The sequence below is a fragment of the Pipistrellus kuhlii genome, unplaced genomic scaffold (assembly GCF_014108245.1).
Source record: "Pipistrellus kuhlii isolate mPipKuh1 unplaced genomic scaffold, mPipKuh1.p scaffold_m20_p_21, whole genome shotgun sequence".
NCBI lineage: Eukaryota > Metazoa > Chordata > Mammalia > Chiroptera > Vespertilionidae > Pipistrellus > Pipistrellus kuhlii.
This window is the reverse complement of record NW_023425520.1, coordinates 12,219,043-12,360,700: the sequence shown is the minus strand read 5'-3', so window position 1 is coordinate 12,360,700 and position 141,658 is coordinate 12,219,043. Positions and strand designations below refer to the sequence as shown.

At 50.5% G+C, this 141,658-nt stretch overlaps 4 protein-coding genes and 1 non-coding gene across 14 annotated transcripts; 2 read left to right on the top strand and 3 right to left on the bottom strand.

Moving 5' to 3' along the window:
• Nucleotides 1–2,750: 2,750 nt before the first annotated feature.
• Nucleotides 2,751–3,419, top strand: NEUROG2 (neurogenin 2). Its single transcript, XM_036450600.1, has one exon. It carries the CDS (start codon nt 2,751–2,753, stop codon nt 3,417–3,419), a length of 669 nt encoding a protein of 222 aa, XP_036306493.1.
• A 21,765-nt stretch (nt 3,420–25,184) lies between these two features.
• ALPK1 (alpha kinase 1) lies at nt 25,185–87,825 on the bottom strand. Of its 3 annotated transcripts, XM_045586020.1 has the most exons (14): nt 87,703–87,825; nt 55,396–55,567; nt 52,381–52,535; nt 44,904–45,102; nt 40,192–40,251; nt 38,975–39,061; nt 37,796–37,872; nt 37,106–37,201; nt 35,613–35,717; nt 31,389–33,357; nt 28,971–29,124; nt 28,292–28,454; nt 27,599–27,785; nt 25,185–25,802 (listed from the first exon to the last, which is right to left on the bottom strand). In XM_045586020.1, the coding sequence occupies exons 2-14, from the start codon at nt 55,517–55,519 to the stop codon at nt 25,603–25,605; spliced, it is 3,576 nt and encodes a 1,191-aa protein (XP_045441976.1). In that variant the 5' UTR covers nt 55,520–55,567; nt 87,703–87,825; the 3' UTR covers nt 25,185–25,602. The 3 variants fall into 3 exon arrangements, with proteins under 3 accessions (XP_045441976.1, XP_045441977.1, XP_045441978.1); XM_045586021.1 differs by lacking the exon at nt 38,975–39,061; XM_045586022.1 differs by lacking the exons at nt 52,381–52,535; nt 87,703–87,825 and having other exon boundaries at nt 55,396–55,555.
• A 1,465-nt stretch (nt 87,826–89,290) lies between these two features.
• Nucleotides 89,291–106,819, top strand: TIFA (TRAF interacting protein with forkhead associated domain). Of its 3 annotated transcripts, none has more exons than XM_045586019.1 (2): nt 89,291–89,295; nt 105,640–106,819. In XM_045586019.1, exon 2 carries the CDS (start codon nt 105,655–105,657, stop codon nt 106,222–106,224), a length of 570 nt encoding a protein of 189 aa, XP_045441975.1. In that variant the 5' UTR covers nt 89,291–89,295; nt 105,640–105,654; the 3' UTR covers nt 106,225–106,819. The 3 variants fall into 3 exon arrangements, with proteins under 3 accessions (XP_045441975.1, XP_045441974.1, XP_036306464.1); XM_045586018.1 differs by lacking the exon at nt 89,291–89,295 and adding an exon at nt 99,633–99,764; XM_036450571.2 differs by lacking the exon at nt 89,291–89,295 and adding an exon at nt 101,210–101,350 and having other exon boundaries at nt 105,636–106,819.
• A 2,746-nt stretch (nt 106,820–109,565) lies between these two features.
• On the bottom strand, nt 109,566–140,663 carry AP1AR (adaptor related protein complex 1 associated regulatory protein). 6 transcript variants are annotated; one of them, XM_036450567.2, is made up of 10 exons: nt 140,409–140,660; nt 131,087–131,135; nt 129,602–129,628; nt 125,972–125,997; nt 123,720–123,816; nt 122,378–122,476; nt 120,493–120,551; nt 119,825–119,898; nt 118,451–118,579; nt 109,566–110,452 (listed from the first exon to the last, which is right to left on the bottom strand). In XM_036450567.2, exons 1-10 carry the CDS (start codon nt 140,531–140,533, stop codon nt 110,175–110,177), a joined length of 963 nt encoding a protein of 320 aa, XP_036306460.1. In that variant the 5' UTR covers nt 140,534–140,660; the 3' UTR covers nt 109,566–110,174. The 6 variants fall into 6 exon arrangements, with proteins under 6 accessions (XP_036306460.1, XP_036306461.1, XP_045441972.1 ...); XM_036450568.2 differs by having other exon boundaries at nt 120,493–120,548; nt 140,409–140,659; XM_045586016.1 differs by lacking the exon at nt 129,602–129,628 and having other exon boundaries at nt 140,409–140,662.
• On the bottom strand, nt 137,552–137,683 carry LOC118726210. Its single transcript, XR_004990239.1, has one exon. It is a non-coding gene; the product is annotated as a small nucleolar RNA SNORA11 (small nucleolar RNA).
• Nucleotides 140,664–141,658: the final 995 nt, after the last annotated feature.

The following is a 141,658-nucleotide window of genomic DNA, read 5'->3' as shown; positions in this document are numbered from 1 at the left end:
AGAGGATGGGGTAACCAGCTGTGAGAGGATGGGGTAACCAGCTGTGAGAGGATGGGGGTAACCAGCTGTGAAGGGTGGGGGGTAACCAGCTGTGAAGGGTGGGGGTAACCAGCTGTGAAGGGTGGGGGGTAACCAGCTGTGAGAGGATGGGGGTAACTAGCTGTGAGAGTATGGGGGGAACCAGCTGTGAGAGGATGGGGGTAACCAGCTGTGAGAGGATGGGGGTAACCAGCTGTGAGAGGATGGGGTAACCAGCTGTGAGAGGATGGGGGTAACCAGCTGTGAGGGGATGGGGTAACCAGCTGTGAGAGGATGGGGGTAACCAGCTGTGAGAGGATGGGGTAACCAGCTGTGAGAGGATGGGGGTAACCAGCTGTGAGAGGATGGGGTAACCAGCTGTGAGAGGATGGGGTAACCAGCTGTGAGAGGATGGGGTAACCAGCTGTGAGAGGATGGGGGTAACCAGCTGTGAGAGGATGGGGGTAACCAGCTGTGAGAGGATGGGGGTAACCAGCTGAGAGGATGGGGGTAACCAGCTGTGAGAGGATGGGGGTAACCGGCTGTGAGAGGATGGGGGTAACCAGCTGTGAGAGGATGGGGGTAACCAGCTGTGAGAGGATGGGGTAACCAGCTGTGAAGGGTGGGGGTAACCAGTTGTGACCAGCTGTGAGAGGATGGGGGTAACCAGCTGTGAGAGGATGGGGGTAACCAGCTGTGAGAGGATGGGGGTAACCAGCTGTGAGAGGATGGGGTAACCAGCTGAGAGGCTGGGGTAACCAGCTGTGAGAGGATGGGGGTAACCAGCTGTGAGAGGATGGGGGTAACCAGCTGTGAGAGGATGGGGTAACCAGCTGAGAGGCTGGGGTAACCAGCTGTGAGAGGATGGGGTAACCAGCTGTGAGAGGATGGGGGTAACCAGCTGTGAGAGGATGGGGGTAACCAGCTGTGAGAGGATGGGGGTAACCAGCTGTGAAGGGTCGGGGGTAACCAGCTGTGAAGAGTGGGGGTAACCAGCTGAGAGGGATGGGGTGGGTTTGTTTTAATGTTGGAGGAGCGAGTGGAGGTCCTGGCAGTTCTCACAGAGTTTTGAGACCCAGGGGCCGGGTCGGGCCGGCGGGGCTCAGTGGTTGAGCGGCGACCTATGACCCAGGAGGTCAGGGTTCAATGCCGGTGGGGCCCAGGTGCGGGCGCAGGAGGCTGCTCTCCCACCTGGATGTCTCCTCTCGCCTTCCTCTCTGAGGCCAGTAAGACAGTTTGGAAAAGAGCGGGAAGGAGGCGGCTGCAGAACTGCTTCCAGTGGGTCTCACCTTCACCTCGTCCTCCGCTCCCTCCATCCCGCCGCCCCCCTCTCCCCGGAGCTCGGTCCGAAGGGACTGAGCCGCCACGCCCCCTCCCCGCACTCCGCCCGCCCCGGGTGGGCGTGAGCGCGGGCGGCGAGGAGCGGGCTAGCGATGGGGACCGGTTCCCGGGACCGCGCCCTTGGGCCCCCTCCCCCCGCCCCCGCCGCCCCCTTCCCCTGGCCCCCCAGCCCACCCAGGGCCCCAGAGCCCCCCCCCCCTGCCCCCCGCCCGCGCCTCCCGGAACCGGGTGATGCTTAAAACAGACCCAGAGGCTCTGCCCACGCCCCACCCTCCCCTGGTGGCGGCGGCCCTGGCACGCTCCGAAGGCGCGAGCGCCAATCAGGGCGCAGGGCTGCGCCCCGGGTCTCCGCTCGGCCAGGCGCAGCCAGAGCTCGGAGCCATTTATGCAGATTAGACGGGGCGCGGGGAGGGGATGGGGGAGATGGGAGGAGGATGGGGGCGCGGGGAGGGGATGGGGGAGGATGGGGGGGAGGATGGGGGCGCGGGGAGGGGATGGGGGAGATGGGGGGAGGATGGGGGCGCGGGGAGGGGATGGGGGAGATGGAGGAAGGATGGAGGCGCGAGGAGGGGATGGGAGCGCGGGGTGGGGAGGATGGGGGCGCGGGGAGGGGATGGGGGAGATGGGAGGATGGGGGCCCGGGGAGGGGATGGGGGAGATGGAGGAAGGATGGAGGCGCGGGGAGGGGGCGGGAGCGCGGGGTGGGGAGGATGGGGTCGCGGGGAGGGGATGGGGGAGATGGGGGGAGGATGGAGGCGCGGGGTGGGGAGAAGGAGGGAGGATGGGGCGCGCGGAGACAGGGCTGAAGCGGCTGAAGCAGTGAAAGGAGAAGGGGGGTACGATTGTCCCGGGTACATAAGGGCTTTAAGGGGAGGCGTGTGCCAGACACGCAGCCACTGAGCCCCGGGCCGCTCCGCATTCACCGGGGCGCCCGGGGTCGCGTGCCGGCGGGGCGAGTGGCAGACGGACAGGCAGAGCCACACGGCCTCCTCCGCACCGCACGCCGCGGCCAGCGAGTGAGTGCGGAGAGCGGTCCGGCAGCACACGCCCTGGCCCGCCGAGCTCTGGGCCGGGCTGCCTCTCCCCGGGCGGACCGGCCTCTCCCCGGGCGGACCGGCCTCTCCCCGGGCGGACCGGCCTCTCCCCGCGCGGCCCGGCCTCTCCCCGCGCGGCCCGGCCTCTCCCCGCGCGGACCGGCCTCTCCCCGGACGGACCGGCCTCTCCCCGCGCGGCCCGGCCTCTCCCCTGGCGGCCCGGCCTCTCCCCGGGCGGACCCGGGTGCTCCGAGGGCGCTGGGTCCTCTCCGCGGAGCTACTCTCGGGCGCGCGTCCCCGGGACCCCACGCAGGTGCCCAGGCGTCTGCGTGACCGGCCGTCCGGCCCTCCGGCAGGATGTTCGCCCTGTCCGAGGCTGCGGAGGCGCAGGAGGCGGCGGGCGCGCTGGCGCTGCCCCGCGTGGCGTCCCCGGCGGCGGCGCGGACCCCGCCTCGGGCCGGCGCGGACCAGGACCGCGGGGAGCCGGGCGCGCCGGGGGCCGCACCGGGGCCGCGGCCGCCGGGCCTGGGGCACGAGCGCCGGCGGCGCCCCTCCCGGGCGCGGGCCGCTCCCCGCGGCGCTCGGGCCACGGAGACGGCGCAGCGCCTGCGGAGGACGCGGCGGCTGAAGGCCAACGGCCGCGAGCGCCGCCGCATGCACCGCCTGAACGCGGCGCTGGACGCGCTGCGCGCGGCGCTGCCCACGCTCCCCGAGGACGCGCGGCTCACCAAGATCCAGACGCTGCGCTTCGCGCACAACTACATCTGGGCGCTCGCCGCCGCGCTGCGCCTGCCCGGCCCGCCGCGTCCCCCGCCCGCGCCGCCCGGCCCGGCCGGCGCCCCCGGCAGCGCGGGGCACAGCCCGTCGCCCGCGTCCACCGGGAGCGGCACCGACAGCCCCGCGCCGCCCTCCGCGCCGCCCGCGGCCGCCTCCCCGGCCCGCTGCGCCCGCTCCCCCGCCAGCCCTGCCGGCGCGGCCCCGGATGGCTGGCCGCCTCGCCGCCCCGCGGTCGGGGGGTGCGCCTAGGCCGCGCGTCAGCCTCGCTCCCGGCGCAGCCCCGGCGCGCAGGCCCCCTCCGCCCCGCTCGGCCCGAACCCCCTGCACGCCCGCCCGGCTGGTCGCGGTCTGCGGGTCCCGCAGCGAGGCCTTCCTACATCCAGACGGAGCGGAGACGGAGCCCGCGTCCGGAGGGTGGTGGGCGCAGGGAAGCGACGGCTGGGCGGCTGCTCCCCTCCGCCCCGGGCGCGGGGCTGCGCCGGGATGGCACCTGCGCCCCCCGGGCTGCGGGAGCTGCGCTGTCAGACCCACCGGCCCTGACGTGCACTTTGTTCCGCGGCAGATCGTCACAGCGCCATTGTCTCCCCTTCTCCTTGGCTTCCCGCATCGCCATCTGCCCCTGATGGTTTGCTGGAAAGGCGGCGTGGCGCCGGGGGCCAGGTTAGAAGTCACTGTTTAATTTGTAGGCTTTGTGCCCACTGAATGCGAGCGTGGAAATCTGGGTGAACTCGCACCGAGAGGAAAGGACGCGGAGCAAGGGGAAGGGGCCTCGCTCGGTGCATTGTTCGTCGGCCTTTGAGGCGAGAGGGAGCTCCTGCTCTGTGAAGAGATTAAACGTAAACCACAGGCTGAGGCCTGGGCCGCACCTCCTCCGATGGATTGCCACACACGCATTCCCTTCTATTTATTATAAAGAAACTGTTCATGGAAAACTGTATTTTTTGTATATTCTACAGAGTTTATTCTAGTATGTATTTGCCTCTTGGGGGGGGGACAATATTATTCTTGCGATTAAACGATAAATAAAATATCTAATTTTCATAATCTTTGTCTATAGAGTGGTAGCTTTTTCTTGGTTGTGTGGTTTTAAGCAGAGTACGTCACAGTTTCCTGGAACATTTTCTATTCAGAGTGAGTCCCTGTGTTCCCACCACGTCTGTGTGCGGTGACACTGACAGCGGCCGCAAAGCCTGGGCTCCCTCTGAAACACTGAAGGGTGGCTCTCTCAGCACAAACACAACGGGGTTTTAAGAGAGCAATTTCTGGGTACACAAGACGAGTGAAAAGGGGGCAGTTTAAATAATGAAGTCACAATAAGCTCCCGAGTTCACAACCCCGGACTTTAAAACCCTGCGGAAGTGAGGCTTCTTGGTGGAGTGCGAGGACATGTGGCTCTTCCCTCACTCTTTGGGCTTCCCCCTTCGTCCCTGAGCAGAGGGACTCGGCTCTCCCAGGGCTCTCGGCACCTGATGCCTGACCGCTTACGAGTTCTTATTGGAAGCGGTGGCAGTGTCCGCTGCCTTCACACACCTGCTGGCTGGGAAGGCGAACTCCCAGAGCAGGGCTGCCAGGACGCTCGGCCTCTGCTTTGCTGGGAGAACTTTGGAGTGGGAATGTCTCCAAAGGCAGATGTGGCTTCCCGGACTCCTGGCCACAGAGCTCTAAGCCTGCACCTCAGTCCCCAAGCAGGAACACATGACCTTTGACTGGCCTTGGGTCAGAGATGGCCAGTGAAAGGAGGCTGGCCACATTGGAGGTCCGAGCCCTCTGAGGGAGGCTGTCCATGGCAACACAGCTCCCATAAATCACATCTGCAAAGAAGAGTGGCCTGCTAAGCCTCCTGCTTCTGGTCTGGGCTCACCTCCCTCTGCACAGAGGCCCTGCTCTTCCCGGGCGTCTGCAGACCTCTCTCCACTCGCGGAGACCGTCTGATGCCGGTGTGCCAGCAACTCCCTTTTTATCCAAGAAGAACCACCCATGGTTTGCATGGCTGGACCTAAGGGACCTGTTGGACAATCCCTTCTAATTTATTTTTTAATGTATGTCTGTCTGTTGGTTTCAGAGAGGAAGCAGAGGGAGAGAAGCATCGGTGATGAGAGAGGTGTGGACAAGCTGCCTCCTGCGCGCCCCTCCCTGGGGATGTGCCCGCAACCCGGGTGCCCTGACTGGGGGGAGGGAGCGGCGGCGAACCGAACCGTGGCCTCTGGATCACTGTGCAGTGTCTGTGGGCTTTCTGTGCAGTGTCTGTGGCTCCCTGTGCAGTGTCTGTGGCTCCCTGTGCAGTGTCTGCGGCTCCCTGTGCAGTGTCTGTGGCTCCCTGTGCAGTGCCTGTGGCTCCCTGTGCAGTGTCTGTGGGCTTTCTGTGCAGTGTCTGTGGCTCCCTGTGCAGTGTCTGTGGGCTCCCTGTGCGGTGTCTGTGGCTCCCTGTGCAGTGTCTGTACCTTCCTGTACAGTGTCTGTGGGCTTTCTGTGCAGTGTCTGTACCTTCCTGTGCAGTGTCTGTGGCTCCCTGTGCAGTGTCTGTGGCTCCCTGTGCAGTGTCTGTGGGCTTTCTGTGCAGTGTCTATACCTTCCTGTGCAGTGTCTGTACCTTCCTGTACAGTGTCTGTAGCTCCCTGTGCAGTGTCTGTGGGGGAGACCTGGATGCCATCACTGCTTTCTTCCAACTGGACATGGATCTGGCTATGCATGGAAATAAAGAATGAGGGCTCCTGAGATAACTTTCATTTGACTTTATATTTTTTCAACCTTTGCTTCTAAAAAAACCCCCAAAAAACATCTTTATTGATTTCGGAGAGTAAGGGAGAGGCAGAAAGAGAAAGGAACATCATTGATGAGAGGGAATCATGGATTAACTGTCTCCTGCACACCCTCCACTGGGGATAGTGCCTGCGATCTGGGCATGTGCCCTGACGAGGAATTGAATTATGACCTCCTGGTTCATAGGTCAATGCTTAACCACTGAGCAACTCCTGCCGGAAGCCAATTCCAATATGTCAGCAGGCTGAATCATCTGGAAACGGCTGAGAGCACTTCCCCAAACCTGAAAAGAATGTATAAATGATTGCTTGCTGCCAGACAACTCAGGGCATTTCAATCTAAATGTTATTGCCTCCTTCTGACCAAACACATGAACAGCCAAAGGCGGTTTTTCTCCAATCTGACAATGCTGTATACTAAACCCTGGCCTGAAGATAATTTGTGTCAATAAAAAGCAAGGGGTCCAGAGAGAAATGAGAACTTAGTTTCTTTAGCCAAGCTTCTCTGGCCCCCCAAATGCCTTCCAGAATTATGTTTCATCTCTGGACTCTTGATTTATTTACACACAGCACTTCTCCAGATTCCTGAACTCTTCTATGATAGATGCTGTATTAAGACCCCCAGCATTAAACTCCAGCCTGGCATAACCGTTTACTTCAACTGAAGCCCCTGCAAGCCAACCCTCTATCCCTGAGCCAAGCCGGCCAGAGCTGTTACAGTATCTCAGACGCGGGGCCATCCATCGGCTTCGCAACGCTTCTGTGTTGATGGCCCTTTGGGGATTTTAGAAATATGTCAGCACGTTGGAAGGTTTGGGAGTCTCTGAGCAAGAAATACTCGGGTCTGGTCCCACCCAGGGACCCTCACTGTGTACCTCTGAATCTGTATCATTGGTGGCTGTTGGAGCTGTCCGTCAGCTATGTGTCCCTGTGGGAGTGGAACATGCCTTGTCCTGACAGTGCCCCCCACACAAGTCAACATGCGTGTGTGTTCCGGAAGACATGCTTCATCATTCCCATCTGCACCTTTTCCGCGGCTCCTCACAGCCTCCCTGCCGGAGGCTCTCACCCCTGGGCATGCCCAGCCCTCAGTCAGAGCATCGAAGCAGCGTGGGCTCTGAGTGACCCTGCGAGAAGCAGTGGCCCGGGGGACCCCGCTTCCCAGGGTGCTGCCCCAGGGGGACAAACGTGTGAGTTAGCCACCCAGATCCCCATTGGCGGGCCTCAGTGGCTGAGCGTCGACATAGGAACCACAAGGTCTCCAGTTAGATTCTCAGTCAGGGAACATGCTCAGGTTGTGGGCTCCATCCCAGTGCAGGAGGCAGCCGATCGATGATACTCTCATCAGTGTTTCTATCTCTCTCCTTCTCTCTTCCTCTCTCTCTCAAAACTGAAAAATCAATTAAAAAAAATAAAAGCCACTAAGATTTGATGACTGTCAGTGCATAAGGTCACACTCAAATTAATATGGATGCGTACTTATCTGAGATTATACAATGTATTTGTAGCAGAAAAAGTCTTAGAACTGACTAAGGGCTTCACCTCTGAACAGCGTGAAGACTCAGTCACACTTGCCATTCTATGTTCTGGCCACACAGCCAAGCTTCGTGTTCCAAAGCTATCGCCACCCTAAGGTGGTTGGTAAGAAGCCATCATTCGTTATTGTGAAATTTTCGGTCCAGGCGTATGAAGTACAGTCGCACTCTCTGGAGCTTTTCATCTCACAAGCGGACACTCTGCCCATAGAACAAGCCCTGGCCCTCCTCCGCCGTGGCAGCCGCGGTGCTTCCGTGCCTCCGAGCCTGACCGTCTTTGTACCTCTTACACTAACGGGTGGGCTTTTGTTTTGTTTTGTTTTTAAAAAATATTTTACTGATTTCAGAGAGGAAGGAGAGAGACAGAGAGAGAGAGAAACATCAATGATGAGAGTGTATCATAGATATGCTGCCTCCTGCACTGGGGATTGAGCCTGCAACCCAGGCATGTGCCCTGACCAGGAATCAAACCAGGGATCTTTCAGTCTATCCATTCAAGCAAACCTGCCAGGGCCAGTGTTTTTATTCTGAAAACAGCCATGTCCCTGTCCCCTTTTCTCTGTGTCAACAAGACATGGCAGAGCCACATTGTCAGGTGCCTTCACGACCGAGTCTCCAGCCCGGGAAGCTGGCGGCCTGAGAAAGCGGAGCTGTCGGTGCCCCACGGACATGGGCATCAGAGCCCATGCGCTGGAACTCACCGCTGTGCGCTGGGTGCTGTGCGCTGGGTGCTGTGCGCTGGAACTCACTGCTGTGCGCTGGAACTCACCGCTGTGCGCTGGGTGCTGTGCGCTGGGTGCTGTGCGCTGGGTGCTGTGCGCTGGAACTCACCGCTGTGCGCTGGGTGCTGTGCGCTGGAACTCACCGCTGTGTGCTGGGTGCTGTGCGCTGGAACTCACTGCTGTGCGCTGGAACTCACCGCTGTGCGCTGGGTGCTGTGCGCTGGGTGCTGTGCGCTGGGTGCTGTGCGCTGGAACTCACTGCTGTGCGCTGGAACTCACCGCTGTGCGCTGGGTGCTGTGTGCTGTGCCTTGTGTGCTGTGTGTTCAGTGCTGTGCGCTGGAACTCACCGCTGTGCGCTGGGTGCTGTGCGCTGGGTGCTGGGTGCTGTGCGCTGGGTGCTGTGCGCTGGGTGCTGTGCGCTGGGTGCTGGGTGCTGGGTGCTGTGCCTTGGGTGCTGTGCGCTGGGTGCTGTGTGCTGTGCCTTGAGTGCTGTGTGTTCAGTGCTGTGTGCTGGGTGCTGTGTGCTGTGCCTTGTGTGCTGTGTGTTCAGTGCTGTGTGCTGGGTGCTGTGTGCTGTGCCTTGGGTGCTGTGTGCTGGGTGCTGTGTGCTGTGCGCTGGGTGCTGTGTGCTGGGTGCTGTGTGCTGTGTGCTATTTCTGTGTGCTAGGTGCTGTGTGCTGGGTGCTGTGTGCTGTGTGCTAGGTGCTGTGCGCTGGGTGCTGTGTGCTGTGCCTTGTGTGCTGTGTGCTGGGTGCTGTGTGCTGGGTGCTGTGTGCTGTGTGCTGTGTGCTGTGCTCTGGGTGCTGTGTGTTGGGTACTGTGCGCTGGGTGCTGTGTGCTGTGCCTTGTGTGCTGTGTGCTGGGTGCTGTGTGCTGTGTGCTGGGTGCTGGGTGCTGTGTGCTGCGTGCTGTGTGTTGGGTTTGGAAGAGCAAACTTTAAAAAACATTTAAAAACCCTTAAAAGGATAGAGAAACCAAGATGGCGCCATAGGGTAGACACCCGAATGCAGCCTACCACAACAAATTTGAATTTAGAACTGGAAAACAGGGGAAACATCGCCCTGAAGCTCTGGAAGGCTGGCTGAGAGGAGGCTCTGCCCTACGAAAAGGAGAGAGAAGGCACGCTGAGCCTCAGGAACTGTGAAGGTATGGAGAACTGTGAGCGCAAAAAGGCGGCTCCAGCGTTCGCTGCTGGCTTACTCCTGGTGCACAGAGAGGGCAGACAGCTAATGTGTGGCTGGCTTCCTTGTTTGGGAGGAAAACAGAATCACCCTATTGCTCTGATAGACGGCCCTCGTCAAGGAGAGGCCGGACTGTCAGGCAGCGGGCAGAGATCTCTCTGAGGTGTGTGAAGCCAGAGGCCATTACTGCGGGACTTGGGGAGGGGCCGAAGGGAAAACAAAGTTTGTCTGCACCAACCCAAGACTCTGCCCCATTCAAGCTGAGCACAGAAGCTCTCCCAGGCTGGCTTTCTCTGGCTGGAATCCAAAGTTTGTCTGCGCCTTTACCAAAGAGGTGCGCATGCCTACAACCAATCTTCCAAAACTCACCGCGAACAGGACTTTTCTAAGGCGAGACTGACAGGGAACCAAAACTTGTCTGCGTCACCCCAGACTCTGCCCCATCCAAGCGGAATACAGAAGCCCTCCTAGCTGAGACACTGCTGATCCTCACAGCCAATTGGCTTGGAGATCAACGCTTCCCAGTGATAACAACAATTAGCAAGGCTTAACAACAAGACTGCACACACAGCCCACAAAGGGCTACACCAAGACTGTCCACATCAGGTAACTGGAAAAGCTGTGTTACTGGGCTCTACCAGAACACCTAGCACACAAAGCTATTCTATCAAATCAGGGAAACAGCTAAAATGCAGACAAGAGGTAGGACACAAAGGAAGAAGATGGAGGAAAAGAAAAGAATGGACATTGACTTCTAAACTACAGTTATAAGGTTTTTCAAGAATTTCCTAAAAAAGGCCGATAAAATAAATCAGACCTAAGAGGATATGAAAAGGGATCAACTAGAAATAAAAGGGATCAACTAGAAATAAAGAATACATTCTGAAATAAAAAAAATATTACATAGAGTCCTAAAAACAGACTGGAAGATCGCAAGAATCAAGACAAAAATTTAGAACACAAAGAACAAGAGGACACTCCTCCACAGAAGCAAGAAGATAAGAGAATCCAGAAAGTTGAAGATAGTGTAAGGAACCTCTGGGACAATTTCAAGAGAACCAACATCAGAATTATGGGGGTCCAGAAGAAGAGAGATAGCAAGATACCAAAAGCATATTTGAAGAAATAATGACAGAAAGCTTCCCCTATCTGGTGAAAGAAATAAACTTACAAGTCCAGGAAGCGCACAGAACCCCAAACAAAAGGAATCAAAAAAGGACCACACCAAGACACATCACAATTAAAATTCCAAGAGCAAAAGACAAAGAGAGAATATTAAAAGCAGCAAGAGAAAAGCAGATAGTTACCTACAAAGAAGCACCCATATGATTGTCAGCTGATTTCTCAACAGAAACCATGCAAGCCAGACGGGAATGGCAAGAAATATTCAAGGTGAGGAATAGCAAGAACCTACAGCCAAAAATACTCTAGCCAGCAAAGCTATCACTCAGAATCAGAGGCCAGATAAAGAGCTTCACAAATAAAATAAAAAAAGCTAAAGGAGTTCATCACTGCCAAACCAGAATTATATGAATTGCTGAAGGGGGTTCTTTAGGAAGAGGAAGAAGATAAAGATAAAAATTATGAACAACAAATACGTAACTATCAACAAGTGAAACTAAAAGCCAAGGGAATTAAAAAACCTGATGAACAATATTAACTGGTGAATATAATAGAATCAGAGGTATGAGAACTGACAATTCTCAGGGAAAGGGGGATTGGGGGAATGTGGGAAGAGACTGAACAAAAACTGTGCACTATGGATGAGGACAATGGGGGTTGGGGAAAGGGCAGAGGGTGGGATGGGAACCTGGTGGAGGGGAGCAATTGAGGGGGGGAAGAGGGACACATTTGTAATAATCTGAACAATAAAGATTTATTTTAAAAAATAAAATAAAAACCCTTAAAAGATCCTGTAAGCTCCTTTCAGGCCGAGGAGGACTGTTGCTGTTGGTCGGAGACGTCCCTCTCTGCCCCTCCCCCTCCCCTGCGCTGAGGAGTCTGATGGGCATCTCCAGTCTGCCCACACATCACACGAGGAATTTAAAATTGCTCCTCTTGGGGGAAAACAGATTAAGCCTCAGCTCCCCGTGAACCCCTCTGCTGGCTCCTTTTTAATAAAGAAGAGCTAGACTGGGCCAGTGCCGCGGGCATGTTTATCTGAGCTAAAAAAGAAAGAAATAAAAGTTAATTACTGCTGGAGTGAGTGAGCCAGGCCGTCCCAAGCCCTTTTATTCCTCGCCCTTCATTAATTCCCTCCTTGGGCTGGCTGCTCACCCGCCTGGCCTGGCCAGTCAGCTCAAAGCCGCATCTGTGCACTGAGCAGAGTGGGGGAGGGGTTGGTGGGGGGGTGGGTGCTGTTTACAAATCAACTCCATTAACGTGAGGGCTGCTGTGCTGGGAGCAGCGGGCACCAGCGTGGGGGTGTGGAGTGTTATTCTCTTCTGGGAACCAGGTGCTCCCAGCATGGCATTGGTCTGAGCGATGCCTTTTCCCCAAGGCTGGCCAACCAGCAGTCCTGTCACCGGCCTCCGCCAGCCAGAGCAGAGCCACTGGCATGTCACCGAGGAGCTGTGGCTGTCCCAGAAGGCAGGGACTTTAGAGGGCAGAGTGACAAAACGACCTTTTCCCTTTATACGCTGTGACTTGTGTGTGGTTTTTGGTTTGTTTTTAAAAAAAATTTCTCTTTTTTAAATGTTGTTATTGATTTTTAGAGAGAGGGAAGGATGGGAGAGAGAGATAGAAATATCAGTGATGAGAATCATTGATCAGCTGCTACCTGAACACCCTTTATTGGGAACAGGCTCCAAAACCTGAGCATGTGCCCTGACCAGGAATCGAACTGTGACCTCCCGGTTCACAGGTCGATGCTCAGCCTCTGAACCACATCGGGTGGGCTGGCTTGCTTTTTAATTATTAATTTAGTTACAGCCCCAAACTTATGGGACACAGCAAAAGCTGTCCCAAGAGGAAAGTTCATAGCACTACAGGCCTACTTCAACAAGCAAGAACAATTGCTAATAAACTAACCCTATAACTTAAAGAACCTGTGTGCTGGGTGCTGAAAGAGAGCAACAAGAACCCAGTGTGAATAGAAGGGAGGATGTAATAAGGATCAGAGCAGAAATAAATAACATAGAGACTTAAAAAGCAATACAAAGACCAATGAAACTAAGACAAGATTGATGAACCATTAGCCAGACTCATCAAGAAACAGAGAGAGGACCCAAATAAGTAAAATCTGAAGCAAAGGCGATGAAGTAACCGCTGACACCACAGAAATAAAGGACTGAGGCAAACACTATGCACAGCTGTGTGCCAACCCGCTGGACAGTGTGCATGAAACGGACAAATGCCTAGAAAAATGCAGCCTCCCAAAACGGAACCAGGAAGAATCAGAAACCCTGAACAGGCAATGACAACTGAGGAAATAGAATCAGGAATTAAAAAAAACTCCCCCCAACAAAAGCCCTGGGCCAGCGCTTCACAGGGGAGTTTTACCAAACATTCAAATAAGAACAACACCTACACTCCTCAAACTAGTCCAAAGCATCGAAAGGAAGGAAGACTCCCAAGCTTTATTCCTGAGCCCAACATTATCCTAATCCCAAAGAAAGAACTACAGGCCAATATCCCTGATGAATCCTTCACAATATATCAAATCAGATCAAGCAATATATTAAAAAGACTAGAGGCCCCGTGCACGAACTTTGTGCATGGGAGGTGGTGTCCCTCAGCCAAGCCTGCACCTTCTCCAATCTGGAACCCCTTGAGGGATGTCCGACCGCCCATTTAGGTCCATGGGATCCAGCCTAAATGAGCAGTTGGACATGCCCCTCACAATCCAGGACTGCTGGCTCCCAACTAGTTGCCTGCCTCTACCTGATTGCCCCTAAGCGCTTCTGCCTGCCAGCCTGATCATTCCCTACCCACTCCCCTGCCAGCCTGATGGAGGCCTAAGGGCTCCACAGCTGACCCGATTGCCCCTAACTGCCATCACCTGCTGGCCTGGTCACCTTTAACTGCCCTCCTCTGCAGGCCTGGTTGCCCCTAATTGCCCTCCACTGCTGGCCTGGATTCCAGCAACTGCTCTCCACTGATGGCCCGGTCTCCCCAATTGCCCTCCTCTGCTGGCCCAGTCACCCCTAACTGCCCTCCCCTGCAGGCCTGGGTCCCCCACACTGTCTTCCCCTACAGGTTTGGTCCCCCCAACTGCCCTCCCCTGCAGGCATGGTCTCCCCCAGCTGCCCTCCCCTGCATGCCTGGGTCCCCCCCCACCACCACCACCAAACTGTCCTCCCCTGTAGGCCTGGTCTTCCCAATTGCTCTTCTCTGCTGGCCCAGTCACCCCTAACTGCCCTCTCTGCTGGCCTGATAGCCCACAACTGCTCTCCCCTGCAGACCTGGTCTCTCCCAACTGCCCTTCCCTGCTGGCCTGGTCCCCCACAACTGCCCTCCTCTGCTGGTTTGGACTGCCCAAACTATACTCCCCTATAGGCCATCTTTTTTTTTTTTTTTTTTTTTTTTTAATAAACCTTTATTGTTCATATTATTACAAAAGTTTCCCATTTTTTCCCCCTCCAAGTTCCTACCCCACCTTCTGCCCTTTCCCCACTCCCTCTTGTCCTCATCCATAGGTGCACAGTTTATGTTCATTCTCTTCCGGCACCCCTCACTCCTCTTTTCCCTGAGAATCATCAGTCCACTCCCCTTCCATACCTCTGATTCTATTATATTCAACAGATAATATTGTTCATCAGGTTTTTTAATTCCCTTGGTTTTTGTTTTTTTGTTTTTGTTTTTGTTTATTGGCTTCCAAAGGGGAGTTTAAGGTCAAAAGGAGCTTCCGGTGTGCCCAGATCCTATTCATCAAAATCTGGGTAAGCTTCTTATTTTTTGGTACAAGATTTAGCATATCCAGACCTGAGTGAGTCCAGGTCCTATTTGTTCCTCATTCCAAGCACATGGATTAAGAAATCAGTACTGATTAGAGGATTCTTCCAGTGGCCTCATCTCAGCAGATAAGAATTAAAAGAATGTCCATGTGCCTTCTCAGGCAGCTCTCTACACCCTTTTTTACTAATTAAAATAAAATTTAAACATCAATAATAGGGCTCTAAAATTAAAAACAATTGCAAACAATGCCAATGCAAAAACTAAACCACATACATGTTATTTTCAAAACTTGAATGTCAAGAGCAAATCTCTGGCTATTAAATAATAACAACAATGCCAATGCAAAACAAGAAAATGAGAAATCAGAATTATGGACATATTATTATTTTTAGCTACTAAATGAGTCTCTTTTGTTGCTGGTGTAGATTTACTCAGAGTCCTTGGACTTGCTGCACAAGACTTTGCAGAAGACTGGAAACTAACAGATGCTAGCATGAGCAGGAACATGATTAAAGAAGTAGCTTCCACTTCAGTCTTTAATTTCTTCAGATGACTCCATGTTGGCACCTCAGTCCCTTGAGTAGCCTTCAGTTTTCTTCTCCCACTTTGCTGTCGTCTGGGCAACTCTCAGTCCTTTTGGGTGAAGGGACACAGGAGCTTCTCTGAATCCATTGTGATGACGGACCTAAGACTCTGGTACCTGAATTGGCTACATTGCTCCTTCTTTCCTTTCATTTTGAACCCAGAGTTCGACCCCACAACACTCCAGGCCTGGCTGCTCTGGGCCTGGCTGCTGCTGGCCTGGCTGCTGCTTCGGGCCTGGCTGCTCTGGACCTGGCTGCTGCTCCGGGCCTGGCTGCTGTTGCTCTGGGCCTGGCAGCTCTGGGCCTGGATGCTCCAGGCCTGGCTGCTGCTGCTCCAGCCTGGCCTATATGCCATCTTTGACCACATGTTGGTGGCCACCTTTGTCTTGGAGTGATGGTCAATTTACATATTACTCTTTCATTAGATAGGATAATACACCATGACCAGGTGTATTACACAGTTGCAAGGCTAGTATAATATCCACAAATCAATAAATGTGATACATGATATGAACAAATCAAAAGACAAAGAAAATCACGTGATCATATCAATAGATACAGAAAAAGCATTTGACAAAACCCAGCTCCATTTTTAAAAATATATATTTTATTGATTTGTTTACAGAGAGGAAGAGAGGGATAGAGAGCCAGAAACATCGATGAAAGAGAAACGTGGATCAGCTGCCTCCTGCACAGTCCCTACTGGGGATGTGCCTGCAACCAAGGTACATGCCTTTGACCAGAATCAAACCTGGGACCCTTGAGTCCACAGGCCGACACGCTAGCCCCTGAGCCAAACGATTAGGGCCCAGCTCCATTTTTGATAAAAGCTCTCAGTAAAGAGGGAATAGAGGGAGCATATTTCAACATGATAAAGGCCGTTTATGGCAAACCTACAGCCAACCTCATACTCACTGGGCAAAAACTAAAACCTTTTCCCCGAAGAACAGGAACAGGATAGAGTTGCCCTGTTCAACATAGTCCTGGAAGTCCTAGCCACAGTGATCAGTCAAGAAGAAGAAATAAAAGGCATCCAAATGGGAAAGGAGGAAGTAAAACTGTTATTATTCACAGGTGACATGATATTGTACCTAGAAAACCCTAAAGACTCCACCAAAAAACTACTGGATTTGATAAGTGATTTAAAATATATATATTTTATTGATTTTTTACAGAGAAGAAGGGAAAGGGACAGAGGGATAGAAACATCAATGAGAGAGAAACATTGACCAGCTACCTCCTGCACACCCCCTACTGGGGATGTGCCCGCAACCAATGTACATGCCCTTGATCAGAATCTAACTGGGACCCTTCAGTCCACAGACCGAAGCTCTATCCACTGAGCCAAACAGGTTTTGGCTGATAAGTGATTTTGATAATGTGTAGGATACACAAGCAACACCCAGAAGTCATTGGCATTTTATACACTAATAATGAATTCTCAGAAAGATAAATAAAAAATAATTCCATTTAAAATTGCATCCTCGCCAGTTTTCTCAGTGGTTAAAACATTGGGCTGCAGACTAATGATTCTGGTCAAAGGCACATGCCTTGCTTGCAGGCTTGGTCCCGGGCCAGGTCAGGGGACATGCAGGAGGCAACCAATCAATGTATCTCTCTCACATAGATGTTTCTCTCTCTGTGTCTCTCCCTCTGCCTTCCATTCTCTCTAAAAAATCAATGGAAATGGGGAGGGGGGAGGGAAGGAGACATATGTAATATTATATGTAATATTTGTGAGGTCTGGAAGGTTTGCTACTGCTGCTTTAAACAATAAAGAATAAAAAAACCCATTTTGATTCAAAATAATTAAAAAAATAAAGTCACTACCGATACTGTGTTAAAAAAATCAGTGGAAAAATATTGAGGATTAACATGGTGAGGATTAACAACAATAGCAAAAGCCTGACCAATGTGGCTCAGTGTTTGAGCTTTGACCTATGAATCAGGGAGTCATGGTTCAATTCCCAGTCAGGGCATATGCTTGCGTTTTGGGTTCAATCCCAGGTGGGCAGTGTGCAGGAGGCTCACCGTCACTAATCATCAGAGAGATGTAAATTATAATTCTCTTTTATCATTGATGTTTCTATTTCTCTCCCTCTTCTTTGCTCTCTGACATCAATAAAAATATTTTTTAAAATTGCAACAAGAAAATTAAGATACTTAGGAATAAACTTAACGAAGGAGGTAAAAGACCTGTACTCAGAAAAATATAGAATGTTGAAAAAACAGATAGAGGAAGACATAAACAAGTTAAGAATATACCATATTCATGGGTTGATAGAATCAACATCATCAAAATATCTATACTACCAAAGCAGTCTATAGATTCAGTGCACTCCCTACTAAAATACCAATAGCATCTTTTACAGATCCAGAACAAACTCTCTAACATTTTATATGGAGCCCCCAAAAGACCTCACATAGTTACAACAATCTTGAGAAATAAGAAGAAAGTTGGAGGGATCACAAAGCCAGATATCACAAAGCCATTGTTAAACAAATAAGCCTGGTACTGGCACAGTAATAGACATATAGATTTATGGAAGGAACAGAGAATCCAGAAATAGATCCAAGGCATTATGCTCAATTAATATTTAACAAAAGAGATACGAGTATACAATGGAGTCAAGACAGCCTCTTCAGTAAATGGTGTTAGAAACATTGGACAGATACATGTAAATAAATGAAACTAGACCACCAACTTACATGATACACAATAATAAACCCAAAATGGATAAAATATTTAAATGTAAGTCACAAAACCATAAAAATCCTTGAAGAAAGCATAGGCAGCAACATCTCTCGTAGTAACACATTTATGGATATATCTCCCAGGGAAAGAGAAACAAAGGGAGAAAATAAACAAATGAGATGACATTAAAGTAAAAAGCTTCTGCTCAGCAAACAAGACCAGCATCAAAATGAAAAGGGAGCTCACTGTGCGGGAGAACATAATTGCCAATGACACATCTGACAAGGGGTTAATTTCCAAAGCATATAAAGTACTCATGCAGCTCAGCAAAAGGAAGATAAACAATCCAATGAAAACATGGGCAGGGGACCTGAGTAGACACTTCTCCAAAGCGGTCATACAGGAGCCAAGAGACACATGAAACATGCCCAAAGTCACTGGTCATCCGAGATGCACGTTAAATGACAACGCGCCCCCCTCACACCTGCCGGAACAGCTGCCACCACCCAATCAGCAAATGACAAGTGCTGGCGAGGATGCAGAGAAAGGGAGCCTCGTGCACTGCTGGTGGGAGTGCAGACTGGGGCAGCCGCTGTGGAGAACAGTATGGATTTCCTCAAAAAGTTAAAAATGGAACTGCCATTCGACCTAGTGATCCCATTTCTAGGAATATGTCCCAAGAAACCAGAAACACCAACCAGAAAGAATGTATGCACCCGTGTGTCCATAGCAGCACAAGTTACAATAGCTGAGATCTGGAAACAGCCCATGGCCCACCAGCAGACGAGTGGATAAGAAGCTGTGGTACATCTACACCATGGAGTACTATGCAGCTGTAAAAAGAAGGATCTCTTACCTTTTGGGACAGCAGGGAGGGGCCTGGAGAGCACTGTGCTGAGTGAAATAAGCCAGTCGAAGAAAGACAAGTATCACATGACCTCACTCATATGTGGAATCTAAGTAACAAAATAAACTGATGGACGGAGTGGACTCAGAGACATCGAGGCAGGGAACAGAGTGCGGGATCTCAGAGGGAAGGCCGGGAGGGAGATTAACCAAAGAGCTTGTGTGCATCTGTGCATCACCCATGGACAACAGTGGGAGCAATGGAAGTGGGGAGGAGGGCGGTCAATGGTGGAAAAAAGGGGACATTTGTAATACTTCCAACAATAAAGGTAAATTTTAAAACGGGCATGTTTTCTTTTCTTTTTTTAAAAAATATATATTTTATTGATTTTTTACAGAGAGAAAGGGAGAGGAATAGAGAGCTAGAAACATCAATGAGAGAGAAACATCGGTCAGCTGCCTCCTGCACACCCCAATGGGGATGTGCCCACAACCAAGATACATGCCCATGACCGGAATCGAACCTGGAACCCTTCAGTCCGCAGGCCCACGCTCTATCCACTGAGCCAAACTGGTTTCGGCGAGCATGTTTTCTTTTTTTTAAAAAATGTCTCTGGTTCATGAAACTTGCAAAACACCCCTTATTTATTGCTCTTAAAAGCACCTGTTTTCCCAGCCAAGACCTGTATGAGGCCTCCTTTAGCTCTTATCTTTACAGCGGTTGGTGCTTTAGGTGGAGCATGTGCTGAAACGATGCAGACGATGTAGGGTAGAAAAGGAGGCACTGACACATTTGGCCCACGCAGGAGCGGGTGCTCCTGGGATAGCGATGCTGCCCGCCGAGGCCACGGCAGATGGCAGGCACTTTCGCCAGTCATCGAGCTGCAGATGCATGAAATGATAATAAAACTTGACATCAGTACGGAACTGGGAACAATTGTGTGTGTGTGTGTGTGTGTGTGTGTGTGTGTGTGTGTTTACCAATTTTAATCTGGGTACCCCAAATTGTTTAATTGTCTTATTAAATAAGCACTAAAATAAAAATCACAGAAATCAAGAGAGGACTGGATGTCCCTAAGCAATGAAGCCCAGACATTTTTACTTCTTTCTCTAGACAAAAAACCCAAAACAAATAACAAACAAACAAAAAACCTGTCCAGCCAGGAGCTAATCCGTTTTCCACACTCATTATCATTCAGATGAGCCTTTTGAGAAACAAAGACGTGGGCCCAGCTCTTTCCAGGGCCTGAGCCCCTTTCTTGTTTGACTCTCCAAATGCAGAGGGCCCTCTGGATCTAATTAAGAGGCTCTCACCTGCCGCCGCCTCTCATTCAGGCCTCCACATCCACGGACGCGTGCGCTGAGCCACTCATAAAACCCACTCTTAATTAATCTTGTGGTTTTTAATGATTTAATTCTTTCATTCGATCAGGCCTTATTAACAAGCAGGGGCCGGGCTGCCTCGGGGGTGACGCACTGCGCTCCTGCTCACAGTCGAGTGGGGAGAGGCATAAACAAGTGATTGCTGTGCAACGGAGTTCCACCACCAAGGTGTGTGCCTGAGCATGTGTGTGCCTGCCTGCGTGCGTGTGCGCGCACCATGGTGCATGAGCACACGTATGTATGTACGTGCGTGCCTGTGTGCGCCTGTGTATGCACGAGTGTGTATGTGCGCGCATGTGTGTATGACCATCCACATGGATGGGCATGAGTGTGTACGTGTGAGCATGTGAGTTCTCTGTATGAGCACACATGGGCAGGTATCTGCGTGCACTTGTGTGAGCACATCTGCATGCATGACCATGTGTGCATACAAGTATATACATGTGTGAGAGCATGTGCATGCATGACCATGTGTGCATACAAGTATATACATGTGTGAGAGCATGTGCGTGTGAGCAAGTATATGCATGCATGTGAGTGTGTGTGTGTGTATGTTACTAGAGTAAAATAGGAGCAGAGGGTCCAAGGGGTGGGACTCGGCTGAGTCTTGAAGGGCCAGTGGAGCTCCAGGAGAGGGGCGGACACTCCAGGCCCAGGAAGCCGCCGTGGCAAACATGTTTCCTCGGGGAGTGCACTTGGGAGAGGCTGCGAGGGTGGGGGCCCCTGGAGGTGAGGCTGGAGCGAGGAGCCATGTTGGGTGCTACATAGGCCAAACCGTATGAACTTGCCAATATTAGGCTGGTTTGACTTAGAATAGTGAATCGCTAGGGTTTCAATAACACTTCAAGGTGACATGACCACGAGGCGCCCTGAGGACACTGCGTTGTCGGTATTGTTTTGACCATTCGCGCCCCCACTCCGCAGCTGCTCAGAAATCACTTCCTGGGGACACTCCGAGGACACAGGCAGGGCCGCAGTCTCTCGGGGGGAGCGGGCTCGTGCTGGGCTCCTGGGGGACGCGGTTGGGTGGCAATGAAGAAAGAGCCTGTCCTTCCCTGAACCCACCCGCCGGCTATCCCACTGCCACCTGCGGGCGCAGGGAGGGGCCGGAGAGGAGCGGTGGGGCCAGAAGCTGGGGTGGCCCCAGGAGCCACTTCCGTGCCAGACTCTTCGCCTTGTTTTCATTTTCAGCCTGTAATGGAGGTTGTATGTAAGATTACTTTATTCCTGAACCTTCTCAACTGTCTTCCTCGTGTTCCCTTTTCCTTTCCACTCGGCGAGGTTTGGCTCTGCGTCCAGGATCTCTCTCTAGTCTTTGTCCCGCTTTAGTCTGTGGCCACCGCCGTGCTGGGGCGGGTGCCGTATGGGCGTGGCAGCGCCAGCTTTCCGGTGGCACGTGTTCGGTGTACCTGTAACCGGGGCTACTTTGCCCATTTGCTGCCCTTTGTAATGCCCTCGGACACCCTGAGCTTCGTCATCCTTTCGGAGGGCAGGGACCGAACATTGTGCTTCTGTCTCGGCTCTTTGGAAGGAGGAGACGACATAATCTTCCTGCGACTGTGGGAAGGGGCTTTGAAATGCCTTCGTCGGTTCTTGCTCGGGACAGAAGTCACAAAGGGATTGAACTTTGTTTTGGCCGCTGGCGCGCCTGCCATGGCCCGAGAGGGGAGAGCCACACGCTGTTTCAGTTCTGTAAGCTCACCAGCAGTCCTTGCTTTTCACTGTCCATGGTTTTGGCCTTAGCGAGGTGGGGAGGGAGGATAGTCAAGGAGCAGGTTGGGGCGATCTCTCTCCGCCTCCCGGCAGACCCCACCAGCTCCGCAGTGCACGCTGGGCCCCCCGCAGGCACTTGGAAACTGCTTCCCGCCAATGGCCTCATAGAGCTGTGTTACTCACATGAAGAAGACCTTCTCTTTGTTCCCTGACACGTGCACAGGAAGGAATGTGTAATCAGGAAATACGACATCACTGGGCCGGCGTGGCTCAGTGGTTGAGGGTCGACCTAGGAACCAGGAGGTCACGATTTGATTCCCGGTTGCGGGCTCCGAGGCAGCCGATCCATAATTCTCTCTCATCGTGGATGTTTCTCTCTCCCTCTCTCTCTCTTCTTCTCTGAAACCAATAAAAACATATTTTAAAAAAGAAACAATTTTGTTGAAAGAGAAAACAACTTGAGTTATTTCATTAGGGACGAAGGGAACTCCTCTCCAACAGGGTGGAACGCAATTAATTACACCCATAGCCGTGGAGACCCAGCGACCTCTTCCTGCAGTGGGACCGGACTGTGGAACGCTTCCCGAAAACAATACTTCCTTGAAAGCTGGATTGAGTTTTAGAATTTATAAAACACTAATTTTCCTCAAGGGTCTTTTCAGTTCATCTTTTAAAATATATATACCGCCGAGACCGGTTTGGCTCAATGGACAGAGCGTCGGCTTGGGGACTGAAGAGTCCCAGGTTCAATTCCGGTCAAGGGCATGTATCTTGGTTGCAGGCATATCCCCAGTAGGAGGTATGCAAGAGGCAGCTGATCGATGACTCTCTCTCATCGATGTTTCTAACTCTCTATCTCTCTCCCTTCCTCTCTGTACAAAATCAATAAAATATATTAAAAATAATAATAAAATATATATACTTTTGCCGAAATCGGTTTGGCTCAATGGACAGAGCGTTGGCTTGCATACTGAAGGGTCCCAGGTTCGATTCCGGTCAAGGGCACGTACCTTGGTTGCGGGCATATGCCCAGTAGGGGGTGTGCAAGAGGCAGCTGATCGATGATTCTCTCTCATTGATGTTTCTAACTCTCTCTCTCTTCCTCTCTGTAAAAAATCAATAAAATATATTAAAATATATATATATATAATACTTTTACTGATTTCAGAGAGGAAGGGAGATGGAGAGAGAATCATTAATGATGAGAGAGCATCCTGGATCAGCTGCCTCCTGCACGCCCCACCCTGGGGGTCGAGCCCAAAACCCGGGCCTGTGCCCTGACCTCCTGGTTCATAGGTGGATGCTCAACCACGGAGCCAAGCCAGATGGGCGGACTGTGATATCTTAAAAGTCCTTTGTCAGAGTAATTTATGGCTTTGAGTCTTTGAACAGGGTTCCTGGCCTCCACTACGCCCGCTGAGCCTCCGTACCACTGAAGAGCAAGCGTTCTGGGAGGGGCCTATGACTGCCTGGCCCATCAGCTCTGGCGTGCGCTTGCGCGAGCGCGAACACACACACACACACACACACACGCCCACTCTCTCACACACACACACACACACACGCCCACTCTCTCACACACACACACACACTCATGCACACGCACACACACTTGCACACACATGCACACACACTCATGCACACGCGCACACACTTGCACACACATGCACACGCACACACACATGCATGCACACACACACACATGCGCACACACGCCCTGGAGCTCGGGAAGGCGCAGCTGCCGGACGCCCGTCCCAGGCCGCTGTGCAGGTGCTGGGGCTGCGGACCATCCCAAGGGAACGCCGCACACGCCCAGGTGCCGCCCGAGAGGATGTGCCTGCAGCCGCGTGGGCCTCTGGCATTTGGAGAAGACCGTGTCCAATCTCACAAAAGGGCTCCCGGCCCCTCTGCTGGGGGACGGTCTGTGCAGGGAGAGGAGGCGGAGGCCGGCTCAGTCCTCTTCCTTCACGGCCGCAGAACAGTAACTGGTAGCCAGGGACAGGGACCGAGGGTCCTGTGCTTGGGCTGTGCTCGGAGAGAGACGGGCCCCATGCCGACATTTCCAGTAACAGCGCCGCCTACAGCTCACTCAGGGGCGGGGGTGGGGGCACACATTAAACCCGGAGCTACTTTACCTTTAAAAGTCTGTGAGTACGAAGGCATTTTTCTCCCATTCATTTGTATCAGTGCAATTACTCAACCACAAGTGAAACCCAGTGGACTTCGTTGCTTCTGGTTTTTGAAGTTCACTTCCAAAAGCAAACGTAGCTCCGCTGCAGACTTGGTTATTTATTTATTTAATTAATTAATTTTAAAATATATTTTATTGGTTTTTCAGAGTGGAAGGGGGAGGAATAGAGAGCTAGAAACATCGATGGGAGAGAAACATCGATCAGCTGCCTCCTGCACACTTCCTACTGGGAATGTGCCCACAACCAAGGTCCATGCCCTTCACCGGAATCGAACCTGGGACCCTTCAGTCCTCAGGCCAACGCTCTATCCACTGAGCCAAACTGGTTTAGGCAAGATTCGGTTATTTTAAAAACACCTTTTTGTGTAATCGGATACCATTGGCTCCGGCTTTGAGAGCTCACGTCTGTATGCCATTCATCGGACACGCGATTCCTGTGCGCACGCACCCCGCAGAGCCACGGGGACGGCCGGGAGCTGCAGGGTCCCCAGCTGCCCGGGAGGCGAGCCGCTCTGTGGCCGGAGACAGTAAGCCGGTGTCCATCGCTGGCGACACGCGGGCCCTCTCCGGTGGATTCTGTGTCCCCGGTCGTCTCCGGGGCAGCCGGTAGACGAACGACAGTCCAGGCCTGCCCTCCCGTCACAGCCTCCGCGCCCTCCTTTCAGCGCCTGCACGTCCCCACGGCCGCGAAGGCCTCTGCCGGGCCACACAGCGAGCTCACCCCCTGCGGCTCCGGGAGCAGCGAGCCCGCACAACGCTGATGGGCGGGACGGGCGGCCCCAGCCGCGGGACCTTTCTCTGGGAAAGCGCTCCGGCCGGGGACCCGGGGACGGACGGCTCGTCCCGCTGCACAGCCGCAGGCGGGCAGTGCCCGGGGACAGGCGGAGGCGCTGGGACGCCGCCCTGACCGGAGCGGGAGCCGGACAAAGCCTCCCTGGCTCCCGAGGATTAGCCACACTCCCCCGAGGGCTGCAGCCTGTGCAGCTGCACAGCTCGCTCTCCGCTCCCCTCGCTCTGCCACCGCGAATTTCCTTTCCTTTCCTCTGCCGCTGACATCCTGCCCTTCGCACCTCGCTTTTTAAAGACACACTTTTATTGACCTCAGAGAGGAGGGGAGGGGGAGGAGGGAGAGAAACATCCATGATGAGAAAGTTGCGGACCGGCTGCCTCCTGCAGCCCCACCCTGGGGGTGGAGCCCACAACCCAGGTGCCCTGACAGGAATTGAACTGTGACCTCCTGGTTCATAGGTCAACACTCAACCACTGAGCCACGCCAGCCAGGCACAAAGCGCTTTTTTGTTTGTTTGTTTTTTCACTATGAATTGATTTTCAATTATAAGTATTTTTTCTGTATCATTTGATATTATAATTTCCCCCTTTATTTTGTTAATAAAATGACTTTTTCCCCATTTCTTTTTTTAAAACTTTATTTTATTTTATTGATTTTTTTTTACAGAGAGGAAGGGAGAGGGATAGAGCATTAGAAGCATCCATGAGAGAGAAACAGCGATCAGCTGCCTCCTGCACCCCTCCTACTGGGGATGTGCCCACAACCAAGGTACATGCCCTTGACCTGAATCGAACCTGGGACCCTTGAGTCCACAGGCTGATGCTCTATCCACTGAACCAAAATGGTTAGGGCCTATTTCTTTAACAAACATGTTAGTCTGGATTCTTAAGAAGCAAATACCAAGAAGGGGGTAGACATACAGACATTCATTGGGGTAAGTGGAAGGCGGAGAGAGACCCCAGGTCTGTCCCGGGTCTAAGTGTGAGCCTGAAATGGACTCATCAATTCCTCTCGCAATCCTTGGCCAGCCCCCCCCCCCCCCACCCCAGGCCCTAGGCCCGGCCCAGGCTGTGCTGACCTGCGCACCTGAGGGGGCTGCCCCGGGGGTGACTTGGGGCTGCTGCGGCCCAGAAAGCCTACAGGCTGTTTGGTGTCTCAGTCGGCGGTCTTGTCAGAGAGAGACGCCTGCAGATGTCGTTGCACTGCGCGTGCTGGTGGTCGAAGAAGTAAGAGATGCCCCTTTTCCCAAAGTTGGTGGTGACCTCTCTGCGGCCCAGTGAGTGGATCTGGGGGTCCGTCAGGTAGAGCAGCCCCTTCCCGTCGCCAGTCACCCAGCCTGCGGGGAAGCACGGGTCTGAGGACCAGGCCTCTGGAGCGTCCGCAACGCGTCCCAGAAAGAGTTACACGCTTAGTAAAACACAGAGAGCCCGCGTGCCGAAGCCGGTGTGGCTCAATGGTGGAGCGTCGGCCTGCGGACTGGAAGGTCCCGGGTTCGATTCCGGTCAAGGGCATGTACCTTGGTTGCGGGCATTTCCGCAATAGGAGGTGTGCAGGGGGCAGCTGATCGATGATTCTCTCTCATCTATGTTTCTAACTCTCTATCCCTCTCTCTTCTTCTCTGTGAAAAATCAATAAAATATATTTTAAAAAAAGAAAGAAAGAAAGAAAGAGAGCCCAGCTGCCCTGGGCTCCACGTGTGACAAAGTCCTGCTGAGGGGCGGGGGCGGGGGGGGGGGGGGAGGCTTGACGGAGAACGGAATGTTGGGTAATGAGATCTGTCTCCTGCTGCACACCCGAAGAGTGGTGCCCCAGGCCCCGGAGAGAATAAAATGCAGCTGCATCACGATGGAAGCACAGGACTGACTCCCTGGTCCTCCGTCATTCGTGCGCATCTTCACGTGTGTCATAACAGTCAGCGAGCGCAGACCCTTACAGCACAGTGCTCGGCCGGGCCTGTGGGCACGAGCTTGCTGCCACCAGAGTGCTCGTGGGGCTAACGCCGTGGATGGACAGGAGCTAAGCAGCCCGAGTGAGAATAACATGAGGGACAGAGTGTGAGGACAGGCACTGTGGGACAGAGGACCGGGTGGTCAGAGGAGTAGTGATAATAAATCTCATGTAGCAGTAAAACAAACCGGAGCCTGAGCTGGTGTGCCCAGGGGATAGAGCGTCAGCCTGTGGACCGAAAGGTCCTGGGTTCGATTCCCAATCAGGGCACATCCCCGGGTTTCGGGCTCGATCCTCATCAGGAAGCAGCTGATCAATGATTCTTTCTCATCATTGATGGTTCTATCTCTCTCTCCATCTCCCTGCCTCTCTGAAATCAATAAAAAATTTTTAAAAAGTGCAGAGGATTGGCTAATAAATTCTGATAAATAACATCCTGGATGAACAGAAACAGAATTTAGACGTGAATGCAGAGAACGTAAAGGGAGTCAGACTGAAGCAGCTCTGTGCCCTGAGGCCACACGGTCCGGGCTCCCGCCCGCCCCAGGGTGCCTGCAGCCACGCACTGCACTGGAGGCAAAGGCGGAGGGAGGAAAGTGGGAGAGTTTTCAGTCGGAAACCTAGAAAGTGGGCGTGTGTGGCAGGGGCCAGCCTCACAGACGGGAGCCCCATCTCTTCATGGAGGAGCCGACATCTCAGCATTTGCTCCCTAGAGTCAAATCCATCAATTAATTAAAATTGTTTAAAGCCAAGTCACCTTTCATCTGTGTGTGTTCTTTTAAATTGGAGATGCACATTTGTTTATTTATTTTGAACAGTTTTTTAAAAATTGATTTCAGAGAGGAAAAGAGAGAGAGAGAGAGAGAGAGAGAGAGAGAGAGAGAGAGAGAGAGAAATCAATGATGAGAGAGAATCACGAATCAGCTGCCTCCTGCATGCCCCACACTGGGGATCGAGTCTGCAACCCAAGCCTGTGACCTTGACTGGAATCGAATCTGGGAGCCTTCTGTCTGCAGGCCAACACTCTAGTCACTGAGCTACACTATCCAGGGCTCAAATCAATTAATTTAACTCCAAGCAGGCTACGCACAATCTGTGGAAGAGGGCTGAGTACAGGCAGTTGCAAAGCCTCCCACGTACACGCGGACAGCACTGCGGAGGAAGAGGACGCTTCTGCGCACGCACCTTGCAAGTCTACGACGACATCCTGGTGGTTGGAAAACTCATAGGAGAAGTGGCCGAAAGCCAAGCCGAGTTCGGTGGCTTTGTACTCCGTCTTCACCACTTTTGTGTTATTGGATAATTTTACAAACTCCCCCAGAATGTAAGGCTCCACACTGACACACCCTTTTATCACCTCGTCCTCTAAAATCTGGAAAACAGAAGGGGAGGCCATGTGACCTACGGCGAGGGCAGGGGCTCTGTGAACCCGGCTTTGCCACTCAGGACATGGGCGACCGGACCTGGCTCCCTCATTTGCATGTGAAGTGCGTCACATGGACGGAACACCATAGAACCTGCAGTTACTCTTCATTCACCGAATGCTCATGTCAAACTTGGGCCGTGATGTTTCTTTTTTTTTTATTTAAAAAAATATATCTTTAATAATTTCAGAGAGGAAGGGAGAGGGAGAGAGAGAGAAACATCAATGAGGAGAGAAACTCATGGATAAGCTGCCTCCTGCATGTCCCTTCCTGGGGAGCAAGCCAGAAACCTGTGCAGGCCAACCTCTATCCACTGAGCCACACCAGCCAGGCTCATCATTGATGTGTCTCTCCCTCCCTCTCCCTTCTTCTCTGAAATCAATAAGAACGTATTAAAGAGGGAAACCTGGCCTGACAGGTGTCTCTGGGCCGCCCCAGCCCTAGCTCCTCTCACCAGCAACACCACGGAGGGCACGTAGAAGAGCTGGGAGGGGATCTTCTGCTCAAAGAGCCGCTTGTTGAACTCCATCACGTAGTGCTGGGCGGTCCCCTGACGTTCCACGTCGGAGAAGTGCAGCCACAGCGCCTTCGGCTCCTTATACGCCTTCCCAACGTACCTGCCGTTAGACAGAACCGCTGGTGGCCCCCGAGGCGGCCTCCGCATCCGGCTCCTCGCGGGGCCTCTGAACCTGTCCCCTTCCCTCGCACCCGCCTCACCGCTGCCCGCCCCGCCCTCCGGGCAGGTGTCCAGGGTTCACGCTCAGGTCCACACCTGGGCTGCCTCATCTCCGGCCTAAGATGGTTGTCCTGCCTTTTTCACAGGCTCATTTGTTTACTCAAAGTGTGGCTTTCAGAGTTGAACTAGACTTTTACCAGCATTTATTCTTTCTAAATCCTCACTCAAAGATGTTTTAAAAAGTTGATATTTTTATTGATTTCAGAGAGGAAGGGAGAGGGAGAGAGATAGAAACACTGGTTATGAGAGAGAATCACTGATCAGCTGCCTCCTGCATCCCACCCACCCCCTAACTGGGGATCAAGCCTGTAACCTCCTAGGTCATAGTCGATGCTCAACCACTGAGCCACACCGGCTGGATCATCAGCCCTTTCCCATGAATGATGTCAGTCAGTACCTTCCCAGCGCTTCTTCTTGATGGAGATAATGAACCCAAAAGGCGTTTCTCTGTCTGCCCATCTTCGTCACCTTCAGGTAGTCCCCCAGGTACACAGCAGTCTCCTGGGCAGTCCACAGTTCCGATTTCTTGGAATATTTCAACAAAAGAGCATCTGGGAAAAACAGCAGTGAAAACGGATCTGGGCTCCTCCCTATGCCAGGACGGCACAGTCATGAGTACAGCTGAAATGGCTCAGGGCCTAGTTCAGCTGATCTGAAATCCTCAGCTTCTGTATACATCTCTCAAAGGTTAGCCTCTTCCATGGAGACTAATAAAAGTTAGTGAAGTACAATAAATAAGCAGAGCTTCACAAATAAGACAAAGACTAGCCTTTGATTCATAGAATCTTGTTTGTGGAGGCAACATGAAGATAAGGCTAGGGTTTCAGGATGAAATGAGAGGAGAATAAAGGGCTATTTATTTATTTAAAAATATTTTTATTGATTTCAGAGAGGAAGGAAGAGGGAGAGAGAAACATAAATGAAGAGAGAGAATCACTAATCAGCTACCACCTGCATGCCCTCTACTAGGGACTGAGCCAGAAACTCGGGCCTGTGCCCTGACTGGGAATCGAACCGTGACCTCCTGGTTCATAGGTCAACCCTCAACCACTGAGCCACGCCGGCCGGGCTGACCAGGGACACTTCAGAGACATCCTGGAGCATGTGCTACGGGCTTATCTTCTTTGGATGACATGTGCCAGGTGCTGTGGACCGAAATACATAATGCTTTACCTCAGCGGTCCCTGCATTCCCAGGATCCTAGATTACATGTTGAAGCACTCCCTCAGCTTCTCTTCCTTGTCTTGTTTAATTTGGAAAAGCTCAACAATTACTTGAGAAAATATAGCTACTGTACAAAGATATGAACTCACCTGGAAAAGGAAAAGATATGAAGAAATAAGGACTGTCTTCACCTTAAAGAATGAAGAACAGCCTGGCCAACCTGGCTCAGTGGTTGAGTGTCAACCTGTAAACCAGGAGGTCATGGTTCAATTCCCAGTCAGGGCACATGCCTGGGTTTTGGGTTCCATCCCCATTCTCTCTCATCATTGATGTTTCTATCTCTTTCTCCCTCTCTCTTCCTCTCTGAAGTCAATAAATCCTATCTAATAAGAAGGGAATATGCTAATTGACCCTCACATCATCACAAAGATGGTGGTGCCCACAGCCAATAAGGAGGAAATATGCTAACTGACTGCCCCACCCACAAAGATGGCGGCACCCACAGACACAAGATGGCGGCTCCCAGTCCCCTCAGCCCTGTCAGGGAGCCTACCTCCAGAGTCCCTCAGTCCCCTCACACCCCTAGCCACCCAGGGCCACCCAAGGCTCAGGTAACCAGGGCTGGCTGAAGCCTGAGCTGCTGGCACTGGCACCAGCAGAGGTGTGATGAGGCATTGCCTTCTCTGATCACCGGTTGCCTCCAGGGCCATGTACCCCCCTCCTGGGCCATGTACCCATCTCTTGGGGCCATGTACCCCCCTCCGGGGCCATATACCCCCCTCTGGGGCCATGTACCCATCTCCTGGGGCCATGTACCCACCTCCGGGACCATATATCCCCCTCTGGGGCCATGTACCTATCTCCTGGGGCCATGTACCCATCTCCTGGGGCCATGTACCCCCCTCCTGGGCCATGTACCCACCTCCTGGGGCCATGTACCCCCCTCCGGGGCCATGTACCCCCCTCTGGGGCCATGTACCCATCTCCTGGGGCCATGTACCCCCCTCTGGGGCCATGTACTCACCTCCTGGGCCATGTACCCCCCTCCTGGGGCCATGTACCCACCTCCTGGGCCATGTACCCCCCTCCTGGGGCCATGTACCCACCTCCTGGGCCATGTACCCCCCTCCGGGGCCATGTACCCCCTCCGGGGCCATGTACCCCCCTTCAGGGCCATGTACCCCTCTCCCGGGCCATGTACCCACCTCCTGGGCCATGTACCCCCCTCCTGGGGCCATGTACCCACTCCGGGGCCATGTACCCACTCCGGGGCCATGTACCCACCTCCGGGGCCATGTACCCACCTCCTGGGCCATGTACCCACCTCCGGGCCATGTACCCACTCCGGGGCCATGTACCCACCTCCGGGGCCATGTACCCACCTCCGGGCCATGTACCCACCTCCGGGCCATGTACCCACCTCCTGGGCCATGTACCCACCTCCGGGCCATGTACCCACTCCGGGGCCATGTACCCACCTCCGGGCCATGTACCCACTCCGGGGCCATGTACCCACCTCCGGGGCCATGTACCCACCTCCTGGGCCATGTACCCACCTCCGGGCCATGTACCCACTCCGGGGCCATGTACCCACCTCCGGGCCATGTACCCCCCTCCGGGGCCATGCACCTGCCACAGGCTGTGTACTTACCATACGCCTGGTGCAGCTGGATGGGCCTAAACACCCCTGTGCCCTCCAGCCTCTGGAGCAGCCAGTCATGTGTCACGCCTGCCAGGAGCTGTTCCAGGTCATGGGGCTGCAGTGTGCGAGCCTCGAGCATCTCTTGCCGTGTCTCTCCCACCAAAGACGTGAAGGAACTCTCGCTGGAGCTCAGGAAGGACCAGGGCGTGCTCCCCTCGAAGGACCCGCTGGACGCAGTGGGTGGCCTCCACCAGCTGCCCCAGGAGGAGCTGGAGCTCCCGCTGCCGCTGAGGCTGAGCACGTGGGCGGGCTCGTTCCCCTCCTCTGTGGTGGTGCAGGCCTCGTGGCTGCCGGAGGCAGGGGGCGGCCTCGCAGTGCCCGGCCTGGGGCAGCCACGCGGCCCGGTGGGGTCCAGCAGCTGTCCCCCCTCGTCCACAGTGGAGGCATCAGGGTCCACCTGCTGCTCTTGGACGGGGCCCCCGCTGGGTACTGATTCCAGATGTTGAACGGGCCACGGTGACATGGCAGCACCCAGAGAATCGCCCAGAACTCTGTGGGATTCCACGGCTTCTTCCGGGGCTCCCCGGGAGGGGCTCCCTTTACACGCAGGGCCGGCTACTCGTGTGCATCCCGCTCCCAGCTCCTCTCCAGCCCCGTGTGCAGCACCGCCCCCGGCCGCCGGGCACTCATCCATGATCTCAAAGGTTTCTTCTTCTTGGAAAGAAGGCTGTGTGGCCACACTCTGGGGCCAACGGGAACCAGGAGACCCAAACGCAGACCCCAGTGAGGGCCCGGCCTGAGCAGAGGCACCTCCGGGGCCTGGGGCTGTGCCTGCCCGCCTCGCCTCTGGGCCTCCCTCCGCCAGCCCCGCCCCGGAGGGCACATGAGTGCCCGCGTTGCTCCCAGGAGGGCAGGTGGCCGAGGACATGTGGCTCCGAGAGGACTCGGAAGGGCCGTCCTCGGGCTCCAGGAAAGAGAGACCTCGAAGCTCCGAAGACAGAGCATGCAGAGCTGCGCTGTTCCCAGGGCTGCCCGGCCCGCCCGCCCCGGCAGCAGGCCCCCGAGTGTCCACAGGGCGTCCCCGGCCGGGCATGTGACTGGGGGACCTGCTGTCCAGGTGGGTGTCCACCTCCTCCCAGCTGGAGGAGAAGCTGCGCCCCGACAGCCTACTCCAGGGGCTGGCGCTGCGGCTGCCGCTCGGAGCCGCGTCCCTGCTGCCATGGCCTGGCGACGCAGCCTCGGTCTCCGCGTCTGGGTCCGGGTGGATCCAGGCCCTCCTCCCCGCCCGCTGGGGCGCCTCCAGACTCCTCCCAGCGGGCGGGGAGGGAGACAGTCCCCTGCCTGGGTGGCTGCACGGCCCGACCTCCGCACTCTCGGTGTCCGGGCCCCGGGTGTCTGTTTTCAGTGCCGTGATGCAGACGCCTGTGCCTGCATCCTCCTGTTCATTTTTCTTGTCTCCACAGAAGCTTTCAAACGCCCCACACACCGAGGTGTGGTGCTGCGCGTGGGCCTGGAGGGCCGTCCGGAAGGCCACGCGCGCCCGCAGGAGGGGCCTGTCCAGCCCACGCATGAAGGCCGCAGGGACGTACGCCCCGTCCTCCCAACTCGGGCAGCTGCGAACCGGCAGCAGGTCCTTCACCTGCGCGACGCCACGCAGGATCTCCCGGGAGAGCGCCACCGGGCCCGGGGCCGCGGCCGCGCCCAGGGCGTACAGCTTCCCCGTGGCCTCGCGGCAGAGCCGGCGGGCGGCGCGGCCCGGCCCCGTGTCCCCCTGGAGCCGGCGGTGCGCCGTGCAGAGGCCGAGCGCGGCCCGGAGGCAGCCGTGCAGCCCCTGCCTCCCCAGCACCGGCTCGTCCCCGCGCTGGCTGAGGAGGCCGATTTCGAAGGCCTCTCTGGCGTCTCGCAGACACGCCGGCCGCATCCCCGGGGGACAGGCGCCCGCACTGGCGTAGGACAGCAGGCACGCGCCCCGGATGTTCTGGGAAGACACCAAGCACAGAGGTAGACGTGGCGTTGGGAGCTGCAGGTGAGGCGGGAGACCTCTCGCTCCTGGAGGACAGCGGTGAGGCGTGTGGGAAGATGAACAGTGTGTGGGCCACCTCGGGCCCTCGCCGTCCGGGGGAGACCCACAGGACCAGTGAGGAACCCGAGGTCTTGTCCGGCCGGGTGAGCGTCAGGTTCGATTCCCGGTCAGGGCCCAGGCCCAGCTGTGGGCTCCACCCCGGGGTGGGGGAGTGGGGAGGTAGGGGTGGGGGTGCAGGAGGCAGCCAGTCAGTGACTCTCATCATTGATGTTTCTCTCTCTTTCTCCTTCCTCTCTGAAATCCATAACATTATATCCTATTTAATAAAGAGGGAATATGCAAATTGACCATCATGCCACAATAAGATGGCTGCACTCACAGCAGAGGCTGAGTTCCCTTGACGAGCTTTAACGAGCAATCAGCAGGGACTTGAGGCTGTGTGACACTGGGCTGGGCCAGGGGACCTGAGGCTGAACCCCAGGCCTTAGTGCCAAGCCATGGGACCTGAGGCCACGCCCCCGCCCAGCAGGGCTTGACAGGGACCTCAAGTAATGCCCCCTGCCCTGGCCCTGGCTGGGGAACCTGAGGCTGCACCCACCGCCTGGTGAGGCTTGATGGGGACCTCAAGGTACACTGCTAGCCTGGGCAGGGGGACCTCAGGCCGTGCCCCCCGCCCTGGCATCGGGCCAGGCAACCTGAGGCTTGATGGGGATGGGCCCCGCCAGGTCTGGATCAAGCCCAATGAGGTGGGGCTGGCGGGGGCTGGGTCTCTCACTATTTCGAGGTGCATGTGGGTAGGTGGGGACTTGACTCTGGGTCCTGCAGCGTGCCCCACACTCTGACAGGAGGAAGATTTTCATATACATTTTACTAATTTTCTTTAGTTTCTGACACTTCTATTATAGAGAAAGGGCAAATAGCTATATTAAAATATTCCCTCTAATTAATTCCCTTTTAATGTGCGTGAATTTCGTGCACCAGGTCACTCACTAGTCCTATCTAATAATAGAGTAATATGCAAATTAACCATCACTCCACGACAAAATGGCAGCCCCCATTGCCACAAGATGGCAGCGCCCAGTTCCCTCAGCTCCACTGCTGGAGTGCCTGGCCTGTCCACAGGAGCAGCGAGACTGGATCTGCCTCCAGAAGGGTTTTTGATCTGCCCCAGTCATGGCAGTCAGAGCCTGGACAGCAGGGCATGGAGGTTTCCTTAGTGCGGAGGCAGCAGGGAAGCCCCAGGCCTGGCAGACAGAGCACCCTGCAGGGCATTGGGGCTTCCTTTGAATGGCACATGGCAGCAGGCAGAGAGCAGACAGGAGGGCATGGGGCTTCATCTCCATGGCTGCAGCAAGACCCCAGGCTCACAGAGAGCAGAGAACCACGGGGAGTGACCTGAGCCAGCAGTAGGACATCCCCTGAGAGCTCCTGGAGGGTGCAGGCTGGGCTGAGGGACCGTGTGCATGAATTTCGTGCACCGGGCCTCTAGTTATGTATAAAAAAAGAACCTGAGGTCTTTCTGGTTTTGGGGAGGGGGGCCAGGAGGTCTGAGTGGCTGCTAAGAGATGCCTATGAACCACTCCTTCCAGACTCCTTGATTAAAGATGTTACTTACATTTGTTGCTACTGTTGGTTTAGCAGAGTCTACACTTGGGACATGGACATGAAAGCTTCTCTATGCAAATAAAGCTGCTGTGTTTAAACATGCTTTATCCAATAATAATAACGTGATAGGCTAGTGCTTTCACACGCCCCTGTGCATTTCAGTCACCTGAGTAGTATTTCAAGAATAAGTGTTCTGGGAATCCCAGAAATTTGCATATACAGGGTTGAGGGAGCCTGGGAAGGTGTGTTTTAAAAAGGCTCCTATGGGCTGGCTGGCACACTTAGTGGTTAGAGCGTCTGCCCTCACACTGAAGGGTCTTGGGGCAAATTTGATCCCCAGCCCCATTCTGGGCACATGCAGGAGGCAACCAATCCATGTGTCTCTCTCACATCAATGTTTCCCTCACTCTCTCCCCTCCACTCTCTAAAAATCGGTGGGAAGAATGTCCTCAGGTGAGGATTAACAAACAATCAATCAATCAAACAACTGGCTGGGAGGGCCATTCTGGGGGCTGGGGAGCCCCCACCAGGAGGGCACCACCCGCCCAGGCATCTCCCACACGGCATCTGACCGCGTTATCCGTCCAGGCCCCCCGCCTCCTCACCATGGCTGTGAGCACGAAGAGGGGCGTGTAGGGGCTGAAGGCAGCAGCCAGCTTGCAGGCTTCAGCGGCCAACAGCAGGCGGTGTGCACAGTCCCTCGTCAGGCCCTGGAAGAGAGTGGGGGCCACGGGCGGTGCCCACGGTTGTTTATCCATCAGCCGAAGACAGATCGTGACCCCCGGGGGGCCCCCCCCCCCCCCGCCCCCCCCGCTTCTCTTCCAGGTTCCCAGGGACGCCCTAGCTGCCAGCCAACTGTTTCAGAGCTGTGCCAGGAGAGGGGCTCCCCCGCCCCCCTGGCCCAGCCTTCCGTCCAGCCGCGTGGGAGGGGCTCAGGTGCCAGCGGCTTCCTCCCCACAGACCCCCTGGGGGACTAGGCCCACTTCGCAGCCACGTTACTGGCTGGCTTCCGGGGCATTCTTCGTGGAGAGTTTATGATCTCGTGGCAATCAGGGTCCCCATTTGTTCTGGAAACACGTGCTGCTTGCCTCTGTGCGCCAGGCACTGTTAGGCACAGGGACACGCAGGGAGCCTGCCACGGACTGCCTTCCTGCTGAGGGAGCGGTCAGACACCAGGGAAGGTGAGATGCTTGTAGTGAGAGGCCCGGGAGGAGGAGGAGCCCTGCGCTGTTGTCTGACAGCAAGAGCGGCGGCTGGATTTCTCAGCGGCACGCACAGCGCTGAGCGCGTGACTGCCGTCACTCAGGACTTAGTCGCGACATCAGGCTCCTGTAGCGATCTCCCTTTCCGCCCGGCGGCGGGCCTCAGGAGGTCAGATTTCGATTCCCAGTCAGGGCACAGGCCCAGGTCTCGGGTTCGATCCCCAGTGTGGGGCCTGCAGGAGGTGGAAGATTCATGATTCTCTCGTCATGGATATTTCTCCCTCTCTCTTCCTCTCTGAAGTCAATAAAAATATTTTTAAAAATTTCAACTTCCATGCAGGACGGAGCAAGTCACTGTCCCCACGGGGCCTGCTCAGCCCAGAGCCCGGCCCTGCCTCCTGGTGGCCTCTCCGGACCTCGCCGCTCCTCTGTAACGGGGACAGGCGCTTTGCTCGTAGGATCTCCTGGAGATCACATAGGTAGACACAGCCTTTCTGAGCTGCGACCACGTGTAACTATCAGAAGTCATTCTTGCTAAGGGCAGGGCTCCACATGTGAACAGACGATGAGTTTTAAACTTGTTGCTCTTTACTTGGTCGCTGAGATGGCCCGGTGTGGGCGCTGCATTCGGCGAGGTTGGAAAGTGAGGGCTAGAAGCGAGCTCCCAGAGGACATCGCTGCAGTGAGGTCACGGCTCCCTCGCCCATGTCTGTCTGAGCAGACAGGGTGCCAGGCTGGAACACCAGAGCGCCAGGTCCCTGGGGAACTGGGAGCCCGAGGTCCGGCCCTGGGGAGGCCCTGTGCTTCCCCCACCCCCTCTGCTCCCAGGCGGAGCGCAGGGCCAACCGTCCATAGGGGCTGCCACCTGGCCCGGGATTGACCGGAGAGTCAGTTACCAGAGCCACGTGGGGGTGGTTCTTAAACTTCTCGTAGTCTTGCTCACTCATGGATGCACAGATGTCGGCCAGGATCCCCAGGGAGGCGGAGACGCCCTGGGAGGAAACAGATTCCCATCACGCTGGCTCCCGCACGCCCGGCCTCCCGCCCCCCACGCCAACCACGGCCTAGCTCAGTGTGACGACCGGGACCTGCAACTGCTTTTGATCGGATGCCAGAGCCTGGGGCGCCGAGCTGTGACTCCTGAGGCAAGGAGCCCGTGGGAGCACACGGTTGCTAGCTGGGCTCAGCTGGTGTGCAGCCGGCGTGTCCGAGGAGGCTGCCCGGGCCTGACGGTCCAGGCCCCGCTGCCGAGGCGGTGGGCTACCGGGCAGCTTGGGGCGTGTGCCCACAGCCGAGAGAACCAGGGCGTCACAGACACTAGGCCTCGGGCAGGGATGCAGCCCTGCTCTCTGTCCCCAGTGACGACTCGATGGAAACGGTGAGCCCGTCTCTGCCCCTGGACTCGGACGCTCCCACGGGGCTGCCCTCCTGCTGAACACGGAGCCAAAGCGAAGAGGACGGGGTCAGGCGGGGGGAGAGTCACACGTGAGCACAGAAACTGGCTGAGCCAGGCACTGTGCGCGGGCCACGCTGACAACCTGAGAGAGGACCCGGGCAAACAGACAGGAGACACGGGCGCGGCCCACCTTCTTATCCGGCTGAGGGAGCGCCAGGAAGCCCACAATCGAGGTCCGAAGGAGCTCCGCTGCTTCATGCCACATCCCTGGAAAAGGGGGACCACTAGAGTCTGCCCTCAGACAAGACACCCTGAAAACCTCCAAAAGGAGCGTCCTCAGCACGTCAGGCGGACAGGCACCGGGTGGGGGCCATCGGGTGGACAGGGGTCATCGAGTAGACAGGGGTCATCGGTGGACAGGGGTCATCGGTGGACAGGGTCGGTGGACAGGGGTCATCGGTGGACAGGGTTGGTGGACAGGGGTCGGCGGGTGGACAGGGCTGGTGGACAGGGGTCATCGGTGGACAGGGTTGGTGGACAGGGGTCATCGGTGGACAGGGTCGGTGGACAGGGGTCATCGGTGGACAGGGTCGGTGGACAGGGGTCATTGGTGGGCAGGGTCGGTGGACAGGGGTCATCGGTGGACAGGGTCGGTGGACAGGGGTCATCGGTGGACAGGGTCGGTGGACAGGGGTCATCGGTGGGCAGGGTCGGTGGACAGGGGTCATCGGTGGACAGGGTCGGTGGACAGGGGTCATTGGTGGGCAGGGTCGGTGGACAGGGGTCATCGGTGGGCAGGGTCGGTGGACAGGGGTCATCGGTGGACAGGGTCGGTGGACAGGGGTCATCGGTGGACAGGGTCGGTGGACAGGGGTCATCGGTGGACAGGGCTGGTGGACAGGGGTCGGCGGGTAGACAGGGTCGGTGGACAGGGGTCGGTGGGCGGAGAGGGGTTGGTGGACAGCACCGCCTGGTTGGCTTGCACCCATGAGCCCCTCCCCGGGAGCACAGGGTGACCAAAGCCCCCGAGGTGGGCACGGAGGCGGAGAATCCTCTGCACCCGCGGGGGCAGCCCTCCTGCCAGTGCTGCTCTCGCTTATGAAGTTCACCCGGTTCTGAGCGTTTGCAGGGTGGACTGTCAGGGTCAGGGGTTAGGAGTGAGATGTCGCTAGGTCGTGGGGAGACCTGCTGGCCTGAGGTCAGACCCTGGATGACATTGAGAACCCAGGCGATGCTCACAGCCATGGTCGCCTCGGCCTCTGGGGGCTGTCTCCGCTCGATGGCCCGAGGGAAGGGGGCAGGTTAACCAGACAGCGTGAGACCCCTCCCTGCCAGGCGGGGTGGTCGAGTGGGAGAGCAGGGGGCTCACCCAGCTTCTGCAGGATCTGCCCTCGGACCTGCACGCACACGGACTGCACCAGGACCCTGTCGCTCTCGTGTCTGTACAGCCAGGAGCCTGCGACAGGGAGCCTCCGTCAGCATGGCGGCCGGGAGCCACTGCCATGGAGGCCCGGAGCCCTTGGGCACCCCTGTGCCCCAGGGAGCCCAGGGCGGCTCCTCCCTTGCCATCTCCTCATCTGTCCCTTCACCCCCTCCGCCCCTGCACCCCTCCCCCTCCGCCCCTGCACCCCTCCCCTCCCCCCTCCTCCCTTGGGCAGGACAGGGCTGTGGCTCTCTCTGCGGAGCCTGGGCTGGGGAGAGGCCCCCTGAGACCACGGACGAGCAGAGTGGGAGGGAGGCAGGCATGGAAGCCGCCAGCTCAGACCCACTGGGACACCCTCCCATCATGTCACCTCTGTGTTCACCCAACTTCTAATCCCGGTGTGTGTGATCATGTGTGCATACATGTGCATGCACAGGCGTATGTGTGTGGACATGCACAAGTACCTGGGTGCACAAGTACATACCTCTGTATGCATGTGGGTATGTGTGGACAATGTGTGTGCAGGCATGTGTGTGGGCACACGTGCATGTGGATATCGGTGTGTAGGCATGTAGAAGTTTGGACATGTGTGCAGGTGCATGCATGTCTGTGTGCAGGCAAGTGCACATGTGTAGTCACGTGTCTCTCTGAGGGCACATGCACATGTGTACATGTGTCTGTGCAGACTTGTGTGTGGGCATGCATGCGTGTGTACACATGTCTCTGTGTGCGTGCAGTGAGTAGATGAGAAAAGTGCATGCTGTATGCTCGTGGTGATGGCCACACTGAGGGCTGTGGGTCAGTGTTTGTGCTTCAAACTGCCTCCCGGGGACTGCTTTCATGGGGGAGTCAGTGTCCGCCCTGGCCGGGCCCGTTGGTTGGAGTGCCATCCCGTACCCCCAGGAGGCTGTGGGTTGATTCCCGGTCAGGGGACGTGCCCAGGTTGTGGGTTTGATTCCCAGTCTGGGAGCGTACAGCAGGCAACCTGATCTGTTTCTCTCTCACGTCGATGTTCTTTTTTCTCCTTTCCTCTCTTTCTAAAATCAATTGAAAAAACGGATCCTCGGGTAAGGATTAAAAATACACATGAAAAAGCACAGGTCCTGAAGCTGTTCGGCTGGAGCCGAGGCCTGAGGGGGAGGCGGGCATGCGGGCGCTCTCACCTGCGGCTCCCTCGCTGCGGATCAAACTGCTCAGGATGTACTCGGCTTTTAAAAGTTTCCCTGAAAAGAAGCACACGCTTTACACACAGTCTACCCTGGACACATCACAGCTGCATGTCCGTCCAACATCAGCCCCGTCAGCACAGAAGAGGGAGAGGACGGGCTCTCAGGCGGCGGGGAGTGGGGATGTCCTGTCTGACATGACGGTCAGGGTCGTGCGTAAGGACGGACCACGGATCCCGACCTGCGTGGCGTGGCCGACCTCCGAGGGCCAGCGTGGCAGGCGGGCGAGCAGGCTGGCTGCAGGCTTCACTGTCGGGTAGGGCTCTTCGGGGGCGTGGGAGGTTCTTTCTAAACTTCCCGCGGGGGTTGGCTGCTGCCAGGAAGGAGGGCCTCACCTCCCGAGGCTGTTTCTCAACCCGTGAAATGTGACCGGGACTGTCGCTAAGGCCTCCCGGCCTCGGTGCCGTGGCACACTGTGCCCCTGGCGCTGCCCGGTGCCCCTGAGGCAGGTCACGCACCGCCGTCCTGTGTGGGGCCGGCCAGCTCCTCGGTGAGGGCTGGGACTCGCGTGTCTCCTCCTCCGGCTAAACTGTTCCAGTAAATTCATGCTTGTTCCCTACTCTGCCCTGTGCTTTAAGCAGACTATTCTTAAAAATATGTATTGTTACTGATTTCAGAGAGGAAGGGAGAGGGAGAGAGAGAAACATCCATGATGAGAGAGAAGCATGGACCGGCTGCCCCCTACGCGCCCCACACTGGGGGTTGAGCCCGCAACCTGGGCACGTGCCCTGACGGGAATCGAACCCTGATGTCCTGGTTCATGGGTCGACACTCAATCACTGAGCCACGCCGGCTGGGCTGGGCAGACTACTTGTAAGCCACGTGTTTCTCGTGTTTACTTCTGTCCTTCTCCGCTCTTGGGGCGCCGCGTTCCCTGACTGCTGTCTGTGCTGTGCCCCTCCGTGCTGCTTGTGAATTGTGACCTCAGGCGCCTCTGGCAGGCGGTCCCCCCTCACAACCACCCCCGGCCCTGGGCATGCTTCTCTGGAGCCCAGGTTTGCACGCGCCCTGCTGGGCCTTGGACGTTTCAGTCCTTGATCTAGTTTTCCACCCAACGCAGGGCAGCTGCACGCTGCGCTGAGACGTGGTGGGCTGAGCAGGCCTGGAAGGATCCCAGCTTCCGCAGGTGTTTGACGCCTGGTGAGCCCGCGGCTCACCCTGCCCGGCACAGAGAGCGGCTGGCCTCCTGGGCCCAGACCACGTGCCTCCGCATCTGCGGCTCCGACTGAACCTGCCATGTCTCAGGTGCTCAGACGGCTGAGTCCTCTGTCTGTGGCCGGGTCCACACGCGCAGGCCTCCGTGTGGAGGGAGCTGAGTGGGACCTGGGGCTGGTGGGAGAGGCGTCACTCTGAGGTTCTGGAAGCAGGGCAGGCCCAACCCCCACCACACTGACCGCTGGGCCTCTGGGGTGTGTTTCCGGTGGATGCCAGGAAGGGTGGGTCCGGGGACAACAGGGGACATGCCATCCCCTCCTATCACACTACCCCTGTCACCCTGTGACAATGCAGAGCCCCGCCTCTGCAGGGCTCCCCAAGGCCCAGGACGGAGCCTGCAGCCAAGACGGCACCTCCTCGGTCCCCGCGGGACGCCCGGGCAGGTGCAGCCCAGAGACAGTAGGGGCAGGCGTTGGACATAAGCACCCAACACTGGGCTGTGAGGTCTCTCTGCCCCTTGGAGAGCATCCTCAAGGCAAAACAGCACAACTGTAGGGGAGTAAGATGGGACACTTATCCCAGACACGGCCTGCGGGCCCTGCCTGAGTCCCCCACTCTGGGACACGGCCTGCGGGCCCTGCCTGAGGCCCCCATGCTGGGACACGGCCTGAAGGCATGGCTCCTGGGGCCCCCATGCTGGCCATCACCAGACAATCTCCATGGAGCACAGCTCTACAGAGACAGGACAGAAATAGCAAAGCCAAACAACAAACAAAAGCAAAACATCAGCCTGGCAGGCATGGCTCAGTGGTTGAGTATTGACCTCTGAACCAGGAGGTCAGGGTTCAATTCTCACCCAGAGGGTCAGAGCACAGGCCTGGGTTGCAGGCTCAGTCCCCAGTGGGGGTATGCAGGAAGCAGCCGGTCAAGGATTCTCTCTCATCACTGGTGTCTCTCTCTCCCTCTCCCTTCCTCTCTGAGATCAATAACAATAACTTTAAAACAGGCAAAAGTTAGGACGCGTAAAGCAAAGCTGTCAGTGCATCAACCCCCCATGGAACCCCACTCCCACGGGACCCCACCCCCATGGGATCCCATCCCCACGGGACCCCACCCCCATGAGGTCCCGCTCACATGGGTCCCACCCCATTCCCACCCCACCCCACTCCACAGCAGCACCATACACCACAAAGGTGCAACACCAGCTGTGTCCCTACAGGGCTCTCCCCACATGGCATGGCCACCTGCTGCCATGAGCAGGGACCTCAGACCCCACATGCTATAAAATGCTGCATATCAGGGACACGGAAAGAAAGGGACTTTTCCTAAGGTCAACGCTGTCCCTGCCTTCCCTCTAGCAGAGTAAATAAGGAGACATGGGCACATGGAGGTCCAGCTGAGTGCACGGGGGACTGAGGGCCTGGCACGCTGAAAGCCCATGGCCTGTCCCAGCAGCTCAGTCTTCTCTGCAGCCAGCATTGCCTAGGGCAGTGGTGGGTGCAGCTCCTTGTCCAAGACAACGAGCAAAGGCATCAACTTCCCAAAGACCAGGGTTATCCAGACCACAGCCACAGCCATGGACAGCTACAGCTACAGCCATGGACAGCTACAGCTACAGCCACAGTCACAGCACAGCCACAGCCCAGCCACAGCCACAGCACAGCCACAGCCAGAGCCACAGCCACAGCCACAGCACAGCCACAGCCCAGCCACAGTCACAGCACAGCCACAGCCACAGCACAGCCACAGCCACAGCCACAGCCACAGCCACAGCACAGCCACAGTCACAGCACAGCCACAGCCACAGCCACAGCACAGCCACAGCCACATCACAGCCACAGCCACAGCCACAGCCACAGCCACAGCCACAGCACAGCCACAGCCACAGCCAGAGCCACAGCACAGCCACAGCCAGAGCCACAGCACAGCCACAGCCACAGCACAGCCACAGCCACATCACAGCCACAGCCACAGCCACAGCACAGCCCAGCCACAGCCACAGCCACAGCCACAGTCACAGTCACAGCACAGCCACAGCCACATCACAGCCACAGCACAGCCACAGCACAGCCCAGCCACAGCCACAGCCACAGCCACAGCCACAGCCACAGCCACAGCACAGCCACAGCACAGCCCAGCCACAGCCACAGCCACAGCCACAGCCACAGCCACAGCCACAGCACAGCCACAGTCACAGCCCAGCCACAGCCACAGCCACAGCCCAGCCACAGTCACAGCCACAGCCACAGCCACAGCCACAGCCACAGCCACAGCACAGTCACAGCACAGCCACAGCCACAGCCACAGCCACAGCCACAGCCAGAGCCACAGCCACAGCCACAGCCACAGCCACAGCCACAGCACAGTCACAGCACAGCCACAGCCACAGCCACAGCCACAGCACAGCACAGCCACAGCCACAGCCACAGCCACAGCCACAGCACAGCCACAGCCACAGCACAGCCACAGCCACAGCCAGAGCCACAGCACAGCCACAGCCACAGCACAGCCACAGCCACAGCCACAGCCACAGCACAGCACAGCCACAGCCCAGCCAGAGCCACAGCACAGCCACACACACACACACACACACCCCAGTGCATGAAATTTTTGCACACTTCTCCCCCCAAATTTTGTGTACTAGGCCTCTAGTACAGAATAATATTGAACCCCTCTCCAATCTGAGATCCCTTGAGGGCAGTCAGACAACCCTCTCACAATCCAGGATTGTTGGCTCCCAACTGCTTGCCTGCCTGCCTGCCTGCCTGATTGCCCCTAACCACTTCTGCCTGCCTGCCTGATCACCCCTAACCACTCCCATGCCAGCCTGATTGATGCCTAACCGCTTCCCTGCCTGCCCAATTGCCCCCAACTGGCCTCCCCTGCTGGCCTGGTCACCCCCAACTGGCCTCCCCTGCTTGCCTGGTCACCCCAACTGCCCTCCCCTTCTGGTCTGGTCACCCCCAACTGCCCTTCCCTGCAGGTCTGATTGCCACCAACTGCACTCCTCTGCAGGCCTGTTTCTTCCCAACTGTCCTCCCTGCAGGCCATCTTTGGTGGCCAACTTGTGTCCACATGGGGGCAGACATCTTGTGTGTTGGAGTGATGGTCAATTTGCATATTACCTCTTTATTATATAAAGTATTAGAGGCCTGGTGCATGAATTCGTGCATGGGTGGGGTCCAGCCAGTCTGGCCAGGAGAGGAAACATCGGCGGTTGGCTGGCCTGCCTACTAGTAGAACTCCTGATCAAGGGGACAATTTGTATATTAGCCTTTATTATATATTAAATAGGATATACACAGAGTGGCCAGATCATAATAATCTGGCCACTCAGTGTATATTTCTCACCCTTTCATAATTTTCTCTGCACTCTGGCCCTGCAAGCCAGTCTTTGTGCCAGGGGAGGGAGGGGGGACAGGCGAGAGGGCGTGGCAGGGCTGGCCACATCCTCAGGGTCAAGTTGGCCAGGACGGGCGGGCAGGTGCGCCTACCTGCATTGAGTGCCACGCGGGCCTGACGGATGACCAGCTGCGGGGCCATGGGCGTGGCGGGCCACAGCCGGTGCAGGGCTTTGGCCACCCGTAGGAGCTGGTGGGACGTGTCGAGCCCATAGAGGAGCCGGTCACTCAGGAACAGGATGGCTGCTGCCGTGGCACTGTCCCCGTCGAGGATGGCGACCTTCAGGGACACCTGGAGGTCATACAGGGACAGTGAGCCTGAGAGACGTGGCACCTGCCTGCAGAGAAGGGGACTGGGAGGAAGCCGGGTCTTCAGGTGTTTTTATCAAACAAGGAACACTGTGCCTGGCCAGTGTGGCTCAGTGGATAGAGTGTCGGCTCGGGAACTGAAGGATCTGGGTTCAATTCCAGTCAAGGGCATGTACCTGGGTTGCAGGCTCAATCCCTTGCTCCAGTGGTTGGGCGTGTGCGGGAGGCAATCAATGGATGTGTCCCTCTCACATCGATATTTCTCTCTGTCTCTCACTCTCCTTTCCACTTCCTCTGAAAATCAATGGGAAAATATCCTTGAATGAGGATTAATAAACAAAAGAAAGGAAGAAAGGGAGGGAGGGAAGGTGGGAAGAAGAAAGACTGTATTAGGCAACTGAGCCAAAAGAAAAAACTTAAGGAAAAGTCCATTTCAGCTGCGAGAATGACAATACTTCTCTATTTCCCCATTCCATTCCTGAAATTACACGACAGGTGAGCATGGAACACCCCCCTTTTCCCACCCTCCTCTCCATCATGTCGCTCCTTCCTGCCCCACCCCTGGCCCCACGTCGGGGGAGACCTGGTGGTTCTCTCGCAGATTCCTCTCATGCACCGTCTCATCAGAGAGCCGCCACTCCTTCCTGTGACGAGTCAGATGCCCACAGGATCCCGGACCCCAGAGCAGACCCCGAGCTGCACTACGTACAAAGTTCTCTCTTCCAACAGCCTGCACCAGAGCTGGACCAGAGCTTAGTCTCTTGTCCGCCTAAGCCTTTTGCTGAAGAACCTCTTTCCGCCTCTGGAACTCAGGAGGGGAAGGAGATGTCATTTGTCTGATCCTCCAAGGGCCCCATCGTTACCACTGCTCAAGAGCCATGGCTCCCTTTAAAGCAGCCGTGATGTTGTCCTTGACTTTGACCCCCCATCTGTCCAGGGGCCCCCAGTCAGTGATGAGTTCTTCATCATTGATGTTTCTATGCCTGCACACCTTGACCCCACCTCCCTGACCTTGACCCTATGTCTGCCCCTCACAGGCAGCTCACGTCTAAGCTATGAGGACCCGCCTAATGCCGGGCTCACGGCTCTCTGGCCTGGCTTGAAAACAAATCTATTCATCTGAGCTAAGAAACAGAAAGTTTGCCAGTGACAGGACAGAGACGACCGGGAAGGAGGGTGTAGCTGAAACAGATTTATGGGCAACAGCAGACCGAAGATCCAGGAATGAGGACAGCATGCAAACCTGCCTTCTCATTCGTGTGGCCCCTCCAGCAGCGTGCGTACCTTCATAGAAAACACAGCCATGCTCTGCATTTGCCTGAGCCTCTTCCTTCCAACTGAACCACTGAGTTCTGATGTTCAGAACTCAGATTGGGTGGATCAGGAAAACGTCTGTCTGAAGAGCTGGTTCACATGTAAACTGTCAGTTAACAGGTGGCAAACAGTTCTGGCTTGTTGATTGGAGCATCAACCCCATAACCCAAAAGGTTGAGGGTCGATTTCCAGTCAGGGCACATGCCTAGGTTGCGGGTTCAATCCTGGTTGGGGCTCGTGCAGGAAGCAGCCAATGGATGTCTCTCGCTCACATCCATGTTACTCTCTCCCTCTCCCTCCCTCTCTCTCTAAACCAACAAGCAGATCCTTGGGTGAGGATTTGTTAAAAAGATGAAGAAGAAAGGGGTGGTTCTGTGTCTGCCCAGCTGTCTCTGGGGACCTTCCTCCTCGGGGCACACAGAAACACTTTCTGCAGAACTTCGGGCTTCTACCATCACTATCTCTTTTCATTTTATTGTCACTAAAAAGTCCAAGTGAAATAAGGAAACAGGTTGAGAGGTTCCATGACTTTCCAAGTTACAAAGTCAAAAGGGTCAGAGTCAGGAGGAAACTCAAATCCATATTTCTTCCTTATATTATTAATTATTGTTATTATCATTATTGTGGTCAGAACATAATATTTACCCTCCTGACCATTTTAAGTGTCCAGATCATTGGTGTCTTGTGCAGTTACATGGCTGTGGATCAGATCCAGAACTTTTCATCTGGCAAATACAAAAGTCGAAATTTGCCCTGGCTGGTGTGGCTCAGCAGATAGAGCATTGGCCTGTGGACTGAAGGGTCCCGGGTTTGATTCTAGTCAGGGCACATGCTGGCTCGATCCCCAGGGTATGCATACAGGAGGCAGCTGATCATCACTGATGTTTCCATCTCTCTCTCCCTCTCCCTTCCTCTCTGAAACCAATAAAAATACATTTAAAACAAACAAACAAACAAACCAAAAACCCTCTAAACTTTAGTTACTGACCCCTGTCCCACTCTCTCCAGCCCCGGAAACCACCATTCTACTTCCGTTTCTATGGATTTGCCTTCTCTAGGTCCTTGGGAAAGTGAGAGGACAGGTGCTATGGTGGAGGCCTGGCTGCTCCAGGCTCAGAGAACGGGGACGCTCAGCACGGAGCTGGCTCCTCCTGGGGCCGTGCACAGGACAGGGAATTGGGGGGAATGGGAGAAAGGCAATTCGTGTGTCCCCACTGCCGTGTGTAAGGAGACGGCGGGTGTCAGGGGGTTTCAATAGGGTGAAAAGGGAATAAAGTCATGAGCCGACACCCAGGAGGCTCATCACCGAACTGTCTGCACCTGCCGTTTCAGCACCTTGTTCCGTCCGCCACTCCGAGCAGCATCACTGGCTGCGGAGACGGGCAGCGGCCCCTGCCCTGGCCCGCCCACACCTGGGCCCAGGCTGCAAACACCAGGGTTCCTCCTGGACACGCCATGGCTCCTCTATCCCCTGCCCCCACTCTCCACAGACCCAGCACAAAAGCCCGAGAGAGGGTGACCCGCGGACAAAGGCCCTTTGAGCTCCTTGGAAAGGAGCCTGGGTGGAGGGGCCCAGGGGCCGTTCTTCCCACTTGCACTAATTAGACATTTTTCTGTCGCCGTTGAGCACCGCTGAGAGGCCAAAGCGCCAGATTCATTTCTAAAGTGTTTACAGAAGTTTGCAGCTGTTTGTGTCTCTTCAGGAGGAAAATAAGCACTTCAATAGCTTTGTGGGAACCAAAGGGAGCCCTTGAGGGCTGGCCTGCAGCTGCATAACTTAGCTCCCTCTTGCTCTGGCCTGCCAGGAGGAGGAGGGGGGGAGAGGAAGAGGAGGAGGAGAAGGAGAAGGAGGAGGAGGAAGGGAGAGTAGGGAGGAGGAAGGGGGGAGAGGAGGAGGAGGAGGAGAAAGGGAGAGGAGAGAGGAAGAAGGGGGAGAAGGGAGGAGGAGGAGGAAGAAGGGAGGAAGAGGAGGAGGAGGAGGAGAAAGAGGGGAGAGAGGAAGGGAAGAGGAGGGGGAGGAGGCAGATCCCCAGTGTGGGGTGTGCAGGAGGCAGCCAGTCCATGATTCTCTCATCATTGATGTTTCTTTCTCTCTCCCTTTCCCTTCCTCCCTGAAATCAATACAGATATACAGTATATAACACTTTGAATCATGTACACCTACTCTTTCACCCGCCCTCTCCCAAATCTGCTGTACATGACACCGCCTGTTTAAGGAAAGAGAAAGCAATCCCCAAATAGACACTCCTCCACCCTGACCTCTGCCCTGGGGTTGCCCACTGAGCCCACCCAGTGACACTGACTGTCCCTCATCTGACTCAAACTCCCAAGCACCGGGGGGTGACAGCCATCCCGCCTTTTTCAGTCACGTGACCTGCGGCTGTTCTGGTGATTCTGAAAACAGCAGTCATTTAAAACCATTTTCTTTTATTGATTCACCTCGAAACAATGAAACCAATTGTCACTTTAGAGTTTTCTAATTCCAGAGTCACATTTATACAAACAGTAGAGATAGAGGTTTAATCAATAAGGGTTAGCCTTGCTTTAATAGGACCTCATTAAAAAACCCCAGACAACCAAACTATGAAGTGTGGACATAAAAAATGGTTTTGTTGCCAACACAGTGTTCACCCTTCGCTGTCATGTTTAATCCTCACCAAAGGATATTTTTTCCACTGATTTATAGAGATAGTGGAAGAGAGAGAAAGAGAGAGATATATCAATGTGAGAGAAACACATTGATTGGTTGCCTCCTGCACCCGCCCCAACCAGGGCCCGAGCCAGGGAAGAGCCTGCAACCAAGGTACATGCCCTTGACCGAAACTGAACATGGGACCCTATAGTCCGTAGGCCGACGCTCTATCCAGTGAGCCACACTGGCCAGGGCCATGTTATTTTTTTATTTATTTCTCCTCATCAAAGGATATGTTCATTGATGAGAGAGAGAGGGGGAGAGAGAGAGAGAGAGAGAGAGAGAGAGAGAGAGAGAGAGAGAGAGAGAGAGAGAGAGATATCACCAGGGGCTGAACCCACAACATTTGTGTCCTGACCGGGAATCGGATCCACAGCTGTTCTGGTGTAGGGATGACACTCCAGCCCTGACCCACCAGCTAGGCTCGCTGTCATGCTATTAAAGAACGTGCTTTGTCCTGACTGGTTTGGCTCAGTGGATAGAGCGTCGGCTGCAGACTTAAGGGTTCCAAGTTTAATTCCGGTCAGGGGCATGTACCTTGGTTTCAGGCGCATCCCCTGTAGAGGGTGTGCAGGAGGTGGCTGATCGATGTTTCTCTACCATTGATGTTTCTAGCTCTCTGTCCCTCTCCCTTCTTCTCTTCTTTTAAAAAAATCAATAAAATATATTAAAAAAGAAAAGAATGAGCTTTAATAACAAGCTCGCCCCTCCGCTGCAGCCCAGCCATGGCTCTGAGATTGGGCATCTCTCACCCTCAGTCCAGGCCGAGGCGGAGGGAGGGAGCGTCTTCACGCCCAGACTCACCAGGCTCCTGGAGCTGCGGGACAGGACCTGTCTGTCACCATTGATCCCACCAGGCAAAGACAATATGTAAGTTCTGGGAATATATCCTTTAAAAAAAAAACACCAGAAAGAATGAACACCTATGTTCATAGCAGCACAAATTACAATAGCTGAGATCTGGAAACAGCCCACGGCCCACCAGCAGACGAGTGGATAAGAAGCTGTGGTACATCTACACCATGGAGTACTATGCAGCTGTAAAAAGAAGGATCTCTTAACCTTCGGGACAGCAGGGAGGGGCCTGGAGAGCACTGTGCTGAGTGAAATAAGCCCGTCGGAGAAAGACAAGTATCACATGACCTCACTCATATGTGGAATCTAATGAATAGAATGAATTGACCAACAAAATAAGACCCGAAGCAGGGAGGCACGGACCAGACTGCCATACCTTAATGTGGGGCTGAGGGACACGAAGAGATAAACCACAGAACCTGTATACTTACTAGAGGCCTGGTGCACTAAATGCATGCATGTGGGGTCCCTAGGCCTGGCCAGCAATTAGGGCTGATCTTCGGGGTGATGGCGGGAGGGGAGTGCTGCTGGCACCCATCTTAGCTGGCTCAACTCCTGTGTTGAGCGTCTGCCCCCGATGGTCAGTGCACATCATAGTGACCAGTCGTTCCACCGGTTGTTCCACTATCCAGTCTATTTGCATACTAGGCTTTTACTATATAGGATAGACACAGCTGTGGACATGGGCCACAGTGTGGGGAAGACCGGGGGGCGGGGGTAGGGACTGGGAGGTGGGGGTTAAAGGGAGGAAAATGGGAGATATCTGTAATTCTATCAACAATAAAAAGTATACTTAAAAAAGACAACGTCTATACATTTATTTGCCTATGAAATAAATAAATAAAGTTTAGGGTATTGTCATTGCTTGTAACTCCTGCTCTCCAGACATATTTCATTTGAGAAAAAAATGCATAGACGCGCACAAAGTCTCTCCCTTGACACTCAGCGGAGACAATGCAGGTGAGAAACTTCCTGGAAAGCAAGCCCTGGGCTTTAGATCCGGAGCTGAATTCCGACCCCAGACTGTCCCCCGCCCCCCGGTGGAGGCAGTGGTGTCATTAGCTCCGGTCTGTGAGCGTGGGACTAAGTGTGTCAGCGACCTTGGCTGATGCTCCCTCCTCAGCCTGATCCCGAGGAGACGGGCGCAGTCTGGATGGAGCCTGCCAGGCCAGCAGCTCAGATGGCATGTCGCCCTGAAGACAGGTGGGGAGTGTGTCCACAGGGGAGGCAGACTCGAGCCCACAGTTGTGCGCACATGAAACGCAGAGTCTACTTTGTATTATTATTTATGTACCAGAGGCCCAGGGTACGGAACTCACGCGTGGGGGCGGTCCCTATGCCTGGCCAGCGACTGTAGCACGAGCGTCTGGCTTGGAAGGGCAGGTCCCCGCTGACCTCTGGGCTCTGGGTAGCAGCTGGACCCCAGGGCCCCTCCCGCCCCCCTCCACCTGAGTGATCAGCCCCCCACCAGGGCTCCCTCAGTGCCTGGGAGCTGGCGGCAGCCCTTCTCCATCGCCGCCGCTGGTCACCATCTGCAGGGCGATTGGTGGGGCGATTGGGCCCCTCTCATACCTGCCTTGGCCTGGCACCACCTGCTCACCTGCTCTACCATCCCACCGCAGTCCCACTCTCATCGGAGCTCCTCTGACTCCTCTGCCACTTGCTGCCAGCACACCATGCTGATGCCCTTCTGTTCCATGCTGCCCTCTAGTGGTCAGCACACATCATAATGAGTGGTTGAACTCCGGGTCAAACTCCCAATTGAGGGGACAATTTGCATATTAGGCCTTTATTATATAGGATTATTTTCCATACAAACAACTGTAAACTTACTTTTGCCATCCTCCCATATTTAAGCTCTCCAACTTTAATTTATTTATGTATTTATAATATGTTTTTATTGATTTCAGAGAGAAAGGGGAGGTTGGAGAGAGAGAAACATCAATGATGAGAGATAATGATTGATCAGCTCCCCCCTGCACGCCCCACACTGGGGATCAAGCCCGTAACCCAGGCCTGTGCCCTGACTGGGAATCAAACCGTGACCTCCTGGTTCCTAGGTTGACGCTCAACCACTGAGCCTCACTGTCCGGGCATTCAGCACCCCAACTTTCAGTAAGAGGCATTTCAAACGAGAATGCAACGTGGCACAGTGCAGTCGAACCGCAGCTCTGGCCGGCGGCAGGGGAGCGTCTGCAGAGCCTCACTGTGCCCTCCTCCCTCGCTGGGCCTGGTATGTGGGTGCCCGGCCTCAAGACGCTTTTCTAAAAGCTGTTCCCTCCCATTAGGCAGCTGCGGAGGGGCCACGAGAGGGGCTGTCTTAGACCTCAGAGACTCTCCATCCACGGCGGTGCTCAGGGCAGCGCGCCCGGGGGGGCAGGAGCAGGTGGGGTGTCCTACCAGCAGCTGCTGCAGCCCGGCGCCCACCAGGTCCTGCAGGTTGGCTCTGTCCTCGGGGCCCGTGGTGGGCTTGTACTGCCACTTCTCGGGCACGAAGGGCCATGCCATGCCCTTGGCCTCCTGCAGGAGGGTCCGCAGCTCGTCCGGGAGTGCAGCTGGGAAGGCCAGAGCTCAGGTGAGGAATGGCTCCCAGAGGAAGGCGGTGGCCGGGGGCTGTGGTGAAGCGCCTCGGTGGCGTCATTAGAAACACCGCCCGGCCCCCAGGCCCCCAGGATCGCAGCGAGGAGCGACCTGCCCTCGGGCAGACGGGGCAGCAGGCACGGGAGCTCCGGGGAAGCGAAGGCCTCCTGTGAGCAGCTCTGCGTGGAGCGGGACAGGATGCAGACATCGTTTCCCTGGAACGTGGGAAAGGGACTGTCCAGGCGCGCCTGGGGCTGCACCACAGACACCACCTGGGCCTTTGGCGCCCACCTCCCTCGCCTGCACTCTCACTGCGGTGGGTTTTGGATGCAGAAAAGAACATGGAAAACCCAAGTGGAATGTGAAAGGGCATCAGTCTTCTGTGCAATGCCCTTGCCTCTCGGAGCCGATCTATTTAATCTCTTTTAAATACAGTACATTTGCATTGTTATTGACTTCAGAGAGGAAGGGAGAGGGGAGAGAGATAGAAACACCAATGATAAGAGAGAATCATTGATCTGCTGCCTCCTGCACACTCCACACTGGTGATCGAGCCCACGATATGGGCATGCACCCTTGACCAGATTCGAACCCAGGACCCTTCAGTCTGCAGGCCAACGCTCTAACCACTGAGCCAAACCAGCTAGGGCTATTTAATCTCTTTGTGGCCACCACATCTAACTAGCACACCTGTCCACACTCTTCTGTCCAAACGCAGTGAGGTCAGAAAGCTCTGGGAATTTGAGGGCGCGCCTTTAAGTTTGATGCCTAAAGCAGCTTGAAGTGATGAGAGGCTACTGGTGGTGGTGTTTATCCTATGGAATGAGCCCAGTCAAAAATTTTGCTGTAAAAACATTCCTGTTTGACTCTGGTCGCCGCCCAGTTCCTGCTGGCATGTGGGCATCCAGAGGCCACATGCCATGCAGTGCCTCCTAGCCTTCTGGGAGCCTCTGGATCCCGGAGCCCGTGTCACCAGCTCTGCCTCTCCAGGTGTGAGCTGTGCAGACACCGCAGGCACAGCATCCCTCTGACAGAGCTTGTCGCTTTCCCTCCAGCTGTGTCTCATTCTACTCTCTCTCCCCACTCACCCAATCCCCGGACTGGACACCAGGCGTCAGCCTGGGCTTCCTGTCCTCTCTTCTCTCTGAGTCTAAATGGGTATCAAGTTCTGTGGGTTCTGAAGCCATTTCCCTCTTCTCTAGGAGTAATTCACTGCCTCCAGTCTTGTCTGCCCACCCCATCTTCTGCCTTGTTGATCCTAGTTTTCTGAAGCACAGGTGGCTGGGAGTGGGCCTGCTGGCCCTGTTTTGCTTGCTCTCTCCCAAGCCCTCTGAGGTCACCAACAGCATTCAAGGCAAACACCAATCTCAGGCTCACCAAGAGCATTCAAGGAAAACATGCCACTTCCTGTCAGCCCCCTGCCTCCCATGCCTGTGGTGCTCTCCTGAGCACCCACAGGTCTCTGGGCCATGCCCCTCTCAGCATGCATTCCACAGAAATTAGCGAGAACATCGAAGACACGAAAAAGGACCCCAGTCAGAAATTAAGCATACACTAACTGAAATGAAGAATAATTTACATGGAATCAACAGTAGAGGATGCTGAGAGTCAAGTCAACAATTTGGAATATGATGAAGAAAAAACATTTAATCAGAAGAGCAAAAAGAAAAAAGAATCCAAAAATATGAAGATAGTGTAAGGAGCCTCCGTGACAATTTCAAGCATACCAACATTCAAATCATGGGGGTGCCAGAAGGGGAAGAGAGAGACCAAAATATTGCAAACCTATTTGAAGAAATAATGACAGAAAATTTCCCTTACCTGGTGAAAGAAATAGACATACAAGTCCAGGAAGCACAGAGAACTCAAACAAGAGGAACCTAAAGAGGCCCACACCAAGACACAGCATAACTCAAGGCGAGGGCTAAAGACAAAGAGAGAATCTTAAAAGCAGCAAGAGAAAAACAGTTACTTATAAGGGAGCACCCATACGATTGTCAACTATAATAATTTCTCAACAGAAACTATGCAGGTCATAAGGGAGCAGCAATAAATATTCAAAGTGATGAATAGCAAGGACCTACAATCAAGATTACTCTACACAACAAAGCTCTCATTTATAATTTAAGGTCAGAAAAAGAGCTTCACAGATAAGTAAAAGCTAAAGGAGCTCATAACCACCAAACCAGGATTATATGAAATACTGGAGGATATTTTTGAGGAAGAAAGGGAGGAGGAATAAAAGAGAACCAGAGGTATGGAAATATGGAACAGATTAATCAAAGAATTTATGTCCTATATTACCTATGGACACAGACAATAGAGTGGTGAAGGCCTGGGATGTGGCAGGAACTTCGGAGGGGGGCAATGGTGGAAAATGGGGACAGCTGTAAAACTATGAACAAGAAACATTTTCAAAAAAAGAGAGAAATGTATTGATGATCCAGACAAGAGAGATTGGCCTGATGTGGTGACACGTTTATGGAAAGCAGAGACATCTAAGGAAATGGATGAGGCACAAAAGCCCCATTTGAGAGAAAGTACATGCCACCATTGAGAAGTTGCCTCCTTTTGTTCATAACTGAAACGTGCGGGCACCAGCCCACTCGGAGCCTTTGTTCCCCTTGAACCGCACTGTGTCTTGTGGCCTCCTGTTTACTGAAGCCTAAAATGAGAACTGACAGTGATTCACTACAACAGAGTGGCCTTCCTCCTGCCTTCACGTCCCACCTCCCCATTCCTGCCCCAGATCCACGGTCCCTGGGTCATCTGCCTGCCTGGGGAGAGATGAGGGCTGGGGTGGGGGTGGGGGGACTCGGTGGTGGCAGGGCTCACCTCCCTGCGGCTGGTCCTCATCCCTGCGCTGGTCCTGTGCAGGTGCGCCCGGAGCCTCTGCCAGCTGCTGCAGCAGGTGCAGGCACTCCTGCAGTTGTGTGGCCACCGTGCCTGGTCTGTCCATGCCCCTCCCTCATGCGGGTGCACGTCCCTGGTCCACGGGCTCAGCCACCTAGGAGAAGACATCCATTCTCAGTGAATGAGGCCCTTCTTCGGTAATTCACTGAGCATCCAAGACCTGTAAGACTCGAGGAGACCAGGAAGATGCAGACAGCTAATGCACCTGACTCCCAAACCCCTCCGGTCCACCTCTGGGTTCTGGGGACACCACCACCTGCCCCTGTGGAGTCCCCAGGAAGTTTCTGGTGGACGCGCCTGCTACTCAGACACAGCCCATGAGAGCCCATTGCTGACTTCCCCCATGTGTTCGTGGCATGTGGAGTAAGATAGGCAATGATAGCCCTGGCTGGTGTCGCTCAGTGGATAGAGCGACGGCCTTGCAAATGAAAGGGACCCAGGCTCGATTCCAGTCAAGAGCATGGACCTCAATTGTAGGCTCCTCCCTGGGGTGCATGCAGGAGGCAACCAATCAATGTGTTTCTCACACATCGATGTTTCTGTCTGTCTTTCCATTCTCTTCCACTCTCTCTAAAAATCAATGGAAAAATATCCTCGGGTGAGGAATAATAATAATTGTTGGGAGCTAGCAGAGTTGAGGCAAGCAACTCAGTGTTAAGGAAATAGAATTAAGTTCCTTCTAGCAGAAGTTATGCGGTGCCCTGAGGGCTTGGCCAGAAGATAAGATTAACCTGGGGTTTAGCATCTCCTGTCTTCCTGCCTCTTCCCCTTCCTGATCCTCCCCCCCTAGATAGCCCAGCCTTTGAATATTGCACCTTGGAATGTCACACCGCCTCTGGCAATTAGTCAATCCTGTGTTGCCATACCAAAGACCCCCCTGCATGGGCGGCCCTGCCCCCCTTTGTCTCTGCTGTATAAATACAGCCATTTCAGAGAATAAAACTGAGGCTTGATCAGAACCTTGTCTTGCCTCCATTCTTTCCGCGTTCCTTGTTTGATTCATTCTCTTAGGTGGTTCCTGCGTGCCCCCCGTTGTTGTCCCGCGGGTCGGGACAAAATGGCGTCCAACGTGGGGTACTTCTGAGAATCTCTAGTGAGAACGTCTACCGGAGAAGCCCTGGCCAGGCACCCCCCAGAGTCGCCGCGAGGACCCGCGAGTGAAGACTCAGCACTGGATCGCCACGGTCCACCCGCCGTGAGACAGATCGGAGTAAAGGTAGGTAGACGATTTTTCAAACAAGATTTCAGAACATTTCACCCCTTTTTTTGCTCGATTGTTATTATTGGTTCTCTTGGTTGGTTTCTTCCTGCCCACTAATAAGCACTCACTTGCCGATCCGGGGAAGAGTGAAAGGTACCCGTCTTTGGCTGTGAGAACTCCGATTCACTTGAACTAGTACCGCCTCCCGGTTTTCTTGGCGAGAATCCTCTCCAATTAGATCTACTCTTAAAACCTTGAGCTTGCTTTGAACAACAGGTCGTTCACCTTTCAGACTCAACCACGGGAGACCTGCGCGCCTGAGGAGGGCAAACGGGGTCTCCCTGTCTGTAAGGATCCGTGTAGGCGGATTATACCTACCGACCGTTTCACGCAAGCAAGGGAGTAAAGGGTAGAGTCGAAAAGAGAGTAATTCCGCCTGAATTCCTGGGTTGACGAGAAAATTCAAGCTGACCTGGCACGGGGTTTATACGTCCCGGAGGCTTACGTGGAGAAGGAACCTCTTAGAGAGCCATCCAATCGACCAATAATGGGGAATTTGAGTTGTCATGAAATGTTCCTTGACGGTGTCAAGATTTCCCTCAGAACGTGAGGAGTAAGGGTTAAGAAAAAAGAATCTTAGAAAAAGGGCTCAGGGAGTCCAGTCCCCTCAGGCACGAGGAATTAAGGCTAGAAAAAAAAGGATCTTAGAAATGAAAGTGCTCTTCAGAGTGAATGTTGAAGTCTATATGTTTATGTGATCACAAAATAATGTTGTTTTTTGTTGAAATTAGAATCTTAGTATGTGTATGGAATTTAAAATCTGTAATAAGTGGAACTCCACTGCTGAAACTACCGCCTTGTTTAAAAATTATAAGAAAACTCACAGGGAAATGCAAATCTTGACCAAATTGGGTATTAATTATTATTTCAGAAAGCCAAAAAGGAAGAAAAAAATTGAGATCTGTCTATCTTTTAAGCATGAAAAGAAATTCAGCCAGATCTGTTGCTGATGCTTCCCCTGAAGTAAGCAGAATATGGGGGAAGGGAGAGACATGAGGCGATCCAATATAGAAGCCCGCTCTCCTAGTATATTAAATTAAAAATTTCCTTTCTCGCCATAAAAAAGTTTTAAAAATTTAGAAATGAGTCTGGGATATCTGTGCACGTGTAAGGAGTAAGCTAGTATAAGACTAAATGCGCGCACGTCCGATTTTGGATATTAGATAAGTCTTGAACTAGCCTTAACTTTTTACAAGAGCTACAGAAATGAAAAACCCAGAACTGATTCTTTTTCCTGAGAAAAACAGCGAAAAAATCTTCTTGAAAGAAATTCAAGCTAATTCCAGCAACAAGATGTGCATTTCCATAATAAGAAATAGTTTTCAAAATGCTAGTGAACCTTTTTAAAAAGTTAACTTTTAAGGCCTTCAAGAAAATAAATAAATTTGTCTCTGTCATAGAATTTATCCAAAGTAAATACTTTAAAGATCTATCAGGCGCCCTCAAACTTTTTAAAGTGGGGGCCAGATCACGGTCCCTCAGAGAGCTGGAGGGCCCGACTATATGAACTACTAATTCCTACTGTAACACCTCGGCTGCCCTCACTGGCCGATCAGACTCCTCTGCTGGCCGCATGTGGCCCTCGGGCCGTAGTTTGAAGATAGTCCAGATAACTGGCTACATCCTTTGTTGAGGGAAGAAAGGGTAAAGATCCTTCCCCCAGCAGACAGTTAAGATAGTGCCCTGCCAGTAGCCATCTTAAAGAATGTGTCCCAGAGCCACTGGCAAATAAAAATTAAAGTTCAAATTTGCCTCATAAAAAACCTAGAGGACAGAATTGAATCTATTAATTGATTATGTCTTGTATTTCTCTTAAAAACATAAGTGTTATTAATCTAAGAACTACTAAATATATTTGATTTGCCAGCTTTAAAAATTCAAAGTTCAAATTAAATTAGGAGAAATTATAGAATTGTAGTGATTAAATACTTAAAGCATAAAAACTTATTTTTAAGAATAATTAGAAATTCAAAATAAGTTGCTTGTTATTGATCTAATTAAAAAGAGAATTGGTTCTGTGATCTCCACCAAAAATTTTTCTATACAAAAACTAGTCTAAATCTAATTGATATCTTAAGATAATAGTAGATAATAATAACAGATATTAAAATATTTAAATCATATATAGATATTTATTTTATGGTGTTTTTTTTTTCATGTTAAAATTTCAATGCCTTACTTTTTAAAACAGATCTAATACTTAAAATTGCATGGAAAGCCTTAAAGACAAAAGCCATGCTTTTGGATCAGACCAATAAAATCTTTGCCATTATTTTTTTAAATTAAAAATACCTACTTAAGTTACTTTATAAATTAGCTTTTACAATATAATCAATGTCATATAAATTAAGTTACATGAGAAGCCAATGTTTTATAAATAATTGAATCCTAACTGTATATGGCCGCCTACATTTTAATTAAGCTAAAGGCAAGGCAACATTTGTGGCTTATGAATTCAAAAATAAATTTGCTTTATTTTTAAAGTAAAGATACCTTGTCATGATAGCAGTCAGCACCTGTGCATTGCTACAGGTTGCCCAGGTCCAAGAGCAAGGAAGATCGGTGTACACACCCTTCTACATAGAAATCAAAATACTTAATATTTTATATTCTACTGGGAACCCTAGCTTAGGGGCTTGATTTATATCTAACACAGAGAATAGTATTAACTACCACAGTAAAAGAAATTTTTTATCTCAGGTATTAACCATTTTTACAGGTAGATCCAGTTCTAGAAAGGCTAGATATACTACAGCAGAGGAGCAAAGGTCCTTCAAACCTCTTATATTTCAATAGAAATACAAGCTCTTACTTATACCTTAACAGATTTTACTACAGAGCCCATCAGTCTATAGTAATAGTTCTTATATGGTAAATATAGCAAAAATTATTAAAACAGCTACTATAAGGCACATTAATTTAGAGGAACTTTTCATTTAACTTTCAGTCTCTAAAATGTTATTTGAGAATGGCAATTTCCATATTTTATTAGAAACAATGTCCTCAATATTATCCAACTTCCTATACCAACTTTAGGGATAAATCCCCGAGGACTTAAATCTAATCAAATTTGGTCAAATAGATATCACTCAGTAGTAGAAAGAGCCATTCGTATGCTTAAGATCACTTTAAAAACAAAAAAGGAGACAGATATTATATGTCACCTCAAGAGAGGCTCAGTCATACTTTTTATACTTAAAAAATTTTTAAATTGTGATGCAGAAGATCGTACAGCAGGCGAAAGGCATCAGGCCTCCTGTACAATAGCCTCCACCGAGTCAGCTAGGTGGAAGGAAGCATAAACCAGAAAAGAGTTTTATCAGATTCAGTAATAATGCAGGGCTAGGAGTGGTTGTACATTCTTATACTAAGTTATCTAATCAAGTAATCAATGATGTCCATGCTCTCTCTAGTACCATTAATGATCTCCAAGATCAAATTTACTCCTTAGCTGAAGTTGTTCTACAAAATAGGAGAAGGTTAGACTTACTCAGAGCAGAGCAGGGAGGAATATGCTTAGCCCTACAGGAACGCTGCTGTTTCTACGCCAACAAGGCCGGAATCGACCAAGACAAGAAAGCGGCGGAAAGAACTGTTCGAGAACCCTCTCTGGAGCGGACTAAACGGACTTCTCCCCTACCCTCTCCCCATCCTGGGCCCCCTCATAGGTTTCTTATTAATCCTATCCTTTGGCCCCTGGGCTTTTTGGAGGTTAACAGATTTTGTAAAACAACACATTGACAGCATCTTGGCCAAACCCATCACATTACCACCGTTTAGCCTTAGCTGACCATGAGCAAGATTTTGAACTTTACCATCGCTCCCTCCCTGCGGGGACAGCATGATGACCAGAGGAATGCTTACCTACTCCTCACTGGGAGAAAGGTATGGGTACCGATATGGGTGCAGAGCAAAGCATTGCAAGGGAAGGTCCAAAAAATTTTCCGACCCCCTCTTCCCAAGGGAAGGTCACGGGAAAATTTCGACCCCCTCTGGATTTCCCTGTGAGCATACCTGGTTTGCATAGAGGTTGGTATCAATACAAATCCAATCGGCTCTGCCTCTCCTCCCCAAAAGATACCAAGAGCCACTAACACTGGTGGGCCTGGGAAGCCCACGGGAGGAACCAGGTCACTACTCCCCCAATCGGTTAAGGCCCACCTTCAATTAAGACAAAGGGAGGAGATGTTGGGAGCTAGCAGAGTTGAGGCAAGCAACTCAGTGTTAAGGAAATAGAATTAAGTTCCTTCTAGCAGAAGTTATGCGGTGCCCTGAGGGCTTGGCCAGAAGATAAGATTAACCTGGGGTTTAGCATCTCCTGTCTTCCTGCCTCTTCCCCTTCCTGATCCTCCCCCCCTAGATAGCCCAGCCTTTGAATATTGCACCTTGGAATGTCACACCGCCTCTGGCAATTAGTCAATCCTGTGTTGCCATACCAAAGACCCCCCTGCATGGGCGGCCCTGCCCCCCTTTGTCTCTGCTGTATAAATACAGCCATTTCAGAGAATAAAACTGAGGCTTGATCAGAACCTTGTCTTGCCTCCATTCTTTCCGCGTTCCTTGTTTGATTCATTCTCTTAGGTGGTTCCTGCGTGCCCCCCGTTGTTGTCCCGCGGGTCGGGACAAATAATAATAATAATAATAATAATAATACATTAAGATAGTCAATGACAGATGCAAATATAAAGTTCTCCCCAGCTAGGCACGCTCCCAAATAAGAGGGAGATGATAGCTCAGAAAACCCAGCTTCCTAGCTCTGTCATACGATGAATAGGTCTCCCCACTGCAATTGAACAGACATGTGGCTAATATGCCTCTTCTGTCAACGTGACTACATTGTCATGAGCTACTGTGGTCATGGTCATTCAAGAGCAAATAATGTACTGACAGTACAAAAAGGCCTGACTAATAAATATCAACCAGTTATCTGATTAACAAGCCTTTTTCTCTGTCTTCCTTTTGTTGAAGAATCTACACTAGGGGTGTCGAACTCAATTAGAGAAGGGGCCAAAATCTAAAATCCAGCCTAAATCGCGGGCCGAATGGTTTACTGAACAGTCATAAACTGTCATTGTGATGGAGACGCAGCGGAGTGCAGTGATGACAGCGCGGTGCTTGCCACATTGCAAGGCCTGGTGGGACGGATTTGGCCCAAGGGGCTTGTGTTTGACACATGTGATCTACACTAAAAAAAGAGAAACATGCAAAATGACCAAAACTCTGCTACACCCACAGGCCACACCCATCAGCCAATCAGGAGTGAATATGCAAATTAACCCAACCAAGATGGCAGTGGCCACAGAGCTGGAGGGAGCAGAAGGCTTGGGTTGCCCTGGCATTGGAGAAAGCCAAGCTTCGCGCCTGCCCTGGGTAGCCCTGGCCTCCACTCAAGGCTACAAAGTTTCAATTATAAAAGACAAATAAATCCCAGATACTTGCTTCCAGTGGGCCCTGGCCTCTGTTCAAGGAGGCGCAGAAAAAAGAAAGAAAAAAAGCAGGGACTGGGAGCTTGGGTTGCTGGGAGCTGATCAGGCCAGGATGGGATGGCAGTTATGGGTGATCAGGCTGGTGGGAGGCGGGGCCGTGGGGGGTAAGCAGACCAGCAGAGGGGTCAGTTGGGGGTGAGCAGGCCATCAGTGGGAGGCAGTTGGGGGCAAGCAGGCCAGCAGGCAGAGTGGTTAGGGGCAATCAGGCAGGCAGGTGAGTGGCTGGAGCCAGCAGTCCCAGATTGTGAGAGGGATGTCCAATTGCCAGTTTAGACTTGATCCCTTGTAAACTGGCAGATATATGACTGTAAACTGGCAGTAGTACATCCTTCAAGGAGTCCCGGCTTGAAGAGGGTGCAGGCGGGGCTGGAGAACACCGCCCCCTCCCCTGTGCATGAATTTCGTGCACCAGATCACTAGTGTGTATTATAAACAATACAAGCAAACTCGCTCTCCTTCTGACTCTCCAGAAGAGAGTGAGCTGCAGTCCGGTGTAGACACCTCGCAGGTAGAATCTTATCACCAGACAATAGCGTCTGAAAGGAAGAAAGGAAACCCGAGGGCTGGCCGCCACCCATCTCATCGTGCATGGACACAGCGCCGCAGGATCACTGTGTGCTGCCAGGCAGCCTGCGGTCTCACACTCAATGGCCTCACTGCAAGCAGCTGGGTGCAGTCCTGCCTGCTGGCTCCGTGGTTGAGCATTGACCTATGAACCAGGAGGTCATGGTTTATTCCCAGTCAGGGTACATGCCTGGGGTGTGGGCTCCATCCCCAGGAGGGGGCATACAGGAGGCAGCCGATCCATGATTCTTCTCCCTCTCCCCTCTCCTTTCCTTTCTGAAATCAATATACATACATACATATATATATATATATATATATATATATATATATATATATATATATATATATATAATTTATTTATTTTATTTATTTTTTTCAAAGAAGTTGATTTTTGCCCTAGCTGGTTTTGCTCATTGGAAAGAGTGTCTGCTACGGACTAAAAGGGTCCCAGGTTCAATTCCAGCCAAGGGCACATACCCAGACTGTGGGCTCGATATCCCCCCCTCCCCTGTAGGGGGCATGCAGGAGGCAGCCAATCAATGATTCTCTGTCATCATTGATGTTTTTATCTCTCTCTCTCTCCCTCTCTGAAATCAATAAAAACATATATATATATATTTTTATTTTTATTTTTTTAAAGAAGTTGGTTTTAGCCATAGCAGGTTTGGCTCAGTGGACAGAGCATTGACCTGCAGACTGTAGGGTCTCAGGTTGACTGCAGTCAAGGGCATCTACCTGGGTTGCAGACTTGATCCATTGGGGCCTGTGCAGGAGACAACCAATTGATAATGTTTCTCTCTCTGTCTCTCCCCCTCTCCTCCACTCTCTCTAAAAATCAATGGAAAAAAATATCCTTAGATGAGGATTAACAACCAAAAAATCTTGGTTTTAAATTTGAAATTGAAAGCAAGAATTTTTTTTTTTAAATATATTTTATTGATTTTTGTACAGAGAGAAAGGGAGAGAGATAGAGAGTCAGAAACATCGATGAGAGAGTCATCGATCAGCTGCCTCCTGCACACCCCCTACTGGGGATATGCCCGCAACCAAGGTACATGCCCTTGACCGGAATCGAACCCGGGACCCTTCAGTCCCCAAGCCGACGCTCTATCCATTGAGCCAAACCAGTCCCGGCTGAAAGCAAGAATTTTTTAAAAAATATCTTTCTTCTATTTTTTGAATAGAAAATGAAGGGTGAGCTGACTGTATAATCTAAATTTTGGCTTTTTCATTCTAACCTGGATGGGAGAGTTTGAGTTTTAAAACACATGCCCAACACACACACACACACACACACACACACACACACACACACTGAGCCAAGGGTAGGGTGCCACGGGCTTGTTCACTGAAAGTGACGCTGTATGTGTGGAAGAACCGGCAGAGTTCTTGACGACAACAGCCTGGTTATCTGAAAGAGTGCTCACACAGGGAGCCCTGAGGAAGCATTCGTGGCCAGGGTCAGTCTCTCTCCTCTATGCAGGGCATTGGGCTGTTGGACTAGATGGTTTTCCATGTTTTTTTAAGCTCAAGCGTTTTGTGGGACGAGCTGGCCGTGTGTCTGCCTTTCTATGCAAAGTACCGGGTCCAGAGCGAGCCAGTCAATGGAGCAGAGCGAGCCTGTTGTGACTGGTGCTCCCCGGACCCGGGGCCATGGCTACCCAGGGAGGTCAGTGTGGAGACTGAGGAATAAGCTGGAGGTGAGAGGTCAGGACTGAGCGGCGAGTGAGCTGTGCCCTCACTTTTCTTCAAAATATTTTATTGGTTTTTTGCAGAGATGAATAAAAAAGAAAAGTATGCACAAACACCAACAGAATCCATGTCGGGAGGAGAGAGCGGGTAGGAAAGTGTTCTCAGATCTTTGAGTTGGTTAGGAGGAGGGGAAACATTAACTTTGAACTGTGACAAAAATTTTAAGATAATCCCTAAGAAAATTGTAATAAGACATAACTTTAAAACTAGTAGAAGAAAAAAAAAAGAAAATTCCAAGAGAAGGCAATAAAAAAATTAAGAAATACTCTCCTAGGTCATTGCAGGCCAAAGAAGTCATCATTATGGAAATTAGAAACTATTCTAATGGAATGGTAATTGCTGTCAGAACATGTTGAGCCCCGGCTGGTGTGTCTCAGTGGGTAGAGCTTAGGCCTGTGAACTAAAGGGTTCCGGGTTCAATTCCAGTCAAGGGCATGTACCTTGGTTGCAGGCTCAATCCACGCCCTGTCCAGGGCGTGTGTGGGAGGCAACCGACCAATGTGTCACTCTCACATCGATGTTTCTCTCTCTGTGTCTCTCCCCCTCCCTTCCACTCTCTCTAAAAGTCAATGGGAAAAAATATCTTTGGGTGAGGATTAACAAAAAACGACATAAAACAAAAAAAACATGTTGAGTTCAGTCAAGTGGGATATGAATTAAGAAAAGTCAGATCAGAGGATTCACAGAGGGGAGAGGGAGGGAAGGGGTGAGCACAGAGACCTGCAGATGGCGTGTGTTCATTGTTCCATCTGTGGGTATCCATCATGCTCCGTGCATATGACACCTATTTCACAATTGTGTGATATCTGTCAGACTTATTTTATTGATTTTTTACAGAGAGGAAGAGAGAGAGATAGAGAGTTAGAAACATTGATGAGAGAGAATCATTGATCAGCTGCCTCTTGTTCCCGCAACCAAGGTGCATGCTCTTGACTGGAATCGAACCTGGTACCTTTCAGTCTGCAGGCCAATGCTCTATCCACTGAGCCAAACCGGTTTCAGTTGTCAGACTTCATTTTTTAAGATATTTTTTATTGATTTCAGAGAAGGAGAGAGAAATAGAAACATCAATGAAGAGAGAGAATCACTGATCCACTGCCTCCTGCATGCCCTTGAGAGGGCAGGGCGGGGCGAGGATGAGCTCCCGACTGCGCCCCGCAGGGCGGAGTTATCCCTAGCCCTCACCCAACCAATCAGGGTTAGCCGAGGCAGTGACATCACCACCGACCGGAGTAAAACCCCTGGACTGGGAGAAGTTCGCTCTCTTCCGCCATGCTGCCGGCGTGGGTGGGAGGGGCCCATGCTAGCATGGAGAAGGCTCTTTTGTTTATTGCATCGGACTCAGCTCCCTGGTGGTCCTTGGGGATCCCGAAATCTGGGCATAACAGATGGGGGCTCGTCCGGGATCCCCGGCCAGCATTAGGGAAACCCCGATCCGGATAGCCTGACTGGCCGTGGTAGGTGTGTGCGCGCTCTGGAGGGACGTAAAACCCCTCATGGAATTGGTGCCCAAAGATGCCTGGTGGACGCACCATGAAGGCCACGGGCAGGAGGATCAGAAGACATTCTGACCTCCCTGGAGGGCCCTAGAGGGACCCTCGTATGGGGAGAGGGATAAGCCTCTCCCAGGACGAGGTGCGCGGCGTGAGCCGTTGCCTCACCTGCGGAAAGTGAGCCTTTCCCAGGTCTGAGTTTGGTATCTGCGGGCGACATGGTGCCCCAGGATGGAGCCGGCGAAGTGTGGCCGGCGTGGTGGTGCGGGGCCCCCTGGTGGCTTTGGGTCGGGGGGGGGGCTCCCGCGGGGCTCAGTCTGTGCGTCGGAGCGCGGCTGGGCAGCGGTGGCCTCACTCGGGGAGCAGGCACCTGGGTTAATTTGCTGGCTGCCTGGAGAAGGGGAGGTGGAGCCGGGAAGCCGCTGGGGTGACCCGTGCTTTCTCTCCCGGGGCCTCCTGAGTAGCGTGGCTGGGGCTGCGGCCGAAGCAGCCTCACTCAGGCGCGGCAACATCTGGTAACAAAGAAGAGCTCAAGGGCGAATCTCTGTGCTCAGTAAAGAGAAAGGCCAGTTCAAAACGAGTGCACATAGTTTTGGGCTGTGCTTAAAACTTTTCTGTGTACAGAATGAGCTTTAAATGTGGTGGAGATAACTGGGAGATAAATTAAAACTGGTTTCCCAAGACATTGTAAGCAGCTTTTGAAATTCCCCGCCATGAGGCGGAAACTAGATGGTAATGGTAACAAGTTTACGTGAATGGTGGTGAATGGCCCGGAGTCTTTAGCTAAAGAATGTGTTCATTTGCATTTGAATGCTGGGAAAAAAAATGTGTTGCTGAAACTTTACCCTAAGTAAGCAGGATGTATTAAAAATGTAATGTTATTAATCTAAGAAATGCCAAATTTATTTGACTTGCCAGCTTTAAAAGTTCAAAGTATAAGTTCAATTAGGAAAAGTTAATTGCAGTAACTAGATGCCTAGAATATGGCAGGCTAAACTGTATTATAGGTGTTAAGAATAAGCAGTAATGATCAAAGATCTCAAGGATTGATTTATTCTCATTTATCAGATGAAAAAGTATGTAATGCTTACACTTAAATTATTTTAAGTCAGTGATGCAGTATTTTTTTAAATCAGTTTTTCTAAAGTAATGTCTAATGTAACATATGAAACTTTTATATTTGATTTGTTTTGTTTTGCTTTTCTCATATGCCATTGTTGTTGAATTTGGGCTTGTACCTGCATCTTGTATTTTGTTTAAACTTTGGGAATCATTTTTGGTTTCAGTCATGTGTATAGATTTAAATAGACTTCATTACAAAGGTTTATAATTTATTTAGAATTGTGTTAAAACAATGTGAAAACAATTATTTATATGATTTAACCCCCTGCGACTGCTTGCACAATTTTCACCGATGTTCTGCAGGGGGGAGTAGAGGGGCTTAGAAATGTAGATAGATCTGTATCTGTAGGAAAAATGTGGCATTTTAAATTTTAAACGGCTGGAGGCCTGGGAACAGGTACTGGACCTGCTTCCTCCTCCCTTGCCTTTCTTTAAAATTTGAGGCATGGTTATGTATTTTTGGAAGATAAGATTTTTATAAAAATTATAAAGAATATGTCCTGGCAGGTTAGCTAGGAGAGGCAAGCCTGTTAGTTTCCTGATGGGCATTGGGGCACCCTATTTAGTCTTGAGAGAGCCAATAGGACCCGTACATCAGTCCAGGAAGCCACCGGACAAACTGCCTGTTTTCCTTGGACATCAAGAAGGACTGTGGTCCTCGGAAGGAACACGTACTGGGGGAATGCAGCTGTTGAACTGGTCCAAAGTGGAACAACGGGTCTTTGAGGAGCTAAAGAAGGCTCTCATCTCAGCAGCTGCCCTAGCCTTGCCAGACATCTCAAAGCCCTTCCACCTCTATGTGAGTGAGGTAAGAGGCATTGCCAAAGGGGTTCTCACTCAGACTCTAGGTCCCTGGAAGAGACCTGTTGCCTATCTGTCTAAGAGACTGGACCCTGTGGCAGCAGGGTGGCCAGCGTGCTCCCAGGCAGTGGCCACCACAGCACTGCTGGTGAAGGAGGCAGATAAGCAGACTCTGGGCCAGGAGCTAAGCTTTTCTCCTGGACCAGCCCTGTGTCCAGTTTCATAAGACTCTGGCCATCAACCCTGCCAGCCTGCTTCCAGATGATGATGGAGGAACCCATTCATGACTGCACAGAGGTAACAGTCGACAAGGTACTGTTCACGGATGGGAGCAGTTACATTCAGGATGGGACCTGATATGCAGAAGCAGTGGTAGTTACCCTGGACCACACCATTTGGGCACAGTTCCAGACTTTTGGCCTTAATCCAGGCCCTTTGATGGAGACACTGTGCCATCCACAGAGAAAAGAGGGTTACCAACTGCAGCCAGAAGGAATTGGCTGACCAGAAGCAAGCCACTGAAGGACCAGATGTTTGACAAGACTGTTGGTCCCAGAGGCTCTAGGTTAGAGTTGCCCGGTGACACCAGGTTAAGTGTCACCAAGACTTCTGAACACCTGTGAGGCAGAGTTGCTAGAAGTACTGTCTGTGCACAAGTAAATGTTGAGCAAGGTAAGGGAATCCCCCCTGGGAATTCGGGTCCCAAGGAACCTCCCCAGGAGAGCATTGGTAGGTGGATTTCAGAGATTAAACCACCAGCATTAAGGTCTAGTTTTTATCGACACTTCAGATTAGGTTGAGGTATACCCCACTATCAGATAACAGCCCCACCTTGGTAGCTAAGGTATCTCAGAGTATAGCTCTAGCCTTAGGACAGGTGAGACTCTGGAAAAGGGGGTTTAACTAAATGTGTCTTAGAATCGGTGAAAATTGGACCAACCCCCTGTCCTTTGCCCTCTTGAGGGCCAGGTGTATCCCTTACTGGGACAAGTTTTTTGAGAGGGGATCATGTATGGTAACCATTTCCTTACTCAAGTCCTTACAGGCTCAGCAGTTTGCTTGTTCCAGATGCACTACCAGTGCCCACCACAGACCCTGTAGCCCCGGAACTCAATGTAGATAAAGAAATTCGCTGCCCAAGGACTCAAAGGGATGCTGCACTGTTATCCTGAGCACGCCCACTGCTGTTGAAGTAGATGGCACCCAGACCTGACTACATGACTCCCAGCTCCTGCATGGCCTGGATCCTGGCAACTACAGGCCAGGAGGAGAACTGATGCCTGCAGGAGGGGAACTGGACTTCAGTGAGGACAATACTGATGGGAACTGTGGTACTAAGGGTCTTGGTAACTGTATTTGTTGTTTATGCTGAAAGAAAGTAGGCTGAGTCAATGATTTGACTAGGCACATTAGACAAGGGGGGAATGGGAGGGCAGGGCGGGGCGAGGATGAGCTCCCGACTGCGCCCCGCAGGGCGAAGTTATCCTAGCCCTCACCCAACCAATCAGGGTTAGCTGAGGCAGTGACATCACCACCGACTGGAGTAAAACCCTTGGACTGGGAGAAGTTCGCTCTCTTCCGCCATGCTGCCGGCGTGGGTGGGAGGGGCCCATGCTAGCATGGAGAAGGCTCTTTTGTTTATTGCATCGGACTCGGCTCCCTGGTGATCCTTGGGGATCCCGAAATCTGGGCGTAACACCCTCTATTGGGGATCGAGGCCGCAGGCCCGGCATGCGCCCTGACCTCCTTAGAAAGAATAAAATGGAGCCTGGGCCCGGAGGGTGGCTGAGTTATAAACATGAACTTCTGCCTCGCCTCAGGGTGTGATTCTGATTCCATGGCAGGGGCCGAGCAGGGGCCTCCGGGGTCAGGCGGACATGGCCGGGGACAGCCTCCGGGAGCAGTCCTCTCCGTGCGGAGAGCCCGGGATGTGCACGCGTGGAGGAGCCATTACTGTGGCCGTCGTGGCTGCCATGTTCCGGGAGAGGAGAGCGGGCTGCGGCTTCCCAGCACGCTGTGGGAGAGGCTGCAGGGGACACGCAGTTCTTGCCCGGCTCTCGGGTGCCAGCGAGGGCGCAGCTGGGTCACTCGGCACGGAAGCCCCGCCCGTGGCCCTCTGTCACACCTGAGGGCCAGGAGGGCAGGGAGGGTTCCTGGTCACGGGCGGGGCACCTGCCGCCTCAGGGAGAAGAGGAAGAAGAAGAGCTCGCTCGGCTCCGGTTACGGCTCCGGTTACGGCTCCGTCAGCCGGTGACACCTGGCCCGGCTCCCGGAGCCACACCTGGGTCCAGTGAGCCCGGCAGCCATCTGGCCCGCGGGAGGCTCCGGGCCTCTTTCGGGCGGTCGTCTGTGTCTCTGACCCCAAAGCGAGGCGGCTCTGCCACTCAGACAGGGCCGGACTCGGCCCCGAGTGCAGGGCTGCCCGCCCAGGGGGCGGCCGGGGCCGGAAGGCCTGCCCGGGAGGCAGCACTCTGCTTCCTACTGCGCGGAGGCCTGTTCTGGCGGAAGACACAGTGGGAGGGCTTTGCTGGAAGAGGAACTGTTCATCTTTCAAAGAAGGAACAGCCCTGGCTGGTGTGGCTCAGTGGACAGAGCGTCAGCCTGCGGACTGAGGGGTCCCGGGTTTGATTCCCATCAGGGCACATGCCCGGTTATGGGTTCGATCCCCAGTGCGGGGCATGCAGGAGGCAGCCGATCCAATTCTCTCATTATCGATGTTTCTCTCTCTCCTTCTTTCTTCCTCTCTAAAATCAATAAAAATATTTTAAAAGTATTTTTAAAAAGAAAAATAAGGAAGGAACAGAGAGGCCTCACCAGGATGAAGAAGCTGGTTCACTGAGGACCCGCTGCTGTGTGGCCCGAGGCGGGAACTCGCCAGCAGGGGGCCTGTCTCCCGAGGCCAGTGATGGGGGATTAGAGTTAATTTTGCAACAAAACCCTTCAAGTTGTGTTCCGCTCCCGCCTCGGGGAGTGGCTCTGCAGAGCCTGCGGGTTTCTTGACGTCAGAGAGCAGCCTGCCTTGGGACAGTCTGTCCTGGAGAAAGGGGTGAGAGGGTCCGAAAGCACAGGAGGAGAGACATGAAAGTTGCTGTTTCACTGCCCGTCATCCAAGGGGACAGGCTCAGCTCAGGGACCTGCCCTCAGGCCCTCAGCTGGGGTTTGGGTTCTGTTCCCCACTGGCCTTGGGCCAACCAGATCCGAAGTCCTCAGAAGGGAGAAAGGCAGATGAATAGTTCCAACCTCAGAGTTGTGTTTTTTATTTTTATTTATTTATTTATTTGTTTATTTATTTATTTATTTATTTATTTATTTATTTATTTATTTTGTGTGTGTGTGTGTGTGTGTGTGTGTGTGTGTTTTAAATTTTTCACCCGAGGATAATTTTTCTTTAATTTTTAGGGAGAGTAGAAGAGGGAAAGACAGAGAGAAACATCGATGTGAGAGAAACACTGATTGGTTGCCTCCTGCACATGCCATGACAAGGAGGAGCCTGCAACCAAGGTATGTGTGACCTTGACTGGAATTGAACACCAGACCCTTCGGTTCGCAGGCCAACGCTCTATCCACTGAGCCACACAGCCAGGGCTCACAGAGTTCTATAAGGTGAGTTAACATGCAAATGCAGGCGCCTATCATGCAGTAAGAGCTTCGTAGGGATCAATATTATTGTTAATTTTTTTCAAAAAATAAAATTTCCTTTTTAAAAAAATCATCCAATTTTTTCTTTAGTTTGCTTGGGTTTGGGTGCCTGGCTGGCTTCTTTGGTGTTTATGGGTTTGAGAAAGGAAACTGCTCGGCTGTGCCAAGTCTCCAGCTTCTTGCCATTGTTCCCAGCATATCGCCCTGTAATAATGGGGTCACCCCCTCAGCCACTCTCCAGATCCACAGCAACTAAGGAACAGAAACCCTAGCCCAGCATTGAAATACTATGACCGGGAAGACATTTTAAGGAAGAAAGATGTGAGTTATTTGCATGAAAATGAAACCTGAGAGCCCAGCCTCTGAGGTTTAATCACTGTTGGCTGCAGCACAGGCGTGGGGAGGCCCTGCCTCCCTCCCCACCCCCACGGCCAGGGCAGCTCCCAGCCCAGACAGAAACGCCAGCCCTGATCCTCCTCTTTGCTCCCACTCACACACAAAGCTCATTATTTATTTTATACTTAAAGTGCCAGAGGCTGCGGGTGGGGGCTCTGGCTGGGGCTGCAGACCACACTCCTGGCGGACGACGCGGCCCGCGCGCAGCCGGCCGCTGGGTCTCCGCGGGAGCTCCGCAAACTGGGGGACAAGTGGGGACTCGTGCTTCCGGAGTGGACGTCCTGTGAGGGACGCCTGCTCCGTGCCCACACGTTTAGGGCCAAACATCCACGCGCCAACGCTTCAGCACGCGACCGGCAGGCCCCACCCCACAGCCAGGCTCTGCCAACAAGGACCATTGTGCTTCTGCCTAGTTGTGTGTGTGACCTCGGAGGAAGCGTGCATAAGAGAAGAGTGCGGTTACTGTTACGCTCACCTATCTCTTGGCTACAGAGCAGCCTATGTGCACACACACGCTGAGTCCTCCCTCCTCCTCCTCCCTGTTCCTGCCTGCTCCTGCCTGCTCCTCCCTGTTCCTGCCTGCTCCTGCCTGCTCCTCCCTGCTCCTGCCTGCTCCTCCCTGCTCCTGCCTGCTCCTGCCTGCTCCTGCCTGCTCCTCCCTGTTCCTCCCTGCTCCTGCCTGTTCCTCCCTGCTCCTCCCTGTTCCTCCCTGCTCCTCCCTGCTCCTGCCTGCTCCTGCCTGCTCCTGCCTGCTCCTGCCTGCTCCTCCCTGTTCCTCCCTGTTCCTGCCTGCTCCTGCCTGTTCCTCCCTGCTCCTCCCTGTTCCTCCCTGCTCCTCCCTGCTCCTGCCTGCTCCTGCCTGCTCCTCCCTGTTCCTCCCTGCTCCTCCCTGCTCCTCCCTGCTCCTGCCTGCTCCTCCCTGTTCCTGCCTGCTCCTGCCTGCTCCTGCCTGCTCCTCCCTGCTCCTGCCTGCTCCTCCCCGTTCCTCCCCGCTCCTCCCTGCTCCTGCTTGCTCCTCCCTGTTCCTCCCTGCTCCTCCCTGCTCCTGCCTGCTCCTCCCTGTTCCTGCCTGCTCCTGCCTGCTCCTGCCTGCTCCTCCCTGCTCCTGCCTGCTCCTCCCCGTTCCTCCCTGCTCCTCCCTGCTCCTGCCTGCTCCTCCCTGTTCCTGCCAGCTCCTACCAGGCTCTTGCCTGGCTCCTTTGACCAGAAAGACTGTCAGACCCCCAGGCACCCTGCTCTCCAGGACTGCAGAGCCTGGCCCCAGTTTCTCAAGGCTGACGTGGAAGCGAGGAGCTGAGCTGCAGGCCTGGGTGCTTCTGCTGAGCTCATCAATGAGTCTGGTGCTGTGGGGAACGTGCTCAGTCGCTGGCCTGATGGGCAGGCAGCCATTGTTGGGAATTCCTGGAACTGAAGGATGCTTGCATCTCCTTTCTCTCAGGGGGCGGGTGGGACCGGAGCTGTGCTGTTAACTCTAGTCTTTACTTTCAGCGAATAGAGGCACATTCGCCAGCATGGAACTATCTCCGACACAGAAATACTCTTTATGGACAGTGAATTGAAATAGCAAGTGAAACACATTTGCTTTTACACCATCTATTACGGCAGACAGGAGAGTGTTTTCCACAGATTCCTTAGCACTTGGCTTTGCCAGCTCACGCGGGTGCCTGCACTAGAACACATTGGGCACTGTTCGCAGACTCCTGCACAGGGGGTGGCAGGGCTGGGGCCGGGCAGTCCTGTGCTCCACGCCTTTGCAGGCTGCAGAGCAACAGAGCAGACTTTTCCTCAATGTCAGCCTCCCCCGCCCCCCCAACCCCTAGTCAGACTTACTGACACCAGCTGGAGAATTCACTCTAAGCCCAACCGTACGAGTAAAGGTAGATGGGATCCTGGCCAAAGGCAGTAGAGGAATTGGTGGATTATCTTATGTTCACAAGGTCACACCGAGACAGGTGGCAACGGATATGCCCCGGTGAAGATATAAACAGCCAGAAGTTCGGTGATTTGTCCATGTAGCCATGGCTGCTCCGGACCAGGGCAGGGCTCAGACACAGTGCCTCCTGCCCTCCGTGTTTCCTCAGAGAGGACTCGGTCCTGGCGTTTGGAGAAGAGAACAGCCACGCTGAAGGGCAGGGCTTTTCATTTGGCCGCTTGTGGGTTCCATGAGAGAAATGTGTTCCAGTCACTTAAAGAAATAGGCCCACGTCCCAAACGTTAAAGAACTGAGATTATAATATAACTGCTGTTTTGTGTGTTTTTTTTAATCCTCACCCAAGGATATCTTAACACTGATTTCAGAGAGAGTGGAAGAGAGAGGGAAAGACACACAGAGAGAGATGTGACAGAAACACATCCATTGGTTGCCTCCTGCATGCGCATCGACCAGGGTCCGGGTGGGGAGGAGCCTGCAAACGAGGTCCATGCTCTTGACCGGAATCAAACCCGGGTCCCTTCGGTCCACAAGCGACTGAGCCAAACTGGCCAGGGCTCCAGAGCTACGTAGCATTTTAAATTCCAGTTTATCATCACAGACACCAGACGGCGGGGGCATGGGGGGGCACTGTCCGTGGGAGCACCTGGGGGGGCTCGAGCCTGCGCACGGCACTCGGAGAGGCAGGCTCCGGCTTCCCAGTGGAGAGTGAGGGCATCAGGGTCAAACCCACAGGGTTTCTAAAACCATTGCCTTCCAGCTACCGACAGCCCTGAACACTTCCAAACACATCCGTGTGCACACAGACAGGCCGGACGGAGGTTCCAGGACTCTCAGCTTCCAGCAAAGCGCTCTGTAAACACACACATATACGACCCATGTCCTCTCTCACTTCGCTAGCCAACCAGCTCCTGCCCAGCCTGGGCCGAAGAAAGTTCATCGGACGCTTGAATTTCCTCCACGCAGACCAGGAGGCGACTGAAAGGGGCGGCGAAGCCTGCCGGCGCCACTGTTCTCAGGGTGGGTGCCACCAGGTCTCCCGGGCCTGAGCGGTAACCTGGGCCAGAACCCCACTCTGTCCTCTCCAGCGAGGGTGTCTGCCTCCTACAGAAATTAAAAACAGCGACGCACTTCCCAGGACGGCCCTCGGCGTCCCTCTGGTCCAAGAAGAAACGAGGGAGATTAGGTTTTCTCTCTGAAGCCCCAACTGGAGGCGCTCCGCGGGCGCCGGGCGGCCACACCAAAGGCCCTCTCCATCCCCCGCGGAGGATGAGCGGCCGCACACAGCTCGCCCGACCTCCGAGGGAAGGGACTTGCATCGCTTTCTGACGAGAATTAAATGAGGGCCGTGGAGGCGGCAACAGATGGGCCTGACTGTGCTCCCGGAAAGCCACCGTGACATCTGTGGCCTCCACTTCCTGGGGGCCAGGGCTGGGGGAGCGAGCGTGCGTGTGCGCGTGTGCGTGTGTGTGTGTGTGTGTGTGTGTGTGTGTGTGTGTACTGGGTGTGCGTACGTGGGTATGTGCGTGTGCATGCGAGCACGTGTGTGTGCGCGTGTGTTGGGTGTGCGCATGTGTGTGCGCGTGAGTGTGTGTGCGCATGTGGGTGTGTGTGCATGTGTGGGCACGTGTGTGAGTGTGTGTGTGTGCGTGTGTGCTGGAGCCGTGGCCGAGGGGCTCGGCCCTGGGCCACCATCAGAGGGAGAGCGTGTGCTGCCACCTGTGTGCCAGCTCCTGGTTTGACCCCGGAGCGGCCCTGGCGCTGAGACCATCTTTCAGGGCAGCCTCTTGGCGACCAGGCCCACTTCCCTGTCCGGGCGGAGGGCGCTGCCGCCTGCCGGTGATGGGGGGCGTTCACATATGGCCAACGCAGAGACCCTTCCCCAGGACGTCCTTCCTCCAAACCTGTGTATTTCCTCCTCGAAGGGGCGTCCCGTTTTCACAAGGAAGTCTCAGTCCGTTTCCTGGCTGAGTCCAAGTCAAGAGACGTGACAACCGCGACCCTGAAAGGCAACCCGAGGGGGTGAGGGGGCTCCTGGAGACGGAGGGAGGCGGGCAGGAGGAGAGCAGCTGGCCCGGCCTGGCCAGGCCCGGACCCTGCCCCGTCCACACGCCCTCTCCCCACGCTCTCCCCTCTCCTTGAGGGACCAGGACGGGTGGGCCTGGGCGAATGCTGGGAGGCAAGGTGAGGAGTCCAGGATGTGCTCTCTAGTCCCAGAGGGAGGAGGGAAGGCCTCCCAGGCCTGCAGCCCCGACAGCAAGAACCGCGGCTCTGGATTCAAGTGCCCATGTCTGCTGGCCCCGGCCGGGGACGGCGGGCGAGGCGTGTGCCTGTGTCCCGGGCTGTGGGACAGAACGGAGCAGTGTCTACCTCGCACTCAGGCTGGAATCGTGTCCCCTGGGAAAGTGCCTCACTGTGAGGAGAGGGGTCCGGAGGCCCCGGGCAGAGCCCAGCCTCTCACCCAGTCTTTTAAAACGAACAGCACTGTGCTCCACACGTTCGTGGAAATTCAGAAAATGAACTTTTCAAAAAACACTTTTTTTTCTTTTCTTCTAGAAACCTAAGGTTATATTTTAAAATTACATGCTTTTCAGCCCTGGCAGCATTGCTCAGTGGGTAGAACACCGAACTGCGCACCAAGGGTCTCAGGTTTGATTCCCAGTTAAGGGCACATGCCTGGGTTTTTGGGTTTGTTCCCACCCACAGTTGGGGCACGTGCAGGAGGCAACCAATCAATGTCTCTCACATCAATGTTTCTCCCCTGCCCACTCTTTCTAAAGAAACCAATGGGAAAAATATCCTCACTCCTTGGGTGACTATTAAAGAAAAAATTGCATTCTTTTTATAATGAAACTATGATTTGCTGTAATGAACTTGCTAACTATCAAAAGCAGCTGGGTGTCGCTAAATTATGACATAGCCTGCTGGGAGGCTAATAAAATAAAACATTTAGATGAAGAAGAGAGGGTCAAGCCATATTTTAAAACATATTTTATTGATTTTTTTTTTTTTTTTTTTTTTTTTTTTTTTTTTAGAGAGAGGAAGGGAAAGGGAGAGGGATAGAGAGTTAGAAACATCGATGAGAGAGAAACATCGACCAGCTGCCTCCTGCACACCTCCCACTGGGGATGTACCTCAACCAAGGTACATGCCCTGGTTTGGAATCAAACCTGGACCCTTCAGTCCGCAGGCCAGTGCTCTATCCGCACTGGCCGGGGCTGAGCACATTTTTAGCCTCTTTCTGTTGCAGAATGAGAGTGGCCGGGCTCTCGCTGGGAAGTTCTGGAAGACAGTGGTTGGATGCAGGCTTCTCCAGCTTTGTCCCGAAATTCGTGCAACAACTGCTCAGACAGCAGCTGCAGGAAAAGTACAGCCTCCGCCCGAGGCCCTCCCGTTGGGAAAGCTCACCCTGCAGGGTTACTCCCATCCGTATCCTCTGCTCTGCGTGACTTTAAAAAATATGTCTTTTTATTGACTTCAGAGAGAGAGGGAGAGGAAGAGAGAGGGAGACATCCGTGATGAGAGGAAATCATGGATCGCCACCTCCTGCACACCCCACACTGGGGATGGAGCCCGCAACCCGGGCCTGTGCCCTGACCGGGAATGGAACCTCATCTCCTGGTTCAAGGTCGATGCTCAGCCCCTGGGCCACACCGGCCTGGTTCCGTGTGACTCTTGAAGGACCCAAGTGTGAGCCGCGGTGAGTGAGCAGAGCCTGGTGCCGTCTGCGGCTGCTTCTCGGGAAGCAGGTCCACTGACAGGCCCCGCTCCCCAACTTCCCGGCACCGTGGACGGACCGGGACAGAGCGAGTGTGGCACCGTGTTCTCACCAGTGGCAGAGCCTGCCTTCCCGGGCTGCAGCCCCCCACGCTGTCCTGCCGGGCCAGCCGCAGAGCCCTTTGTCTCCACCGGCCCGGAGAGGCCGAGGAACAAAGGCACCTGTTGTTCCCTCTGCCGCCTCAGAAGTGACCGCAGGCAGCGCCCGCTCTCCCGGGCCCCACCACCGCTCCCCCATCCTCACTGGGTGTGAAAGGGGGGTAATTGAGGGGAAGACACATAAATTTCAGAGCTCTCCAGGGACAGACATAATGAATTTGGTACAGCACATATTTCTAGATCAAAGACGCCTTTGAAGTGACAAAACCCTAATCCGCCAACGACCAGGCACTTCCCCTGGGCCTGCAAGCCCATGGGCAAAGAAACGCTCGTTCAGGAAACTATCTTTATCTGGACAAGGCCGCAGGGAGCCTCGCCCCAGTGACACCGGCACCGGCACCCGCACTGGCACAGCATGGGGGACATGTGGGGAGGCCAGGCCTGAGGAGCCAGGGGCTGGCTGTGTGCAGGGCCCTGGCCCACAGCCACAGTGCCCGCTCTGTACGTGCTCGGTCATGCATGTGCATTATGTCAGGAAGAGACAGGCCCCCCAAAGCCCAGAGACAGGACACGCACACCCCGAACAGCCAAACCCCTGGACCCGGAGCGACTCGGCCAGCACCGACATGCTGGCCACCAGGGCAGGTCACGCCGGACACGCTGCAGCCCGGCTGTGGGGATGGAGGGGAGATCTGACGGGGATTTCAGTGCCGGGAGCCACGGTGTGGATCCCAACATGCGAGTCACACACCAGACAGTGAGCCCCGCCCCATGTGGACACGGGGCTGCAGTTCAGAGTGTGGGAGAACAGCACCCCGTGAACTAAATACATGCGCGGCTCTAAGAAGCGGATCAGGCCTCACGCTCGCCTCCTGTGAGGCGTTAACAGGAGGCAGACGTTCTGATAAAGGCACAGAGCTTTCCATATTGAGCAGAAGGTCATTGTGCAGAAAAAAGCGAAAGTTGCAAATATAAGTAATTTTGGAGTGAAATGGCGGAAACCCATGCTGTCACCAAAACGGCTCAGAAGGCCCTGTCCTGTGCGCATTCTTCTCCACAAAGACGGGCTGTCTCGTGGCGACCTGTCGGGTGTTTTCGAAGGACTGGGCTTTGGTTTTGCTGCCAACTTTGAAATGTAACGTAGTCAAAATGTAAACATAAATTTAAGTGAACTTTTCACAGAAGCATATCCGAGAGGCGGCTGCGTTTGTGCTTGTTCCTTTTCTGCTCTCCCGAGAGAGAAAGCCGGTTCCCGCTGCGCGAGACAAAGCAGGCGGGGGTTTGGGATATTCCCAGTGTTCCTAGCCTCCCGCCTCATTAGCATAACCTCTGAGCCAGCCCGCCAGGCTAATCCCCTTGCACAGCTCTGCTCACCTCTGCGGGGGAAGAGTCCCCTTGTGCTCCCTGGGTGACTCCCGGCTGCAAGGAGTAGGAGGCCCGTGCCCAGGAGAGTCCCTGTGTGCAGGGAGAGCTGGCTGGTCTCATCTTCCTCAGTGTCCCTCCCGTCTGCTGTCTGCTCCTCGGAGATGACCAGGAGATGGCCCTGCACTGTGGCTCCTGTGAAGAGGGAGGACACCACACGCAGGCCGGGCCTTGGCGTCCTCGCTCGTCAAGGACAGAGGCTGGTCATAGACCCTTCCTTTACTCGCATCTTCACGGGACAACGTGGCGTTTAGGGACGACAGTTCTGGTAGCTCATTTTCTACAGACACCGTGGACATACCCAACGAAGCAGCAGGCAGACGAGCCAGCATCCAATTTCAAAAACCCAAAAACAAAACCCCAAAAACAGTTAAAGCTGGTAAATGTTTTAACTTGTGTTTTTGTTTTTTTTTTAGAAGCAGATACATAAGGTGGGCTTGTTCATTAGTCTCACATCCTTCTAAGATCTCATCTGTGATGGCCTTTATCCCATTTTCCACATTCTTCTCTCTCCTGTCATCCCTTAAATTAAAAGCCAACTCATTGGCCTTTTCAAATAACCACCATTTTGATGTATCTACTGTCTCATAAATCACCATTTTTCAGATTTCAGAGAGGAGGGGAGGAGGAGCTTGCATCCAACCACTGTCTTCCAGAACTCCCGGTTGAGAGCCCGGCCACTCCCATTCTGCATAGTTTCTGTTGAGAATCAGCTGACAATCCTGTGGTACTCCCTTATAGGTAACTGTTTTTCTCTTGCTCCTTTTAATATTTTCTCTTATTTTTTGCTTTTGGAATTTTAATTATGCTATGTCTTGGTGTGGTCCTTTTTGGATTCCTCTTGTTCGGTGTTCTCTGTGCTTCTTGGACCATGTGGCCTGGAGCACAGTGTGCACAGTGGTCAGGGGGACCATGTGGCCCAGGGCACAGTGTGTCCAGTGGTCAGGGAGACTCAATGGCCCAGGGCACAGTGTGCACAGTGGTCAGGGAGACTCAAAGGCCCAGGACACAGTGTGCACAGTGGTCAGGGAGACCATGTGGCCCAGGGCACAGTGTGCACAGTGGTCAGGGAGACCATGTGGCCTGGAGCACAGTGTGCACAGTGGTCAGGGGGACCATGTGGCCTGGAGCACAGTGTGCACAGTGGTCAGGGGGACCATGTGGCCCAGGGCACAGTGTGCACAGTGGTCAGGGAGACCCCGTGGCCCAGGGCACAGTGTGCACAGTGGTCAGGGAGACCCCGTGGCCCAGGGCACAGTGTGCACAGTGGTCAGGGAGACCCCATGGCCCAGGGCACAGTGTGCACAGTGGTCAGGGAGACCCCATGGCCCGGGGCACAGTGTGCACAGTGGTCAGGGAGACCCCATGGCCCAGGGCACAGTGTGCACAGTGGTCAGGGAGACCCCATGGCCCGGGGCACAGTGTGCACAGTGGTCAGGGAGACCCCGTGGCCCAGGGCACAGTGTGCACAGTGGTCAGGGAGAGTCAAAGGCCCAGGGCACAGTGTGCACAGTGGTCAGGGGGACCATGTGGCCCAGGGCACAGTGTGCACAGTGGTCAGGAAGACCATGTGGCCTGGAGCACAGTGTGCACAGTGGTCAGGGAAACTCAATGGCCCAGGGCACAGTGTGCACAGTGGTCAGGGAGACCCCGTGGCCCAGGGCACAGTGTGCACAGTGGTCAGGGAGACTCAATGGCCCAGAGCACAGTGTGCACAGTGGTCAGGGAGACCCTGTGGCCCGGGGCACAGTGTGCACAGTCGTCACAGCTCTGAGCTCTGAGAAGACGGCCCAGTGCAGCCAGAGCCCAGCAGAGCCATCGGGCCTCTGGGACAAACACCTCTTTCTTGAGAAAAGCCCCTGCTTTGTGTTGGGCCCGGGAGAGACCAGGTGTCTCTGTGGGAAATGGCCCGAGCCTGAGACCTGAGCCACCTTCCAGGCTTTTATTGGTAGTGTCCCCTCCGCGACAGCAGTGTCTCCTCCCTCGGACGTACCAAAGGCTCCTTTCACCCACAGGACACACACAGCATTGCCCTAAGGATGTGCTGGGCGCCCCCACAGCTCACCGTTGGCACCACAGCCCAGAGCATCTGGCTGTTGTGGCGGGCGCTTGCCAAGGAGCACTCGCCCAGCGCCCACAGGGGGTGCACGGAGGTGGGTCCCTGGCCCAGAGCAAAGATATCTGCGCCAAATCAGTAACCAACGCCTGGCGTGGTTTCCACCAAGGACACATGGCTGGAAAGACGGGCCTCCCCACTTCACTCCCTGCTCTTGCCCCTTCCTGAGGGCACAGCTACACAGCTGGTACCCCAGAGGCAGTCCACACCGCCTCGCCATCCCGCCTCCCTGACCTTCTACACCACGTAGGTTGTTTGGTGGTGGCTCCTTACAGTCTAGTCCATGAGTGACATGCACAGGGGAGGGCGAAGTAGGGTTACAGTGGCTCCCATGGAAAAGAATACAACAACCACTCGGAAACCAAGATGGCGGCATAGGTCAATGCCTAACTGCAGCCTCACACAACAATTTCAAAAAAATACAACTAAAATACAAAATGGACATTATCCAGAACTACAGGAAAGTTGACTGACTGGAAATTCTACAACTAGAAGGAAAGAGAAAACCAGAAGAAAAATCAGAGGAGCTGTAAAAGCCTAAGGTATGGAGACACATTGCGCGCGTATGGAGAGGACGGAGTCGGAGAGGAGGGGGCGGCTGAGTGCCTGGCTGGCGTTCCCTAGCGGGAAGGAGATAAAAGCTTCGGACTGTGCTGAGCCCCAGTTCCGACTGCATTGAACCCCAGTTCTAGGCCAGACCCTGGGGACCCAGGCTCATACAGAGGGAATCTGGGCTGTAAGGCGGAAACTCAGGGGAGCGGTGAAAGGCAGAGTCCCGGATGTGCTCACATTGCGCGCAGAGGATGGACTGTTGACTGTGCTGCTGGATTGCCCTAGTGGGAAGGAGACAGAAGCTCCAGACTGCACTGAACCCCACTTCCAACCCCACTCCTAACTACACTGAACCCCAGTTCCTGGCTCATTGGAGGAGAGATTAGCCTGTCTGGTAGTGGGCGAAACTCAAGGGCACCTTTCTCTCAGAGGTCCTTGCGGTGTGTACCAAAGCAGCGAGTACCAAAGGACACTGAGGAACACTGAGACTCAGGAACCTCATAGGGTGGGGCTGACAGGAAGCCAAGGCTTTAGGCTCCACCCTGAAACTCTGACCCATCCAAGCTGAACAGAGACTTTTGCAATTTTCCAAGTCTAGTCAAATAAGGCTGTCTCCCGGCATAGACACAGCTGATCCTCACAACCAATTGGCCTGGAGGTCAGTTCCTCCCAGTGATACCAACAACAATTAAGGCTTAACTACAATAAGGCTGTACACACACTCCACAAAGGGGTGCACCAAGAGTGTCCACCTCAGGTTACTGGGAAGCTGACCCACTGAACCATATAGGAGACCTTAGCACATAAAGCCACCCTATCAATTCAGGGAAGCTGTGAAAATGCCGGGACAAGGAAACAGATCACAAACAAAAGAAATGGAGGACAAAAAGCGACTCGATATAGAGTTCAAAACCAAGCTTATAAGGTTTTTCAAGAATTTCCTAGAAAAGGCTGATAAAATAAATGAGACCTATGAGGATATAAAAAGGGATCAACTAGAAATAAAAAGGGATCAACTAGAAATAAAGAATACATTCTGAAATTAAAAATATTATACAGAGTCCTAAAAACAGAATGGAAGATTTCAAGAATCAAGTCAAAGATTTGGAACATAAAAAGCCAGAAGACACTCCTCCTCAGAAGCAAGAAGACAAGAGAATCCAGAAAGTTGAAAATAATGTAAGAAACCTCTGGGACAACTTCAAGAGAACTAACATCAGAATTATAGGGATCCCAGAAGAAGAGAGAGAGCAAGATTCTGAAAACATATTGGAAGAAATAGTGACAGAAAACTTCCCCCACCTGGTGAAAGAAATAGACTTACAAGTCCAGGAAGCGCACAGAACCCCAACAGGACCACACCAAGACACATCATAATTAAAATTTCAAGAGCAAAAGACAAAAAGAGAATATTAAAAGCAGCAAGAGAAAAGCAGGTAGTTACCTATAAAGGAGCACCTATACAATTATCAGCTGATTTCTCAACAGAAACCATGCAGGCCAGATGGGAATGGCAAGAAATATTCAAGGTGAGGAATAGCAAGAACCTACAGCCAAAAATACTCTACCCAGCAAAGCTATTACTCAGAATTGAAGGCCATATAAAGAGCTTCACAAATAAATAAAAAAAAGCTAAAGGAGTTCATCACTGCCAAACCAGAATTATATGAATTGCTGAAGGGGGTTCTTTAGGAAGAGGAAGAAAATAAAGAAAAATTATGAACAACAAATACGTAATTATCAACAAGTGAATCTAAAAACCAAGGGAATTAAAAAATCTGATGAACAATATTAACTGGTGAATATAATAGAATCAGAGGTATGGAAGGGGAGTGGACTGACGATTCTCAGGGAAAGTGGGTTTGGGGGTGTGGGAAGAGACTGAACATAAACTGTGCACTATGGATGAGGACAATGGGGGTTGGGGAAAAGGCAGAGGGTGGGATGGAAACCTGGTGGAGGGGAGCAATATAGAGAAAAAAAAGTGAGGAACATTTGTAATAATCTGAACAATAAAGATTTATTTAAAATTAAAAAAAGAAGAATACAACAACCAATAACTAATAACACTCAGTGGTTGGGTGTCCACCTATGAACTTGGAGGTCACAGTTGGATTCCCAGTCAGGGCATATGGATTGTGCAGGAGACAGCTGATCCATGACTGTCTCATCATTGATGTTTCTCTCCCGCTCTCCCTTCCTCAGTGAAAATACAGAAGAAAAATAAACGCCATTCTGCGCACTCACTCCTGTAAACCTGCTCTGCCCTGCCCTGTGTGCAGCTTGCACAAAACTGTTATGAAGTCTCTGCTTTCTCGCACGTAAGTGTCCAAGCAACAGCTTCTTTCCAGGATGAAGCTGCGGGGACAAGGGCGCCCCTGCTGCAGGGGGACCCAGCCGCCAGGAAGCAGGGGCTCTGACCATCCCGGTGTGGCCATCGCCCCCAGGCCCTGCCTTTCCGCTGTCTTCTGAGTGGTTTCCGGTCAGCGCTGCTCACGGTACCCTTCCTACCAGCTCCTCATTTTCATCACTCGCTGCCCTTTCTCGCACACGGAGGCTCCCCTGTGAGTGAACGAAACACACCTGCCTGTAGCCAAGCAGGTTGGCCACACGGTTTCCCCGAGCACCCATGTGCCGTGCCCGCCGCCTCCCGTTGCCGCTGTCTGGCCGGCCCGGCCGGCCCCACTGCCAGCTCCTCCGGCCCTCAGGCCCCCTTCCACGCGGGTCCCGTCCAGCCCACGCGCACGCCCAGCGGAGATGTGACCAGCTCGTGCTCGGTAGCATCTCCAGTTGCCACATCTCAGTGCCCGGTGGCCTCTCCCCGAAGGCAGCTGCCCTCCTCGAGCTGGACGTGGGGCCCCGGGAGGACGAGGCCGGGCAGGGTGCGCCCATGGCCAGCTCACAGCCGGGTGCTGAGGCTGGGGCGGGACTGAGTGTGCAGGCCGTGGGGTCCCCTTGAGACTTGTCCACACCGGCCCCTCCTCTTCCGCCTCCGAGGAGGTTTGTGTGAGTCGGGGCTGTCCTGGCCGAGCTGGCTTTTCTCCGTCGTCCCCCACGTTATCTCCCCACTCCCTGCCCGCTGTGCCCCCAGCACACGTGTTTGGTCTCCAGCTCTTTCCGCGCCGCTGGGAGCAGCCGGCGGGGCCTCCGCCCAGGAGAAGCCGCCCTGAGCTGCATGGAGGCCTCGCCTAGCACGGCGGAGGCGCCTGGGCCAGCGCAGCGACCGGCGCTGGTCCTCAGGACACGCGGCCTCCGGGCCGCCCGTGCCCACGCACAGCCCCGCACGGCGCCCTGATCTCCCACGCCCCCTGCTGCGTGAGGCTGTCTGGGGGGACCTCCCACCAGCAGCATTGTGAGAAAAGACACATTCTCCAAGGAGGACAAAGAGCCCAGGGTCCTGAGCCTGCGCAGCCGGAGAAGCCGTGAAATGTTAAAATTGACATTAAACAAAACAAAACAAAAACACATTGAAATAGTGATGCATATTTGCCTGACCAGTAAATTGAACTCTGTTTCAGTAAAAATACATGAATCTTTTTGGAACTCACCCTAGGAAAAAAATTCACTAATCTATTATCTCAAAATGGTGATGTTTCCGAGTAACATGATTCTATGCATGTTTGCTAACCAAATCAGTACCACACGAATTCGACCTTTCAGCCCTGCCTTCCGTGAACTCCTGCCCGTGACCTATTCATTCCCAGCTCATTCCCAGCCAAACAGGAAGGTCTCTACAGTCCCTTCCAACGCACAGTCTATGATGCTCTCTTTACCCTCGTGAAATCCAGTGGGACGGACCGAGGACTGTGTCAGCCTCGCGCGATCTGCGTGGATGCCACAGGGCTTAAAAACAGCAGCATTTGTCACGGTCAAGTCCTGGCATGAGGCCCTCCATGCAAAAGCTCGTTTGATTTTTGTAGAAGCCACATGGGAGAGTTACCTCCTGAGACTCATGCTGGGGTGAGAATACTGAGCCCAGGGGTCAGGGCCCTGTCAGGTCCCACAGCCAAGGAGCAGGTGGTTCTGACAGGGCAGCAGAGAGCAACGCCCCTGGGCTCCCACCGCATGGGATAGGGCACCTGGAACAGGTGTTGTGTTCAACAGACAGGAAGAGGATCTGAGTGGTCAGCAGCCAGATGCAGGGGAAGCCAGGGTGTGTGGTGAGACAGAGACCCATCCAGCATGAAGACTGCAGAAAGAGGTGAAGTCCACCAAGTGGCCTCTGGTTTGGATAAGGTGAGCAGAGGCCACTTTCCTGAGTGGAAATAGATTTAAAAAATGTGTCCCAAAGAGAGTGAGGAAGGATAGGGGAGGACGGTTGGGGGCAACTGGGCGGGAGGGGATCGATCAGGCTGGCAGGGGAATGGCTGGGAGCAGGTTGGGAGCCAGCAGTCCCGGATTGTGAGAAGAATCAGGCCTAAACCGGCAGTTGGATATCCCTCAAGGGGTTCCATAGTGGAGAGGATGCAGGCTGGGCTGAGGGACACCCCCACCCCACCCCCCAGTAAACAAATTTTATACACTAGGCCTCTAGTAGTTATATAATCAGCCAATCACATTATATAGACAAATACATGGGTTCAGGTTCACATACCGACATAGACATCGGTGACGGAGGAGAGAGAGGGTGAGAGAGAGATAGAAATAAAAGAGAAAGACAGAGAGAGTAACGAGAGAGATAGTAATGAGAGAGAGAGAGAGAGAGAGAAATGAGAGAGAGAGAAGCAGAGGGAGAGATATAGCCTGCCTCTGGAACATGCCATCCACTTCAGAAGATCTGTTACACTGTCCCCATTTTACGTGAGTAGCTGTAAGAACCCTGGCTGAAGTTCTGGCCAGTTTTGCTCAGTGGATAGAGCACTGGCCTGCAGATTGAAGGGTCTCAGGTTTGATTCCGGTTTCCGGCTTGGTTCCCAGTGTGGGGCGTGCGGGAGGTAGCCAATCAATGATTTTCTCTCATCACTGATGTTATTCTCTCTCCCTCTCCCTTCTACTCTGAAATCAATAATAACAATATATTTTAAAAAGGTGGTAGCTGGGCCTGTGAGCACCGTCTGTGTCGAAGCTGTCTCACTCCCGCCGCGCTTAGCTTTTCCTCTTTGTCAGGGCCCTGCAGTTCTCTCTCCTCACACACCTTCGTGACAAGACTGTGTGTGCTCCATCTCCCCAACCATCTCCTCCCTAGAAGGGATTCCCGAGAGGGAATGACCACCATGAGCGTGTTGGCGGCCATTGGCACACAGCATGATGGTTACAGCCTTGACCTCGGTGCTCCTTGAGGTCCAGAGAGCCGTCTGACCGGCAGGAAGGAGCAGAGTCCCCTGGACAACACGCCTGCTCTCCGCCTCATTTCACAGTGTGGCCAGCGTCTGCACCTCTGAATTTGTGACAATTTGTAATGAAATATGAAGCAGCTCAGCCTGGTGAGCATTTGGTAAAACAGTTATCTACAAATATGCTGCATGTCTATAGTCAAGAAAACCAGCAGACTGTGTTACCAATTAAGCCCTGTGACCCAGGACCAGCGAAACTCAAGACGACCCCCACCCCCCACCCCCGGCCCCGGCCAGAGATGCCCGTCTCCCACACCAGTGCCCACACCTCAGCCCTTCCCGGACACCTCCCGGCCGCTCCCCGCCGCCCATCCCCGGCCCGGTACCCTGTTCGCACATCCCCGACCCCACATCCCAGGTCGGTATCACCTCAAAGTCTGGAGGGAGCCGCCTGACAGTAGTTTGCGTATCACACATGTCATGCCTTTTTTCTCTGCACCCACATCTGCCGAGCTTGGTTGGACGTGCGAAGCCGGTACTCACCTTTCCCTCGCAGGAGATGAAGAGCACTCCAAACGGTCGCCCTTTGGCCTGGCCTCCTGGCAACGCTGCTTCTCAGAAACGGCCTCCGTTTCAGGAAGCAGGAAACCGGCCACGGCCTCCGGATTGTGCAATGCTCAGCAATTTGGCACTGTTGGACACACCCCTGAAGGAACCCCTCGGTGCAGGGTATTCTGGGAGTTGTGTTACTACAGAAAATTCTTTCTGTTAAAGAAAAGTGCAAGAAAACTCCTTATTTGGACTTAGAATAGAGAACCGTGCCCTGGAGCCACGGCGAGCGGGGGTCAGGGAGGAACCATGTTCTAATGCAGCGTCAGAGCCATGCAACCCTGGCCAGCATGCTCCGTGGATGGAGCGCCGGTCTGCAGACTGAAGGGTCCTGGGTTCGATTCCAGTCAAGGGCATGTACCTCAGTTCCAGTCTCCTACCCGGCCGGGGTCTTGGTCAGGGCTCGTGCAGGAGGCAACCAGTCGATGTGTCTCTCTCACATCGATGTTTCTCTCTGTCTTCCCCTCTCTCTTCCGCTCTCACCAAAAATCAATGGGAAATGTCCGAGGGTGAGGGTGAACAAAAACTAAAACAAAAGACAGACCCTGAGCCGGCTCGCTGGGCCTCCTGCTGCAGAACACGATGGAGCCAGAGTGCGGGCAGGAGCACGATGGCACAGCACACCCGAGCTACCAGGCTTGTTTGAACTGAACAATGAAGCCAGGATTTCTCTTATGAAAAGTCTCACTGAACTGACTAGACAGGGTTACATGGTGGGCGTGATCCCCAGTCCAACCGTCTGAATCTGCAGCTCCACATTTTGACAAAAAAAAAAAAAAAAAAAAAAAAAAAAAAAAGTGCATGGAAATATTTGTATAAGTTTAACACATTTTATTGGAAAAGTTGTTAGGAGGGGGCAGGCTTGCTCACAGAGAGCTGCTCCAGGTCCCCATGGAGAGAGGATCGACCTGGCAGCCTCAGGCAGAACGTCCACTCAGCAGCTCCCAGGGGAGGGAAGATCGCCATGGGGTGAGGTCCTGTTTCTCAGTTTTGCCTGTAGCTAGGCACCAGGCTCTCCACCTGGTGGCTGCTGTACCTGGTCGATGTTCCTGCTCTGCTCGCACGTGGCTAGCTGCCCACCACATTCGCCCTCAGGGATCTGTATCCACGAAGGAGTTAGTGACGCCCGCAGTGTTTTACTTTCCCGGTAGAAAGGCCCTCTGGTGGAGGGAGGGCTGCTCTGTGTGACGGGATAAGCCTTGGGAAAGCTTTCTGGTACATTTCCCCCAACGACTCTAATAACGGGGACGGATCCTATGGCAACTCAGATGGTTTCTAATTCTTCCTCCAAACAAAGAAAGAAGGAATATGCCAGCGGGTGAATAGACACTGAAGCACTACAAACACTACTTAGCATACCACTTAATTATTTTATAATAGTGCACTTTGCAACTCTTTAAAAAATATATATATTCGTTATTGATTTCAAAGAGGAAGGGAGAGAGAGAGATAAGAAACATCAATGATGAGAGAATCATGGATCAGCTGCCTCCTGTACTGGAGATTAAGCCCACAGCCCAGGCATGTGTCCTGACTGGGAATCCAACCGTGACCTCCTGGCTCACCCACTGAGCCACGCTGGCCGAGCACTTTGTAATTCTTTTTTATTTATTTTAATTTTTAATTTTTAATTTATTTTATTTTTTACAGAGAGAAAGGGAGAGAGATAGAGAGCTAGAAACGTCGATGAGAGAGAAACATCAACCAGCTGCCTCTTGCACACCCCCTACCGAGGATGAGCCCGCAAACAATGTACATGCCTCTGACCAGAATCGAACCTGGGACCTTTCAGTTCGCAGACCGACGCTCTACCACTGAGCCAAACCGGTTTCAGCACTTTGTAATTCTTAACACAGGTCCTTAGAAGTTAAAATAACCAAATGGCATTGCTGTAACAAAACTCTCTTCATCTAATTATGTGAAGCTTCTGTCTGTGTGTTTCTGTGGATGGCATTTTATTTTAGCTACCAGTAATATTCATCCAATTTAATTTCTTTAAACCCCCTAAATCTCATTAAGAAAGAAATACATTTTCCATAAGTAGTTATTCTTAAAAATATTTAATTTATTTCTATCTTTCAATTATGAATTTATAATACTTGTATAAGCCAGTATTTTAAAATTTTAATACTTAGGAGTCATGGCTAGTGGAAATAAAAATGTTTCATTTCAATGTCCACTTGTTTTTAATGTAAAAAAATATGGTAAATGCCCTAATTGGTTTGACTCAGTGGATAGAGCAGCATTCTGTGGACTGAAGGGTTCCAGGTTCGATTCCAGTCAAGGGCATGTACATTGGCTGCAGGCACATCCCCAGTAGGAGGTGCAGCTGATCGATGTGTCTCTCTCATTGATGTTTCTAACTCCCTATCCCTCTCCCTTTCTCTCTGTAAAAAATCAATAAAATATGTTTTAAAATATGGTTTAAAAAAACTTACAAGCATTTAATCTACTTAATATCATGAGGAAATTCTATGGTGAAAGTGGAATGAAAATAGAAGTTTAAGGAGATAAAGAAATAATAGGTCCAATTGTTAAACTTTTATGTGTACAAGAATTTGTACATATATTATTTGACTGGGCAGCAAATCACTATCATATATAACTTCCTTTGGATACATTTAGAAGTTATTAAGCAACTGAATTAGATCATTTGTAACTATTTAAACATGATAAAAGGTGAATAATAACTTTAAAAATGTGTGAGAGAGTTATTGTTTTTGTAAAATTCTGTTTGGTGAGCAAAAATGTTAGACATTCAGGGCTTTGGAGTGGAGCTGAATGTTCTAGGGCCTCACTTAAGATCCTGGGAAGAGAGGGAAAAGAGTGTTGGTATTGCCATCATCCTTACTGGGAAATGCAATAAGGAGACGGTTACTTTTCTTACCATCTGGACAGTGGGTGGTTGAGCCTCTTCCAGCAGAGCAGCCTGGGAAAGCCCCCAGACTCACGGAAACCTAAAGAAAGAATGTCTCCCTTAGAATCACAATGCTGAGCTCTAGACATATCTCAAAGCCATGCTGGAATAAGTAATTGAGATACACACACACACACACACACACACACACACACACACATGCATAAAAGAAGTACATTGTGACCACTCTGAAAACATGGTTTCATGCCCAACCAGTGTGGCTCAGGGGTTGAGCATCGACCTATGAACCAGGAAGTCATGGTTTCATTCCCAGTCAGGGCACATACCCAGGTTTCAGGCTTGATCTCCAGTAGGGGGCGTGCAGGAGGCAGCTGATCAATGATTGTCTTTTAACATTGATGTTTCTCTCTCTCCCTCTCCTTTCTTCTTTCAGAAATCAATAAAAAAATATTTAAATAAAAAATAAAACATGGTTGCATCATCATATTCATTTTTATTTTCTAGGTTTTATCATCTCAAATATTAATTGCTGAAACAAGCTGATATTATTTATTCCTGTTGAGAGCATTTATTTTGTGCCAAGTGCTACATGGATTCAGACTGACTACAAAAGCAATACTTCTGAAGAAACCACAGTGATGAGTGGATCATGGAGACACAGCTAGAAATTAGCTAGAAAAAAGGCATGAGCTCATAATATCAGGGCTTTGTGTTTCACTCGAAGGAATTAAGATTTGTGGCTTTTATCTTGAAAACACTGGGGAAATAGAAAATATTAAGGATTATGATTATAAGGATAAGAAAAAAGGTCTTTCTTTTTCCTTGCTGTGGCCTTCCACAATTTATGAGAAGCTCCTGGCAATTAAACCCCAAGATTGTTGGCTCCTCTGATTCTGACAACCCCTCTGTTCAAACTGCAAGGTAAGATACTCTCAAGCCTGCATTCTTGCACCCCTCTCCTCCCTGCTGTTTCCACAACTCAGGGCTAACTCACACCAAGGAGTCTCTCTTTAGCAAAAAGTGCCCTTCCGCCAAAACCTGTTTTGGCGGTAGAGCATCAGTCTGCGGACTGAAGGGTCCCACGTTCGATTCCAGTCAAGGGCATGTACATTGGTTGTGGGCACATCCCTGATAGGGGGTGTGCAAGAGGCGGCTGGTTGATGTTTCTCTCTCATCGATATTTCTAGCTCTCTGTCTCTCTTCCTTCCTCTCTTTAAAATATCAATAAAATATATATATTTTAAAAAGTGCCCTTCCCCCTTCCTTTCAAATCCAAGCTCCCTTTCTCCCTTTCAAACTCTTTTGCTCTAAGAATGATTTATAGTCTTGGGGGAAAAAATACTGATAAGACAGGTCCTTAGGACATCTTCCAGACTGTTCCCTGGAAAGTAAACAAACTGTAACTTTTCAAGGCAGCCCCAGATATCTGTTCCACTTTAACAGAATTCCCTTGCCTTCCTTGTTGCTTAGCAACTGCCTGGACTTAAAGAACAGGTTGCTCTTTATTGCCAGCCTGTAAATAAACTTCCTCGCTGCTTCCCTTCTTTTAGTTTGACTTCTTTCACAGCCCACATCACCCACCAAATCCTAACAATGATAATAAAACCATATAACTATTTTAGAAAGAGATCATTGCGGTAAGAAGGTTGGATTATGGAACAAAGTTTGTATTGGGAAAGATCATGGTGGTAGATGGGTTAGAAGAAAAGAGGAGAGTTAGGAAAACAAGAGAAAAAACACTGCTGTCATCTAGACAGAGGTAATGACCAGGCTTAATTAGTGCGAGAAATGTCAGAAATAAAGGGAAGGGGAGAACCATGTAGGTGACAGAGATACACCTCTCACCAGTGTCTGGTGGTAGACAGAGAGGCAGTAACACAATGATATTTGTAGTAGAGGTGACCAAGGCAGAGTGTGAAAGGAAGACCACAGAGAAAATGTGGGAATTCCGGGTTCAGGCAGAAAAAGAGGGTCCCACAGAGGAGGTGTGGAAACAATGCCCAGGACAGGAGTGGAGAAACCATGAGAAAACATAGCTTTAAAAATGGGATGGCCTGAGGAGAAACCAAGATGGCGGCAGAGGTAAACACCTAAACTGCTGCCTCACATAACAATTTCAAAACTATAACTAAAAGACAAAACGGGCATCATCCAGAACCAAAGGAACACTGGCTGAGTTGACATTCTACAACTAGAAGGAAAGAGAAAAGCACTTTGAGACTCACAGGAGCTGTGGAAGGCAGAGGTATGGAAGCGTGCACAGGGAGAGGATTGTCAACTGAGTACGTGGCTCGCTTTCTCAATCAGGAGGGAGACAAAAGCTCCTGACTTGTCTAAACTCGTTCTGGGCGAGACTCTGGGGACCCAGACTCATTTGGGGAAAAACTGGACTATCTGGCAGCTGGTGAAACTCAAGGGAAGCTTTCTCTCAGAGGTGCTTGCAGTGATTATCAAGGGACACTGAGACCCAGGGGCCTCTTAGGATATGGCTGATGGGAAGACATTGCTGTCTGCTCTGCCCTGAGACTCCGCTCCATCCAAGCTGAGCACAGAGGCTTTTGAAAGTCTTGTCTCATAAGGGTGTCTCCAGCAAAGAAGTTCTCCCAGCGTAGACACAGCTTATTCTCATAGCCAGTTGGCCTGGTGGTCAATTCCTCCCAGTGATACCAACAACAATCAAGGCTTAACTACAACAAGACTGTGCACACAGTCCACAAAGGGGTGCACCAAGAGTGTCCACCTCAGGTAACTGGGGAGGCTGATCCACTGGGTCTTATAGGACTCCTAGCATACAAATCCACTCTATCAACACAGGGAAGCAGATAAAATTCAGAGACAAAAAATAGGTCACAAATGAAAAATGGAGGATATAGAGTTCAAAACCATGATTATAAGGTTTTTCAAGAATTTTCTAGAAAAGGCCGATAAATTTAGTGAGATCCTCAAGAATATGAAAAAGAACAAAATGGAAATTAAGCATACACCCAACTAAAATAAAAAAATAACATACAGAGATTCAACAGCGGACTAGAGGATCTCAAGAATCAAGTCAAAGATTTGAAATACAAAGATGCAAAAAACACCTAACAGAAAAAGCAAGAAGAAAAAAGAATCCAAAAATATGAAGATAGTGTAAGGAGCCTCTGGGACAACTTCAAGTGTACCAACATCCGAATTATGGGGGTGCCATAAGAAGAGAGCAAGATACTGAAAACTTATTTGGAGAAATAATGACAGAAAACTCCCCCCATCTGATGAAAGAAATAGACTTACAAGTCCAGGAAGCACACAGAACCCCAAACCCCAAGAGGAATTCAAAGAGAACCACACCAACATACAGAATAATTAAAATGCCAAGAGCAAAAGACAAAGAGAGAATATTAAAAGGAGCAAGAGAAAAACAGTTAGTTACCTACAAGGGAGTACCCATACAATTGTCAGCTGATTTCTAAACAGAAACTATGTAGGCCAGACAAGAATGGCAAGAAATATTCAAAGTGATGAATAGCAAGAACCTACAACCAAGAATTGAAGGTCAGATAAAGAGCTTCACAGATAAGAAAAGGCTAAAGGAGTTATTCACCACCAAACCAGTATTATATGAAATGTTGAAAGGTATTCGTTAAGAAGAGGAGGAAAAAGGAAAATGTAAAGATAAAAATTATGAACAAAAAATACATATTTATGAACAAGTGAATCTAAAAATCAATTGAATAAAAAATCTGATGAACAGAATAAACTGGTGAATGTAATAGAATCAGGGGCATAGAAAGGGAGTGGACTGACAGTTCTCAGGGGGAAAAGGGTGAGGGGGTGCAGGAAGAGACTGGACAAAAATAGTACACCCATGGATGAGGACAGTGGCAGGAAGGTAAGGGCAGAGGGTGCAGTGGGAACCGGATGGGGGGAGGGGGGAAAAAAGAGAAGCAATTTTAATAATCTGAACATTAAAGATTTATTTTTTAAAAATGGGATGGCCTGGCTGGTGAGGCTCATGGTTTGATTCCTGGTCATGGTTTGATTCCTGGTCAGAGCATATGCCTGGGTTGCAGGCTTGATCTCCAGTAGGGAGCAAACAAGAAGCAGCAATCCATTATTCTTTCTCATCACTGATGTTTTAATATTTTTCTCTCCCTTCATCTATGAAATCAATACAAATATATTAAAAAGAAAAACAGGGGATCCAAGATGGAGGCTTAGGTAAACACACTCTATGAACACACCCAAGCCCCCAGCAGTGGCTTTTGCATATGAATGGCCTTCTCTATTGCAGTTCAACCTAGCAAACTTGCAACCTGGTGCAGACAGCTCCAAACCCTCGATGTTCCAAGCAGGGAGGAGAGGACTGTGGTTCTCGCTGTAGCTCCTGCAGGGTGGCCTCAGACAGTAGCTGAACTGCACCCCATTGGAGAGCCAGAAGCCAGTGTTCCTAGTGGTCAGTGTGAGACCAGATTTCAACTCCTCACATCCATAAGTGACACATTCGGGAGGCGGACTCAGTGAGCACCAAAGCCCCACTGAAACAAGGCCTGAGTGCAAAAGTTTTTGCCACTTCAGGTCAAAGGATGGATTTGTCAAATGATATAACCACACACCACCCGAGGCAGGCAGGTGGGGGGAGTGTGGGGAGAGGGTTGTTGTTCCTTTTCAAAAAGAAAACTTGCAAATTGGGCTTCATAATGGGTGTCCGCAGCCTGTGGCCTCAGCAGGTCTGGGTAGTAACACAGACCTGGAAGGCTGCTACGTCCAGGAACTTCTTGCTAACAAAGTCCGACTGCTGCGGCCCCAGCCAACATTCACATTCCCTAAGCTTGCTGTTTACATCCTCCTACGATGCTATCATCACTCTAGATGTTTACACTTTCACCTTGAATAAAACAAGTAAACTCTGCAGTAAACTGCAAAATAATCTTATTTTTAAATATTTTTCTTTTTAATTTAAATATATTTTTATTGATTTTTAGAGAGAGAGGAAGGCAGAGAAAGAGAGATATAGAAACATCAATGAGAGATGGAGGATGAAGCCCACAACCCGGGCATGTGCCCTGATGGGGAATCAAACTGGCAGCCTCTTGGTTCCTGGGTTGATGCTCAACCACTGAGCCACAGTAGCCAGGCTAAAATATTTTTAGTGGCTTTATACAAAATGAAACAGTAATAAAATAAAGCATATGTTACAAATTACTTTGCCTGGTTTCAATATTAGGGATTTAAAAATCACTTCTTTTAAAAACATTTCTTGATTATCTTCAGCAAACTCACAAAGAGAAATCACCAGAAAGAAATGGGCACCCATCTCTTTGGCTCAGGCTCTTCCAAGCTGTTAGAGGTCCTTGGCCTTCTGCTACGTTTCAGGAAGGTGGGTGAGCCAAGGCTGCGAACGTCTGTGCCTCAGAGTTTTAAAGGGGAATACAAGCCCTGGCCGTGTGGCTCATTGGTTGGAGGATTGCCCTGTGCATGGATTCCTGTCCGGCACATACCTGGGTTGTGGGCTCCATTCCCAGTGGGGACAGATGTGGGAGACAGCCCAAATAGATGTGTGTGTGTTTTTTCTCTCTCTGCTCTCTAAAATGAGTAAAATATATCTTTTGGAAAGGATAAAAGGGAAAGGGGAATAGAGGGTTAAGTAGCTTCAGACCCTGTCCAGTGTCACTCAAGGCTTTAGGGAACAGAAACTTCAAGTGGGCACACTTGGATGTTTCTCAACTGCCACAAAGTGGTGTTAGCGTTAAGGCCATGATGCTTACCCAGGTGCCAGAAGCAGACATCAGAGGGAGAGTAGATTCTGATCTAGAATTGAAAGCTCATTCAAGTCTCATTTCGAGTCACTCAAGGGAAACAAAACCACAGCATCATGCATTTTAGCAATCGTAGCACCTGCTCCATTGGTACTAACTAGAGGTCTGGCCTGCACCCTCTCACAATCCAGGATCCCTTCTGGGAAGTCAGACTGCCAGATCAAGCTGAAACTGGCAGTTTCACATCCCCCCAAGGGACACAGCAGTGCCAAAGCGGCAGGCGGCCATGGCTGATTAACTTCCCATGCCCAGCTCAAACCGGGCCCGGATAACAGACAGAGACTTGGCCGACAGCAGCTGCTCTCGCACTACAAGACTTGTTTGAGTTGTCTTGTACCCATGGTGTGAGGAAGTGGGTTTTTGATATCTAAATCCAGCCTACCACTAGGAATACTCAGGGCCTACTCAAGAAGGCAAATAATCCTTTCCACTAATATTTACAGGGTAAAATAAGATTGTTTTAAAATAACAAATTTGACAGTAAAATAGTAGACAAGTTTTCAGGCTAATTTAAATAGGATAATTGAAATAAGTGAATATTCTAGAAAAATTAATTGTACTGGACAAAAAGCTGTTCCTAAATTGTTAACTAAAATTTCTATTGGTAGTTCATCTCATGATAAAATTGAACAACAGGAAATGAACCTACAGCAGTCATATTATAGTGCAAAAAAATTAAAATTTAAAAGCTATCAAGACTACATTATAAAATTTTCAAAAGCCTCCTAATATTTAAATAAAAAAGGGGGAAAAGTAGAAGAATATCATGTAAGGAAAAATATCCTGTAGATACATCTAGAAAATTTGTACTTTAGAAAAATAATTGTAATGCTAACAGCAAGACACCCATGAAAACACACATGGTGTCCAAATAAGACAGAAGAAAATCATTTGGGCAAAAAATGAGAAAGGATCCCAAGTCAAATTTATAGAAAATATTCCTTTATTAACTTTTGGTCTAGAATATGTTTGTATATTTTCAGAAAACAACTCTGAGACCATGTGGATTCTGGCAATAGAGAGGAATTGACAGGACTCCTCCAGCCATGCAGACAGAAGAGAAGCAGTCCAGAGATGGAAGTCACTGACGACGCCTTGCCATACTAGCAGTCAGCAGCTGTGTGTCACTGCAGGATGCCCAGGACCAAACCAGAGAGGGTTGGACCTGCATTACTACCATTTGCCCACCATCCAGAATTGAAATATCATTGCTCACATGTACACATAAGGAACTGTTTGACATTGAAATTGGGTCTCAAAAGAACTGTTGGCCCAGAAAGAAACTCACTACAGACTGATTCATTTGCCTTTCAGCATAACAATTATTGCTTGTCTCATTTTTGATTCTCATATTTCCAGTAGGACATGATCTCACTCATCTAAGGGAAATGGTGAACAACATAGACTGACAAACAAGAACAGATCCAGAGATAAGGAGCCATGGGTCAGACTGCTGGACCTCAGAGGGAGGGTGGAGGTAAAAGGGAGAGATCAACCAAAGGACTTACATGCATACATATGAGCCTAACCAGTGGTCAAGGACAACAGGGTGGGGGCATGAGTGGGGAGGAGTGGGGGATTGGAATGGAGGATTGAGGACAAATATGCGATACCTTAATCAATAAAGAAATTACAAAAAAACCCACAAAGCGGCAGGCGGCTAGGGAGGAGTCTAGCTTTGGGCTGAACCGCGCTTCAGCTGTGGAGCGCACTGACCACCAGGGGGCAGCTCCTGCATTGAGTGTCTGCCCCCCACCCCCACCCCCCTGGTCAGTGCCCATCATAGTGACTGGTAGACGGGTTCTGGTCTTTCTGGTCCCAACAGTGGCTTAGGCTTTTATATATATTGACACCTACTAACCAGTTCTTTGCAGCGTATAGAGCATTGTCACACATTGCATTTTAAAGGTTAGAGATCAGAAACTCCAGTTCTTTTTTATTGTAGTTTGTTGATAGGATCCAAGTCCATGTCCACGCTGTGGACCTGAGAGTTCAGACCCCCTTTACCCAGTGGCCCTGCTCCATGTCCCATCACTGCTGTCCAGAGCCAGCACTGACCCCAGGAGCAGGGCCTCTGCGGACCTGTCCCTGAACTGGAGAGTCCCCGGGGGAGCGGAGCGGAGGCCTCCCAGGCTCTCAGTCCCCTTCTCCCCGCAGCCCGGACACCCCGGTGCTCGGGTCCTCCGGGCCAGGCGCGCAGGCTGCGGGCAGGGAGAGGCAGGGGCTCACCTGTCAGGGGACCGCCTGCGGCACAGCTGCGCTCCCTCCCTCCCCTCGCCCTGGGCCGTCCTCAGGGGAAGTGACTGGCTCCCTTCCCAAGACCAGCGCTCAGGCCACAGCCCCGGACTGCTCCGCGCCGGTCACTGCACCAGCCTGGAGCCGGGAGGCGGCGCGGGGGTTGGTCACGGACAGGAGCGCGGGGCCGCGGGAAGTGGGGTGGGGGTGGGGCTTAGGGGTGGGCGTCAGGGGTGGGGGTCAGGGGTGGGGGGGCAGGGGGGGGGGTTAGGGGTGGAGGTGGGGCTTAGGGGTGGGGGTGGGGTTGGAGGTGGGGGTCAGGGGTGGAGGTGGGGCTTAGCGGTGGGGGTGGGGGTTAGGGGTGGGGGTGGGGGTGTAGGTGGGGGTTGGGTGGGAGGTGGGGCTTAGCGGTGGAGGTGGGAGTGGAGGTGGGGGTTAGGGGTGGAGGTGGGGCTTAGGGGTGGGGGTGGGGCTTAGGGGTGGGGGTCAGGGGTGGGGCTTAGGGGTGGGGGTGGGGCTTAGGGGTGGGGGTGGAGGTGGGGCTTAGGGGTGGGGGTGGGGGTTAGGGGTGGAGGTGGGGCTTAGAGGTAGGGGTAGGGGTGGGGATGGGGCTTAGGGGTGGGGGTGGGGGTTAGGGGTGGAGGTGGGGCTTAGAGGTGGGGGTTAGGGGTGGGGGTGGGGGTGTAGGTGGGGGTTGGGTGGGAGGTGGGGCTTAGCGGTGGAGGTGGGAGTGGAGGTGGGGGTTAGGGGTGGGGGTGGGGGTTAGGGGTAGGGCTTAGGGGTGGTGGTGGGGGTGGAGGTGGGGCTTAAGAGTGGGGCTTAGGGGTGGCGGTGAGGGTGGCGGTAAGGGTGGGAGGACGTGGGGTGCCAGACGCACGCGATGGGGCGGACGCAGAGGCGGCGCCGCGGAGGGCGGGGCCGCGGCTTTTCGGGGACCTCCCGCTTCCGGCGGAGGCGGCGGCCCGCCCGGGGGCTTGTCCGGGACCTCCGGCTTCCGGCGGAGGCGGCGGCCTGCGCTCCCGGGACGGCCCTGCAGACCCGGAGCGGAGGCGGAGACGCGGAGGCCGCGCAGCGCCCGGAGGCAGGTGAGTCGGGCGGAGGTGGCGCGGCCCGCGGGAGCCGCCAGGGCGGGGAGTGAGCGGCCTCCCGGGCGCAGTCCTGGGCACGGCTCCTCGTTTCTCACCGCGAACGCGGGAAACTGCTGCCCCTGGTCCGTTAGCAGCGATGAACCGGCTCCTTTGACCAGAAGCGTCCTCCGCGGGGCCGCGGGGCCGCGGGGCTGCTCTGCCCGCCCGGTGCCCAGGCCGGTGCCGCCGCCGGGGCACAGCCGCTGCTTCTGGGCGGTGCTTTCTGGGACGGAGGCCGCTCTTTTATATACAATATAAACTAGGGGCCCGGTGCACGAAACTTGTGCACTGGGGGTGGGTCCCTCAGCCCAACCTGCCCCCTCTCACCTACTGGGAGCCCTCAGGGGATCTCCTAAGCCGCAGTCTGGCTTCCCTCTGTGGGAGGCGAGTGGGCTGATCAGGGGAAGGCACCAGCCCATCACCCCGCTGCTGCAGCCCCTGCCAGTCACACAGCCACCAAGGTGTTTTCATCAACACGGACCCCAGTCCCTTCAGCAAGAAAAAACGACAACTTTCTTTAGGCGTTTTCAAGATGTGTCCTTCATAGGATGTGCATTTCTTTCTTTCTTTCTTTTTCCCCCTTCACTTGAGGATATGTTTCCATTGACTTTTAGAGAGTGTGGAAGAGAAAGGGAAAGACAGAGAAACATCAAAGTGAGAGGAACACTTTGATTGGTTGCCTCCTGCATGAGCCCTGATCTGGGCCCCGGCCAGGGAGGAGCCTGCAACCTAGGTACATGCCCTTGATCAGAATCGAACCGGACCCTGCAGTAGGTAGGCATTATCCACTGAGTCAAACCGCTGGGGCAGGATATGACATTGCTCAGCCCTCTAGCAGCAGGCCTTCATTTTTTTTTCTCTCCAGAAGTGTGGTGGAAAAACCCCAGATCACCTTTTTGGATTCTTATTACCCAAGTTACTAAGAATATTACCAGTGGCATACAGGGAGCTTAGCCAATGAGCACTCAGAAAAGGTGTTTCCTCTGTAGTTCACACCAATTGCGGGTGGGGCCCTGGCCCAAGCTTTAGGCCTGGGGAGGGGACCCCCAGCTCCCTGTGAACACAGGCTCCGCCCCTGCCCCCTTCGTTCTGATTGCAGGTTGGCCCTGCCCAGGCTGCTGTGGGCCCACGTGGCCTTATCTCACAGTGACCTGGGTGCCAGGATGTTCCCGGGACACAGGTGCTGGGCGCCTATGTATGCAAATTAAGCACCATCTTTTTTGGGTTGATTTGCATACTCACTGATTGGCTATGGGGATAGCGAAGGTACGGTCAATTTACATTTTTGTCTATTATTAGGTAAGATATTTTTATTGATTGCAGAGAGGAAGGGAGAGGGAGAGGAATGATGAGAATTATGGATCAGCTGCCTCCTGCCCACTTCCTTATTTCTGTTCATCTATTTATTCCAGTTCATTTGCTGACACAGACATTGCTGAGGGATCTCATTCCTGTGTATCTAGCCTTCCCATATCCAATACCAGTTTACAACTTGAATGATACTTAGCTATCTCCAACTTCATGTAATTCCATAAAATCAGATGGTTTGCGACTTTGTAAAGAAAATATTTGTGAAATCTTGAATAGATGTTAAGTGCACATGGCACAAAGGCTGTTTTGAGCGCCTGCCCACTAGTGTGTGCTATTTATTTATTTTAAATACTAGAGGCCAATGCATGGATTCATGTATGGGTGGGGTCCCTCGGGGATCGGGGCCCCAGCTCGCACCCCTACAGCCCTGCCTGGCACCCACTTTGGCCTGGCGCTACCCCCTCACCTGCTCCACCATTCGCCTGTGTGACAGTTGATTGGGGCCAGGGCCCCTGCCTGAGTCCCTCAGTGTCTGGGAGCCTGGCAGCGCTGGTCAGTCTGCTGGGTGTTTGGCAGGGCGATTGGGCCCCTGCCCATACATCCCGCCATGGTCCCACTCTCGTTGGGGCTCCTTGGGGCCAGCAACACCTCCGCTGCCACCTGTTGCCAGCGCTGTGTCGCCAACACCTGCCATGTTCTGTGCCACCCTCTGGTGGTCAGTGCACAACATAGTGGTTGAACTACTGGTTGAATGGTGAGGGGACAATTTGCATATTAGACTTTTATCATATAGGATATTTTTTTTATTGATTTCAGAGAGGAAGAGGAAGATAGAAACATCAATGGTGAGAATCATTGACTGGCTGCCTCCTGCATGCCCCCCACTGGGGATGAGCTCACAACCTGGGCATGTCCCCTTGACCAGAATCGAACCCAGGACTCTTCAGTCCACAGGCCTACTCTTTATCCACTGAGATAACCGTTAGGGCTAGTGTGTGTTTTAAAGAAAAGACCCACCTAGTTTAACTTTCAGGGTGGTTTTTGGCTAGTTTCTGTCTTTTCTCTTTTTCCCACTGACACCTGAAATGGCAGAGCGCAGGCCACCTTGAAGGCCACACTGAAAGCATGGGAACTGCTGGCGTGCATGGCGCCCTGGGTGACTCTGGGCTGAGGTCAGAGACCATGACTTACCCTAACAACCTGCCCCATCACTAGCGAATAGGAACCAGGTCCTCACTCCTGGGAGTGGACCCAGCAGGTCCCTCCCGGTGCCAGGTTCCAGCTGGTGTCCAGCTGATTCTCACACACACGCCTTCCTGCTCCCTTCCCCGCCAGTGTCACAACTGCAGTGTCTTCAGATCACAGCCTAGGGTGGGTTCACTGACAGCGTTGTGGGCTGATTCTTGCTGTCTTTGATTTCATTGTAATTTTTACCTCACATGGGCCCGTGATCTTAAGGGTTCCTTTCACTTTTCCTGTTTGCAGCTAATGTATGTGTCTCCTGGCAGGTAATGTATGTGCACTTCTAGCAGGTAAATGGTTCGAGATAGTAAGTTATTTAAAAGCTTATTTTACTCTTACCATTTTAAAATGTCTCCGTCGCTAATGCAATAGGGTGTAAAAATCTGCATGAAGAATTGGTTACAAAAGTAAAGTTAGATAACATAATTCCAAATGAATAAAAATGAAATCTGCTTAGCTATGTCATTTTTTGAGTAAATTGACAATTTGATTTTTAGCAGCATAACTTTGTGAAACAAACAAAACCTTGGTCTGTTACAGTACCAGGAGCCATAGAAAGGAACGAAAGCACTGTCTTTTAATAGCTCTGATGTTAACATTAACACAGGCGGCGGACAGAACACTTGGTCACACACCAGCCTCCGTTAAGACAGAGCCGCCGCCGGGGGCTTCCCAGCACTGACTCAGGATCCGATGCTGCTGCTGAAGAATGCGCTGCACTGATGTGTAGAATGGAAAAAACATCCCTCTATTATTGATTGAAAAATGCAAGGCCTAGTATGTGCAAAGGATTTTTGTAAGGGTAAAAGCAACTTTACAGCTGCCGATTCTAGAAGAGGAAACAGGATGAGGGTGGAGGGAAGATACTTTTTAAAAAAGCCTTTACTGTTTGAATTTTGAAATCATGTGCATGTAACCCTTTTTAAAGTTTTAAAACGGCATTTCAAAATAACCTCCAGGGGTTTTGGTAATAACTCTCCTGCCCTGTGATGCACTCCCCCTGATGCTGTCCCGCAGGGAGGGGCCGGGCGCAGGTGTGGCTGTGTGGTCACAGCACCGGGCGCCGCCCGTGGTTCCTGACAGCTGTCCAGCCGTTGGGGTCCTGACAAAACAAACAACTTGTGTGGAGTAGCGACTGTTCAGAACTACGTCAGAGTGACTTTTTAAAGTTATGTGATGTCTACATTTTAAAACGGTAAGAGTAAAATAACCTTTTAAATAACTTATCATCTTGAACCATTTACCTGCTAGAAGTACAAATGATCAAGGTAACTGTTGCAATTACGACTTTTTAATCTTCCTTCAGTCAGGCTTCACAAGTCACATCTAATTTTAACAGTAAATGAAGGATAGCTTTCTCAGAGGACACAGACCGAAGGGAAGCCCCTTGGTTCCCGATGCCCTTCAAGCACAGCTGCCCTCGTGTGTCTGAGCCCAGCAGTTCCATTTAAATGAGAAGGAAACCGAGGTGTCGTTATGCCCCCACAAACCACTATATTATCAACAATTATTTCTTTTGTTGTTGGATTACATGTATGGTCTCATCAAACTAGAAATGAAAAATAAAGATGTAGGAAAGAGTAACACACCAATTTACAGAGCTGGAATACAGTTTCACATTTGATTGAAATGATTCTATTAGGTCTAGTAATAATGTCGTTTTCTAATACTTTTTTAAATCGAATTTATTTAAACAATACAACAAAATTTAATCAACAATATAGTTGCCGTTGTTTTCTACTACTAGTGCCCAATGCTCAGGAAGCGTTTTAATCCCTCTGTTGTAAAATTCTTGTGATTTTGATGCAAAAAATTCGGTCAATGCATTTTTGAGGCATTCTTCATTATTAAATTTTTTTCCAAGAAGAAAGTTTTGCAAAGAACGAAACAAATGGTAATCGGAAGGGGCAATATCAGGAGAATATGCAGGTTAAGGGAGAACTTCCCATTCCAGCTGGCGCAGTTTTTCAGCAGTGATTCTTGCAGTATGCGGTCGTGCGTTATCGTGGTGAAGAATTACGCCCTTCCGATTAATCAGCGCGGGTTCTTTTTCTCTTAAAGCTTGGGCTAACCTTTCCAATTGGGCACTATACACTGCACTTGTAATGGTTTGGTTAGATGGTAAAAGTTCATAATGAAGAATTCCTTTAAAATTCTACCAAACACACAACATCACTTTTTTCGCATGCAAGTCAGGTTTTGGCGTGGGCTGTGGAGCCTCATTTTTGTCCAACCATTGAGGCCGCCTTTTCAAATTAACATACAGCACCCATTCTTCATCTCCCGTAACAATTTGCTCTAAAAACGGCAAACGGTTTTGACGAGAGAGGAGCGAACTGCAAATTGTGACTCTTTGATTACGGTTGTTGTCGGTCAACTCATGAGGAACCCATTTTCCAAACTTTTGGACTTTGCCAAGTGCACGCAATTGATTGGAAATTGTTTTTTGTGAACAATTTAAAGTTGTCACAAGCTCTTGTTGGGTAATTTGAGGATTTTGCACCAAAAGAGCTTGAAGAGCTTCTTGATCAAAATTGGACACACGGCCTCGACCACTCTTGTCATCTAACGAAAAATTTCCCTCACGAAATTTCTCAAACCAACGCTGGCATTTTCTGGCGTTAACTGCATCTTGACCAAGAGCACTACAGATGTTTTTTGCAGCCTCACTTGCTTTTCTTCCTAATTGGAACTTGTAAAGCATGCAGTGCCGAATATGCTCTTCATCTGCCATCTTCTTAGCCCTAGTTTTGCAACAAAAACCAAACCAAACACAAACTTTTTCAAGCAAAACTTGTTAATTGCACTTCACACGTTCTGTAGATACCACGTGTTTGAAGGTTATGTCAATACAAGTCAACGCCAAGCAAGATTTTAAACGAATGTTTAAAAACGACATTAATTATTACTAGACCCGATATGTATTGTTTTCTTAACTTAAAATCTAAATGACCTATCAGAAGATTTTCATCAAACATGAGAATCAGGATCTCATTGCCTTGCCCTGCTGGCATGACTCAGTGGTGGAGCATCGACCTGTGAACCAGGTGGTCACGATTCAGTTCCTGGTCAGGGCACACCCTGGGTTGCCATCCCCAATGTGGGGATGGCAGCTGACCAATGATTCTCTCATCACTGATGTTTCTACCTCTCTCAAGTAATAAAAAAAATAATAATAAAAATAAATATATATATACACACACACACACACATTTATTTATTTAAGAAAAGGTCTCAGGACCCAGAGGGGGACGTGAACTAACTTGCTGCTGACTTGCAGACTGGTGCCGCCGCCATGTCCAGTTTCGAAGACGCGGACACGGAAGAGACAGTGACGAGTCTGCGGGTCACCGTTTACCATCCTGGCCAGACACAAAGTGGGATATTCCAATCGATAAGGTTTTCTAACCCGGAGAAGCTCCCTTCCAGCGAAGTGGTGAAATTCGGCCGAAATTCCACCGTTTGTCGCTATACTTTTCAGGACAAGCAGGTTTCCCGAGTTCAGTTCTCACTGCAGCTGTTTAAAAAGTTCGACAGCTCCGTCCTCTCTCTAGAAATCAAGAACATGAGCAGGAGGACCGGCCTGCTGGTGGGCGGCACGGAGCTGGGCTACCTCAACAAGGTGGAGCTGCCCTACAGGTGCGTGGTCCGCTTTGGCGAGTACCAGCTCCTGGTGGAGAAGCAAGATGGGGAGTCCCTGGAGTTTTTCGAGACTCTCTTCACGATGTCTCCCAGACCCCTCCTGCAGGAACACGGCTGGCCCGCAGGCAAGCCCACCCCTGAGCTCTGCAGGCCCCCGCCATGGTCCGCCCAGACCACCTGCCTGAGCGCTTGCCCCACGGAAATGGATGAGAACGAGTGTTAGCGAGCCCAGAGGCGGGAGCGCTGCGCGGACGCAGACAGCTGCCTGCGCCTGGCGGCGGCCTGCCGATGCCCGGAGCCTGTCCCTCGTGGGAGGCACCGACTTGGTCGCCTGGCTTACTGGATGGACTGAGGGTTGGTGCACACGGCGTGTTGTGATGAGTGCTGACCAATAGGGTGGCAGTGTTTTCTCTTTACACCTCATGTTAGTCCCGTGCTTTGCTTTGTAAGAACCATCTCTTGGGAACGTTATCTCACAGCAGCTGTTGGTTTTAAGGCCAAAGCTACAGGAGGGTGGCTGTGATCGCTGCTGGTGTTGCACGCAGCCTGCGGGTCGCTGGGCACCAGGCATGGTGGGAGCGTGTGTGATAGTGTCTGCGCATCGCTGTGGCTTTAATATGGCTTAGTGTTCTCCAAGAATAAAATTCTTGTCTATAATCAGTACTTAAAACATTTTAATGAACCACTGTGCTACATGCAGAAGTATGTTTTCTTACCTAATTTTAAACTGATTTTTATGTCCTTTTAAAATGTTTAATTCCACGAATTCCAAATGTTAACAGCACCAGTGCAACTAATAAAATCTAACTTTAATTCTCTAACCATTTTCTTGGAAACTCTAAGGACAGGACCAGTGCGGCCGAGCCGAGGCTGTGCACTCGGACACACAGCTCTGCCCGAGTGTGGCCTAGCCATTCTCCCCGCCTCCTCACTCTGCATGCTGACTCGGCCACCGGGTGCCAGGATCCATAGAGAACCCGACCTCCCAAGGGCCAGCAGCCTGCCCTCTGCCAGTCAGCTCTCCTCGAGACTGCCCTGCACGAGGTGTCTGACAGGAGGTGTTGCAGCTACGCTGTCTCTGATCCCTCTCCCACCCTATGTCTGACCCAAAAGAAGACCTTGTTGGTGCCACTTCTGAAATGTCTGCTCTGCGTTCCACAGCCGTTCCCGCCCCGGCCCCGCCTCATCCCACGAGGGGTTCCCTCTCAACCTGCCTGCCTGCCTGGTTGCTTCTAACCACTTCTGCCTGCCAGCCTGATTGATGCCCAGCTGCTCCCCTGTCAGTCTGTTTGCCCCCAACTGCCCTCCCCTGCCAGCCTGGTCACCCCTAACTGCCCTCCCCTGCAGGCCTGGTTTCCCTCAACTGCTCTCCCTTGTAGGCCTGATCCTTCCCAACTGCCCTCCCCTGCTGCCATCTTGTGGTGGCCATCTTCTGTCCACATTGGGGCAGCCATCTTATGTGTTGGAGTGATGGTCAATTTGCATATTCTTTTATTAAGATAGAATTAGATAGAATAGAGGTCTAGTGCACAGGTGGGGGCCAGCTGGCTTGCCCTTGAAGGGTGTCCCGGATCAGGGTAGGGGGGTCACCTTGGAGCGTGGGGCGGCCTGGGGCAAGAGGCCTATGGTGTTTTGCAGGCCGGCCATATCCTCCCCCCCCCCCCCCCCCCCCCCCCCCAGGCCCTGGTATCTGGGATTTATTTATCTTCTATAATTGAAACTTTGTAGCCTTGAGCAGAGGCCTGGGCCAGCCAGGGCAGGAGGAAAGCTTGTCTTCCTCCATTGCCAGGGAAACCCAAGCCTCCTGCTCACTCCGGCCATAGTTATCTTGGTTGGGCTAATTTGCATACTCACTCTGATGGGCTGGTGGGCATGACTTGTGGGTGTAACAGAGTGATGGTTAATTTGCATGTTACACTTATTAGATAGGATAAAATGTTCAGTTTCTTTAAAACCCACCCTTCTCCATTGCCTATAGGCCTCACATAACTGGCCCCCATAATGCTTAAGTCCAAGTGGTCTTTTATGCTCAGAACATACAAACTCCCTCCCACCTCACCTTGCACATGCGGTTCCCTTTGCTTATCACACACTTCTCAGGCCTTGATCCTAGCTGGCCTGTCTCCTCACCGAGGACTCAGACTGGTGACACCCAGCCTCTCAGCCCTCGCTGCCTGTGTGTCTCCTGCTGCCAGCTGTGATTTCCCGTTGCTTGTTGTTGTCTTGTCTCTCTTGCCACAAGGTAAACAAAACAGCAGGAACTTTTTCCTGCAAGTCCCCACACTCCCTGCCAGACTCCCTAGCCCGTGGGGCTGAGTGTTGGCCTGCAGACCAAAGGGTCTTGGACTCAATTCCAGTCAAGAGCACGTGTGGGAGGCAACCAATCGACGTCTCTCTCTCTCTGTTCCACTCACTCTAAAAAATCATTGGGAAATATTCTCAGGTGAGGATTAACAACAACAAAAAAATTTGAATATCCCTTTCATAGCAGCTAAAACAAACATTTCAAGTGCAGTTCCAGCCTGTTTTCTTAATTTACTCCTTTTTATCTTCATAGCAGGTTTAATAAAGTTAGGAGACAAATGTGCTACTATTTGTAATACCTTAAACAATTAAAAAAAATAAAGAATTATTGCATGTTTATGGAATACAGTCATTTTTAAAAATTAGTTTTTTAAATGTAAAAATGTTTATTCACAATCCTCAACAAGCTGCCATCCCTTCAAAAAATTCTTTATGAACAAAATGTCAAAAAAATTACAATAGTAGCTTATGCCATACCAATATACATCCGATATATATAAACTTCAGAAAACATAACTGGCAGTGTGAACATAGATTACCTTTACAATACTGCCGAGACACAGCTGCAACGTGAGTTAGTGACACAGACATACAGAAGAGGGTGACCGGCCCTCTGCTGCATATTTAGTGTCGCGTTTAGATCTATGAGATAAAAGTGAAGAGCCGCAGATGCCATTGCCGAGCAGCTTGGACACTGAAAGGACCATGTGATGCTTTAAGTGCAGCAAGAATCTGAGTTACTATTTACACCTGGACCTTCCTATAGTTTTGAGAACATGCACTGTCATTGTTACAAGAAAAAGAAAAAGCACTAGGAAAAAAAGTTTGCTGATTAAAATCATGTCAGTCCTCAGCAAAACTGAGACAAGCCACTAGGACTCTCCTCGACCTTTTAAGTTGATGCCTAACCCTTAGAGAAAAGAGCTCACTGTCTACCACACAAAGTGGCTGTATTTATTGATACACATAATTCTACCCCATTAGTGCACCTTGTAACACAAGGCAAAGGAAACTTAATAGAAGCAGCAGATCCTTCCAACAGAAAGGATTTACTTACTTTGAAATACCCGTATTTCCTTGTTAGGTTTTCCTTTCTTTCTAAATGATGCACAGAAAATCTTTCTAAGGCCAGTCACTAGGAAAAAAAAAAAAAAAAAAAAAGATGTCTAGAAATTTAATATATCAATTAAAGTCAAAATTCATTTATAGCACATATAAAAGGAATACAGTCATTTTTAAAAATTAGTTTTTTAAGTGTAAAATGTGTTTATTTTCTTCAATTACTCTTGATGACCAATTTCAAGTGTCCAAACTCTGGAAGCTTCCTTTGTCATGTCATTCCCTTTGTTTCAGACTGATTCACAGTGTCCTACTTGGATATGTAGTCAGTGTAGACACAGAATGACACATGAGCATTCTGAGTTACCTCCTAGAGTAACTGCTACGACTGGTGGTGAGTGTGGGCTGTGGGACAGACATGCGGAGCGGGACCGTTATTCTGAGTCTGAGCTGGATGCTCCGTCCTCTGCTCCCTCCTGTCTGCTGAACATAACACCAAAAGCCTTAGTACTCTGTCAGACACTGAAATAAGGTTCTGCAAACATACTAAGTAAAACCAACAAAGTTATTCTAAAAAGAACACCTACAAATTGCAAACAGGAAGGTAATTGATACTATGACAGAACCATGAACTTGTTTGAAGAGCGAAGGTAGATGATGAAATTGCACTTATTCTGAAGCAATTCAGATACAGCCACCACCTGGTCCTTCCTGATAGCACGTACTCGGGGCTCCCACCTCCAGTGGAAAGGCTCAGCAGGATTTATACCTTCTCGCTGGGTTAGCACGGGGTCCCCCCGCCAGGCAGGTTCACAAGACCTGACCCCCTCGCGTCTGTGGCTCTCCGCCCACCGGCTTCCCACCAGGCTCCGACAGGTCCAGCACGGGGTTCACGAAGCCGGAGAACTCGGAGTTGCCGTTGTCATCCAAGTCAGCGCTCACGAAGTCGCTCTCCCACTCCAGCCCGTTGGAGTCGTCGGAGGCGGATGCAGCGTGGCTCCCAGGCCTCCGGCCACCTCTGAGCGCCGCCCGCAGGATGTCCTCCTCCGTCCGAGAGCGCTCTCGCACTGGGAGCATCCGAGTCATGCCTGGGAGGGGCCAAGATGATTAAACATCTCAGCGAAGATGAAAAAGCTACGTGAAAAGGCTTCCCAGGCTAACAGTCTAGTTTGTATTTAACAATCAGACCTGACCTGTGAGTTGAAGAGCCAGCACCAGGGAGGCTCACCCTGGAGCGCGCCTTAGAGAAATGCACTCACTCACCCAAGGGCAGCTGGGACTAAGGAGATGAATGTCTTAGGAGCCATAAATCACACAGAAGGAAGGCAGGACCTCAATGGTCATTAGTCATTAATCCATGCACCTGCCAATCCTCTCCGCCCCAGGCGCTAACTTCCTTTCCCGGAGGGAGCAGTGGCTCCAAGGATAATGATGACATCCTAGCCCAGCACTGCCTGCTTCCCGTTAATGTTCACGTGTATTCGCACGTGTGTTGCACACGGCACCCCCTGCTCTGTTCACAGCTGGGAACTTGGCAGGAAGATGGGGGCCTGTGTCAGGGCTCCAAGCCGGGCTCCCGGCTCTGCCACACAACTGAGCAGAGGCGGGCCAGGGACTACACCTCATTCTGAACAGAAAGAAACTGGCCAGTAAATGGAAAGTCCCATATTCTTAGGAGAAAAACAATGTAACTCTATTGGCAGAAGGGATGGAGGAAAGACAGAAATTCGAATTTGTAAGTGTAGCACCAACATACTTAAAAAAAATTAACATCTAGGACTAGAAAAATTCCCCTAGACACATTCAATAATTTTGTTTTCTGACTGTAACAAATCAAACCCTACGGTAACAGAAGAACATTTAAATATAGATGCATATCACTGTTGTCTGTCACTCATAAAAAATCACAAAGGCTCAACATAGCAGAGCAAGTCATTTCTACAGGCCAGACACAAACCAGAGATGATGCTAACAGGACTCTGAGGGCTTGGATTCCATGGGATGGCACTGGCCAGAGGAAGCTGGGGTGTACAAGCAGGCTCCTAGTGGGCTCTGCCTGACCTCTACATGATTAGTAATGCAGTTAATGACCTGAATAACCTCCAAAGTCATGTCACCTACAAATCTGATTAGCATGCAGCATGGATGACAGAATAGGAATAAAATAACTGAAAGGCTCTGGGTCAGATTGAACAAGATGCTAAAGTAAAAAAATAAAGTATGCTGATTGGAATTCAAATATGCAATAACCTCAGTACAGGAACAGGGAAACAGTACTTAGCTGAGAAAAAGCAATCCTTGGTAAAATTGTTTGAGTGCTGACATATCTGTTTCTTTATTAATAAAACAAAAGGCTTTGATGGGAAGATATCTAAAGTCCACTTCTCAAAACCCTTTGAAGAATTTAATGTTTATTATTTTTCTTAAAGTCCTATGTTCTATAATTGGTTCTTCTGTTTGGGTTATTTCTTTAAATGAAAATGAAAACTTGGGCTTTATGCAGTGAAATAGCCCTTTTTAAAACAAATCCACATTTAGCTCTAATTTTGAGTATTTACTATTTGCAACACCCTGTACTGGGTGCTTTATAAAAATTTTATTTAATCTTCACAACAATACCTTCTTTTTTTTTTTTTTTTTTTTTTTCAAATATTTATCAGCTGCCTGTTATTGCCAGGTAGTGAGGACAAAGCAGGGAATAAATCACTCTTTAAAGTAGATTACTCCCTTTTAGGTAAACAAACTGCAGCTTGCAGAGATTGAGAAATCTGCCTAAAGCACCACAGCTAGGAAGCCATGCAGCTAAAATCAAAGTTGAGTCCATGTCACAACTTTTATACCAGGAGAACTACAAACTGCTCTTGATCATGAACCAAGATAATTAACTGTTGGCTTTAGATTGCCCACAAGGGGGCAGCAAATCTTCTGACTGAGGATCAATGGGAAGGATTGAAGAATTGATATTTAAGCCCTCGCCGGTTTTGGCTCAGTGGAGAGCGTTGGCCTGTGGACCAAAGGGTCCTGAGTTAGAGTCCAGGCTCCTCCCTGGGTCTGGGCTCTGGCCAGGGTGTATGCAAGAGCCAACCAATTGATGTGTTTCTCTCACATGGATGTTTCTCTCTATTTCACTCTCTCTAACAAAATCAGTGGAAAAATATCCTTGAGTGAGGATTAACCAAAAAGAAAAAGAGCCCAAGTGCCTATAGCTGACACCTGTGGGAGTAGCTGTGTGGGAGCAGGAACCCAGAACAATGTCAATCAAGATAGTCAAGGCAGAACCAGCCTGAGGTAAGGAGCCCCGACGACTGGGCAGCTGGCACGATGACATTGGGGTTGAACCTCACTGGCAGCAAGTTGGAGGGGGGATCCCTCCCTTACCTGGGACATCAACAATCAAGTCCCAATTACAACAGGGGAGCCCAAACAATGCACACAAGGGGCATTCCTAGAGCATCCAGCTCAGGGAAATGAAGAGACTGCACCACTTGATCCCTCAAAGTGGTGACACTTTCTACATTAGGCCATCCCACTAAGATGGGGAGGCATAGCAGTCCTGTCTAATACATAGAAGCAAATAGAGAGAGACATAAAATTGGGAGACAACGAAACAGCTTCTAAATCAGAGAAAAGAAGGACTTCAGAAAAAGAACTAAGTGAGATGGAGACAAGCAATGATCATAAAGGTGCTTAAGGAACTTAGTGCAAATTACAATACAAGAGAAGGGAAATAGAGGCCATTAACAGGAATCAGACAGAAATGCAGAATGATATACCCGTATTTTCCGGCGTATAAGACAACTTTTGAAATGAAAAAAAGTCAACCGAAAATCGGGGGCAAAAGACCAAAATTGCACAAAAATTACCTGCAGATCTTGACGGCAAAGTAAGTCTTTTCTCTGAAGTGGGGGTAGTCTTATACAGTGAATATAGGCCTAAACCTATGTTTAAACTGTAAAATTAGGGGGTCGTCTTATACGCCGGAAAATACGGTATCTGACATGAAGAACACACTGGAAGGAATTAAAAGTAGAACTGGATGAAGCTGAGGACCGAATCAGAGATTTTAAAGATTAGAGCAGCAAATAGAAAAAAGAATTAAAAAGCAGAAAGGTAGCTTAAGAGAGCTCTGGGACAACATGAAATGTAACAACATTTGAATTACAGGAACACAGGAAAGGGGAAAAGGTGAGCAAGGAACAGATAATCTGTTTAAAGAAAGAGAGACAGAAAACTTGCCCAATCTGGTGAAGTAAACTGTCACACATGTTCAGAAGGCACAGCGAGTCCCACTCAAGATGAACCCAAAGAGGTCCACCCCTAGACACATAATTAAAATGGCAAATATTAAAGACAAAGAAAGAAACTTAAAGGCAGCAAGAGAAGCAGAAAATTACCTACAAAGAAGCTCCCAATAGAATGTTAGCTGACTTCTCAATGAAAACACTTCAGGCCTGAGGGAATGGCATGAAGTACTTGAAGTAATGAAAAGCAAGGGCCTAAATCTGAGACTACAGTATTCAGTGGAGCTATCATTTAAAATTGAAGGTCATACAGCCAAAAATAATCTACCCAGCAAAGCTATCACTCAGAATCGAAGGCCAGGTAAAGAGCTTCAACAATAAAAAAAAAAAAAAAAGCTAAAGGAGTTCATCACCACCAAACCAGAATTATATGAATTGCTGAAGGGGGTTCTTTTGGAAGAGAAAGTAAATAAAGATAAAAACTATGAACAACAAATACGTAACTATCAACAAGTGAATCTAAAAACCAAAAAAATTAAAAAAAAAAATCTGATGAACAATATTAACTGTTGAATATAATAGAATCAGAGGTATGGAAGGGGAGTGAAATGACGATTCTCGGGGAAAAGGGAAATGGAGGTGTAGGAAGATACTGAACATAAACTGTGCACCTATGGATGAGGACAATGATGGGTGGGGAAAGGGCAGAGGGTGGGGTGGGAACCTGGTGGAGGGGAGTAACGGAGAGGGGGGAAAAAGAGGGACATGTGTAATAATATGAACAATAAAGATTTATATTAAAAAAAAAAAATTGAAGGTCAAATAAAAAGTTTTCCAGACAAAAAAAGGTTAAAGGAGTACATTACCACTAAACCAAACCAGCAACGCAATAAATGTTAAAGGGACTGCTTTAAGAAAAAGGAAGGGAGAACGAGGATCATTGGCATAAAGAAAACAAAAAAAATTAATGGCAATAAATACCCACCCTACCTAATAAAAGAGTGATATGCAAATTAACCATCACTCAGCTGCACCCACCAGGACCTTAAAGAACTCTTTTTTTTTTTTTTTTTTAATATATTTTATTGATTTCTTACAGAGAGGAAGGGAGAGAGACAGAGCTAGAAACGTCGATGAGAGAGAAACATCGACCAGCTGCCTCTTGCACACCCCCTACCGGTGATATGCCCACAACCAATGCACATGCCCTTGACCTGAATCGAACCCGGGACCTTTCAGTCCACAGACCGACGTTCTACTACTGAGCCAAACCGGTTTCGGCGGTTAAAGAACTCTTGATAGACCTTAAGGGAGAGACTGAAAGCAATAGTCATAGTGGGGGCATTAATACACAACTGACTTCATTGGATAGATCTTTCAGACAAAAAAGTAACAAGGATACAGAGGCCTTAAATGACATGCCAGATCAGATGTATCTAACTGAGATTTTCAGAACATTTCACCCCAAAGCAACAGAATACACATTCTTCTCAAGTGCACATGGAACATTCTTAAAGACTGACCACATGTTAGAGCACAAAACAAGTTTATACAAATTCAAGAAGATTAATATAATATCAAGCATCTTCTCAAATCACAATCATAGAAATCAACTACAATTAAAAAAACTCAAAAACACTCAAATATATGGAGGCTAACTAGCATGTTATTAAACAATGAATGAGTCATCAATGAGATCAAGAAAGAACTTAAAAACTTCCTGGTATCCAATGAAAATAAACACACAACCACCCCAAACCTATGGGACACAGTGAAAGTAGTCCTAAGGGGGAAGTTCACAGCACTACCCGTCTCCCTCTAGAAACAAGAAAAAAGACTAATAAACTAACCCAAAAACTAAATGAATTAGAAAGAGAACAGCAAGAAAAACCCAGAGGAAGTAGAAGGAAATAAAGATCAGAGCAGAAATAAATGACATAGACAACCCCCCCCCCCAAAAAAAAACAATACAAAAGAACAACAAATCCAAGAGCTAGTTCTTTGAAAAGATAAACAAGCTTGATGAATCTTTAGCCAGACTTATCAAGAAACAAATAGAGAGGACACAAATAAGTAAAATCAGAGGTGAAAGAGGTGATATAAAAATGGACAATACAGAGATAAAGGATTTAAGCAAATACTATGAACAACTATATGCCAACAAACTGGACAATCTGGGTGAAATGAATAAATTTCTAGAAACATACAATCTTCCAAAATTCAAACAGGAAGAATAATAAAACCTGAGTAGGTCAATAACAACCAAATAAATAGAAGCAATAACTTAAAAACTTTCAGCAAACATAAACCCTGGACGAGATGGATTTACAGGAGAATTTTACCAAACATTCAAAGAAGAACTAACACCTACCCTCCTCAAAATATTCCAGAAACTTCAAGAGGAAGAAACATTTCCAAGTTCTTTCTATGAAGCCAGCATTACCCTAATCCCCAAGCCAGATAAAGACATTACAAAGAGAGAGAATTACAGGCCAATATCCCTGATGAACACAGAAGCTAAAATCCTCAACAAAATATTAGCAAATCAGATCCAGCAAAATATTACAAAGATCATACATCATGATCAAGTGGGATTTATTCTAGAGATGCAAGGCTGGTACAATATTCTCAAATCAACAAATGTGATACATCACATAAACAAACTGAAAGATAAAAACTACATGATCATATCAATACCAGTAGATGTAGAAAAAGCATTTGACAAAATACAGCACCCTTTTTTGATGAAAACTCAGTAAAGTGGGAATAGAGGGACCACACTTCAACAGAATATGTAAATCTATGCCTATAAAAATAAACATGCTGTGTGGCTTGTAGCAGCCTCTACATCAGAGAGAATGGCGGCCCAGCTCCCAGCTTTAAATCTATTTCTGTGTCTTCTTCCTTTATTTCTATTATTTCTCAATCCCTGGCTGCCTCCACTTAGAATCGGTTTGTTCATCTCTCTTTCCGTGTGGGACGCTGGAAAAGGGAGATCCCCGCCATGTCTGGCCCCAGCCACATCAGGCCCCTACACCATTAAATACCAACAGCATATTTCACAGACCTAGAACAAACGCTCCAAAATTTTATATAGAATAAAAAAGACCCCAAATAGCTGCAGCAATCTTAAGAAGAACATTGGAGGAATCACAATACCAGATATATTACAAAGCCACTGTTCTCAAAACTGCCTGGTACTGGAACAAGAATAGGCATATAGACCAATGGAACAAAACAGAAAACCCAGAAATCGACCCAAGCCATTATGCTCAATTAATATTTGACAAAGGAGGCCAGACAATCTCTTCAATAAATGGTGTTGAGAAAACTGGACAGATACATGTAAATAAAAGAAAGTAAATCACCAACTTGCACCATACATAAAAATAAACTCAAAATGGCTAAAGGACTTAAACATAAGACAAGAAACCATAAAAATCTTAGAAGAAACCATAGGCAGCAAAATATCAGCTATATGTCATAGCAATATCTTTACCAATACATCTCCTAGGACAGTGGTTTGCAAACTCATTAGTAAACAGAGCCAAATATCAACAGTACAACAATTGAAATTTCTTTTGAGAGCCACATTTTTTAAAACCTAAATTTCTTCTAACGCCACTTCTTCAACATAGACTCTCCCAGGCCGTGGTATTTTGTGGAAGAGCCACACTCAAGGGGCTACAGAGCCGCATGTGGCTCGAGAGCTGCAGTTTGCCGACCACAGTCCTAAGACAATGGAAACTAAGAAAATAAACAAATGGAACTACATCAAAATAAAAAGCTTCTGCACAGCAAAAGAAACCACCAACAAAACAAGAGAGCCCACTGCATGGGAGAACATATTTGCCAATGATACATCCGATAAGGGTTTAATCTCCAAAATTTATAAGGAACTCATACAACTTAATAAAAGGAAGATAAACAATCCAATCAAAATATGGGCAAAAGACCTAAATAGATACTTTGACAGTATACATACAAAAGGACAACAGACACATGAAAACCTGCTCAAAGTCACTGATCTTCAGAGAGAAGCAAATCAAAACAACAACGAGGTCCTACCTCACACCTGTCAGAACGGTTATCATCAACAAATCAACAAACGACAAGTGCTGGCGAGGATGCAGAGAAAGGGAGCCTCGTGCACTGCTGGTGGGAGTGCAGACTGGGGCAGCCGCTGTGGAGAACAGTATGGATTTCCTCAAACAATTAAAAACGGAACTTGACCTAGTGATCCCACTTCTAGGAATATATCCCAATAAACTAGAAACACCAATCAGAAAGGATACATGCACCCCTATGTTCACCAAAGCTAAGGTTTGAAAACAGCCTAAGTGCCCATCAGTAGACAAGTGGATTATAAAACTGTGGTACATCTACACAATGCAATACGATGTGGTAAAAAAGAACTCTTACTATTTGCAACAGCATGAATAGACCTGCAGAATATTATGCTAAGAGAAACAAGCCAGTCAGAGAAAGATAAATATCACATGAACTCACTCATTTGTGGAATATAAAGAACAATATAAACTGATGAATTAAAATAGATCCAGAGACACAGAAGCATCCATCAAGCCAGGGAGGGAAGGCGAAGGTATGAGATCAACCAAAGGACTTGTATGCATGCATAGAAGTAAAACCAAAGGACACAGACAGTAAGAGGCGGGGACATGTGCTGGGGAGGGGAAGCAGCTGGGGAGAGGTCAATTGGGGGAAAAGGAGACATGTAATACTTTCAATAAAAAATAATTCAAATTAAAAGTAAAAGACCAAGTTGATTTCTATAAACTAACAGATTAAACTGTACATGTCAGGTAAATGGTGAATGTCAGATACCTTCCTCATCTTCCCACTCCAGATCCAAGGACGTGCTGTCATCATTTCCACTCGTCGATTTGGTTTTGGTCATTAAGTCACAACTGCTTTCTGTATTTGGTGTCAAAACGGTGGCATCTGATGAGAGTCCTGGAATATACACCAAATATAATTAAGTGTAATGAGTACTCATTACCACAACCACTTACTCTGCAGGAATCTCTCTCCCCTAACACTTCTATGCCTTTTATTATTATAGAAACAAGGACAAACCATTACATCTGTAAGCTTGTTTAGAATAACATACAGCCCCCCTTTCTTTTTTGTGTTTCTGCCATCTAGCAGCACAGCAAATATGCAAATGTAAACAAATTATAAACTTTTCAAATATAATGAAGTCTATGTATTATCCTATATAATAAAGAGCTAATATGCTATGGTCATCACGCCACCATGCTGCTCAGACACTCAACACTGAGGCGAGAGGAATGAGGACCAGCCAGACTGCGGCCCAGGAGAGGTCCTGGCGCCAGCGGCTGCACGTGAGCCTGTGGCCTGAGAGAAGGACAATCCTCACACCCCACGGTCCCCATGGTGCTGGGCACCAGTGGCTGCACCTGCGCCTGTGGCCTGGAGAGGGACAAGCCATCCACCCGTGGTCCCGGGTGCCTGCAGCTGTGGCCCAGGCCAAGACGCCCGCCTATGGTACCCTACGGCTACAGCAGCCTCGGCGAAGCTGGCCCTGGAACCTGGGTGCCTGTGGCCAGGCAGAGGGAAGGAAACCCGGGTCCTGGGTACCTGCAACTGGCCAGAGGAGGGAATCATGGGTTCTGGGTGCGGGGTGAGGCAGAGGTGGTTAAGGGCAATCAGGCCAGCAGGGGAACAGTTAGGGGAGATCAGGCAGGCAGGCAAGTGGTTAGGAGCCAGCAGTCCTGGATTGTGAGAGGCAGTCAAAGGGGTACAGGCAGGCTGAGGGATGCCCCACCCCCAGTTCATAATAATCCATTACAAAGGAGGGCAAAAACAAATGAAAAGATAAAAATGACAAAGCAAGTGAAAAAGGCAGTCTGTATTTAAGATGGACACTCCGATGCTGCCATTCCTGGGAGTGTCCCTCTGCAACACGGAGAACAGCTTTTCCCTCAGGAATCCTGAGTTACAGCTCCCACCTCTTTCCTCTTTCCGGGGGAGGCTGGGGTCAGAGTAGAACTACAACACGAGGCCCTGACTCCGCACAGAGATCTGCAGAAAGGGCCAGAGACTGCTCTCTCCAACTCCTATTGTGTATTAAGGACTCGCACTGACCATCTGGGCAACAGGAACCAAAGGTGGGAGTTCCCCAAAACAGAGCTGGGATGGAGATGTAAACATACACAGAAAGCTTTAAGGACTTACTGCTACTTTGAAAAACTTCATACTGTGACTTTGTATTTCGCAAACAAGATTCAAAGTTGTCTTCTGGTCCTGAGCTGTAATAAAGTGGAACACTTGTTGTGCATATTCATAGTAGATGGCACATATGCATGTTTAAATTAATGATGCCATTTTGGCTTGACAGTCTGTCCCACACAAACTCATAATTACTGCACCATTAGAATAACAATGAAAACAGGTCTTAATTTTCTTAATGTTAGCAATGAATTGAAACTAAGATTTTGGCTAATTCTGATGTCACATCTCCAAGCTTGGCCATAATTCCCACTTCACAATGTACGAGAATGCACTATGGGAAAGGAGCTCAGAATGAGTAGGAAACACTCCTCCAAAACTGATCAGATTGTAAGAGCAGAGGGGTTCAGGAGATACACAAACAACAGGCATAAATGGCTTATCCAAAGGCGTTCAGTGTTGTGGCATCATTTCTATACACAAGACGTGGCCACTCTTAAAACTGCCACAAAATCCATTTGAAGAAGTGACCACTTTTCAACGTAAGTCAATGTCCTTGGCATTCTTGCAAAAGCGTGTCTTTGACAGCCACGATCCCTGGGGGGCAGGCCGGTGGGATGTCCACAGACACGCAGCGCCGATGGCGCTTCCTACCCGAGCATGCGCGGCTGTACCTGTGGCACGCGGCTCCGCTGGAGGGGCGGCATCCAGGACCGGCGCCCAGCCTCTCCTGCTTGGAAACACGAAGCGGAACAAAGTCACTGCCGCACAAGCAGAGCGTTAAGACCAGCCATGCGATGCCAAGATGCGCTTTTTTGTAGTTTGTAAAAAAAAACACAGAAACTTAGGAAGTTATTCTATTGAAGTCTTTCCCCTTAAATTCACCCGCTACTTCTACATTCTCATATTTATGGTTATTATGTCTCTAAATTTATTCATCCGTGTATAATCTTTAACATTCCGTGTTTTAAAAAGATACATCCTTCACAGTCTTTCACACCTGAGGAACTTCCAGTGCGGGGAGGGCTGCAGGGCAGGAGGGACCATGCACAGTGCAGGAAGCTCTGTTCTGGGGCAGACTGCGAGCTGACAGTGATTAGCTGTGTCCCTGGGAGTCCCTGCCTTCTTGTTTGTTCAGCTGTAAATGACAGGGGCTGTAACACCCAGCACACTTCCAGGCTGCCGGGAAGACCTGCTGCACCGCGTGCCCCTGAACAAACTGTGTGGCGTGTGCTGGGGAGGCTGTGGAGTCTGTACATGTTCCTGTAGCAATGTCCGGTCTGGGAAGAGAAACGCCAGCTGCTGCATATGCAATGATTTGTCTTTAAAAGAGTTGCCTATATTATAACCAGAAAAATACTTTTAATTCTTAGTAGAGGTGAGTTAATTTTTAAACTTTCACACTATTTAGAAATGAAAAAGAAAAAGAAAAAAAAAGACATTCTCCTGTTTATTATTCTGCTGAAACACACATGTGCGAGTAAGATAAAAGACACAGGTCACACAGAAATCCTACAGCCCTTCACGGGCACGGCGCTTTGGCTTCTCTGAGCTACAGTCATTGTCTGTGACATGACCTCTGCCCCGGTTGTGAGCAGACAGAGCACCATCCAGGCAAAGCGTGTGGGAGACACTGAGCGGGACACTGGCCGAGTCTGCTGAGCTGACCTTGGGCTCTGCCGTCCCTGAGCTGTAGGATCCCAGCCGATACAGCTCATCTCTGTCCCTCCGCTTCCTCTGCTATGGGACTCAACATATATCAACATTAGACCTAATACTTCGATTGTCGGGAGGATTGAACAGGTAAGACTTGTGACCTGCTGAGGACAGTTCCGGACACTCAGCCAGGCTCCGTGAATGTTGCTGTGAGTTCCCGGCAGTATAGTGCCGTATACCAAGCATGACAAACTCGTGGCCCATGGGCCGCATGCCTCATTTATTTGGCCCATGTTAGCCTCTGAGTTTGACATGCCTGCTGAACACCATGAGCACTGGTAAGGTATGGCGAATCTCTTGCCTTCTCTAATAACATGCTAAAGTCTTCTCAAGGCTCAAACTCCCAATCTCCCAAAGACAAGAATGAAGATGAGAAATATACAATACCCCTGGGGGGCCAAACTGCCGGCTTACCTCATCTAGGAAGGATAGGAAATTCTAGCAACTCGAGGCCTTGTTTTGAAAACAAAAACAAAACAAAACAAAAACAGAACAAAAAAACTTGACAAAATTAAACTTAAAAAGGCTAGTTTTGCCCCATTTCTGTCTAAGAGTATGTTTATTTTTCCAAAAGAATACTGGGTTTTAGAAAACTGAAGCTGATCTTTGGGATAGACAAGAGCTACGCCTGCTACCCGAAGGCAAACAGCACTCAGCATCAAGCGCATCATTGGATGTCATTTCTACCTGTTAAAGTTCAACTAATTTGCCTTAAGTTCCTAGAAATGCAGGCAGAAGTACATTTGTTACACAGAAGCCCCAACTGTCGGGGACAGAAGAGCTCGGCTACGGCTGGTCAGAGAGAAGCAGGACAAGAGCCGCCCTATCGCAAGGGTCCCTCACCTCCAAGAGCTTTCGCTGCTTTGCTGCCCTGGCTGCTTCTCGCTGGGCAGCGTACACAGCCTCCTCTTCTAGTCTTAGCTTCTCTTCTTGTAAGGCTAACTGCGCATGAACAAAACATGAGGATTAACAGAATCAGAACCTGTCTAACTGCTTTCAAAACAAAATGCTTCTACTCATAAAAATAAAACATTGATCCCTTCAAAGCATGGCAGAACTCAAACTTTTGTGATTTCTCGTTTCAACTTCTCCTTTTATAAAACAACCCAAATGAAGCCAATCATATTACAGAATTCTCTAGAAGCTAAAATCATGCAGTAGCAGCATGTAATTTGCATAAACACGGAAATGCTTCTTTCTCAGAATTCTCACCAACAGTCTCCTGCCTATTGGCCCTGATGGGGTGAGGGTCTGGTCCGAGGCCAGTCCTCTGACGTCTGCCACGCGAATGGCAGGAGCCGGGCTCTGCGCCCAGCCCAGCCCCTCCTGACGATCACTCCTCGATGCTCACATCTCCGTCCCGCCGTCCCCAACAGCACACTGACTGCCCTAGTGACCATTTCAAATAAAGCTTAAGCATCACATTTCAACACCATTTTTTTTCTTTAAAGCTAATATTCTCTAGTATAGGTTACCTATTGTAATTACAGGCCATTCTGTGAGTACATTAAAATAATACAGCATTTATGACTGTTAGAAGCAGTTGACTCACTAAGAACACATACATCTTTTAATTTATTTTTCATTTTTTATTAAGGTATTATATGTGTACATATCTTACCATTGTCTCTCCCCCACCCCCCGCCATACATCCCTCACCCCCAGTGTTTTGCGTCCATTGGTCATGCTTATATGCATGCACACAAGTCCTTCGGTTGATCTCTTATCTCCCCCACCTCTCCCTAACCATGCCGCTGTAATCTGACAGTCTGTTTTGATGATTTACTGTCTCTGTATCTATTTGTTCATCAGTTTATAATGAAGAATACATAAATCTGAGATAAACAAAAAGACTTTTCAGAAACCACACTTACTGTGAAGCAGTAAAATTTAAAAGTTCGTTTTAAACACACAGGTGCATGTGTCTGTCCTGCCGGAGACCCTACTTATAAATTAGGATATTATCTTTAGGTGCATGTATTCTCTTCCTTTTTGGCTGTATATGGTTGCTGATAAATTAAATCAAACTGAAATAAATTATAATAGGCTGAAATAATTTTTAACTTTTAAATAATTTCACGTGTATATATCTAAATATAGGTCCAATATATTAGTCAATGACAACTTTCCCCTATTAAAAGACCCTTTATAGTAACATACATAAAAGCAATATAAGACTACTAACCTCCTTTTGAATTTTCCTATCAAGATCTTTCTGTTTCTCAGCAATAGAATCATAATGCCTCTCTCTCAGGTCAATGATTTCTTCCTCAGTCAGAGGCCTACACAGAAAAATGAGGGAGAAAAAGAAACAAAACTTCTGATGACTCTGAGTCCAAATAAAACGCTTAAAAATGGAAATTCTGAAATTTACTATCAAAGTGTATTAACGCAATTTGATGTTGTAACCTGTGTTAAAGAGCACACGTCCTAACACACGCCACGTGTGGTGGAAGCTGAGGAAGATGGCACATTATCCGAGTGCTTTGGGAAGAAATGTGACCTCCATGGCCTTCCCCTGGCTCCGCTGCACCCAAGCCCCCCTCACTGTGCTTCACAGCACCCCTCGCTGCCGGCTGATCGGGTGCCGGCAAGGCCACTCCCGGCCAGCGCGTGCCCACGTGGGGCCGAGGCGCTTTCTCCCCACACTCCCCGCCTGCACGCACGCCGCCCCCCGCCCCCACCCCCTCACACACGGAGGCTGAGCTACACAGAAGGCCCGGCATGCCCGAGCTCGGCCGGCGACCCTCACACCGGCCGCCTGCCTCCCCTCCACGCTGGCCATGGGCATCCACACTCCCTGCTCCTCACCCCAGCGCCTTCCTCTCCGCACTCGGCCTCACGCGGCTGGGAAACAGGGCGGCGCCGCCGCTCCCCCCATGTCTTGCCCTCTTCCTCCCGCTGCAGCACCCGGCCTGGCCCAGGCCACGCTGCCCTCACTCCTGACCCACACCAAGGCCGCCCAGAACCCGACAGCTCCCCCGCGGCCCATCACCTCAGCCTGCCGCCAGCTTCCACCTCTGCCACTGCCGGAGGGAGGAAAGAAGGCAAACCCTTCCTCTCGCCTAGACCCATCGTATCACACCCCCCTCCCCTTCAGCCTCAATCCCGCGGGAACACCCCCCCCCCCCCCACCAGCCCCAATCCCGCGGGAAATGCAGTCAGGCAGCAGCAGCGCTCAGCACGTGGCAGGTGCTCTACCCACATGAACTGTGTTCACCTCACAGCAGCCCTCCACCGCAGACCCAGCCATCGCACGGCGGAAGGGACAGGTGGAACCACAGGCTGCGGCCGAACTGGGACCTGAGCCCGCAGGCTGCTCCCTGCCATTTCCCACCAGTCCCTGGTCTCCCAGCTCCATCTCCAGTCACGCCAGCAAAGGGGACTGCGGCGGCGGGAACACCTGCTCCCTCGGCTCCAGCACGTGCTGGTGCCCTGCCTCCCCCAGACTCCTCAGCCCACCCTCCTCGGCCCCCACTCTGGCAGGTGATGCCAATGCCAAGACCGATCGCGGTCTCAGCCAGCCAACAGGTGACGTCCCTCACTTCTTTTCCTCTGCCAGGGCATGTGCGTGTGCTTGTTTGTTTGGAGGTCTAACTTATAGGAAACAAAATACAAATGTTCCGTGTTCAGTGGTTTAAGTTGGGACAACAGTACACTCTGTAGCTGCCAACACCAGGAGAACCCTCCCATCTCCACCAGGTTGCCTCGAGCCTCTTCTCAGTCAATGCTCATGACTGCCCTTCAGCTTCTCTCCTGGAAGGCTCCCCCTGCGGACAGCCGCCGGTCACCCTTCAAGGATGAGCCAGATGTGCCTCCTCAGAGAATCCCGAACTCGCCTCCCTTCCCCATGGGGACAAAGCGCCTTTCCTCCAGGCCTCCTTGAATGCTCGACAGCCCTTCCTGCCCCATACTGAACGGACTCTTTAATCTGGTGCCTAGCACAGTGGCCGGCCATAGGACAGTGCTTAATAAGCGTTCGCTAAACGGCACAAGGTAAAGAAATACACATTCAAATATGAAACGCATTTAAATGTTCTCTTGATGTTAGGAACTCTTGAATTCAAGTTAAAGATAAATGGCTCTTTTCAAGTACTAGCTCAAGTAATTTTAAGTAAATTAGATTTTTAAAACTGTAATTAGTAAGAGAAGCTTTAGAACATCATAAATAAAAGGATAAAGTTTAAAAAATTAGAGAAAATATAAATGGTTTTTAAAAAACAAGCATAAAACAACTTAGGTTCAATAAGAAAGCACCTAGCACTTATGTGCATTACATTCATGTCCACAGCCATCCTTCGCGATGGGCGTTATTTGCCTGAATCTGGCAGGAGAAGAGCCAGGTCTGTGGGAAGCAGTTCAGAGCACACAGATGACAGCCCGGCCCTCAGAGCTGCTGCAGCACAAACCCAAGTTCCTGAGGAAAACCCGCCTTACCTGCGCCTGCTTCCTGGGCTTTCCCCCTGTACAGAAAAGGAATCAGACAATCAAAATGCTTCATCAGCTTAATTCTATTTCAGACAAGCCAATAAAAACTTTACTTAACCAAAATATTCCACTTACCTTTTTTTTTTTATCATCATGGTGAACAAGTTTGGTTATTTAAGAGCTTTAAAATTTTACTATTTTGCAAAGGCAAAAATTCAGTTTAATAACCTCGCTTAATTATATAACAATAAATTACTGGACATTTCTTAAAAATTTTCTAACAAATATTTACGCTACACCCATGACTCGGACCAGACATGCTCTCCATGCCTTCATCCCTCACGGACCCTGGGTGTAAGCTCACCTCCCAGGTCAAATCATCAGAAGCCTCTCAACCAGCTCACCTCTATCTACAGGACTCCCAGGCTCATGCAAAGCAACCACCACGGGCGCCCGCATGCACATAAAGGGAGGAGGGGAGGACAGGGTACACAGGGTTCGCCCTCTGTTTTCAGCTCTCTCTCAGCTGTGTTCCTTTTACAGCTATTACATGCCACAGTGTTCACCCCACCCATGCACAAATTCATGCACCGGGCCTCTAATAAATATTAATACACACACACATTATATAGGTATATACACTGAGTGGCCAGATTATTATATGTTCAGAGATCATATCTGAATAAAAGAGTAATATGCAAATTGACCATCACTCCAACACACAAGATGGCTGCCCCCATGTGGACACAAGATAGCCAGCAGAGGAGGGTAGTTGGGAGGGATCAGGCCTGCAAGGGAGGATAGTTGGTGGTAATCAAGCCTGTAGGGGAGGGCAGTTAGGGGTGACCAGTCCGGCAGAGGAAGGAAGTTGGGGGTGACCAGGCCTGCAGGGAAGGGCAGTTGGGGAGGGGGGGCCCCAGGCCTGCAGGGGAAAGCAGTTAGGGGTGACCAGGCCTGCAGAGAAGGGCAGTTAGGGGTGACCAGGCCCCCAGGGGAGGGCAGTTAGGGACAAACAGGCTTGCAGGGGAACAGTTAGGCATCAATCAGGCTGGCAGGGAAGTGTTTACGGGGGTGATCAGGCTGGTAGGCAGAAGCGGTTAGGGGCAATCAGGTAGGCAGGCAAGCAGTTGGGAGCCAGCAGTCCTGGATTGTGAGAGGGATGTCCAATTACACGTTTAGGCCCCATCCTGTTGGACATCCCTCGAGGGGTCCCAGATTGGAGAGGGTGCAGGTTGGGCTGAGGGACACTTCCCTACCCCAACACCCCTGTGCACGAATTTCGTACACCGGGCCCGTGGTATTAAAATAAGGTGTCATGCAGAGACATAAAACAAGGTTACACACTGATTAACAGATGAAACTGTGGGAGAACCCTTGGCACCTAATTCTGTTATATCCCCGAGGAGGAATGTTCTGGTTCCTGCAGGTTCAGTTCATTCTCACAAATGAGAATCCACTGTCTTCATTTTCTTCCACAGGATCTGAAATTAGCTATAGCTTTTTTTTTCCCCTCCAAAGGAAACCCCAACTGATTTCAAAACTGATTTGGGCTCATGTGTCCGTCTTACATATTATAGTTAAACTATTCACATCTGATAGTTACAATATATGGCTAAGGAAGAGCAGAAAAATTCTACATGTTCCAAACAAATTTAGGAAATAGCACTGCAAAACAGTTCAACCAAACCCAACATAAACTATGATGCGAGAAAAGGCTGTTAGCAAAAACAAAAGCAGCCAAACACAAGCACTTTAGCACAAACGGGACCACAGATGCCTTTGAAGTGCAGTGCAGCCCTGCCGGCAGCTCAGGGGCTGTTGTCATTGGGTCCTGACCTGCCAAAGCTGCAGGCTCAATCCCTGATCAGGGCACAAAGGAGAATCACCCAACGGATGCATCAAGAAGTGAACAACAGATATCTCCCTTCTCTCTTAGAAACATTTTAAAATCAGTATGATGCTGATTTTAAAACTATATTTAACTATACTGAAGGTTGAAGGAACTCGTACATTTAACATTTGTCAGAACTTTAAAAATATCAGGTTAGATGTTGGCTTTCACTGTGTTAATAAAAACAAACAAACAAACATGGAGATGAAAGTGACGTATGACAAGGAAAAGAAACTAGGTTCTATGAAACATTCAAACATCAGGGGGAGATTTTACTGGGAAAGCAGAAGGGAAGAGCTTCCTAAATGTGTTCTGTCCTGTGACTAGTATGTATGCTATTTATAAAGGACTTAGACCAGATTGCTCTGGGAAATGCCGAGGTGAACAGACTTCAGTGATCTCTTTCACAACAGCTCTCCTCAGGACCCTCAACAGCCAGTATGCACTCCGAGACTGGCCTCCACACATGCTGGGAAAGGCTGGGCTGAGAAATGACTTGAATGTGGTTCGACACATTTTCCTCTTTTCTTAGAAAACAAAATGGACAGCAGGTCAGAGCCTGCAGGCTCTTCTAGCCTCACTCATTTCAGAGGCGTGGGGTGGGGGCCGCGGGAGGGCAAGTAATGGGCACAAACTCACGCAATTCACTTCGGGAGGATGAACATCAGTAAATTAAACTCTTCTCACTGCCCCAGCACACCGACAGACACCCCGCTTCACTAGCCCTGCAATGTACTTAAAAAAAAATAGGATAATGTTTCTGTACTTGGACTGCACCTTAAAAGTGACGAGTTTTAGATGAGATAAAAAGCAAAAAATCAACCAAAAGTAACTGAAAGAAAAGATAACAGCAAAAGTCAGAAACTGATTGTAGAATGAACATGTATAAATTCCACCCTCAGAAATTCATGAGAACAATGGTTAAAGAATAAGTCTACTCTGGATTGTGAGGAATTTACCTTATAGCAAGAGGCTGGAAATATCTCTTTTTAAAGTTCCTTGAGTTCTAAAGAATGCTTTTAAAACCTGTGTTACATAGCTGATATAATAATATGCATAACTATATAAAAATTAAATTATATATAGCATTACACATGTTCTATAGTAGAAAATTCTGAATTATTTGCTAATATAAATTAGTGAAAGACAAAAATAAAGAACAGTAAAAATAAAAAAAAAATCCTAATTTAAAAGTAAATAATGTAAATACTATTTAAAAATGAGCTGAAACCTCAGTGGATAGAGCATTGGCCTGTGGACTGAAAGGTCCCAGGTTCGATTCCTGTCAAAGGCATGTACCTTGGTTGCGGACACATCCCCAGTAGGGGGTGTGCAAGAGGCAGCTGATTGATGTCTCTCATCGATGTTTCTAACTCTCTATCCCTCTCACTTCCTCTCTGTAAAAAAATCAATAAAATATATTAAAACAATAAATAAAAAATAAAAATGAATTAATTGCCCGACTGGTGTGGCTCAATTGTTGAACAAAGAGGTCACTGGTTTGATTCCCAGTCAAGGCACATGCCCAGGTTGTGGATTTGATCCCCAGTAGGGGACGTTCAGAAGATAGCTAATTAATGTTTTTCTCTCATCATGTTCCTCTCTGGCCTTCCCTTCCTCTCTCTAAAATCAATAAAAACATATTTTGAAAACTTACATTAAAATGAGGAAAAAACCCTGAATTGTTAGAACTAATTAGATGACCAATGAGATTGATACGGACTTTGCATTATTATGGAAATACTTACTTCATCACTTTCTACTAGATTCTCAAACTGAAAGAACAAAAAAGCAATGTTAGGAGAGATATCTGTCTAAGGTACATATCCCACAAATAATGATGTCACATTTTCACCTAAAAAGTAAATATCTTTTTATACATCAGTTCATTTGATATATATTTAACAGTCCTACAAGACAGCCAAGATAAGCTATCTTTTTCATTTATGAATTTACATAAAAACAAAAAGGAGACTCACAGCAAGTTTTTACATAGAGAAACAGATAAGCAAAACTTTCATCTGAATTGAACATTTCATACAGATGTTTTAAACCCACACAGCTAGAATTTCCACTTGAGTTCAGATGAACTCAATGTTATTAGAAGGAAAATTATTCAAAAAATAGGGACTGAAAAGATACCCAAACAAGAATTTATTTTATAATGTTTATATTTACTCATCTATTTATTCATATAAGTATTTGCTGAAGATTTACTAGATGGGAGTCACAGCTCCCAATACTCTTTCTAGAGATAGATATGGCCACGTCAAGTTACCTAATGAAAGTCATTACTGTAAAAATAATTGTATTTTAAGTATAAATAATTGATAATCACTTGAAAGAATAAAGCTTTTCCTGGCTAGCGTGGCTCAGTGGTTAAATATCAACTTATGAACCAGAGGGTCACAGTTAAGATTCCCAGTCAGGGCACATGCCTAGCTTGTGGGCTCGATCCCCAATGTGGGTGTGCAGGAGGAGACCATCACTGATTCTGTCTCATCACGATGCTTCTTTCTCTCTCTCCCTCTACCTTCCTCTCTGAAATCCATAAAAATACATTAATAATAATAATAATAATAATAATACAAAAGAAAACCATGAAAGGTTCAGAAAATTCAGGACTAGAAAAAAGTCAAGTACAGTGCTCAAAGCTTTGGAGCCAAGCAGTTAGGACTGGAATTTAAATTCTGCCACTTATAGGCTGTGTGTGCGAGCCCACTGTCTTCACCTGCCTAAGCCTCCAATTCCCAACCATAAAATGGGATGACTGCCACATGTTTACTATGATAGTACTAAGGGTTACGAGCAATGGAATTCAACTCCGCGGTGGAGTAGCTGGTATACAGGAGGGCAGAGACCACGGTAGATCCCACTATTATTATGTTTTACACACAAAGACAAAGTGACTCAGGGATTCTACGGTGGAGTTGCTGAACGTGCTCTAATTCCAGGGCCCTCTGCACGGGGCAGGCCTGCACCTCCTGGCAGCCACTGCCTTACTGACAAGAGGGCACCTGGCCTTGTGCCATGAAGTGGAAAAGGAACTAGTTTTTTAGTAGAAATGAATCTGTTGTCCACATTTCCTTGCACACCCCTCCTCCCAAGCAATTATTTCCTCTTCACCAGCATCAATAACACTTAAATATACAGTCCTGATCTTTCCTCCTTAATTAAAAAAAAAACACCCTCCTGAAAGCACTATATCCAATCAAATTACTCACTCTACTTACCTCTATTGTTAAATGCTCACCTCTTGAGCATGTTCTAAAATATTTGGATCTGGGAAGAAAGACAGAAAAACAACTTTAAAATCAAATTTAATCCTAAAACTGAATTAATATGATGGGGTAAAAACATTTTCTCTAGAGCAACTTTAAATTCTTTAACATATAGTATCTTATATTTATAAAAACGAACTACCAAGTTTACCTATAAATATAGTCTAGATAGTTACGAGTTAATTTTTCCAACTAGGGCCAAATAATGACTTTAATTTTAACCGTTCTATTCACAGTATATACATATATCAAATCACCATGATGTATACTTTAAATATATATTTTTTAATCTTGAGGTTATCACAGATTGTCAGATTGCATATGTTTTTTCCCCAAAGTTCCCCTCCACCTGGTTCCCACTTCACCTTCCAACCCCATGCCCTCACCCCCAACTATTCTCGTCCATAGGTGTAAGATTTTTGTCCAGTCTCTTCCCGCACCCCCTCATCCTTTTCCCCCTGAGAACTGTCAGTCCACTACCTTTCTATGCCCCTGATTCTATTATATTCATCAGTTTACTCTGTTCATCAGATTTTTTATTCATTTGATTTTTAGATTCACTTGTTGATATGTATTTGTTTTCACTTTGTTGTTCATAACTTTTATCTTTACATTTTTCTTCGTCGTCCTCTTCTTAAAGAATACCTTTCAGCATTTCATATAATATTGGTTTGGTGGCGATGAACTCTTTTAGCTTTTTCTTATCTGTGAAGCTCTTTGACATTCAATTCTGAGTGACAGCTTTGTTGTTTAGAGTAATTTTGGTTGTAGGTTCTTGTTATTCATCACTTTGAATATTTCTTGCCATTCCTGTCTGGCCTGCATAGTTTCTGTTGAGAAATCAGCTGATGATCCTATGGGTACTCCCTTATAGGTAACAGTTTTTCTCTTGCTGCTTTCAGCTGTGTCTACAATGGAAGAAATGCTGTGCAGGAGACACCCTTATAGGGTAGGACTTGCTTCAGTAGGGCTTTGGTGCTCACTGAGTCTGCCCCTTGAGTGTGTTGCTTATGGATCTGAAGAGTTATAATCTGTACCACACTGACCATTGGGTACAGTGGCTCTTGGATCTACAAGGAGGTGCAAAGTAATCCACCACCTGAGGCCACCCAGCAGGAGCTACAGAGAGATCTGCAGATTCCTCCTCTTTGTATGGGGTTTAAAAGTGCCCAGATGAGGCCCAGCTGTAAAACAAGAAAGGCTGCTGCTGCCAGGCCTTGGGCCTTCTTTTGGAAACTTTGGGGCTCTCTGACCCAGCTACAGTTTGACAGCTGAGAAAGGCCAGGCCGTTCATATGCAAAAGCTGCTGTGCACAGCTTGGGTGGGGTTGTAAATTTGGTGGGGTGGCGTCTCAGGGAATCACCAAAGCAGAGCAAACAGCAATGGCTGCCAGTCAGCCCTGCACCAGAGAGGCCCCCGCATCTCCATGTCCTGTGTCCCCATGCAGGAACACAGACACAGTGACCACTGCGAGCACCTCTGAGAGAGCTGCCCTGGAGCTCTGGCCGATGCCAGACAGTCCAGTTTCTCCCCAGAGAAGTCTGGGTTCCTAGAGTCTTGCCTGGAACTAGAGTTCAGATCAATCAGGATCTTGTATCTCCCTCCTGATTGAAAAACAACAACAGTGCACTGGTTGCCAGGTAGTTCCATGCGTGCCTCTGCACCTCCTACCAGTCTCAATGTGCTTTTTTCTTTCCTTCTAGTTATAGAACTTCCAGTCAGCCAGCTTTCCTGCAGTTCTGGATTATAGTTGTTTTGTCTTTTAGTTGTAGTTTTGATGTGGTTGTGAGAGGCAGCAAGTACAGGTGTATACCATTGTGGTTCTCCACTCTAAATATCTTACAATTTTCTCAATTATCACTCAATGAAGTTGACATTTTAAAAAAGGAACCATTCTCTTCTGCTATTAGTAAAACAAACATGTTTGTTGTATCTGCCCCCCAGACACAACCACAAAGTAAAACCACTTAGTATAAGTACAGGACAAACCACTCAAGTCCTTTCCTAAGCGAGGGACAAGGAGATTATGACTTTCTCTTAATGTGGTTTCTGTTACAGCTGCCAAAACTGATGCAGGAGAGCACTCTCCATCCACCCCAACCCCCGCCCTTCTCTCCCTGCACTTGTCGATGTGCCACTGAGCTGGACTCCCAGGGACACTGGAATGGTGCCGTCCAATGTCCATCCTTCACGGTCCTGCTGAGCCTGGAGGATCAGCCTGTGGCTCCTTCGTGAGTCCCTCCACCTCCTGTTTCGGCTCCTATTCTCCTGCTGCCTCTGCCCCAGCATCGTTGTCTTTTCCAAAGACCCTGCCTCCTCACATGGCGTCCGAAGCAGGACAGCATCAATGTGTCATCTGTTCCGGACATGTCTTTGCTCTAAGACCCACTTGTTCATCTTTCTCGTGGTCCCGGGCCTTCTCTAGCACCAGATTAAAACGAACTAGCTTTTCCCATCAGCCTCTCCACTGTCTGACCTTCCCACCTTGATCTCCGCCTTGGTCTCTGTGGCCCATCTGGGCTCCTGGTGACCTTTTCTGATTCTCCCTCGGCTGCCTTTCCAGCCTCAGCCGCCTCCTGACTTGCTGGCTGCTGCCTGCACTTGACCTGAGTGAGGATGGAGCCAAGGTCAGCGAGAGCTTCGTGTGTTCATCATTTACGCTGAAGTTGTGGTTTCTCCTGCAGTCATGACTCCTGTCTTCTTGTTGGTCAGGCGCAGTCCTGCTTGGCCACTTGTGTCCTTCACTTTAAGAATTATTGCTCCTTTGACTATCAGATGGTGTCACCTGCAGAGTTTCAGTCACTATCTCTTCTGCCCGAGGGCTCCTACTGGGTGAGGAAAGCAACCCTGTACATATATACATTCAAGTACACTAATTATGAGGAGAGCTGAACTGATGAAACAAACACACTGCACAAACAATGATTAAAAAAAATACAAGTGGAGAGAACCAAGATGGCAGCATAGGTAAATGACGGTATGTACCGCATCCCTTAGCCACATCAAAATTACAACAAAAATACAGAACCACCATCATTCAGAATCACCTGAAAGCTGGCTGAATAGAAGGCGTACAAGTAGAGAAGTAACAAAGGAAGCAACACTGAGATTGGTAGGAGGGACAGAGGGGAGGAACGGCTGGCCTAACACCCACATGTGCCATTTTTATAACTGGGAGGGAGATAGTCTCTGTGGAGGTCATCTGTGAGGACCAAGAGTCCCAGTACTCCTAGCCCAGGGTTCCAGAGTTGGGAAGAGAAGTCCCCATAATTTCAGGCTGTAAAAACCAGTGGGGAGTGTGCTGAGTGAGATGGAGACTGCTGGAGACACAGGCAGTTCCATTTAAAGGATCAGTAAATGGATTTACTTGGAACTCCCAACACCCAGTGGCTTTGGAGGACCCAGACTTATGAGGAGAAAATGGATTTTCTAGCGTCAAGGCAGGAACTCGAGGGCAGATTTCTCCCAGACAGAGGTGCTCATAGCAGTCACTGTTCCTGTGCTGGGACCTCCCAGGTCACAGTGCTGACTGGCAGGGGCCATATCTGAGTCTCCGTCAACCTGGCTCAAACTGTTTGCTCTACCCTGGTGATTCCCTGAGATCCCACCCCACCCAATTTGCAGCCCTACTCAAGCTGTTTGCATCAGTGTTTTCATCTTAACGGCCAGTTCCAACTCAGGGTTCAGATTTTGCTAAAATCTCTTAAAAAAGCTGCAGCTGGTGACATCATGCCCTAAACTTAAGAATCAATAAAAGACCCAAGACTCAGCACTAGTACCAGCCTGCCTTACTTCACAGTTGGGCCTCACCAGGACACTTCCAAGACCAATGTAAGTTGCAGCCATCTGCAGATCTCTCTGTAGCTCCTGCTGAATGGTCCTAGAGCCATTGTACCCAGTGGATAGCTTCAGACCATAACAGATTACAACTCTACACATCCACAAGGGACACACTAAGGAGCAGACTCAGTGAGCACTAAAGCTCCACTGAAATGAATCCTGCTCCACATGGGTATCTCCTGCACAGAAGCTTTCCCATTGTAGTAGTGTAGCTGGTCTTCACAGCCAACTGGCCTGGAGGTCAACTCCTCCCAGTGACATCAACAGCAAAGCTCAACTACAATACTGTGCACACAGCCCACAAACAGGGGCACCTAGAGTGCCCAGCTCTGGTGACTGGAGAGGCTGAGCCACAGACCCTACAGGACACATATTACACAAGGCCACTCTACAATTCCAGGAGAAACAGCAGCTCTACCTAAAACATGGGAACAAATACAGGAAAGCAGCCAAATATCAAAATAAAAGAAATGGACATATTACTGAATACAGAGTTCAAAAACCATGGTTATAGTGTTACTCAAGGATCTTCCTGAGACTTTCAAGGATCTTAGTGAGAATTTCAAAGACATAAAAAAGGACCTCTCAGAAATTAAGCATACACTTACTAATATAAAGAATAATTTACATGGATTGTACAATATAGAGGACACCAAGAATCTAATCAACAATTTGGAATATGAGAAAACAATAAACACCCAAGCAGAAGAGCAAAAAGAAAAAAGTATCCAAAACCATGAAAATAGTGTAAGAAATCTCTGGGACAAGTGTACCAACAATCATGTTATAGGAGTTCCAGGAGGAGAGCAAGATATTAAAAGCCTATTTGAAGAACCCCAAACAAAATGAACCCAAAGAGGCCCACACCAAGACACATCACAATTAACATGACAAAGGTTAAAGACAAAGGGAAAATCTCAGAAGCAGCAAGAGAAAAACAGTTAGCTACCTACAAGGAAGTGCCCATATAACTGTCAGCTGATTTATCAATAGAAATTTTACATGCCAGAAGGGAGTGGCAAGAAATATTCAGTGATGAATGGCAAGGACCAACAACCAAGATTACTCTACCCAGAAAAGCTCTCATTTAGAACTGAGGGTTAGATAAAGAGCTTCATAAACAAGAATAAGCTAAAGGAGTTCATAACCACCAAAGCATTACATGAAATGTTGAAGGGTATTATTTACAAAGAGGAAGAACAAGAAAGAGGAAAAGTATGAACAAAAAAATGGCAATGAACACATATTTATCAACCATTGAATCTAAAAATCCAAATAAACAAACAAGAAATCTAATGAACAAACTAAGCTGTTGAATAAAATAGAATCAAAGGCATGAAAGTGTGGAACAGACAGATGAATCGCACAACTTGGGAGTGGGGCAGGAAGAGATTAACCAAAGATCTTACCTAAGGACATAGACAGTAGGGTGGTGAAGGCTTGAACTGGGAGGAGGGGGGGCGATGAAGGGGGAAAAGGGGGACATCTGTAATACTCTCAACAATAAAGATCTTAAAAAAAAAAAAAAGTGTATCTTCCATCTTTCTTAACAGCCTAAAGTCATCTATGGACATTTCTTTATGCATTACCCTTATGTTCAGAGAGATATCTCTAAATGAAATAGACGTAAGTTTTTGTGTCTGCTCTGCTACTGCGACATGTGAACACGACTCCCACATGGGAAGGATGTCAGAAAGGCAGGAAAGCAGCCTCTCAAACTCGGAATGATGTGGCTATAAAGACATCTGCAAATGTGATGCGAATGTGACTTGTGCCTCCATATTATCCAGGCAGGTGTCAAGATCATGTTTTATGAAGGATAAAATCAGTCTTGTCAAGAATAGGCTGAAAAATGCAGGCTTTTGTGTTCTATGTTACTTTGCATAGAAGGTACTAAATACTCTTTTACACCAAAATGACTTAAGTAAAATATAACTGAAAATTTCTCACAAATCACCCATTAGTATTGTTCCTTTTCTTCATATTCTCCTATATACTGTTAAAATAAAATAGGAAAGTCTTTCCCTCTACTTTCTGTTTGACGTTATAAACAAATGATGATGAAGAACCTTAGTAAACTGTTCCAAAATCTATTAAAAATCAAAGGCTTCCCAAGACTCTTTTCGTCTGAACTAAAGATTGAAAAGGTTACCAATCAGATTCCTGGCAAAAATTATTACAATGAGGATGATATACAGACCGTTTTACAATTAGTATCCAATAATTGAAAGGCGGTCTAACCATTCAAATCTCAAGGGATGACCCATCAACAGGTTTTCCAAGTAGGTGTAGCCTTGACATAGGAGGTAATAATAAAGTGGTAATATTTACTGTTTAACAAACCCCTCTCTGATGAAGGCAAATTTAGGAAGAACAGATGTTCAGAAACTTATTTTATGCCCAGGAAGAGAGAAATCTTCTTTCTAAACATGTCCAAGACAGAAAACATGGATTTAAAAAGCCATTGCCCTACAAGAGGAGCCTGACTTAGAGAGAAATAGACAGGACGTTAAATGTCTATTTCCTTTTTACTTATCCCTGCAATCTGTGTGCAGCATCTTTTCTCTTATTCCTTCCATATATAGGGTGTCATGTCACAGGAAGGTCAGAGTGTTCTGCCCCCGTGAGGAGTACCCCACGTTCCTCTTGGATGTGCTGTAAACAGAGGATGTTGTAAAAAGATCGGGCTCCCTGCTCTGATCACACCCTTGACCACCCTCGGCTTTTAGAATGTTGGCACCTACATGAACCTTCTAGTTCTTACTTCCCTGGGTTACTGAATGAGACAGCTATGTATTTAAATACCAAGTGAATAAAAATTGAGCAATATAACTAGAGAATTGCAGTGTCACAGGGCAGACACTGGCGAGTTAAGAACTACCATGGTCTGAGAAGGAAAGTTCAAATAAGGGCCAGCAAAGTCAGCCTGAGGTGAGGCATCAATCATGCCTCTGAGGAGTTAAAGGAATGCTTCAAGGAATATTAAGTGCCAAAGGCAAGGGAAGGTGAAAAGACCAAGATACACTTAAGAAACCGCACTCCTTAATTCTGTCAACAAGCATATACATTAAGATCCTCCAGTGGCAAAGTACAAGATAATGCGCTGAGAGATAATGGCAACTGAATACCTATCTACAGAATAGAGAGCTATTAGACAAATATAAATCACATCAAGTTTTATTACTCCTCTAAGTTTTGGCCCTTATATGTTAGCTAGCTAGACCTAGTACTGGAAAAAAAACCCAAAACTAACAGGTAGAAAAAAATAGTAATGAAAATGAGAGGTAACCAAAACCATCTTAGCTCAGTAGATAGTGTTGGCCTGCGACTGAAAGGTCCCAGGCTCAATTCTGGTCAAGGGCATGTACCTTGGTTGCGGGCACATCTCTCTCATCGATGTTTCTAACTCTATCCCTCACTCTTCCTCTCTGTAAAAATCAATAAAATATATTTTTTAAATTGAGAGGTAAATTTAAACTAACCTGTCTGCATGCTTACTAGAAGTTGCTAAAAGAATATTAAAACTGATGTAAAACAATATGTTAACTAGAAGACTCAAGTTAGGGAACTTGAGCAAACCTACATTTATGGATTGAAGAAACAGATCGATACCAGCATCATGTGACCATGTATTTTTATTGACTGATTTTAAGCAGAGAGTAAAGCATCCATGTGCTGTTCTACTGATGCATTTACCAGTTGATTCTTGCATATGCCCCGACCAGGATGAAACCCACAACTTGGCCGGGAGGATGCTCTCTGTCACCAACTGAGCTACAGCCAGGGGGCACCATCTGACTTTCCAGGCCCACGGCCACAACAGGGCAGTCTGTCACAGGAGTTCTGTCCACAAGCAGAAAGCAGACCCAACTGCTCAGTTTGCACACACATCCACAGACAGCGACACAGGTGGCGGGGCTCCCTGCGCTGTCAGCTCCCGGGCTCAGGGAGCAGAGTCTGCAATGTCACTGCTATTCCCTAGGAAATCAGTTTGTAAAATCAACTTGAGAGTACAAAAGTCCCAGACACCAACGCAGTCCAATGTCCAATTTGGGGGGAGGGAGGGGAGGGGGGCAAACGTAGGTTAACAGTGGTTCCTATGAAAAATGCAGTAATCTATATAATAAAAGGGTAACATGCTAATTAAACCAGGTCAACCGGACACCTTCTAGATGTCCCACTTCCTTCTGGACAAAGCCATGGTGGTGCGGGTCGAGGCAGAGGCATTTAGGGGCAAGATCACGCTGGCAGGGGAGGGCAGTTGGGGGCATTAGGCAGGCAGGCTGGTGAACGGTTAAGAGCCAGTAGTCCTGGATTGTGAGAGGGACAGCATACTGCAGTTTAGTTGGATGCTTCCCCCTCCCCCCTCCCCCCTCCCCCCCCCCCCCCCCAGATTGGAGAGGGTGCAGGCCGGGCTGAGGGGACCCCCCCCCCCCTTACTCCTGTGCACAAATTTCAGGCACTGGGCCTCTAGTTAACAATAATACCACAAGAATAAATAGGTTTGAGGTCTCACAGCTGTACACCTACCTGGCCTCACCCTGTACCTGATACCTGCTTACCTAATTAGATCCCGGTACTACAGTTAGAATTTAACACCCGGCAACAAAAACACAAATAAAATGCGACCCAAGCCGAAGACTTTGCGCATGTGGTCCTTAGGCGAGACCTCATGAAAGTAAACGCAGTGACTGGCCGCCTTCCTCTGCAACAGCACGGCTGTGGAGTCAGGAACGCCCAAACCTAAATGGGCAGCACGGGTTTAAGTCCCGGGTTTCCATTCAGGGACACAGGAGGGGACATGATGCAGGACGGACCGGAGGGAGGCGTGGGCTTATGTCATCAGAATCCAGAGTCCAAAGACCCAACTTAGAAACCGTTTGGCCTCCGAGGACTCATGCTACGCCACCTTATTACCTAATAACGTCGGTTAATGGGACAGACGCCGAAAACTTCGTGATCTCTTCTAGAGAGCGTCAGCACCTGCTTCCTACACAACGCGGCTGGGCCCACATTTCCAAGTCTGAGTTCCGGGACACATTTATTCGACAACAAAGCTGACTTCAAAGGGCTCTGCTCTCGCCTTCTCAGCAGCTTACCAAAGCAAAGCCACACAAATGGACGACCTTGGAGTTCCAGTCCCTGGCGGATGGGACTCCCGGAGCGGTCACTCCTCTCCAAACCCCGCAAAACCACGGGACAAGGGTGCGCGACCGCTGTCGGCAACGAGGCGGACGACGCGGAGACCCAGCCCCGCGCCAGGCCGCCCGCGCCCCGGGCCGGTCCTCCGGCTCCCGGCGGGGCCGGTCACCTGGCGAATCGGGCGCGGAAACCCCTCCCGCAGGGCGTCTGCGGCCACGCCCGGTCCCGCCTCCCCGGGGCCCCGTAGGCCTCCGCGCCCGCCTCGGCCCCCGCGGCGGCGAAGCCCGCTTACCCTCCGCCCCGCGGCAGCCGCCCCGCCTCCCGGCGGAGCCGCCCGAAGCACCGCGCCCAGCAGCAGTTCCCCATGGCGGCCGCCCGGCGCCCCCGCGCCCGCTGCAGGCCCGGCCGCAGCCGCATTCGCGCCGGGGCCACGCGGGACTCCGGGCAGAGGCGGCGCTCCTCCCGCGGCCGCCCAGCCGCCGCCGCCGGGCCGCTGAGCCGCACGCCGGGGCCGGGCTCGCCGCGGCCTCAGTCGCGCCGCGGGCCGCTCCCACCGCCGAAGGTTGCCAGGCTCCGCCCCCTGTCTCTCCGGAACCCTGATTGGGCGCGCGGCCACGGATGCCCTGCCTCTTCCGTCAATTACATGACGTCATTTCCTCACGCTCCTGATTGGGCAACCGGCGCCCTGCGACGCGCGTGATGCCTGGTGATGGCTGTTTGGTTGGACCTTGACCGGATGGGGATCTCTCTTCTCCCGAAAATGACAAAACTATAGAAAGGAGCCAGGCAGTGGGGATGGGTCCCTGCCCGAGGGAAAACCTGTCGCCCGTGTTGAGCCCGTGTCAATTTCCTATTTGTGATATTGCCTGTAGTTTTCCAAGCTGTCACCATTGTGAGAAACAGGGGGAAGGGCACAGGTGATTTCTCTCTTATTTTTTACAACTGCATGTGACGCCACAAATATCTCAAAATTAAAAAAAAAACACCTTAATTTTAAAAAATGCAACTATGGGCATTCGATGAACACGTGTTCCAGTAGGCATTCTGTCAGAGCAGCCAGAGCACTGCTGCTCCGAGTCCAATAATTCTGCTAAGGACTAGCCCATTGTCAGGGGAGATCCCTTCTTGAACCCTGCTCACTGCACGAACTGTTGGGTTCCAGCCCCTCTGCCTAGGGCTGGACCTTCTTGGATACCAGGTCTTAGAAGCCATGAGGCGTTGTGAGGAGTCTTTATTTCAGAAGCCAATGGCCACGTAGTCATCAGATAAGACAGTTCTTTAAGCAGTCTGTAAGGTTTGAGGCACAGGAAACTGACCACCAAGACATTTTAAAGTAAAGTACAGAAATCAGATTTGAAGGACTTGGGAGGGGAGATGGATCCAGCCGGACTGCCACCTGGACATGGAGGACCAGCAGCACGTGGGCTGGTCTGGGGGTCTTTTAAAGGGGAGGAACAGGAGAGGGTTGGACCCAGGGAGGAACAGAAAGGGGCGGGTTCCAGGACACTTTGGCATGCACTGATTGGTGGTTCAATGTCTTGG

Bases quoted from the DNA above. Each gene is read 5' to 3' on its own strand.
- NEUROG2 (XM_036450600.1), top strand. From the start codon at position 2,751: ATGTTCGCCCTGTCCGAGGCTGCGGAGGCGCAGGAGGCGGCGGGCGCG.
- ALPK1 (XM_045586020.1), bottom strand. From the start codon at position 55,519: ATGGACAGACCAGGCACGGTGGCCACACAACTGCAGGAGTGCCTGCAC. The intron at 45,103-52,380 runs GTAGGACACCCC...TATGACCTCCAG, and splicing joins CCGGGCTGCAGCAGCTGCTG to GTGTCCCTGAAGGTCGCCAT. The intron at 37,873-38,974 runs GTGAGCCCCCTG...CCCCTTTTCCAG, and splicing joins GCAGATCCTGCAGAAGCTGG to GGATGTGGCATGAAGCAGCG.
- TIFA (XM_045586019.1), top strand. From the start codon at position 105,655: ATGTCCAGTTTCGAAGACGCGGACACGGAAGAGACAGTGACGAGTCTG.
- AP1AR (XM_036450567.2), bottom strand. From the start codon at position 140,533: ATGCGGCTGCGGCCGGGCCTGCAGCGGGCGCGGGGGCGCCGGGCGGCC. The intron at 131,136-140,408 runs GTAAGCGGGCTT...CTTTCTTCCCAG, and splicing joins CGGCTGCCGCGGGGCGGAGG to ATCCAAATATTTTAGAACAT. The intron at 122,477-123,719 runs GTTAGTAGTCTT...GTTCATGCGCAG, and splicing joins ATAGGAAAATTCAAAAGGAG to TTAGCCTTACAAGAAGAGAA.